Source organism: Bacillus rossius, chromosome 2 (genome assembly GCF_032445375.1).
Source record: "Bacillus rossius redtenbacheri isolate Brsri chromosome 2, Brsri_v3, whole genome shotgun sequence".
In the NCBI taxonomy this organism is placed as follows: domain Eukaryota; kingdom Metazoa; phylum Arthropoda; class Insecta; order Phasmatodea; family Bacillidae; genus Bacillus; species Bacillus rossius.
Window position 1 is genome coordinate 44,229,440 of NC_086331.1, and position 144,179 is coordinate 44,373,618.

Genomic DNA, 144,179 nt, shown 5'->3' on the forward strand with positions numbered 1-144,179 from the left:
GCATAAACTCGCAAGACATAATTATCCACGTCGAAAAATAAAAATCAACGGATTGGACGACAATTGGGAGTCTGATTTGATCGAGATGATTGAGTATTCGCGTGTGAACAAGGGCTACAGGTACATTCTCATAGTCATAGACACCTATTCAAAGTTCCTGTGGGCTAGACCCTTAAAACGGAAAACCGCTGTGGAAGTTACGAGTGCCATGGCGAATATTTTGAAACAAAAACTAAGACCTTCGTTACTGCAGACGGACGACGGGAAAGAATTCTACAATGCATCATTCAAGGCATTGATGAAAAAGTACAACATAAATTACTACTCTACGTTTAGCGGTGTCAAAGCATCAATAGCAGAACGTGTAATTCGTACGATGAAGAATAAACTGTATACTCGGTTCACTGCCAATGGTAATTACAAATGGCTGAGTTTACTTCCTAAACTAGTACGAGAATACAATTCTACTGTGCATTCAACAACGCAACTCAAGCCGAAGAATGTAAAGGACAATCGACTACTTCGAACTGTGTACTCCAAGACGAATATACTAGATTCGCGAATGAAAAATGCGAATATCGGCGACATTGTGCGGATTTCGAAAAATCGCGGAATTTTTCACAGGCCTTACAAGGGGAATTGGACTGAATAATTATTTCGTGTATGTAGAATAAAAAAATACGTATCCACGTACTTATTTTCTCGAGGATATGAAGGGGAAATGTATAACAGGGGCGTTTTATGGAGAACAGATTATGAAAACTAAATTTCCAGATACTTTTCTCGTTGAAAAAGTGTTAAAACGGAAAAGTGGTAAGGCCTTAATACGATGGTTGCATCATGGACCAGAGTTTGACTCGTTGATTGATGAAAAGGATATTTTAAAACAATGAGTTTGTGTAAAAGGTTTTTTAAAAAACCTTGTGTGTAATGCTTATTTTGTATAAATAAATCTTTGTATGTAATAAATTTAATTTTCTTATTTCTGTACGTATATAAATGCATTATGCGATGCATTTATAAATAATGCGATAAATGCGAGGAGCGTGCAAGGAGCACGGCCGGTCCGCTCCGCGGTCGACGGGACAGTGAGGCGGCTTTTACCCCCTCCACAGCGCCCATGGCGGCGGTGGGGGGCCTGGCGTACCCTGTCTGCTGCGGCGGTGGTGGGGTGCTTAAAATCTTAGTTCGCAACATATACCCTTCTCTCCCCTGGTCCATGCAGGTGCCTCTGGCTCCACCATGTCGCTCGCCGGACCGTGGGACACGGCGCTGAGGGCAGAGACCTGATGTCCTCTTCAAGGACACGTGTGCTGGTTGCCACGTGCTAACAATATGTTACAAAATTATTTTATTAAGAATAAATATTAATATAATTTTAACAATAAAAATATAAACAAACTGTTTATTCCTAGTATAAAGTTATAACGAATTAATTTTCTTTACAAGTATACAGATGAAAAGAATTAATTTTTTTTCCAAGTATAAAGATGAAAAGAATGAAATTTTTTTCCCAAGTATACAGATGAAAAGAATTAAGTTTTTTTCCAAGTATAAAGATGTACTGTTATAAAAATTTTTTCCAAGTATAAAGGTGAACTGTTAAAAATTTTTTTTTCAAGTAGGCCTATAATGATGAACTGATATATTTCTTTTTTTTACAAGTATAGACATGAAGAGATATAAAGAATATATTTTTTAAAACGTTGTGTATAGTGACTTGGGGATTTATTATTATGATAAAACTCAAACATTAATTTTTTTTTTCCATTTTATTTTCTCTACGTAATCATAGATACATATATATATATATATCACTCATACATTAGTTTTTGCCCCAATTCCCCCTCCCCCCTTCCGAGTACCTTCTTCGCGACGAGTAGACGTAAATTTGTTTTTTTTATTATTCATTTGTTTAAAAAGTTTTTTTAATAGATACTTTAACATCTAAAACATTATAAGATTTTTAATTTTGTTTTGTAGAGATACATTGAAAAATTTCTTGATTAATTTTTTTTACGAAGATACATAAACAAAATAATTATAAAGAACATGAATATTTTTCATTTAAGTTTTGATTAAAACGATACACTGAAACAACTATACAACATCAAAATAATATTTATAAAGTATATGATGGTTAATTTTTGCATTGCCCATGAATATGCATTGCCGCGTTAAAGCTAGCGTCACACAATAGTTTTGATCTGGCCACGGGGCACAGTTCACGACAGCAAGGTGTCTCAAACTTTGAACAATAACCTAAATCATCTTGGTACGTGTACCTACAATATTTAGTCCAACGCACTGTTCACTGTAGCGATATTTACGATTATCGATTGTCGATGTCTTTAGTTCATAAATCGAACACGGAAAATACGCGTGCGGATGGTATAGTTTAATTACACAATTTGGGTTCGTACAATCATATGCGATTATAGGTTTCACGGTACCGAAAGGATCCTTGGAATCCCATTTAAGCCTATAGTGCGTGTCTTCAAGACACGATTCAAAGTACGTAATGTCCGTGGGGAACACGTCGGTAGTGGAACCGTAATAAAACACTTGATATTGAACGCACTGCTGTCCTGATCGTACGAAAGAATAGTTTTCTTGTCCGATGTCGAACAAGGCACACTTTTCAGTCTCGTGAGGGCGTGGGTCCGGACAGAGGTCCCAGCACCACGTGGTGACATCTTCTTCTTCGTCATCGTCATCGTCGTCGTCGCCGATGTGGTCGACAAAGTCTGGGTACCTGATAGAAGATGTCCTCTGGGCGAACCACGTTGACGATCTCCGGGGTAGCTGTCACGTCACGACGGCTGAGACGTCCTCGTTTGGGACGTGCGGCACCCCACGGTCCCTCTGCGAAAGATGTCCAAAACGTGTCGGATGATGGCGACATCGATGGGCTCCGACGACACTCGTCAACGCGGTCACCCGCCGCTGCCTCCGTCGTCGACATGTTGATGTTGCTGGATTTGATACGAGGATGCCGTGACGATGGTGCCTCACTCTTCGCTGCAGGAGTCTTCTGCATCTTGCTGCTGCTGCTGCTGCTGCTTGAGCTCTATAGCCGCCTCTACCGTACACAGGATGCGGTGGTGTAGATACAGAATGAATTCCTCACTTCCGGGAAATGCTTCAAGTGTACTTAAGATGGTTGGAGTTAGCGATTGACGAATTTGATCGAACGAAATTCCTTCGTATCCCGTAATTATTTCCGCAATGAATTCGTGCATTTCGGCAAGCGAAACCATGATTATAATTATTACGCACAAAAAAATACGTTTCCGCGGCACGATGTAAGTACTCGGCGTCGACGGGCGTCTCCGCGGCACAATGTAATTACTCGGCGTCGACGGAGGAGGAACTGAGGCAAAAACTGAAGGCCACCGGGTCCGGCGGCCGGTATTTATAGGCTAAAAATAATGGTGAGGGGGGTAGGGGTGGGAATGAGGGTAAAGCGAGGGAGGGGGAAAACTAGAGTAGTAGTGGAGGGTGGTTATTACGATAAAAAAAAATGATAACTTAATGAAGGCGTGGTGGGGGAGGGGTGGATTATCATGTGCGAGAAATAATAATTTTTTTGGAGAAATGGTGAGGGGGGGGGGGGTTTGTAAGTTCGTATTTGCATTGGCACAAGTGGTGGGGGTCAGTCTGCCAGCACCCACCACGGGGGCAGGTTTGGTCGCCATTTTTTTTTGCACTCGTCTGGTTAGAACCGAGGACTCCGAGCTCCGTGTCATAAAAGTATTTTTTTAATATTTTTATTATTAATATTTTATTAATTGAATTTTTTTATAAATTTTAAATTTTTTTTCATTAAAATCGGATAATAAATAAAAAAGTTAAAGATGGCGACCGTAACGGAAATTGCAACGGTGACGTCATCATCGAATATGGCGGAAAACACAACGCCGGAATGTTCGAGAAAACAAAATGACGTCATCCAAAATGGCGGATCCAAAATGGCCGCCGGGGTCAAGGTCAAGGTCAAAGGTCAAGGTCACAACCATCCAAGATGGCCGCCGTGACGTCACAATCCAAGATGGCGGTCGGCAATCTCAATCCACACAATCCACAGCCAGAAGCCAGTCCCCGGAGCCCCCAAACTATACTACTGCGGCACTAGGTTTGCTTGTAGTGACAGTAGGTAATGGCTGAGTTGAGTGTTGTAACTACATCATATACACTATTGCGAACAGACATTAAGTTAAAACGTAAAATGTTATGTCTTGGATGTGGTTTCTCTCGTGAAGATAGGGGAACATCCAATACTCTACAAATGTGAATCCCTATTTTTGTTTGTAACTTAATATGCTCGTGAACGATTAAAGCTGCGTGTGTTTTTTTCTTTCATTAGAAATTTTAGTGGGACATTTAAAATATCTGCTTCCATGCAGCTCTTTAAACACGTGTACGCAAACATGCTCCTGCTTATAACAGAGAAATGTAAATATATACGTAATCATTAAAATGTCTGCTTCCGTGCAGCTCTTTAAACACGTAAACTCGCACATCGACTAAGTAGTCTCCATAATTAAAGAACTGTGGTAAGCTGGCTACATACAATAATCACTTGTTTAACTTGAATGTGTATAATATTGAAAAATAAATCAATTATTAGTTTTCTAAAATTTAATGTTTTAATTATTGTAATATGATTTCTAAGACTGAGTTCTCGTAATACAGTTTTCTTTTATTTTTATTCTACTTCCAAATGTGCTTTCTTTTTTGTTGTGCTTCCACAGGTGTTTCTTTTTCACAGATTGTGGATTGTTAAGAATGTACAAAGGACATGGTTTGTCTCATGGTTTGGAGATATCTGATTTAAACGCCTGACATTGGACATTGCCTGTTAAAAAATGTTTTTCTAGTATCATCGAAAAATACCTCTTGGTTCGTAGATGCTTGGTCTATCCGCCTAACATTTAACAATACCTGTTTGTAACTTATCCCACGTAGCGAAAAATTATAATTCCATCGTAGGCACAGCGTCAAACTTTTTTTAGAGTGAATGATTAATAAACTCCACGAAAAGTAATAGGAAACATAATTTAAAATTTATTTTATACGTTTAATTACTCTTATGACTGGTCGAGATTCAAACCAAGGTCGAAAATCTATCACCTCTATCATTAGTTTTATAAGTGATTTTTTGTTTAGTTTAAGAATGTTTTCCGATTTTATAGGTCCTTTAAAACCAATTATCCAAGATGGCGATCATATAGGCTTACTGGAGGCTGGTATATGAGGAATTTAAGCATCTTTAAAGGACTTTCCAAAATATTAATTGAAATTATTATTTTTTACATAATATAATAAACTTATTTTTTCATCGATCAAGCATTGTACAAAGGACAGGAATATATCAAAACAATCAATAAATTAATTAGTTGTTTTTGATGAATTTGTGAGTTTTTCCCGAATTTCTAGCCAAATAATTACAAATTTCCAAGATGGCATCTAAATTTCAAGATGGTGGGCACCACAGTATTAAAACATTATTACTGCACTATAGTGGGTAAAAATAAAACGAACATGCGGCAGTGCACTCTGGCGATATATATGTGTGTGTGTGTGTGTGTGTGTGTGTGTACCTTGGCATTAGTGGAGGGAGGTCAGTCTGCCGGTGGCTTCCGTGGAGGAAGGATCAGTCACCATTATTTTCCTTCATTGATTTTGAAACAATGACTCCAAGCTCCATGACGTAATTGCTTTTTGTAAATAATAATTTATTAAAATTTGATTAGTTAAATTTTTAATACATTTTAAACTTTTTTAAAAAAATCTGATAATAATTACGGATGTTCATCATGACTACAGTAACGAAAGCTGCAATGATGTGTTTTTAAATAAAATTGTATTAATGTATGATTAGTTAATTTTTTTATAAATATTAACATTTTTGTTTATTTTCTAGTATAAAAATTACGTATTTTTATGATGGCGGTCGTGAAATTAATTTCAACGGTTTCGTCATAATTCAATATGGTATGTGTGACAAGAAATTATTATTTTTTTAATTTATACTTATAATTTTTGTAATATATTAATAATAAATTACATGTTTACCCTCACCCAGAATTGAACCATGGACAAAATTCGATTATGTAACTTAACATTTAAAGTAAGCAATTTGTTTATAAATTTTTTTAATATTTAATTTTTTTCTTCGAAATTTTTTGGACAGAATTTAAAGAATTTGAATTTTATGATCAAAGCCAATGTCATCCAAGGTTGCCGCCAGAGTCTTAGGGACGGCTTGTCGTCGGAAAATTTAAGCCTCTTTGGGGAATTTGGTTCTTTCTAAGGTAAAATTCTGATGAGTTTGTTCGAAATTCCAATTTTTGAAATTTGTGTAATTAACGGGAAGTTATTCCTCAAAATTGAAATCATGTCCCTTGAAATAGAAAAATTGGTTATTTTTCAAGTTTTTAAAGGTTTTTTGGTGGAATTTTTTTTCCACAAACCTTGAAATTTTTGCCGATTTGCTCGAATTTTAGCCAAATTTAGGAAAATTAGTGTCATATTTGGAAAATCTTGCCGAATTTTGAATGCCAAGGTCATAAAAGACAAACGCCGTGATATCACAATCCAATATGGCGGCTAATAAAACCCAATCCATAGCCTGAAGCCTGTCCTTGGATGCCCATTTATAAACTACTGTTGGCATTAAAGATGAGAATACGTGCCAAAAATAAATAAAATTAGGAATATCCGGACAGGAACTGGCCACTGTAAATATCAAGGAACCCTCGAAAAATTTAACACAGGTGATTTCAAGAAATCATTGGTAACTGTACAGGGAACTGTACTCGGGTGCTATGGAATATGAATATCAATGCTTTTCATTGCACCACAATTTCATATTATAATGTTTTCTTGTTAATAATTTTCACCATCAATGAACAAACCATTAATATATTTTTTATGATTTAATGAATTCAACTTATTTATGTGGCGAATTAACGATTCGAATTAACATTCATGCCTAACGCGGGACTCGAAAAGAAAACCCGTCGCACCGAAAACAGGGGTGCATCCAACTGAGCCACGGAGGTCGGCTGTCTCGTTTTTTTTTTTTTTTTTTTAAAGGTTTCGAGATATTTTCGCAACATGTTTTTTCCAACGTTACAGTGGTAGAGGTCCAACAAAGAATAGATTCTTTTATAGAGTATACCGATACTAACCGCGCAGATTACCAAAGAATGAAATGATGAATGTTTGAGCTTTTGATTATAGTCGAACCGGTAACGCAAGAGACGATGCAGGGAGATGAGAGGAATACGCAGAATCTATTTCAATGAACAAGCCGCGGTGAAGGGGGAGACAGCACACAGTGGAAACCCACTGGCAGAAGGCAACATCCGCCACGTTTCTCCCTTGCGGAAAATCCAGATTCAATCTCGCTAGGAATTGATCCGATCACTGAACCAACGTGTTCGCTGTAGACTACTATATTTCTAGGTAAGCAGAAAGTATCCAAAAAAACAATCAATGCAAGCTTTTGATTTTTCCAACTAGAAGGCAATTATTCCAGCAGCCAACTCTTACATGCTAATGGATTTAATAAGAGGAGCGTATTATTTTGGTTCCTTGCACCATATTCCAGACACAACCATTCCTGTGAATAAATTTATAAATGGGGTCGTAAGCAAATTATTACAAGATAACTATTGCAAAGATAATGTGATTTTACACTTGTTTAGATAATGTATCTTTTTTTTTTTTTTTGCAAAATAGGTTTAAAGTGAATGATTTTTAGCCTATTAAAACAATTATGTGGATTAAAATTCGTTTTACATTCGTTTTAAAAAAATGCTTTGCTGAATCAATTACTTAATAATAAAATAAAACTTTTGCATTAATAAGTTCTTGAAGAGTGAATTATTTTATTCACTTAATATAATTTGTGCTTACATAAAATTATATTATTATCTTTTTTTTCGTTTTATTGCGGCAACAACAAATGTTTTAATGCAGTTTTTTGAACTTACGCCATTGCAGTTTTGCATTGTTTGTCATGGAAAAATTCCGAAAAAAAAAATGAAACTATACAAGTATTATGGACAACACAACGGCGACAGCATGGACAAAAAAATGTTCAACATCTAAAAATTATACAGCACAAGAATTTCGCTGAAGGAACTTAGTCATAGAAAAAAATAATATAAAAATACAGACGAACACAGTGGTCTAATAACGACGAGACAGATTAAATGCAATCAGTAAACAAACTTGGACAACGCAGAAAACATATAAACAAAACGATGAAGATAAACAAGTACTATCGACTAAAAACGTAGTCTGTGCCTGATGACGGTAACAGATGTCAGTTCCCGTTGTTGTCAATTGAAATCTTCTGTGTTCGTCAGTGCTATCGTAGTTGTGTTGTCCATAGTACTTGTTTATCTTCATCGTTGTTCAAGTTTGCTGACTGTTTGAAGTTAATTTGTCTCTTCGTTCCTAGCCCACTATGTTCGTCTCTGTTTTTATAATATTTTTCCATGACTAAGTTCCTTTAACGTAATTCTTGTGCTTTATGATATTTAGATGTTGAACATTTTTGTCCGTGCTGTCGTGGTGGTTTTTTTCCATAATACTTGATAAGTTTCATCGTTGGTTCCGTCTGTCTGACATCAGCTGATTTAGTATTATTTTCTGTGCTAATTTTATATACTATTTTCTTAATTTTATCTTTGGAATTATTCCATGACAAACGCTGCAAAACTTCAATATTGTATAAGTATAGAACTGGATTAAATCAAAATTCTCCATTTCATAAATCCTTTAAAGAACGAACTACAAATTTTTGTTGTACATGTTTTTACAGGAAAACACTTATATATAAGTATATATACACTTATATATACTTATATATACTAATTTATATACTTATATATAAGTATATATATTTGCAATAAAAGACAAACAGCTCTAAGTTTACCTGTAATGATTCGTGTGAACAGTGGTGTGGCATCTTCAACCACCTCAAAAGAAAATGACCTTATTTATTATTTAATATTTGTGTTAATCAACATAAACATTATTCACTCGTGTACAAACATTAAGGGCCGGTTTTATGACCTCCGGCTAAAGTTCCGGCTAAAATTTAACCGCAGGCTAGCTCTTATTTCGGTTTTATGACTCCCTGTTAACGTCTACCTTCCAGCTAAAGTTCCGGCTAACCTAGCGGGTGGATGAACCGGCCGCTAGCTGCTTAACCGGAGGCTAAAAGCAACAGAAAATAAAATGGCGATGTATCAGGCGAGGTTAGTTGTTGATAGTGATGATGACTATTTGAGGAATTCTATTGAATATTTACAGGATGCGATGGAATAATTTATTACTAAATGTAAAATGCTTCGCCGTATTCGTCAAAGTTTTATTAAAAATTACATGGCATGAAAGTGTAGTAACGCTTTTCTATTTTCGTCGAGTCGTGTATTATTATTTGACTTTAATTGATCACGAAGTACATAAACGTATGCTATGTATATAAACTTAAATGTTCCTGCTTAAGAATATGTGTAAATAAGTGAATTTTAAAATTGCAAAACGAGGGTTATTATTACCTATAAAATGCGTGTTTTCGTGGAAGTTGTATCTGTGAATTTTTATTCGTAATACAGTGGACATATGCCGGGAATGAAATGCACTTCATACGACTTCAGACGTGGTTCTAATTCAATGAATACAATTGAATGTGAAAATAAATGTTACCCAATTATCCCTTCCCTATCTTACAAACCATTAGGTACTTATTATCTACCTGCCACGCAAGTGCAAAACGAAAACAGCACTGGAATTATTCTGTTTACCGTATCCAAGTTTATCCCTTGATCCTATCGGCATGACCCTGTATATGTTGGTCTTTTTTTACATTATACTTGCTGTTTTAATTTAGAATGTTGAAAAATCCTGTACATAACACAACATACCTAACATATCACGATGCAAACAAATTATGTCAGGTCTTGTAAAAATATATTTCATTCGTATACATTTTACAATAATTATTTCCCCAGTGAATATATCTAGGATCTCTTGACCTACTTAATTAAAACAGCAAGCATCCTATACCACAAACTAATTCCATCAGGATCGGATTAATTTGGATATGTGATACGAAACTATTAGTACAAAAATGAAACCTACACCAGTGAAATGAAAATCGACAAGTATTTTCCCGAAACGGGGTCTATATTATTTGATTATGAAATAAATTTATTAAAGAAATAAGTGTTCTCTAGCAAAAATGTCATCCCTATTTATTTGTTGGTATAGAATTACTTCGTTAGTTTTGGCTTAATATATAACCTAACAAAATCATGTGTTTCAATACAAGAGTAAAGTTGAAAACACACGGTTTTGAATCGTAAATTGTAATTTTATGGTTTAATACAAAGCAGGTTTTACGTCAAAGTAATTTTTGGTTAATTTAATTATATCTGTTGCAAGATAAAGTTCGCGGCATATTTCTTTACTGCAGCTGTAAACATTCCGAATCACAATACAAACAAACAGCTGACTAACATTCTACCAGAAAAAATAACTGTCTTGCAACAAAAGTTACCAAATTCTGTTTTATTTCATTACCAACACAACCATTATTACACCACACGCTTGGTCAGGTTCCGGTTAGCCAACCGCAGGCTAAGTTTGGGTCATAATACACCCCTCGTTCGTTAACTGGAGGCTAGCCTTACCTGGAGGCTAGCTAACCTGAAAATTTAGCCGGAGGTCATAATATCGGCCCTAAATTGGCCAGTAAAATGAACTATGCATGATTCATTATTTTAGTTTGATAATGTAATCTGTAGTTGTGGAATATCTCACAAAGAATATCACAAAGCTTTCCTTAAGTTATTTCTGAAAGTTTTCCCTACTAATTCATTTAATTCTAACATATCTAATTGTGCACACTCATTTACATAGGTATCTTAAAACATTAATTTTCTGTAGGAAAAAAAATGTATACTGTATTTCTACAGGTTTATTCATTTTTTAAATGGAAAATAAAGTAAATTAATTAAAATTGAACATAATTTCTTTTACAAATTGTAAAGAAGAACACGTTTTTAAAATGGTTCTAATAAAGAAGAGAAAAAGAGGCATAAAATTGATAATATTATTCCATTATTCACTAAATTAAAAAAGACAGATTATGTTTATATCCTGATACCGAGTTGTACGTGCGTGTATATGAACAGTGCACGCAAATTATACACGTTTCAGCCTTGAAGAAATGTTCTTTCGGGACTCGAGGAGAGCTGAGATTCGCAGCCCTGTGACATGCGCGGTTGTTCTTGTCACGTAACACTGATCTCCTCGTCGTCGTCGTTGTCCTCGCCCGCCGAGTCGTCATCCAGCCGCTCGTCGTGCAGCGCGGCAGCGTCGTAGCCATCCTTGGGCGTGGCGAGCGGTGAAATCTCGCCCAGGTCGAGTCGCGGCCGGTCACCCTCGGCATCGCTCAGGTCCGGGTTCGGGTTGTTCTTGTTAGGTAGCGTCTGCTCGCGCGACCCGCCACTGGCCAGCAGCTCGCGCTCCTTCGAGTTGCGCCACTTCATGCGCCGGTTCTGGAACCATATCTTCACCTGCAACACACCACGGTCGTCGGGGTTTCATCACGGTACGGGAAATTCTTATTAGTGGAACAATGTTATAAAAGTACACTCACATAAATAATTGTACGTTAGCATGAAATAATAGTAAAACAGCGTAAAATAACTACATATTTCTAAAAATCTTCGTTTGATTTTTTTATGTTAAGACCCTTACTCACGATCAGTCCGAACTGACAGTTCTGACCTATCTGTCGGAACTGAACAGATGTAACTGTGTGTGAGGAAGGAGGTGGACTGATCAGTCGGAACTGAAGGACTGACGAACTTATGGCTTCCCATTTAATTGGCCTGTGGGCTCGAGAACACTAGGTCCGAACTGACGTGTGTGGAAACAGCGTCTCGTCAGTCCAAGCTGTTAGTCCATAAGTTAAGTGTAGTGGTAGAAATTTTTTTATACAGTTTGGATTTTTTTCTTTCTGCAACTGCAGCAAGCACAGTTTTTGCTATATTCTATGATGAAAAGATACTTCAAACAGAAACAACACCAAGACTAATCGCGTGTTGGGAGGCTTCAGTTCAGTCCAAGCTGTCAATTAAGACTGTTCGGTCTGAACTGAGCACCTGGACTGATCGTGTGTGCAGAAGGACTCAATTCAATCTAAACAGTCAGTGTGCCGCCAATAGTGATTTTGGCACAATTATTAAATTTAAATTTTAAATTATCATCTTAACAGTTATTTTTTGCTTGGATTTAAACTTATAAGCTCATTGTAACCTCCCACTTAATTTTTATTCGAGTAGTTTCACATCGTTCCCAGCGCAGTAACTGCTATTTTGCCGACCCTTTGCGAGGCTAGCATATTGCCTCATGTTCTCCCTGCTTTGGTGCATGACCGGCGCTTGAAATTACCCCCTGCAGTCGTGAACAGGACCGCTTGTCCCTGCAGCTTCTCAGGGCAGCTCGTTTCTCAGAGCTTGCTTAAGGTGAGCACTTACAGTCGTACTACTGTTCCAGGGCTGTCGAGCACGTAAAGGCACTCCAAATAAGACATTTCTCACGAGCCTGCACCCCGCCCCCTTCCACAATTCCTCAAATCACCACCCAGAACATTGACCATTGCTTAACCCCGGCTAGCGATGGCCTGTCTCAAGGCCTGACCACTGGTGTTCGAATGTTCCGCCTCTGACCTTTAGTGGTAGAGATGTCTACTACTCGCCTAGGTGTTCGAATTTTTTTCTCAACACACCTATCCTCTAGCGACCCACGCAACAAATGTTCTCCTGTCATTCTCTTCCGAGCCTCCAGAGCGCTCCACCTGTCTCCTCCATAAGCCCCTTGCTTTTGAAGAAGTCTCATTCGAGATGTGCTAGTCGACTTCGTCACTGTTTCAGCCACTCCCCCATAGATAGCACAGCGATCAGGCGCCAACTGCAGCATCGAGCTCTGGAAGTCTGTCTTCCTCTACCCCTCCCTCAAACATCTTCGGAACCTTTTGGCCCTGAAGCCAAAGTATCCCCTCTTCCTTGCAGGGTGAAGCGCGAAATTTAATTATGCGACACAGGTGCCATACCAGGGAATTTTTGGCTCAACTTCCGACTGACTGCATTGTTCTCGGCCAGCCCTCAGCTAGATTCAATTTCAATACTTTAACTAAGATGTAGTCGCCTCGTCAAGGGATGTTTTCCCAAACCTCTTTTTTAGTTACCTTTTTGTAAAAAGGCAGTCAGTGTTATAGTTAAAAGTGAGTTATTTTTTAAATTATGAATGCTTTCGCGTCCACCGCGCTTGTTTCGCGCCGAGTTTCGTGGGCATATCGACGAGACACCTCCTGATATCGAGGATCAACACCCTGTTTTGATGGGTTGTCGATACCCATTCTCTTACCCGATAATTCCCTTTTTTGTAGGCATTTGTGCCTATTTACGACTGTCTGCGGACTAGGTCTGATTCCTTTGCATTTGACTTGTTCGCAGACAGGGTCCAAGAACCAGTACCGAGATTGCGGCCAAATGGTCTTCCTGGCATCATAAGAAATAACCACACCAGACCCTCCGGCAAAGGATTTTCAACTTCCAAATTTCTCCACGACAACTCAGGGCCCTTATTTGTTCCATAACACTAACAATGGGTCATTTGTGCAATAATTAGGGTGTCAGCAAGTCCAGCAAAAATGCGAAATTTAAATATCGCCCGCATTTTTGTTATTACTTATGTAAAAACCAAATCGCCAGTGTGCAAATTTTATATTTTAACATAGTGTATTATGTTCTATTTTTTTAATTATGTCTTAATACCTTTGTGTAATTATTTTCGGGCCGGCCCTTTTAAAAATTTAACTCTGTACTAAACTTAACTTATGTTTACTTACTTTTGTTGCATATAAGACATATGAAGTAAAATAAATCGAAGCACACCTACAGACCAAACTGCATTTTTTATTTATTAATATAAAGATACTAATATACAGTCTCCACAGTGTTTCCAGGGAGGCATTATCTTTTTCTTTGGCCTTTAGTGTTGCCTCTGATGTACTAAGTTTGGTTAGCCGGTTTCCTATCACAGTCACTTCCAAGGTAAATTATTTATAATTATTATATTATGTTATTTATTTTATATAATATAATAAGGCCTTTACAAGTGCTAGCGTGGTAAATATTATATCTTTTTATATTTTATGAAATATTTTATAGACGCAAAGGCCATAACACCAGTTCTGATGGAGCAGTCCGAACTGGGAGCTGGACTGATCGTACGCGGGGATCTTAAGTTCCATAATTTAGATTGCATTTCTTGTCAGATAATTCGCTTCTTCCCATTCCGGTCTGAGAATTCCTTGTAAAATTGTACCATCACCAATTAACAATTTTATAATCGTGAACTCATTTTAATACCAGACACGATAAATATGCAAAATTTCAATATTAATATGTTTGTTAATTGCCACGTCACATTATGCCAAAATCATCGTTTTCAATTATAAATATTCACTGTCTAATTCCATTGAGGGTAAAAATAAGATACACTTTGGCAACACACAAAGCTATTAATGGTATAAGTACTATAGTAATTGTAGCTTAAACCACCCCGCTATCGGTTCCTTTTAGTTCGCAAACACTACACTGTAATTTATTGTCCGTGAATTACTCATATTTATGATTAGGAGTAGAAATAAATTAGAATGGCAAAGATTTTCCTCTTAATGCGTGGTATCTCTCGTACATTTTTTTTTTAGTAAAACGTTGAATTCACACGAGATATACCATGTTTTTATGGTAAATTTCCCATAAAATTTTCCATTACATGTTTAAGAACCTTAGTAAAAGTATGCATAAATTACATGTTTATCGGTGGCTGATCTCGCTAGCGTGACATGCTCGCATGGCAAGGATCCCGGCATAGCTTTAATTATTGAGCACTGAGTCGGTATTAAGGTAGTCTGGAGCCTACTACAATCATGGAGATCCCTTTCCTTAAGCGTGTTTTAAAAATCGAACTACTTAAACACATATAAAAACACAAACTACACACAAGAATGGCATAAATGATTATTTTAATTTGTTATCCATTCATTATTACTTTTCAGCCATTTTTCTTAAACTTCATTAAATATTCACTTATTTACATAACTGGCCCATTTTATCAAATAAATGAGATATCTGACATTTTTTGATTGTTTACCATTAATTTTTCATGTAAGAAATATTTAATTTGGAACTAATGTTATGCTAGTCAATTTTGAGAAAATATATTTTTAATTTTTACATTACACACAACTAACTTATGTTGAATTTTGGTTTCCAGTTGTATTTTGTGCTCATGACGTTTTTTACACTTTTTGAACTCCGAACCAAAAAATTTTGAAAAAAAATTATTTCTACAGATTAAACAATTATTAACTGAAATAGCTTGGTTTCTGGGATGTAGCCATGTCCTTGGTGAATAATTAACCGACGTTTCGGTCGACATTGCAGTCACCATCATCAGGGAGCAGTTACCTACTGAGGTTCTCGATCCATCATACTGCTATCCGGGGCATTTATTGTGTGCGAGACCAGAAACCGAAGTTTCTATAACTCGCTTGGTGCATTGTAAAGCAGTTACACCCCACACTTTTGTTAGAAGCACTAGGATCAACAAGCGGGATGCGTGTCTTGTGGGATAAGTTTGGCACTGTGTGTGCGCTGGCTAGTAGTGTAATGCTTAGTTATGTCTACCTGTCGTCGTCGGGCGAGAGAAGCTTCCCACCAGTTAGCTCAGCTAACTGGCATGATGTGGTGTCGTGATGGTGAGCTTTAGAGGCTTGTAAGTGTGCTGAAATGTCAAGTAACCTAGTTAAACTCGGGTGTGGCATGTAGTGTAAAGCTGTGAGAGCCAATCCAATGAGACCCCTAGAACACAGGACATGCATGGGTAGTTAGCCTATATATGCAAGTCAGGGGTGACTCTGGCCGACACTCGCTCATGCGTACCATCGTGTGGTCGTGTTGGTGAACATTAAATAAATTAACAGGGGTTAATACACTGCTGGCTGCCTTATGGACCGAACTGTTGCGTTCCAAAACAGTTTCGGTCAAAATAAGGCTAAGCCAGTTGCTGCGTAGATAGCCCAGAGGGCTGTTGTCACTTTATTCCTAGAACAAAAGAAGCCATGTTATTTTTTATCCTTGTACAGGTCGTAAATTGTAATTCAGGCAGAAAGCTTTAGTCCAATTTTTTATTTTTTTATTTTAATAGTTTTTTAAATTTTTTATTTTAAAATATATTTTTTATTATTATCTATTTCCTTAACCTAACTGTACAAACCCCTAGAGCCCTGCCCTGACACGTATGCATGCCTCTCGGCCTGGATACCCAGTGGGGGTTTGGGGCAGAACCCCCTACCAGTTTTCCTGCATGGCCCTGCCCTGACAGGTAGCGAAACATGTGTGTTTGGGAGAGGAGGTTGTAAGCTCCACACGCGTGTTAGCGCGTCTGGAGCTGTCGGGTGACTGAGCTGGCGCGGAACTGCCAACCTGTTTTGTTTGCAGGGGGTCGCGCTGTGATTTGCCGGCAGTCTACTCGGCCAATAGCGTATGTCAGGACGGTGTTTGCTCGTTGTAAATGAAGTGTTCGCGGCCCCGGGGAAGTTAATATTTAGATTTTTAAATTTTGGTGGCTTTACTGAAATTTTTAGAAGTTTAGGCTTATAATTCGAAATTCCATTCCTTTCCGAAACGTAACCACCGCTGTAGGTGAAGCCAGACAGGCGGGCCACGCCCTTCATACATAGGGAGTCAGCCCTAACACAACCGGCAGAGAACCCCCGGAGGCCGACCATTCACCTGCGTGCTTCGGACCATTTTTAATAAAATAATTTGAATGTTTAAGTTAACAAAGTTGATATTGTATTTAGTTGAATCTTATTTTGCGAAACTATAGGTTTTATTTAATTTAATTGTAGCTTATTTTGTGTAGACTGTAAGTTTATATGTAATTCAAATTCCCACGGCTTTCCGAAACACAACCGGCTCTGGAGGTGAAGCCTATCAGGCGGGCCGTATCCTTCAGCCATAGAGAGGCAGTCCTAACACAACAGGCAGAGAACCCGAGGGGGCCTATCATACATATGCGTGTTTCGGACCATTTGAATTTATTAAACAGGGTGGTAGAGTTGATGAAAATTTTTAATGCAGAAATCGATGTCGCTTCCGTTTAAGTTTTAATTTAATGTACCTAGGTTTTTTGTGTTTTCGTTGCTCGTACGGGTCGTAAATTGCTATTGATTTATTTATTTATTTCGTGTTGCGGTAGATCAAAGTAAAATTTGTTATTGTTCTTTGTGATTTCTTCTTTAATGTACGGAATTTTGAGTGAAATGTGTATGGCATCATTGCTGGTGTGTAGGTGCAGTTTAAGATAGCTCTTAAGAAGTTATTTTGCATTACCTTAAGTCGTTTGATATAGGACTGGGAAGCGTAGCCCGACACCTCTAATCCATTGAGAAGCTGCGGGCGTACGACTTGGGTGTAAAGTTGGAGCTTTTTCCGGCGTGGTAAATTTAGAGCTTTAAGCATCCTTAAATTTCCTGTTGCTATATTGGTTATTTTTTAATTTGTTAATTCCAGAGCAAATATCTGTCTAGCATGAGGCCAAGGTATTTGGCCTCAGTGACATTCGAAATAGTCTGTTGAAAGATTTGCAGTTCCCTGTCGGCTCTGCCACGGCGTTTAGTTATTATTAGTGTTGATGATTTAGTTGCGTTTATATTGATTCGCCAGCGAGTATAGTAGTTTTCTAGAGCTGGTAACTGTCGCTACCAGATTGCTTAATAATTGCTGTGTCGTCCGCGTACATTTGCACATAGGCGTTTTCGTGCGGGATGTCAGCTGTGTATATATTATGAAAGAAGAGGGGGGGGGGAAGTGGAGAACACTGAGGTACCTCAGCAGTTAGGTCTCGTGTGGTCGATTTAGCCCCGTCCAAAGCAAAATAGAATTTGCGATGCCATAAATAGTGGGCTACCAGGTAAATGCATGTGTCGGGAAAATAAAAAGTTATGATTTTTTGTAATAAACCTGGGATCTACATCTTGTCGGAAGCTTTTTCTGCATCTAGCATGATCATTACTGTGTATGATTTTGAACGATTATTAAAACCGTCAGTAGCGGCTTCAATTATTTTAATTAGAGGGTGAATTGTGTAATGACCTTTTCTAAAGCCAAACTGCATGTCAGGAATTATGTTGTTTTCCTCTGCATGTTTTTTTAAAAGCGATAGATGTGCTTTTCAAACATTTTACTCGTGCTATTTAAAAGACTAATAGGGCGTCTGTTTCCTGGGAGTCCTATTTTCTTCCATGGTTTGGGCATAGTTGTTATTTTTGAGTGTTTCTTGTATTCTGGGCACGTTTTATGAGTGAGAATAGCCTTGAAAATTGCCAGTAAATATTCCAGCGCTTCTAGCGGAAGTTTTTTGAGAGCTTCGTAGTTTATCTTTTCGGTTCCTCTTGATTTATTATTAGAACTGACTTTTAATAGTTTAAGTAGTTCCCTTAATTCAATGGGTTCTGGTGCAGATTGCGTGCCTGTTTGTAAGTAATTATTTACAGCCTGTGTTGTAGTGAGTGTGAACTGCCTGTCATTTACATCGGTGTTTGTAGAGAATTGTTTTTCCAGCATGTCTGCGATTGCATTTGCTTTGGCCTCTGCTGTTATGATAGCTGGTGTTGAAATGAATTTATTTTTACTGCGGAGTCTGCGAGTTAGTCGCCACATCTCCTGTGGTTTTGTAGCTACTTCGGTGATCAGGTTTCCAAATTGATTAATTTTTTTGTTTTAGTTTGAGTTTTACTAGATTATTGAGTCATTCGGTTGTATTCGACTTTAGCTGCGGGAGTGCGGAGCCTTTGTGCTCTGTTTCTAGCCTGTCGTCTGAGGGCTATGTGAAAGTTTAAATCAGGGTAGTTTATCCTAGTGAAATGTCTATTTTTAACAAAGCGGCAGTGTTTTTTTATTGTGTTATTTACCGTATAGGTGAAAAGTTTTACTTGTGGGTTTATGCCTTCGGGGGAATTTATTTCTGGGGTCTGATTTAATGTGTTTATTAATTCCTCTTTAAAGCTACCCCAGTCGGGAATTTTCAAGTTATTATTAAAAATCTGTATATTATGGATGGCATTGAATTTTAGTTGTGCTAGTATTAGCGGATGATTGGAGTTTAGTTTATCTAAAGTTACCATATTTATTTCAGTGTTAGGAATGTTCGTTAATGCTATACCTAAAATGTCTGGAGCCCCGTGGTTTGGATAGAATGTCGGAGAGTCTGGGGCAAATATTACATAATTTTATGCGGATGCATGGTCGTATATAACCCTACCATTTGCATTTTTTGTGTACATACCCAGTCAGTATGTTTACTGTTAATGTCCCCTGCAATGAAAATGTGTTCTTCGACCTCCATAAGTTTATCTAAGTCTTCTTTTATGAGTGGGGCTTGTGGTGGCTTATACACTGCTGACATATAAACATATGAATAATTGTTACGGATATTTATATTAGTAGCCTCTACGTATTGAAAAACATTAACAGTAATCGGATGATGTTGAATTACATGTTTAATTAAAATAGCTGTACCTGCTCCATGGGTGCCAATCGGTTCTATAATTTGTGTAGCCACATATGTAAGATTTTACGTGTGGTTTGAAGAATGTTACGGAAATGAAAGCATCAATGTATTGTCGGACAATACAATAAAAGATACACTTATGAATCAGTAGAAATTTTAAAACACCCAGCAAACATTAATAGAGAAGATGGCTACAAATTAATCAAAATATGGAACCCACTCTTTAGAAATCTTCAAAACTTAGCTCCACATCCAACATCAGACAGATCGCCCCTGATTGGCAAAACAGCCCAGCCAACCAGAAGAAAGGAAGGCTCTGATTGGCCCACATTATCAGCCAATCAGGAAGCACCTCCCCTTCAGGCGAGAGTATATAAAGGCATGATAACTTGCGATCTGCAATTCACTAACAGTATAAGCTTAATGTTGTTTCAAAAGCATTGAAGATATACCATTTTACAGAAACAACAAATCTTTGTGCTACAGCTGAATCTTTTGGTTTCAAGAACAATTTTTATTTTTATTTTTTAATAATTACAATATGTCAGTCAGCATGCAGTAATTATGTAACAAATTTTAAACCACTTGATACATATCAATTTTTCTGTTTTATTGGTTACGAGTAAATAGTTACGTCCATAATACACAGAACATATAACACGGCAGTGCTTGTTGTGATATTTCTAATAACTAAACGCAAGTCTTAAATTAATTCGTTGCAACTTTAAGATATGGTCTCATAAATGTAGCAAATATCGTATTTATATCAGCTAAACAGTTTATGTATTTTCTCGCTACTAAAGCTTGCAATCCAGAAGCCTTTAGTTGAAACTTTAATTTAAACTGCATTATGAAGTTTTCAATGTAGATAACTTTTCGTTTACGTTTTTTTAATTTCTCAAAATATCTTTCTTCCAATTTTTATTATTTTGGAAAGTTCCCTTTTCGGATGAAAGAAGTATTTGGTGTTTTTTCTATGGGATTAGTTACTTTTTCAATATGATTAATTAGGAAGCAAGAATTACAATTTTACTATGAGGCTCAAGATTTATTCAAATTTTTTTAAATTGTACAACACAAGATACGTGAGATTTATAACTCCAGTTAAAATAAGTTTCATATAATTTAGCAACACTTGCGTTTAACTATAAAACTTTAGCCATCTGAATTAGAGTGAACACCGACGAAGTAGTATTTTTATTCGCAGTAATTTTTTCTTTAAAAAATATCATTACAAATGTGTACATATTGCAAACATACATTGTTCATGAAGATATTTAATGGACTATAAGCTGGTATATTTTGTTCCAGGGCACTTAATACTTTGCAGATTACTTTCTCAGATAATGTCACATGACCTTATCATGACAATAATAATAAATAAAAATCCAAATATCGAATTTATTAGGTTTATTTGTTTTAAGTTTGTCGTAGGTAAATAAATTAAGGAATTCTAAATCATTATTTTCTATTTTATAACTTATTTTCAAGTTGCTCACGTAATAAGCTCAGACACTTCTGCGTACTGGAAGAAAACCATGCACAGGGAAAAAGTTAAAAGTCTTTCTTATGATGACGATCATAAAATAGGCCTTGTATTACAATTCCCTTGCACTTATCATTATTTTAAAATAAATTCATTAAACGAATTTTTTTCTCAAATAAATAAAACTTAAAGATAGATAAGATTTATGAATTATGTAGAACATGTATTAAAGACAATTTAAGTTGTTAGTTGTGAGTTACCCGTAATTAATAGCTTTTATTCATAGCTTAAATTGTGTACTGAAAAATAATATTATTTAATTTTTTATTTACATACGTTTTCGACTTTAAACAATTATGTAACACAGCGATATTGAGTGTTCGCTGAAGCGTAATAGTGATTCTCGTTCTTTTATCGTTAGCGAACCATAGGTTACAAAAATAATTTTTTCTGTTTCCAAACAAGGAAATTAGCCACGGAGTAGATGTGAAATGTTTTCTTTTAGGGGAATTTTAAATGAATTAACTCTGATAACGAAGTTTGGCCAGGCGGAAGAGATATGTGTTTGATGTCATTCCCATACGTTCTTCGTGTGTGGAGAGTTCTGTAAAATTTCCTCTTTTTTATGGAGCCAATTAAAATTTTTTCCGCTTCGTATGTCAGTTTGTACGTAAATGTTTTCAGGAAATCAAAATGAATTTTACAGATACTAATAAAACTTCAGCTATAACAAGTAAAAATGTTATTGCAGTCTTTATTTGAGTTATTAAATTAAGGATTTTGATTTATTTTGTTATTATCATTTACAAGAATAAAAAATTAGCAAGCATGTTATTACAAAAAGTACATAAATAACTGCGAAAAAAGCATAAAAAGATAAACCTAGTTGATTATTCCAAGAAAATAAGCTAATCAATTATTCTTGTTTAGCAACAATTTTCTTTGCTGGGAGAAATAATTTCTGTATGTACAGAGAACTTCGCAGATGTAGCCCGTCGCTTTATTCTGCAAAAAAAAAAGTGTTTCAAATTGTTTAAATAATGTAGATACCCTTCACCACTTAATCGAACAATTATAGTGTTAAATAAAAAGTTAATCTATTGATACTGTTATACGTTTTCATAGTTCACTGATGTACGTACGTTATAGCAAACTTTAATACGGCAGGTGCAGGAATGAAAGTAAGACATTTCCGATGAACGTAAGACATTTCCGATACACCAATAGTAAGTAAAGGTATCTGGTTAATAAAACTGTAGCTCTGATTAACTGATATAAAATTCACAGCTTAAACCGCTGGGTCTAAAAGCATGACATTTTTCATAGGAGTTCCTAAATTAACGTAGGTGAGCACTAAGAAAAGAATTTTGAAATTCCATAACCTCAGGGGGTTTAAAAAAAGGATGAAAGTTTATATGGAAGTTTATCAGTTTTGAAGCTAGAAATATGGCTTCTGTTTGCAAATAAAAGTAAGTCGTATCAGCGTTTATTTTGGTCATTTATCAGAAACGAAGATCAAATACTTTCCCATTTGGCATACGGTTAGTGTTTGATTAATACCCAATGTAATTTGTTGTGTAAAACTGTAAATATCCGTAATATTAGGTGTAATTGAGTATTTAAATATTAAAAAAATAATAAGATTGTTTCAATAAATATCTATGTTCTATAAAAACTAGTTTGAAAAAATTACGTTTAAAATAAATAAATATACCTTTTGAAAAAAATGGATAATATTGGGTCAATGCTGTCTTGTCGTTTACTGACACCTCTTTGTATAGCCATTGGCTCTTCTTACGGTCTTGTCAAACAGAGACCAACAGCAATCAACTAGCATTCAATGAGTTACACAAGCTCCAACGCAACTTAAAATCACAGCTTAAACTTTTCGCTTCTGTAAAATTTATTTAAATTTTATAAAATAGTTTTAAAGTCCTTATTATAATAGGATTGAATCATAGAAACTATGTAAATAAGTGAAAACATATTTAATTTTTTTTTGTATTTCCGTGCAAACATTGAAAAAGAAAACTAAAAAAGTCCATAAACCGACAATTTTTTTAGGAAGTAGGTATTCAAAAATTTACTTTAACTTAACTAAAGAAAAAAAAATATGATATATAAATGTTGTTTGGTTCGTATGATATAAATATCCGGATATTTATATGAAATTGTCTCTAAATAAGGTAAGTTCGAAAATTTTGAGCAAGTAATAATCATAAGGATAGCGTAAAGAGATGATTCTAGCCAAAACTTCCTGAAATATCAGCAGAATCTTTCGCAACAGCGCCCTTCCAACGGTTGACTTGTCGTCGTACGTGCCAGGGCGTAAGAACCATCGGGATACATAAATAAAAACTGTACTGAAGATGACGATTATGGTGATAATGAATAGGATGATGATGATGATGATGACAATGACGATATTTGCGTTTATAAAGATGGTGTTAATAATGAAAAGTTTAGAGATTTTGATAATATTTACAATAATCTTGGCTGTTTAAAACCAATTGAATTTGGTGTTAGAAATTTTTTTTCCGTTCAATTATATTATGTATGCTTTTTAATTTTGCTACAATTTATAATTTTTTAAATATAATTCAAAACTTTTTTACAGTGTAGGAAGACGGGAAGTTTCAAAAAATTGGTGGACAAGCTGAGAGATTAATTGCTTTTGAAAAAATAATTTCAATAATTTATCCGTCACCATAAAAAATGGGCTATATTTGAAGGACATTTGTCATTAGTCGCAAAAACTAATATGCATTCTGTATTGATGCTTGTAGCACATTGAAAAGGTCACAGGTGTTGTTACATAAGCTATTTTTTTAATAGTGCTAAGTATCGTGAGATGAGCGTGTGTATGTTAGGCCCTTACGACATATGTTTTTGTTACATATAAAGCCAATCTATTGACCAAAGATGTATCTTGAAAAAAACATTATTAATACATGTCCATCAAGTAACTAAAGATAATGAGCACGAGTATAAATGGAATGAAGGTGAAATATTAGACGGTGATGATGATCTTAAATACTGAGAATACTACTCAAAATCTCACGAATGATTTGGAATCAAACGTTAGCGAAAAGTAGTTAGGAATAGCCGTGTCAGGGCGGGGAGGAGGAGAAGGTCAATTACCAACCCGCATGACGTCAATACGGCCATTTAAGATGACCTTAAATGTAACCTTTGACCTTGACCTTGACCTCGATGGCCATTTTGGATCCGTTATCTTGGCTTAAGCCATGTTGTTTTTCCGCCATTTAGAATGCTAGAAATTTATACCATATTGTAATCCCTAAAATTGAAACTTTCGTTATGACCCCTTTTGGATGATGACAAATTTGCGCTTTTCGTTTTGGCTGCCATCTTGAAAATCCCTTATTATTATAAGTTTTTTTACTACAAAAATTTTAAACTAATAACAAATTATTTAATTAAAGTTTATTAAAAAACTTCCGCCATTTTTAAAAGTGTAAACCATATTGAAAATTCATAGTTTTGAAAACCATAAAATTGGGAAAAATTTTAAAATTCATAAAAAAATTTACTCAAAAAAATTGTATGATAAAATTTATAAAAAGGTACTTGGTTCGAACTTCATTAGGTAATTTTATTAAAAATTAAAACGGATCATTTCTCCATGAAAGCCACCAGCAGACTGACCTCCCACCACTAATTCCAAGGCAGATATTACATCAGCAAGTATGACATAAAGGCTGCCATCTTGTTTTCTTCTGCGGGTGGCTGCCATTTTGGTTCTGACATATTGTTTTCGCCTGCTAGAGGGAATTGTCACCAGATTAGTTTAATTTTTACCTGCTAGAGCACAGTCATTATTTATAACAAGGGCATCCGCAAACTTGTCGACTATCTTGGCCGATAACTTGAAATCTCTATTTAGCTAGAATTCGGAAAAATTCCAAAAACTATCAAAAGGTCGCTTATTAAGATAATGATTGATTCAATCAATTACAGTGCTTGGTTCCATCCTTGATCAATAAAAAAAGAGAATTTAATCACAAAAAATTAACAGTTTGAGGAACAAAACAACAAAATTACAATTAAAACATTTATTTCATATTTTACATTCTACTACAAGAACAAATAACATGTAATTAAATAGCGTTTATCGATTTCTACAGTATTCTCAGATGCAAAGCAAATTATTTACTTACCTTGGCTTGTAACTCCCGTGCATCTCCAGACGACAGTTGATTATGACATATTTTACACATTAGAGAGTTCTCATTTCTCACTGAAAGGACAGTGATATATTTCATGATGCCTTGCATTGAACATGTACACAAACTTCTTGCCACAGAACGTATAGATTGATTCCGATGATTGCACAACCAGTCTTGTCATAATTTGTGATGTTTTTAGTAAATATTACGTAGCGTATAAACTGACTAAAACACCTTTTGCACCGATATTCAATGTGTTCAGAGTTATTATAAAAATTGTGTATTGCATAATCACGAATTTTCAAGTTTTTTGATGTCACAGTACGTACAGTCGGGTGATGGAACATTTTCAGTTTCTGCGCCCTTTATTGATGTCACTGTCACTGTTAACAACCACTGCCACACTGGTAAAATGCCAGTCACAAAATTCTTCTAGATCTGCTCTGTTGTCTTTGGAAACGGCATTGCCATGGTTGAATCTGCATTTCGGGTCCAAGTTGATGTAGGTGATAGGTCAGACGGGGCTGAAGAATCAACAATTGCTGATGGTAAAGATGTCATCCAGTTCTGCACAAAAGATGGTAAAGACACCATCGAGGTCTTCATCTTTCAATTTCGAGAAAGGATAAACACTGTTGAGTAATTTTCTTCTTTCCTCTACAAACAAAGACGAACATGGAGTCACAGCCAAAGCAAGCTAGTTACACGCAACAGTCATGTGACATTGTGGGGCCGATCAAATTTCAGATTCTACCTTCACAGGATTTCACGACCTCGATATAACACACCACACTTATCGCACTCTGACAAATTTAACAAGTTCATTGGACAGTTCCTGTTTTCATTACATCTAGCATGTTGTGCTAGTATAATGTTTCTGCCACAGTATTTACAAACAGGTTCTTGCTTGTGCTTAACTGACCCAGTAAAGCTTTTATGATTCCGATGTAAGCTATCTTGATGGTTAAATGGTTTATTACATTTAATGCCCTGAAACAGAATTCTTTGCAGTACGTTATTTGGGCACCCGTTTCCTTCATGTCTGCGAGCTTCTCCCTGGTGATATAAACGGCCGTAGTTCTTTGAAATCTCCAAGATTGCTGATGAAACTTCAACAGATGGAACAGCACTGCCGATGAGTCATCTACAGCCAGTATCACAGATGACATCGGGATCTGCGTTGCCGTCGGCATCACTGCCATTGAGGTCTCCTCTGCCGTCCCTGTAGCTGTTATCATGTTCTGCTCCGTCGATGGTAGACCGTACATCGAGAGCGACGTTAATGATGTCATTGAGTTTTCAAGAATAGCCATATACCTGAATAATTTGGGAGATGAGTCAAACTAGACGATTGGTACTGCACCCTTGTCAGAGGTAGACTGAGGGTACTGTTGTTTAGTCTACACTTATAAACCCACAGTTCCTGATGTATTACATGAGTCAAAATAACGATATATTTTTATTAGTTTAAAACACAGGTATCTTAAAACTTTAGAAATAATAACACACAAACTTAAAAATCCACAAAATTTATAAAAAAAATTACAAAAAGTTAAAGTTAAACAAATTTATTTTATAAATTCACAACTACATATTAGGTTAAGACATTAAGCATTTTCGTAAGCAAAGTCATTACTCTGCACGGACTGCATCGTCGACTCTGGGTACTGGCTCATCGATTTCTGTTTCAAATGGTTAGCTGGTCTTAAGGTTCAGAAAAACTGGTTTTCGACTGGTAATCTTCGGAAACGACTGCTTCGGTGAGACATGGACGACGACCTCTGCGGCCATGGCTGCGATTTGGCTTTGACTGGGTGCTAGTTGGGACAGAATCACTCTCTAAACTGTAACGAGATGCGCGTGATTTGGGCGTCTGCGCAGATGCAACGCAAGTCACAGCAGGCTGCAACACATCCAAGTTTGGTGTTGCATGTGTTGATGAATCTGGCTGGATAGATCGTGTGGGGTCTCATGTGTTAGACGGCACAGTTTCCAGGTTCGCAGCAATCTAGCATCTGCTGAGTCGGTTTATAGGACACAGGAAAGTGTGAAAACTGCCAGTGCTGAGCGCCTCTGTCACATGTTTTCGTATATGTTCGCAGATATCCGGCATTCGAGTAGCTATACTCGACACTGTTAGAACTAGGTCTTACGCTCACATACACATTTGCAGGATGAAATAAAAACATCTTCTTGCAGGTAGGATGAAAATTGAAGGCATTTTATAAATGCAGGCTCTATCACACTGTGATTGCCATTTCCCCATTAGCTGCGAGTTTGTACAGGCATATACTCGTTCAAACTTATTATGTGGCTGCCCCCCATATATTGCACTAAGCTTGCGCAGAGAAGCATAGCCATAGTTGGTCAGCAGGTCTACAATTTCGCTTGCTCCCCCACACAACATGTTGAGTCATTCTTCTGCTCAGATTCAGCGACATAAATGATGCCACACTTCTGCAGCAGCAAATCATATAGAGTTTTTTAAACTTGGTTTTATGGAATTTTACTGACGTCCCATTCAAGGCCAAAGTAATATTTTCATAGTTATTCATTCGCGCCTTTACGATTTTCGTCCAGTAGTTTCCAGGGATTCGGAGGCCGGAAGGTGCTTGTTCGTGTCCTGCCATCATACTCGTACGTGACGGCCATTTCCTTTAGGACGAATCCCTTTCATCTCTGAAAACCTTGTAGGTTTCAGTATTATTTTTTATATATAATTAAATGTTTTACATCGACCAGGGATCAAACCAAGGACAGGAATTGATCGTATCAATCAGCATATAGATTATAAATTTATTTAATAAATTCTGGAATTTTTCCCGCTTATCTAGCTAAACAATTACACGAATCAAAGATGGCGCCCAAATTTCAAGATGGTGGGCACCTCAGTAATAATAAATGATTACTGCACTCTAGCGGGTTAGAATAAAACTAGCATGACAGTAATGTACTCTATGTATAAGACGAGTACACACACAAGATGGTGTCCTCTAGCAGACGAAAACAAGATGGTGACAATGTTCTCTAGCAGGTGGTAAGCTCCTGGTAGCATATATTGAACATAAAATGTCGGATCCATGATGGTCATCAAGTTCAAGGTCAAATTTCAAGTTCAACGTCAAATTTCAAGTTCAATGTCAAATTTCATGGTCAAGATCAAATTTAAAGGTCAAGGTCAAAGTTCAATGCCAACAGTCAAGGTCAAAGGTATGGTGAACAGAAAATTATGCTATCATGTCGCCAGCACACTCCAGCAGACGAAGACAAGGTGTCGGACATGATGTCATACCAGCTGACGATATATACCTTGCTATTGGTGGTGGTAGGTCAGTCTGTAGGTGGCTTCTGTGGAGGAAGGATCTGTCGTTTTTTTTATTTTTTGCTCTTACCGGTTTCGAACCAAGGACGTAATCGATCTAATCAATCAGTATTCTAATAAGTTAATTTTTTGGTGAATTTAGAACTTTCATTTCATTAAAATCGGATAATAAATACAGATTTCCATGATGGCATCTTTAACGATATTGATACAAGTGGTGGCAATTCTAATTGTCGGGTGTGGTGTAAGATGTTTATATTACCTTTTATTGAGATTTTTTTTAAATATATTGATAAATTACTGGTTTACTCTCGCCGGAAATCTAACCGCAAACCGAAATTTTTAAAATGACTTAACATTTGTAGTATGCAAATTTTAAAATATTTTTTCGAAATTTCTATCAATAAAATTATGGATTTTCAAGATGGCGGCCGTAACGCGAATTGCAACAGTTGTGACTTAATACAAGATGGCGGTTCTGTCTCGAACAAGTTATGCTATTATTACTTCAAATTTTAAAAAAATTACAAGTCCGAATATGCATGTTATTTCTATATATACCTTATTTAATTCTCAGTCTAGTAAATGTCTCGATGGCCGTCCGGTTAAAGGCGTATGTTTTCCAACCTATAGGTCAGAGCTGCAATGGTTCTAATCACAGCACTTCCAATTTATTTTGCATAAAAAATTAAATTAAACATTTGATAACGACTATAATAGCTCTAGTAGGTAATGGAACATCGACCTTAAGTGATGAGACAGAGCGATCCTGGCGCTCTCTAGGAACAAACAGCAGAAGCAAAGTCGACGGTATCCAAGATGGCAGCCTCCAGGGAAAAAGAAAAAAATCGATATGGCGGCCGTGACGAAAATTACATCATGAGTGATTGGGGCACTTGATTTAAAAATGGCGGATCCAATATGGCAGATCCAAGATGTCGGATCCAATATGGCCGCTGGGGTCAAGTTCAAGGTCAATCTCAAAGGTCAATGTCATATTTCAAGGTCACGGTCATTCAAGATGGCCACCGTGAAGTCACAAATCCAAGATGGCCGCCGTGACGTCAGAGCAATCCGCAGGCTCCACGGCACCGGCACCACCGCCTGGCGCCTGTCCCCGGAGGAACCAAACCATACTACTTTCGTCTTTCTATTTTTTTCGGCACTTGTCCATTAGGTACTGAGAAGTAACTTTACGCTGTCAGATGTTAATGCACCGATGTCTGGTAGAGAACTGATCTTATTTTATAACTGTCAAGTCTCACAAACATTTTCCTATTACTTCAAGTACATGCAAAGTGTGATTTCTTAATCTCGAAAATTCAACAAGCATTCTCACTGTCAGCGATTCGGACGACGACTTAGTGTGCGCACTTCACGACGAATTGAGCGTAAATTATACTTTGCGTTACTTCAACCAGTTTATACCCTGGCTGGACCATTGGCGAAAAATCATTTAGAATGTGGTTTAGTTTACCGTTGAGATACATTCCTCTTGCCAAATTACAGTTCATTCGTATGATATTCACAGGCAATATGTTTACTGCATATAGATCTGTACATTTTTTGTGCATCATAAATCTTTTGTTTTAATCCGAACATCATACTTATGGTTCCAGGATTCGTAATTTTGTGCATTTTCACTGCAGGTTATAATGTTTTTTGGGTGTTAGAGTTTCCACAAATTTTAAAGTCTACATGCTGGGGTAACTATTCGTTGTGTGATTTACAATGTCGTCAATTTCGTATGATCCGAAACAGTAGTAGGCCTATATATTGGCCAGAGATGGGGCAAGCATCAGGCTGAGGAGCCGTGGAGCCAACAACAATATTGGATTGTGATGTCACGAAGGCCATTAAGATGACCTTGACCTTTTACCTTAACATTTTGACTTGATCTTTATGCTTGACATTGACCCCAGCATCCAGCTTTCATCTGCCATCTTGGATTCTGCCATTTTGAATTTCACATCCGCTATTTTGTTGTCTAGAACATTCTGCCGTTTTGAAACATGATGTCACTGCTACAATTTATTGTCGTTACGACTGTTATCTTGAAAATCCGCGATTTTTATGGTAGAAAATAGGGAAAAAAATTAAAACTCAGAAAAAATTAATAAATAAAAAATAATAAAGAATTCCGCCATTTTGAATTAAGATGTCACCATTTCACATTTCGTAAGGGTCACCAGTGGCGGATCCTAGGGGGGGCACCAGGGGCAAGTGCCCCCCCCCCCCCATCCGAAAAAACCAGTTGTCTGCTACATTAATATTGCCGACAAAAATGATTGTTTCTGAAACCAATAAAATATTTGAATATAATTAATTAATTTCTTGTAGAATCATAAAATCTGGTGGTTGGATGTTATGTGTAGTGTGAGTATATTAAATACAAATTTAGTAATTTTAAGACATTGTTTCTCTGGCTATTCTGAAATCCTAGAGTGCCCCCTCCGAGGTGAACCTCTGGATCCGCCACTGAGGGTCACCATCTTGTATTAAAGAAATGTTGCACATTTCGTTACACCCGCCATCTCGGATGTGTATGATATAAATGCTGCACTTTTAGTTACGGTCACCATCTTGGATTCTACAATGTTGCAATTTTCTATAGGACTGCCATTTAGCTAACCCGTTAATTTTATTCTAGAAAATCGGGAATTTTTTTTAAATCATAAAAATAATAATAGTAAAATTTTATTTAAATATTATCAAAAAAAATTACATCATGGAATTGAAGTCCTCGGTTTGACACGGCGAGGTCATTCAATTAAAAATGGCAATGGATTCTTCCTCCACGGAAGACGCCGGCAACTTGACCACTAATGACACGGTATATATCGCCAACTAATATGACGTCACATCTGCCATCTTGTTTTCGTCTGTTGGAGGCCACCAACTTGTTTTCGTCTGCTAGAGTGCCCTGCTGCAAAGTAAGTTTAGTTTTTACCCACTAGAGTTCAGTAATCATTTATTATTACTGTGGCACGAGCCATATTGAAATTTCGATGCAATTTTGGAAATCTGCATTTATTTAACTTTAAATTCGGGACAAATCCAAAATTTTATCACAATATCACACATTAATATACTGGTTGATTCGACATTTACTGTCTTTGGTTTGATCCCTGAACAACACAAAAAATTATTTTATGTCAAAAAATACTTAATCAATAAATCATGTTCAAAATCCTAAAAGCAGCATAGGTTTCTTATATACCAGCTGACAGTTAGCCAATATGACCGCCATCTTGGAAATTTGTATTTATTGAGCTAGAAATTAAAAAAAAATCGAAAATATTAAAAAATATATAAATTCATAAAATAATGATAGATTCGACCGATATCAATTTTTGGTTTGATTCACGGCCAGTGATAAGGGGGACTTAAGCTTAAAATAAATTTTAAATCCAGTTTCCCATTATCGTTATGAAGTTTATTAATCATTTACTTTACGCAAAAACACTCTAAACATGATAATTGTACTGCGAAATAAATATGTTGTTGCTGTTCCTACCATGAAAGCCTAATTTTTCGATGCCTGGAATGCCTTCAAACCAGTTAATGTACCTACAATGCTAGACATATAGGCCAAATGTCGTCGAACCACAAGGCCAGGCGATGAACAATGTCAGACGTCTCCAAACCACAAGGCCTTCTTAGTCGATAGCTAATATAACACATTTCAAACAGTAAAGAAAAAGTCTCCAAACTGTCCAGCCTAAATTATCGATAAAATCAATTACAAGCAATTAGAAAAATGGAACATGTTTATGCTTACTAAAGGACCAAGAATCTATGAATAAATGTTTTATCAAGGCCAAGAGGTTTTGAACCAGTAAAAATTCAGAGCTACTATAGATTATACTACGCGAATTTTACGAAATGACACACATTCAACAAAAGTACAGAACACACAGTACACACACTGGACACAAAGTACACATGCACAGTTCAAACACACTACACACAGTACACACATTACACACACAATGAACACACATTACACACATAATGAACACACAATGAGTACAAAGTACACACACTGGACATGCAATAGACACACAATACACACAGGACACACAATAAACCAACAATACACTCACTGGACACAGAATTGACCAACAGTACAAACACAGGACACACAATGGACACACAGTACACACAGGACACACAATGAACACACAGTACACAAACATTACACACACTGGACTCACAGTACACATACAATGAACACACATTACACACACAAATAACACACATCACACACACAAAGAACACACAGTACACACAAAATAGACAAACAGTATACCAATGGACACACAATGAAAACATGTTCAAACACAGGACATGCAATGAACACACACAGGACATTTTTAATAGACCAAAAATACAGACATTGAACATGCAGTCGCGGGAACTCAGGCTTAGATTAGAATTCGAGTTCATGAAATAATAAAATTAACTTTTAAAATCCTAAGTATAAATTTTTGTTTTTACAAATACTGGTTAAACAAGTCATTATTGTACGTAGCAAGCTCACCTTAGTTCTTTGAGTATGAAGACATTATTTTATGTGCGGATAGTTTCCTGCACAAAGGGTAGCATTTAAAGGTCTTAACCGGTCAACAATATATTAGGATAGTAACATGAGGCGTTATCAATCTCTTATGCTGCTGTCATATTCCTAGCATGTTTACATAACTATTTTTAATATCACCAGTAGTATATAACAGTTCCTCCGAAGGACAGGCTTCAAGCTGTGGATTGGGATTGTCGGCAATCATCTTGAATAATGATATCACCACAGCCATTTTAGTGCCAAATTTCCTCAAAATTAATCAAAATTTGCCTAGGAGCCTAAAAAGTTCCCAATTTTGAAGGACAGATTCCCATTTTGAAGGCAAATTTCCCATTTTAGCCCAAAAAAGCCAATGGCTTGAAATTTTTTTAAAACGGCTTAAATTCCCAAGTGTTAAGCCGCCGAGGTCATGACCTTGACAATTGGGATTACATGGCCACCATTTTGAAATATTGATGTAACTGTTGCGATTATCGTTGCGCCTGTCTAAAATCCTTAATTTTATGCTAGATAACCAGGAAAACCTGTATTTAGAAAAAATTATATATAAAATAACAATAAAAAATTCCGCCAACTTGAATTAAGATATCCCATTGCACTTATCGTTACGGTCACCACCATGGATTCTAGAAAACGTTGAACTTTTCGTTATATGTGTATATATGTATGACGTCATCGTTGTAATTTATAAACAGCCGTAATCTTGTAGTCTAGAACGTTTCAATTTCCGTTACGACGGCCATTTTGAAAATCCATAGCTTGTAATCTATAAAATCGGAAAAAATTTAAAATGTATAAAAAAAATTTAAAAAATGGAATAAAAACACTCCACGATTTTGGATTATTTATCACGGCCGTCATTTTGCAAAACCGTAATTATTATAAGATTTTAATGGGAGAAAATTTAAATTTTAAAAATATTAATAATCAAATTTTTGATTAAATTTTATTAAAAAATCTTTATACGTCATGGAGTCCTCGGACCGAACCCGGTGAGGACAAAAAAAAAGATGAAATATCCTGCCTTCCTGAAAGCAGCTGGCAGACTAGCCTCCCACTACTAATGCCAAGGTATATATCGTCAGCTAGTATGACGTCATGTCCTCCATATTGTTTACGTCCTTAGGAGGGCACCATCTTTTTTTTGCATCTGCTAGAGTGTGCTACTGCCTTGTTAGTTTAATTTTTTACCTGCTAGAGTGTAGTAAATATGTATTACTATTGTGGCGCCCGCAATATTAAAATTTGAATGTCATTGGAAATCTGTATTTATTTAGCTTTAAATTCGGAAAAAATTCCAAAATTCATAAAAAAAAATCACTTATTAATACTATACTTTTTGATTTGATCAATTCCTATTCTTTGTTTGATACTCGATAGATGAAAAAAGGTAACTCTAGTTTTAAAATACGCTTATTTAAAAAAATATGGTGGGAAATTCTAAAAGCAGTTTAGTTTCCTAGCCAATCAGTCAGCACTGACCATACTGACCACTATTTTTAAAATTCGTAATAATTAACCTATAAATTTGGGAAAAAATCAAAAATGTACTAAATAATAACTCATTAATATAATTATTTATTTGATCGATAACCGTCATTGGTTCGATACCTGTTCAACGCAAAAAAAATATTTTGGACAAAAAATACTTATTTAATAAATCTTGTTCGAAATCTTAAAAGCAGGAAATCTTGGAAATTTGTATTTATTGGCCTAGAAATTTGGGAAAACCTCCAAAATTCATTAAAAATTTACTTATCAAAATAATGATTAACGCGATAGATTGCCACCATTGCTTTGATTCTTGGCCAGTGATAAAAATAACTAAAGCTTATAATACATTTTAAATTCTGTTTCCCATTACCATTCATGGGGTTTATTAATCATTCACTAAACGAATAACAACACTTGACATGATACCTGTCCAACGAATGAAAATATATTGTCGCCCTGACTAACACGGTAGTCTAAATTATTTGATGATTTAAATACATTCCAACCAGTTCATTCACGTACAATGCTATACGTTTAGGCCAAGTTTCTTCTAACCACGAGACCAGGTAATGAACGTTATCAGACGTATAGACCAGACATTTTAGAACCTCAAAAGCTTCTTCATCCATAGATAATATAATATAACATAATTCAAGGAGTCAAGACAATGTCTTCGAACTGTAAACCTCAAATTATCGATAAAATCAACAACAAGCAATTAGACCAATATAACAATTTTTACGCTTACTAGAGGACCAAGAATAACTGATAAAATATTTTATAAAGAGAAAGAGGTTTTAAACCAGTAAATATTCAGAGCTACTACATATTTGACGAAGCACATTTAACGAAACGACACATATTCAACAAAAGGAAAGAACACAGAGTACACACATTGGACACAGTTCACCCAGTACACACTGGATACACAGTAAACACAGTACAAGTATTGAACACACACAGGACACACAATGAAAACACAATACCCACACTGGTCACACATTAGACACACAGTACACACACAGGACACACATTGGACACACAGCGTACACATACAGGACATGCAATGAACAACAATACACACACCGGACATACAATTGACACACAGCACACAGACAGGACACACATTGGACACAAAGTACACACACAGGACACGGAAAAAACACACAGTATTGACAGAAATAATCATGAGCAAACAGAGAAAACTAACGCACGTTTAACTTAATAGAATAAAATTACAGAAAAAATAAATTAAAATAAAAATTTACCGAAGAATAAAAAAACTAAAACAATACAGATAAAATAAAACAATTACAAATTACTGGCTTGTACAATATATCTATCCTTGCTTAACAAAGGAGAAGTTCACAAGCTGGTAGAAGCTGTTGCTATTTTATTTTTTGTTTTTGTTTATTTTCACTATAATTTTTTTTACTCTGATTATTTTAATTTGTTTCTGTTATTAAGGAAACCGTGCATTTGTTTTCACCATGTGCTCCTGAATATTCCTGCAATATTTTTATGGTCGTATGCTCCTTATTATTCCTGTCGAGCCTTCTGCTGAATTCCTCCGAGTGCTTCTGATTATTTCTAAGAAATCAATCTCTGAAAAAAAAATTATTTTACTTATTGATCCAAGCAATTTTATTCAGAGTAACATTCAAATTGAGAATTTCAGCCACCAAATTATCAAAAAAAAAAAATTTATCAGGTAGAATTCAAACTCAGTCAAATAATCTGCCTTGAAACAGCAGAAAAGCATTGTCGTGCAAAACGAACTTTCTTCTCCTTGATGTCTAGCGAAGCCTTCCATCTTTTGAGATCTTTGGTGAGCATCCCGCCTCCCACATAAAATAAATAAACAAGGTGGACTGAGGTTGTCTGAGACTCGCTTACATAACATCAACAGCTTGAATAATATGCAAGTCAAAACATCATCAATTGTTATTGTTTTTTAAAAAAATTAGTTTTTTATAGGAACTTCAGGAAATACAGGTATCAATTAAATATTCAAACAACTAATCGCACAGGGTAAAAACCTGATGCGTTTAGGCTTACTAGAGGACCAAGTGTCTCTGAACATTGAAACCTTCACAATCTAAATATAATTTAGACTACTCAAATATAAATTTGATTATGCCCAGTTACTCATACCCTCCAACTGAATTCAATGGCTACAAGACATGACTACAATATTTTATCTGATTCCAAGCTAGGACCAAAGTCAATTATTATTTGTACCTCTATCATCAGTTCAGGTGACATTTAGTGTTGATAAAGCTACAATCAAGACATGCTCAGTACCAAGCAACTTAAATCATGAAGTCCTCAGTGTTGATTCTTGTTAAGCTTTACGACTAAAGTCTCCGAAACAAGAGACCTACTCTATGAGTTTACTAGATATGTTTATGTTTGTCATAGCACACATAGATAATTATTTTCGTAAATAACCCAAAATATTATTAGACTACTAGCATTCAATTTATGCACATACAGTAAGCCATTAACATATACATCAACACAAGTCCATTCTACATTTAGATCCAAACTAACTTTTATCAGTCTACTTGGCTACACACAGCACAGATACCACTACTATAAGCCAACTAACAACGTATAATTTCTTTACATTTCGACATTCAACTGCATACTGACTGCTTGTTGGACGGACCTGATAGTGAACATGTTTAAGTATGTTTACACTTACATAATACTAGCAGTCTATGATCCATTGATCCTTCAGAACCTAGCTACACATACACCATGCTGGATGAAAGAAATTCTACTGTCCTTTTCCTTCATCGACACTCATTTTTCATCATAGGCACTCGATTCAACATTCATTTTCGATCTACAACATGCAATCATATACAAATTCATCATTTACACTTAATTCGACAATCAGTACGACACTCATTTTCCATCATCGACTTGCAATCAAATCAAATTCATCATCGACACTCGAATCGACACTCATCCTCAATCATCGACACCCATTTAAAATCTCATTTTCCATCACCGACACTGAGTTCGAAAATCATTTTCCATCATGGGAACTCAATTTGACACTCTTATAACATCATTCGCACTCACTTACACTCATTTAGCATTATTGATGTTCAATTAGTTACTCATTTTCCAATATCGACACTGAATTCGACTTTAATTTTCCATCATCAACACTCATTTCGACACTCATTTTCCACCATCTACACTCAATTATACATACTTTTTCCATCTTTGACATTCATTTTTCATAATCTACACGCTATAATACGGAAACTTTCCATCATCGATACACACACAGATATATGTATAAATAAATGTATTTATATATAAACACACACTAAAATATACATATTAAACTCAATTCTTTAAAGAAGCTACCAGGTTGTCCTCACATTAACCTCATTAGGGAATGAATAACGACACATATTTAATATCAATATTAAAATTATATTTATATCAAAAAGATTATAAAAATTCGTCGGATAATACATATCAATAACTTATTCTATATATCCTGAACTACTAAGTTCATCCAGAATAGTCAATGTTTCATTGATAACTGATATATTGTGCTGTAAATTTGAAGTTTTTGGGACAGATTTATTTTTCACCTAAATTCTCCAACATAAACTTTGATAGACCTTTGTGCATACTGATCAAAAAATTCTACAAGAGTCCCGCAAAGCTTTCGCAACGCTTCAACCTACACCCAGATGTAATTTCGCTTATGCTAGTAACTCGCCACACTTTTCTCCCCGCCTTGAGTCACGAAACAGACCAGTAACAGTGACCGACTTCGTGACGGGAGAGAAGCTCTCTGGTGCTGCCCACAGCGGGCCAGTTCCAAAAGCCCATTTGAGGTTTGCAGCACCTATCCACTTCCTCTTCTAATGTTTCAGTGCCGTTAGGCACTTATCGACGCCCAGCACAAGAAATTTAAAAAAAACCTTCCCCGTACCACCCACCATTCCAGGAACTTCCACCCAGATCAACAACCTTCTGGATTCTAGAACAGACCACTGGCCAGCGAATGGACAGCTTGCGCAATCTTTGGGCAGCAAAGTGATCTAACTTACCTTCAGTTAGGCATCGGAGTGATAACTCTGCCGGCCGCTACCACAACACAATCTAAGTTCCATTCCACCCCGATAGAGCTCGCACCAGTGGGCTTCAAATGGACCCAGCTTTCGCCAGTCCCCCCTCGCGGCACTCTGGCATACCAACACCGAGTAAGTTCTGGTTGTTTCCGACAGAGCACTCTGCTTTACATCTCTGATGGCCCTTCAAGTTAGGCAATTAGCGATCTTATTTTTTTTTCTTGGTGGTCGGAGCAAGTACTCGGCGGACTTATTCCAGCCAATCAGAGGCCATTTCTCCCACTCCCTTGGACTCCGGGCCTCTCGCACCTAATTTAAACACATGTCACATGGGAGATAGAGAGATTCATCCTGCTGTAGTCAACGGGAACACATCTTGCGCCGGAGTTTCATCTCCCGCGACTTTGACATTTTCGGCTGCATCTAAATTAAGAGACTTAATCTCTTAAGTTCGGGAGTTGTCCTTAACATTTCCTTTCATCTACTTGGCTAGTCACTTTAGTTCAGCCGAGTAGATAATGATAACGATGCCTCGCGAAGGTTCGCCACGACAACTCGCGTCGCCTCTCCTGAGGGAGTGACTCACTTCACTCCAACCCCAGACTGGTAAGTGGAAAATTTATGCTCCTTTTGCTATATTTGCCTCCCCATTTAATCTTTTGCCCTAACTTTTCTGTTTATTTGGATTATTGACCACTGGACCCCTATTTTGATTCCAGTGGGGTGCAAGAACCAGGTCAAGAGTCTTTCAAGACTTTTCAAATTTTAATCTTCAAAATTCACGCCGGTCCCTCGGAAATTAAATAATGTCAGAATCTTCAAGTTATCCTCAGCAAGTGAACAGTCCTCTGTGGAATATTGTGAATATATACTCTAGCACCTATCAGAACAACTAATGTCTTAAATCAATTAAACTTATTAATGTTAAATTGATTTTGGTGAAAATAGGATTGATAAAATTTGTAAAATGGATCCGATCATTTTAACTGATATTAACTAACGGCCCGGGCCCTCCTTATAATAAATTCTTGAAATGGTGATTCAAAATTAATAGTAAACAAACACATTTATGACTGATTTTACAACTAGTATGTAATTTTGTATGCCCTTCCCCTATTGTGTGTTCATTGTGCGTCCTGTGTGGGAACTGTGTGTCAATTCTGTGTCCAGTGTGTGTATTGTTTGTTCATTGTGTGTCCTGTTTGTGTACTGTGTGCTCATTGTGCGTTCCGTATGTGTGTACTGAGTGTTCATTGCGGGTGTGCTGTGTGTTCTGTGTGTACTGTGTTTGAACTGTGCATGTGTACTTTGTGTCCAGTGTGTGTACTGTGTGTTCTTTTATTTTGTTGAACATGTGTATTTTCGTTAAATGTGCGTATTTAAATCTGACGTAGCTCTGAATATTTACTGGTTAAAAACCTCTTGGTATTGATAAAAAAATTTGAAGGGATTCTTGGTTCTTTAGTAGGCATAAAACATGTTCGATTGGTCTAATTGCCTGTAATTGATTTTATCGATACTTTAGGTCTGACAGTTCCCAGACTTTGTCTTGACTGCTTGAAAATGTTTTATAAGCTATCGAGGAAGAAGGCCTTGTGGTTTGGAGGTGTCTGGGCAATATGTCTGACATTGTTCATGAAAAGTCCGAAGACATTTTGCCTATATGAATAGCATTGTACATTATCTGGTTTGAAGGCATTCCATGCATAGAAAAATTATACGTCCATGATAGGAACAGCAAGAAATATTTATTTCGTAGGACAGGTATCTTATCTAGAATGGTTTTTCGTAGAGTAAATGAATGATAAACTCCATGAAAGATAATGGGAAACAGGAACTAAAATTTATTTAGAGATTTAATTACCCTTATCACTAGCCGTGAATCAAACCCAAGAAGTAACGTACAAATAGCGATCAGAGCCCAGGCTTCAGGCTGAGCATCCGTGGAGCCGACAGCCGTCTTGGATTGTGACATCAAGGAATAAATTTTTGGCGTCAAAAATTACTCAAAACAAATAAAAATTTCTAAAAATTTCCGATTTTTTAAAGGAAAAATTACTGTTTCGAAGGAAAATTTCCCATTTTATTCCTCAATTATGCCTAAGGCTTGTTAAGTCCGTAATGAGGCTTAAGAATCCTTATCTACAGCCTCCATAAACTTCTGAAGTAATGACTTTCACAATTAGGATGACATTACCGCCATTTTTGAATTATGATAAACATTTGTAACTATCGTAACGCCAACCATCTTGAAAATCCGCATTTATATGCTATAAATCAGGAAAAATTTTAAAACTAATTTTTTTTTAGTAAAAACCCTCCGCCATCTTGGATTATGAAGTCAAAAACCATTATATTGAAAATGTGTAATTATATTCAGAAAAAATAGGAAAAATTTTAATATTAAACACTAAATAAATTTATCAAAATTTTACATAAAGATCCACTTACATAATTGAGCTAGGATTCCTTTGTTTGGACCTGGTGAGAGCGAAAAAAAAAAAAAAACACTGGCGACCCATTCTTCCTCCATGGAAGCAGGCGACACACTGACCTCCCACCACTAATGCCAAAGTATAAATCGTTAACTAGTATGATGTCATGACCGCCACCTTGTTTTCGTGTGCCAGAGGCCGCCATCTTATTTACACCTGCTAGAGAGCCCTACCGCCATGTTGGTTTAATGGTTACCTGCTAGAGAACAGTAACTGTGGCAACCACTATCTTGAAATTTGGATGCCATCTTTGGAAATGTGTAATTATTCAGCTATAAATTCGGGAAAAATTAAAAAAAAAATTATCAAACAATTCACTCATTCATTTACTGATATAATTTATGGATTCAGTTCCTTGGTTCAATCCTTGCTAAATAAAATAAGTTAATTAATTAAAATTACCAAAACATTACAGATTAGAAAAAGCAATTCCTTTTTTTACACAAACAATTTATTAAATATCTTCTACTCAACTACAGGAAATCTTGCGAAAGTAAGCAATCTAACAAACATTAGGTCCTGCATTGGCTTAAACTGACTAATTCATAGCTCCAACCAGTTTACTGAAGACAGTCATTTTCATTCCGACAGATTTTCTCGATACTGAGTTTAACAGACTACTTCACATCATTGGAATTGTAAATGGAAGTATTCACAGTCTTGAATGCACACTTCTTCACTTTGTTCTCAAACGGATATGGTTTGCCGTACACACAGTCCAAACCAAATTTATATTTTAATACTCCGTATGTAGGTATCTACCTCATCAGTAAGCTGATTGATAATGTTCTGCCTGATATCGTCAAGAAACGTACAAATGTCTTTCGATTTACTAAACGTATTTAGATAAAAGTAGTCTTTCAGCATTCCACGAAATGCAGATTGCGTCAATTGGTATCCATTATCATTTAACTTTAATGTACCTTGCACAGTCTGAAGCTTAGATTCGCGTCCAAAAGTCATCGCGATCGGTTGCTGTCAATCCGTTTATGTGCTTAGAGTGGAAATGTTTGCAGGTATTTTATCAATAGGCCCTCGGACTTGACCTTTAAATTTGTTCGCATGGCGTCTTAAATTGTCAATACGAGGAGACCAAACATGACACTCATCGCAGCGAAACTTCATACCAGAAGGATTCTTCATGCATCTACTCCGTTCATGTCTTCGCGCATCGTGGACAAAGGAAAATACATATAACAGTAGCCTCAAGGATGCCTAGACGAACCTTTCAGCCACGAACCAAATGATGAGGTTTCTGCAGTTGTACCAAAACACGGTGTACTCTTAGAGAATCAAACAATTGCTGTTGCAGTGAAACATTTATTTTCTAACGCTCAGTAGGACCTTTGCTTGTCTTCAAGTGTCTTTTCAACGTATCATTTCTTTGGTATTGCTTGTTAATTGCTTGCGACACTTTTGAAAGTTTAACATTTTGCGTGATGATTGTAGAACAAGGATAGAGTTTTAGCACAATCCAAAAATTTTTGTAATATTTTTATCAATTTTTTGGTTTTTTTATTTATTTTTTCTATTTATTATTATTTTTTAATTTTTTTCCTGTAATTTTTCTGAAATCAAAGATAATGTGTGATGGTTTTCTCCGGGTGCTCATGATTATTTTTGTCAATATTTTGATGGTTTTCTCCATGTGCTCCTAATTATTCCCGTAGTTTCTCCAAGTGCTTCTGGTTATTTCTGAGAAACCGATCTCTGCATGAAGGAATGTTTACCTAATGAGACATGATATTTTATTTGGAGTTACATTTAATTGTTGAATTTCTGCTACTAAAGAAGCACTTGCAATATATTTACCAGGTGGAATTAAAAAAAAAACACACCTATTACTCAGTCAAATAATAAGCTCTGAGACATCTGGGAAACACTAACAGGAAGGATGAATTTCCTTCTCCTTGGTGTCTAGAGAAGCCATCCTTTTGCGATCGTTAGTGAGCATTCCGCATCCCACATAAGAGAACTAAATATTATCCTTTAAGCAACACATGGTGTCATCTGTTGACAAGAATTGGGAGTACTTTAAACAAGTTTCTTTGCATGAGATAAATTAACTCTCGTTGCTGAATTTAGTCAGAGGCAATTAGAGCCAAGTAGTCTCGTAGCCACGCAGCCTTGTGTCCTGGAAGCTTCGTAGTCCTGAAGCCTCGCAGTCTCGTACACTTGTAGACTCGTAATCGCGTAGTCTCGTAACCACATAGCATGTAGTTGCGTAGTCATGATGCCTTGGAGCCTTGTAGACTTAAAGCTTCGTAGTCAAGTACTCATGTAGACATGTAGTCATGTAGTGTAGTATCCTCGTGGCCTCCTAGTCTTATAGTCAAATAGCGATAGGCCTAAGACAATTTGGAGTTAAATACTTTTGATGTAATTTATTGTTGGCGTCAAAGACAGTTCGAGCAAATGACTGTTGGAGCGTTTGGAGCATTTGGAGCTGTTGGAGATTTGGAGCATTTGGAGCATTTGGAGCTGTTGGAGATTTGGAGCTTTGGAGCTGATAGAGCTTTGGATCTTTGGAGCTTTTGGAGGCATTGTATACTAACGTAAAATTAACGAACGCAACCTACTGAGTTGAATGTTCGTGAAAATTTGTGTACTTTTCGTTGATTGTGCTTTCTATTGTGCTTCCTTTTCTATAATTGTGCTTCCAAATGTGCTTCCTTTTTGTGAGTGTGCTTCCGAATGTGCTTCCTTTTTGTGATTTTGCTTCCAAATTTTCTTCCTTTTCGATGATTGTGCTCCCAAATGTGCTTCCTTTTCGATTATTGTGCTTCCAAATGTGCTTCCTTTTCGATCATTGTGCTTCCGATTGTGCTGCTTTTTGTGATTGTGCTTCCAAATTTGCTTCCTTTTCGATGCACGCAATGCACACGCAATAAAAACGCAATGCACGAAATGTACACGCAATGAAGAAGCAATACAATTTCAATGTACATGAAATGTACACGCAATGACAACGCAATGTACACACCGAACACGCAATGCACACACAATAGACGCAATGGACACGCAATGTAACCGCAATGAACACGCAATGTACACGCAATGTCGTGCATCGTCCACGCAATGTACACACCGAACACGTAATGAACACGCAATGTACACACCGACCATGTAATGCACACACACACTGTACATGCAATGGACACGCAATGTACATTCAATGTACGCGCAATGACCACGCAATGTACACAACAAACACGTAATTAACACGAAATGTACACACTAAACACGTAATGCACACGGAATGTACACGCAATGTACACGAAATACACGCAATGGTCACACAATGTACACGGAATGGTTACGCAATGTACACGCAACGTTCACGCAATGATCACGCAATGTACACACCGAACATGTAATTAACACGAAAAGTAAACACTGAACACGTAAAGATCTTGCAATATACACACCGAAAACGTAATGTACACGCAGGTCAACTATTCAACGAAAAGAACGCACATTTTTACGGAGAAACGCGTAAAAGGAAGCACACTTAAAGAAAATGTAGTACATTTTGAAGTACGTTCAACTCAGTAGGATGCGATCGTCAATTTTACGATAGGATATAAAGCATATGTCATATGGCTCCAACGGTCTTTGGCTTCAACGGACATTGGTTCCAACAGTGTTTTTGCTCCAAAACTCATTGGCTCTAATAGGAATTGGCAACAGTCATTGGCGTAAAAATGTTTTGGCTCCAAATAGTCTTAGGCCTAGCTGATGTTTGGCTACAAGACTAGGAGGCTACGAAGCTACGAGACTACAGTACTGCAAGACTACAAGGCTTCAACTGGCTACGATGCTACAAGTCTACAAGGCTACGAGATTATATAGCTACAAGTTTACGAGGCTACAAGTCTACGAGGCTACTTATTTTATGAGGCTATATGACTCTTAACTGTCTTTGGCTACTTTCAGCAGCGAGAGTTAAGTTGTGCATGCAAAAGAGCATTTTGCAAGTAGTCTCGATACTTGATAACAGTTGTCGCCACGTGTTGTGTTGAGGTAAAAATTTTTTATTTATTTTATGTGGGATGCGGGATTATCACTAACGATCGTAAGAGAATCAATGCTTCGCTAGACACCATTGAGAATGAAGTTTGTCCTTCATGTTAGTGGTTCTCAGGTGTCTTAAATATATTATTTGACAGAGCAATGGATGTTTTTGTTTGAATTCCTCCTGAAAATAATTATATTTTTAGTGATAATTTGGTAGCAGAAATTCATCATTAAATGTAACTCAAATTAAAATTTTCGTGATTTATTAAATAAAAAATTTATCATCCATAAATTGATTTCCCAGAAATAACCAGAATCACTCGGAGAACATTAGCAGAAGTCTCGACATTAATAATAGGAGGCACACGAATAATACCACCATAATATGTAGAGGAATAATCAGGAGCACAATGAGAAATCTAATGCTCGTTTTCCTTAAAATCGGATAATAACAAAATAATAAAAACATTATAAAAATTGAAGGGAAAACTTCAAAAAATTCTAGTTTGTATTAGAACTCTTTCCTTGCTCATCAAAGGAGAAGTTCACAAGTTGGCATTTTTTTTTTTTTGAAAATTTTTCTTCAATATTTTGGCTTTTTATTTTTTGTGAATACTCCCTCGAAAATGGGAATTTTTTTTAGACATTTTGAGTTATTTTAAGTAATTTTGAGTCATTTTTGAGTCACTTTAAGTCATTTTTGAAACCACAAACTCTAACGTTATCCCACAATCATAGATGGCGGTCGTCTCCACAGCTCCACAGCCTGAATTTGGGCTCGGATTGCCATTTTTACACTACTCCAAGACTGATATCGGTCGAATCCATCATTTTCTTAATAAAAGATTTTTTTTCCGAATTTCTAGGACAATAAATACAAATTTCCAAGATGGTGGTCATATCGGCTTGATGGCTGCTGGTATATAAGTAACTTAAGCCACTTTTAGGATTTTGAACATTTTGTATTGAATAAGTATGTTTTATCAAAAATATTTTTTTGTGTCGTTCAGGGATCGAACCAAGGACAAGAATCTATAGAATTAATCAGTATACTAATGAGTGATATTTTTTGATGAAGTTTGGAATTTTCCCCAATTTTATAGCTTATTAAATACAGATTTTCAATATGGTGTCAAATTACGAGATAGCAGGTTCCACTGTAATAATCAATGATTACGGCACTCTAGTGGGTAAAAATTAAATTAACATGGTAGCAGTGAAATCTAGCAGTCTTAAATAAGATAGCGGCCTCCAGCAGACGAAAACAAGATGGCGGATGTGACATCAGACTAGCTGGCGATATATACCTTTTAATTAGTTGTGTGAGGTCAGTCTGCCGGCGTTATCGATGGAGGAATGAGTTGTCGACATTTTTAATCGAATGACTTCGCCGGATTTGACCCGAGTACTCCGAACTCCATGATGTTAGTGATTTTTTTTATAATATTTATTATAAAATTTTTCATTACATTTTTTAGAATTTGAAATTTTTTCCCAAATTTCTAGCATAAATATAAAGGATTTTCAAGATGGTTGCCGTAACGAAAAATGCAATGTTCTACTTAATGTGCAATGATGACATCATACACATCCAAAATTGTGGGCGTAACAAAATGTGCGAAATTTCTAGAATCGAAGATGGCGACTGTAATGAAATGTGCGACGGCGATGTCTTCATTCAAGATGGCGGAATGTTTTATAAAAATGTTATATATAATTTTTTAATTTTAAATTTTTGATCTAATTTCTAGCATAACAATTACATATTTTTAAGATGTTAGTCATAAAAATATTGCAATGGTTACATCATAATTTAAAATGGCAGGAAATTCTAGGAAACAATATGGTGGAAAGTTCTAGATAACAAAATGGCGGATGTGAAATAAAAAAATTTTGGAATCCACAATAGCGGACCCAATATGGATACCGGGGTCAAGGTCAAAGTCAAAGGTCAAGGTCAAATGATAATGTCAAGGTCAAAGATCAATATGATGGGTTTATAGGTCAAAAGTCAAGGTCAAGAATGATCGCCGCCGTTACATAACAATCCAAGATGGTGGTTGGCTCCTTGACTCATCATCCTGAAGCCTGTCCTAGCTCTGGAAAATATACTACTGGTAACTGTATTTATTGAGTGGTCCCATCACTTTGCAGGAAGCGGATCTTGCAGTTATCTTTGTTGGAATTTGTTATGGCATTATAAATTAGAAAATCTGCAAGGCTCATACAAAATTCTCCTTACAACTGCTTAGGCAGGAAATAGACCGCCCGCAGTTCCGAAGTATGACCGGTCAACATAAATGTTTTTGACATTACTGACTTATTTTCATAACTGTACTGTCTTTAAATGGAAAAAAATTGTTGGCTAAAAATTTTTAGTTACAAAGTGAAGGCACAAATTACCACAGTTTATATGGTTAGGTGAATGGTTTGATTCGTAATTGTAGCACAGCATTGTCCCACGCAGGTACCATCAAAGTTGTGGCAGAGGTCTTAAATCACCGATACTGTCGTAGTACTTAACATTTTTTTAAGACTTTATATATGCTACCCAGTGCGTGCCATAACTTTCGACGCATTAAAATTAATAATGTTATGTTCAGTCTTTGGCTTTCTAGGTAAAGTGTCACGCATAAATACTCCTCGGAAATGTGGTATTTACAGTTTTCGAGTGTATTAAATTAAATTTATACTTCTGAGCGGGCATTTTGGAAAAGAACTTAGGATTTTTTTTACTATTACCTTTCTTTGACCTAGACCTAATTTTTAAAGTCTTAAGTAGAGTCGTGCACCATTTTTTTTTACCATAGGCAATGGTTTCCATGCTGGCATTATGTCTTCGTGCTTCCTCTAACTGCTTGCGCTAGTTATTGAAAGTGTTGACTGCTCGCACAATACCACTAGTACCACCGATGAGGCTGCCAAGGACGTCCAATCCAGGTAAAAGTAGCGGTAGAGATCCACCAGTAATGTTATTATCGAGAGTCTGTCTTTTCTACTTGGTTTTTTGGACACATGCACCAGATTTGTTCTTGGTCTTTCGGGGCCTGGTTCGACCAGTACCCATTCATAATTTAGCCTTGGTCTTCATGATTTTGGATACACCTCAGCCGTGATTTTTTCTCCAAGTCCATCTGGCTATTTACTTATGGCTTCGGTGCCAGTATCTAGTCAGTTCTGTGCCTTGATTCCAGATCCTTGCTGAGGGATTAGCCAATATCGTGTTGCTTGCACTTCTTGTCAAGAGAATTAATGCCCAGGACACCTCAAGCTAGTCTTTTGGCTAGTTTTGTACCTGGACCACAGAACATGTAGCCTGGAATGTGTAACTCTAATGGCAGATTGTTTATCAGAGAGTTTACAAGACCTGCACCGATACGTATTTGTTCTTACCTCTTCGAGACATTACAGACATCTGAGCCGAAAGTATAAATTTGTTTGTTTTTATATAATTTCGCCAGTGCAATGCAAGTCGTCCAGCAAGAAATGTTTTTGCCACGTGAGTATTTTTACTACAACTTTCAGTTGATTTATTGCATTGTTGAGTAAACTTACATCTAGAATGAACATGTTAATTTCTACTATTTACAAAAATATTTTATTTGTTGTAGCTTTTACCTTTTAATAAAAAATGTGTAATTTCAAGACTTTTTAAGTTTATCACGTTTATTTTTACGATTAAATGCTTTAAACTGTAATAAACCTGTGTCCCTGTAGACTTAGTAGGTACTTCAAAACAAAATAGCCTAGAAACGTAAGGGCTATGGCATACGTCAAGAATACATGAACAGTGAACAGAGGCGGAACACAGGTAAAAAACAAAGAATTACGTGTTAACACCCCAAAAGGTTGGTGGGTGTTAAGGTGGATCGTAATATATAAAAATATAAATAAAACACTGAAATCTGGTTACTTCTAGATTATTTTAATAGTTAACTTATTTTATTTTGGACAAGCCAGATTTATCATATTGCGGAAGTTAGTGCTTTTGGTCACCACTTTAATGACTTACAAACTAGTGACAATAAATATTTTTATGAAAATTCACAGGTTCAGTAAACTCGAAATTTAATACATAAAATTATAATAGAATTGAATTTTACTACACGCATGCCGGCCGCGGATACTTTGATAATTACTTTACAGATTACATTTATTTTAAAGAAGTTGCACAAACAAGGTTTCAGAGTAATAAAATCAAAAATAAACAACTATCCATTATTTAGGATTGATAAGTACTTTTCATTACTATATTTTATACCTTTTTCTTTAAATGGTAGTTGAATAGTTCGCAAATTGTTCGCAGAGAATTTAAAACTTTAAGATTTCTTACATTGTGTCTTCCAAACATAGACTTAGCTGCATGCGAAGTGCTGACATCCGAACTGCGTGACGGGGTGGATAGCGGACTAAAGTTGACAGCACGATGCGTGGAATTTAGATGGCCAAAATCAGGAACTCAGTATGGGTATATGTGGTTGTCTACCCATCACTGGGGATGGAAAACCCCACTGTGAAAACAAAAGTTCGCACAGTGTTAATATGTGGTTATGGCCAGCGGGAAAGTTCTCGGCCACAAAGGGCTCAAGAAAACAGGAAATAAAAAGGGCACTAAAATCTCTACTAAACAAATTGTGGGGTATGTCGGTGGTACTATCTATTCATGTGATGGTAGACATCCACTAGCGCGGTTGCACGCACCTAATTCACCAGAAAACCACTAACACTAATATGAAGTAAGTCTAAACTTTAAAATTGTAAGGGGGGGTTTTCCCCTGGTTGTCGCGACTACATCCTATAATCTTTGATGTCCGACTTCTCAGGAGAAGAGACGCGGTCGCGGTAGAAGTAGCGCGGCAGATGTAGAATGCTCCCTGTACCACAGTTGATTGACGACTCTTTTCACTTGAGAGTCCCTTAGTTCCTGCATGGGCTCAAAACCTAAAACGGGGAGGGGGGAAGAGAGAAACAGAGTGGGCGGAGCTAAGTGGGCCATGGGAGGAAAAGTGCCTTGGGATTGGTCAGGGCTTGTGGGCGTCATAGTGCCACAAAAAAATCTAAAACTCTCTATGGCAGCGCCATCTTTAGTTGGCACGGGCGCCATGAGATAGCGCACCGAGAGGTGGTGTTACTGTATGCCATCTAAGGCAAAGGGGGAATGGGAGGTGGTGCTCCCTGGCGGGAAAAACTGACATTAGCATGCTTAGTTTCGGTTGTGTTCGAGAGATCGCGCACAAGCCTCGTGCGTGGTGCGCAAGCATAGGCGTGGCTTGTTCCTAAAGGAGAGAAGGGGTTGACGAGGGAAGGGGCATGGTCCTTGCCTTGGTCATGGTTCCTGGACGCATAGCAGAAAACCTAAGAGGACCAGGGGTGGCGGGGAAGTGCTTGTTTTATGCCGAGACCAGCACATCCGCTTTGCTCGCCAGGGCCTCGAGCCTGGGAAAGCGAGCTAGGCTCGCCTGACGAGGCAGGTACCCCTGCGTGAGAAACAAGGTGGAAGGCACGTTAGGCAGGGAGTGTTATCATGTCTGTTCCTGCATGTCGGCGAGATAAAATAGACTTGGCTAGCCTACGCTGCGTGTAAGCATCTGCATATCACTGCTGAGACGTCGAGACTCTCTAAGACCCACTAGTAAAGTTTTAATATGTATAGCCCTGGGTGGTATAGATGAGAAAATAAATTTTGATGAGGTACTCTAGCTTATGGGAAAGTAAAAATATTTTAATAAATAAAAGTTGAAATTTGAGCCAAGAAATTACTGATTTTCGGCTCAAAACAATCTGAGTGTGTCAATGTTGTATCAAACTCATTTCCTTTAGAGTGTAGTCTACCTTCTTAACCACTTGACCATTGTGTTCACTAATAAATCCAAACTAATAATAATACCACCTTCGCTACCTAATGAAAATGAAATGGGGTTCTGTCACTATAAATTACTAAATACACTATATGTTTTGCAGTTCCCTGATAGTAATAAATTTACCCTGACAAATATTTTGTACTTTTATGTTGACGCATGTATGTACTTACAAGAACAGTACACTGACAAAAAACGCACATTGATTAATTTAACACATGATGGATGTGTTATTTCATCGATATATACAAAAGTGTAATTTAATCCGTTAAATAAGTTAATAAAAGGATATCAGTTATATATTTTATCGAAGCCTTTTACAATTAAGTTTTCTAGAAACAAATGTGTCAAATAACACCAACGGTACTACATTTTCAAAAAAAAAAATTACAAAAATGTAAAATTACTAAACCTTTGTAAATGTTATTTTATGGTTTTTTTTTACCGCGTGTGTCTGAATGCAACATATGCAGATTAGCATTTCTAAAAATCAGCCTAATTTAGCAATAATAAATCTGCTTAATGCCAACTCTATTTTCATTATTGAAACACACATATATGAACATTTTCGCAGGAATTTTATTTCGGCTTTCTAAATGTTTCCCGAAATCATTCCAGGGAAACGCTATAAGCAGTGGCCAAGTCCTTCCCAACTAACCTTTTTTTGCGTTGTGTGTTTCGGTCTCTAATAATACATTTTTGACGAGAAGAAAAACTTGATAAAATAAAAAAATAAATATGTATTTATCACAAATATATTTACAAACCATTCCCGGAACTGCATGGAATGCCTGCACGAGGACAACACAAGTTCAGGTACTATTATGTGTTAGACTATCATCAACTAACTATATAATTAAAGGCCTTATGTTACCAATTATCAGCCATAAATCAAACACCTAATTTGAGACATACTTTTGGATAATTACATGCACCAAGCTGCCTAAATTTATCCACGCGCATGCCCAGGCTACGAACATTATAATACACGCATGAATTAGGCGCCCGACATTCTACTAAGCATTATCAAAGAAAAAAACTAAACAACTATCAAAGCTCTACTACACACATGCATTAGGGTAAAATTTCTTGCTACAAATACTAAGCTTCACATGCATTTGGATATGTGCATGAATACATCGACAAACATTTATTTGGTTAAACGCTTTTCACAGCATTGACAATATTTATTTGCGTGCAAAATATCTATGTATTCCCTAACCAGCTTAATGTTACAATATAGGCTCGAAGTAAATTCCTCATTTTCCTAACACAACAAAGTTCCATATATTCCTTTAAATCTATTCCCTCTATTACCTAACATTATTAGCATCAATTTATTGGTAACTAGAAAACGTCGGTATATTTTCTAAACTATAGCGTCACATAATATTCTTTACCTGATGTGTGTATTCACTTAACAATTATTGTTTATTATTTAAGAAACTAATTTTCATTTTCTTAAATGTACATCATCGGCCATCCTTCTATAAAAACCATAATAAAGGTAGCCAATTATTAACTGCACTTGTCTTTTGGTTGTTCACATTCCAATGTACTAATTGACACAGAAAAATAGGAAGTTTTAGCAAACAAATAAAAATATAATACATGCAACACAAAATTATATTGACTGTAATTTAATAATAACATCTTGCCTTTTAAGGAACAACAGTTTAAATTATAAATTTCTGACAATTACGTCCTGAAAATGGCGTCCTTGTCTACGTATACATTCTTTTAATCTATTGTTTAGGTTCCCGATTGATCGCTGCAACATCTAAGCTGGGATACCCGAATTTCGTCTTCAATTCTTTGTTTCAATTCATCCAGTGTTCTTGGCCGAGTCGTGTAGACCCGACTCTTGAGGTAGCCCCACAAAAAAAAAAATAATCCGCACTTTAGGACGTAATTTTCAGAAACATAATTCGGATTGTCGTTCCTTAAAAAGCAAGTTGTAATGGTTCAATTACTGTCTATAAACTTTTGTGTTGTTGCATGTATTCTATTTTTATTTGTTTGCCAAAAGTTCCTGTTTTTGTGTGTCACATGGTAACTAAACAACAGTAAAATTAGTATTGTTACAGCGCTGCCAGACAGACAGCCATCTAGCCTACCCAAGCATGGCTGGCCCGAAACGGCTTCTTCGGCGTGCAACGTCTTTTGCTCTGGGCCACTGGAATGCGGCGGTATGCGTCATCGCCTGCGGCTTGTCAATCAACCACCGCCTCTTCGCCCCTAGCGACTGCGTAGGAATTGGCGTCATGTGCTACCACGCCTTGCCTGTGGTATGCAGCTTGTGTGTCATTGGCCCGCTGATGACGCCAAGTGGCGTCTAGAAGGGTTCATCCCTCACACTCGTGATTCAATTTAATCAGCATATTACCAGACACTTGGCGGGATTTCGAACAGGGTCTGTAAGCCTCTGGCTGACGAGTCCGAGAGGTGCGGTAGGGTCGGGGCGAGTTCGGGAGAGCAGAGAGTTCAACCAAGAGGCTTTTAGCGATACCGACGATTCCTCGGAGCGATATTGGATTTGGAGTTGTTTGTAGTGATACCAGCGAGTTGTGGTTGGCGTATAATGTAGCAGGCAAAAATTTATGAAAAATTTTAGTACCTATAACAAATTAAGAAAAATTTTAATCTATTAATAGGGCTACCCGTTGGAACTCTGTTTTCCATGGGTCTTAACAGGATTGTGACTAATAAAATAAATTATTTTTAAATCAAAAACACAAGTTAACACAAAGAAATTAAGTCTATATGAGTATATGAAATAAAACTATATATAAATCCTTCTATCGTTTTTTATTTATATCATATTGGACACCAACATTTCCTCCTAATTTTTATGCAGCAAGAGTGTTAACATTTCCACTAATATTTCCGTATTTTCGCCAGATATGTAGTCTAAATTTATTGAACATTTGAAAATCGTATTTGTGATAAAAGTCTACGTGATCGTCATATTTTTTTTTAACTTAATGATTTACATGAACAAACTAATCAATGTAGACATCACATTTAAATCTCAAACAATTTATTTTTTATTTCTGTGATATCAAAGCTTGAAAATTATGTTTGATATAGTCGCAAATGGTCCTATATCTAGGTTTCACTCTTGACATCAAATTCAAATTGGTTTAATATTTCGACTCTGTAGTTAACAAATCAAGAACAGGCGTGGTACAACTCACCCCCTGCACCAACAATCTTCTAAAGCACAGCTTGCTACTTACTCCAAGTTTTCCACTCATATGTCGCCTCCTGGTGACTTCTTTCTACGTTTTTGCCCTCTGACAAACAGGTTTTTCTTTTAATTTGTCTCCTACTTGTTTAACTTTATTCTACCCTCTGACTATAAATTAAAATATATTTATTGGCTAAGTCTTTAACATAGCCATGCCATCTTTGACCTATCGTTTCACATATCAATTTGGCTTTCTTACCATCCAACCCATTCCCGAACTTGAAGAGCCATCTCTAGCTGCACACAAGTGGGACAATTTTATATTTAATTGGAAACATCATCAACTACAACAAAAACTGCTGGCGATTGGCAATGGTAGTCACTAAAGCTAACTCAGATGCAACGCACAGCATATTACATAACAAAATAAACACAAACGACCTCCCATGTCAGATGCCTGATTTTACTAATAATTATTTATCACCTCCAAATAGCTGTAAGATGACAAAATGTCTCACTGCAAAAATGTATTTTTTCTTTTATCAAACTAAGTTATCCAATAAAACCATTTAATTAACTGCTGTCACAAATGTTTGCCCTAAGAAACTAACATAGTAAAATAGGATCGACTCGATGAACTAATTGGTACGCAATAGCCGTATTTGAATTAAATCCATACTAATATTATAAAGCTGAAGAGATTGTTTGTTTGAACGCGCAAATCTCAGGAACCACTGGTCCGAGTTAAAAAATTCTTTCAGTGTTGGATAGTACATTTATCGAGGAAGGCTATAGGCTATATTATATTATCAATAACATTAGGGATCCTTACTAAAAGTCCAATTTAGAATTAAATGCGTTGGAGGGGGTTAGATACAACATGCAGTACACGTACGAAGTGTGTGTTGACAATGCCGCAGGCGCTAGAAGTTTATTTCCTATTGCCTATTAACATTGTTGCCACGCATTAGATGCCTTATCATTCCTAATTTTCCCATACAAGTAAAAAACACCCGTGTGATATTAACAACGAAGCAATCAGTACCCTCATAAGAGTTCAATTAGTATTTAAATACTTTTTATCACTTTAAATCGCAAACATAAACTATTGTTTTTTTCCCTCTCTCTGTGTTTAATTTGTTTTTTTATTGCCCTTTTTTCAAGTATATATATTCTACAGACTTGAAACTTCACAGTAATGTTCCTTATGTTACGCAGGATGACATTTTCCGAAAATTAGATCCCATGGGTGGTTAAAACCAGGAAACAGTGGGTACTTTGTCTGCATGAGAACAGGATTTTGCATTGTTCATGCCTTCTGCGTATCCATGGCAACGGGCATCGCGCGGCAGTGGCGTACCCACAAGGAGCGTATAATGAGCGGCGCAAGAGTGATCTGCCTGTAGATTGCCGTAGCGAAGTACGGGTACATCAGTTGTACGTTGCGTGCACGAGTCGGGAAACCATCGGTGCTATTCATTTTCTCTCCGGTACATTATACAGCATTGTAATAAATTTTCACGGAATTTTTTTTATTTACCATTACTGTAAATGGGAGATGTGGCTTAATTTTTTTCCATTAGTATAGCCATCCGAAGCCAGGTCGGGCAGCTAGTAAGATATATTTTTCTCCTGATCGAATATGGAATATGTGCATGACGAATTGGCGAAAAGAGTAGCTCGTAAAAATGCAGATTTTGTCAGTCATACTATCTACGGAATATACGTGACGATACAGTGTCATTTCGTTCTCTAGAACCAAAAGTGCCCATCAGTATAATCAGAGCCATTGCGTGAAGAGACCTACGTGGAAATCCTTAAGTTGTTGCAAGTGATGTCCTTTTGATCAAAGTAGACTTAACACATCAAAGTCAACATATATACTCTGTTTTTGACTGCTGAGAATCAACCAGTTTTGATGCCGGAAATGGACATACCTCATTCACCTCAGCGATCTGGAACATATAACTGGTCGTCATTTTCTACGATAGAAGATGGGGAGACTCCACCTGCAAAGAAATGGAAATGAAATGACATAATTTATGAAGATTATCGTAATGAAAAATATTCTTAAATGATGGTCACGAGAAAACCGATTTTTGTACAGATCTCTCTGACGTACTTGTTGAATGATTTTGTGACATTTAAGAGAAGATGGAAGACACCGAGTGCAGCAAATTTTACAAGAAGAGAGAAAATATTTTTTGCTGATACCTATTCTCCTTTGTGACCTCAAGGATATTAAAGGGCCCTAGATGTTCACATGTAATACAATGATGAGAATTTGACGTCAAAGAAAAGGGAAAAAAATGTGCTAGTCAACTTCAACAGGACAATGCTTATAATGATGTCAGTGAATACGATTGTGTCGGTGTTAGTAAGAATATAGATATCTGTGGTGGATATGCGTGTCACTAAAGCCCTGAATACCTGTTGAAAGAGCTCTTGGCCACATCCGCAATTTTAAAAATTCTCTGTGAAGAATCACGATGTCAAAGTTCGGTGCGCTTGCTTTCTTCTAAACTGTGGAGGAAAGTGGTGGAAGATAAAAGGTTTGTTATGTTCTTGAGGTGACACGAACATAATTATGGGCAGGTTAATACTTTCAACTACTTCGCAAAAAATTAAAAATATAGCCTATTCATCACGAAGGAAACACGAACAGAAATATGAAAGGTTAAATGGAATAGAAAATTACTTAATAATTATACGAAGAATACATTTTATGCTTATTTATAGCAAAATATTAACAAATAAATTTGGTTGCAAAAATATAATTTTTATAATTATTTGCAAACCAATTAAACTGTTGTGCTAATAAATTATAGTTAAAAGAAAGCTAATTACAAGTAATGTAAAGACTGTCTATTCTCGTTGGTTATTTTAGTACAATATAGTGTCTAGTCAAGCCTGATGGATTTAATTTATATAAATGTCAGTTGAAGAATTGATGAATTAATACAGCTTGGTGAATATAACACTGATTAAGTAAATTGTTAGTCTATTTTATTGCAAAATATTTTATCTAGAATTAAACTCCGAAAAATCTAAAAGTACTTATTTGTCTGCTTTAAATACAACACAATTTTTTTAATTGTGCCACCAATTAGCATATTTTGGCACAATTTAAAATTTGAATTTTGAACCATAATTTTACCAGTAATTTTATTACTTACACTGAACTTTATCCGCTCTCTGCACACTCGCACATAATCTTTGTCAGGCTAGCCTCCTCAATCTGTTCCCAGTGCCAGATCTGATTTTTGCCGAGTCTTTGCGAGCCAGCATGTGTCTCGTCTTATCGCCGCTTTGATGTACACCCGTTGCCTGTAATTCTCCCTGTAGCTGTGACAAGAACTGCTATGCGCTACAAGCTATCAGAGCAGCTCGGTTCTTAGGGCCAGCCTTACGCGAGAAATTTCTGACATGATCACGAGTCGTTTTACTCAATGTCGCGGCACGTCTGCCACTGTCGTGCAGTTTCCATCTCCCCTCTCCTATCCAGCCTTTCCTAGGAACACTGCCCATAGCACTGACCGGCAACTAACCCCGGCCTTAGTCAAGGCTAGCTATAGGTCTCCAAAAGTACCGCCTCTGCCTTCTCGTGATGGATTTTTAAGTTATTTATCCTGGATGTTTGAACGCCTGCTACACGCCTCTCCCCTGATAACTCACACCACAAGCAGTGCCCAGTAATTCTTCTGCAAGTCACCAGAGCAATCCACTAGTCTCCTTTATAAGCCCCATGTTTTCAAAGGAGCATCGCGCGAAAGATGCACTATTCGATTTCCTCTGGGTTTGTCCACTCATCAGTAGGTCGCGCTGCGATCGGCCGCTAACACCAATGTCGAGATATCGAAGTCAGTATATCTCGACCACCCCCTCGGAAATCTTAGGAACCTTTCGGTCCGGAAGCCGAAGAACCCCCCCCCCCCCCCACCATTTTCTTTCGAAAGCAGGTGCCTGTTTTAATTAAGAGCCGCTCCCACCATGCAGAGACTTCGCGCCGTGCATTCAGACTGACCACTTCGCATCCTCAGCCAGCCCACCGCAAGACTTCACTTCTGCCACCATACGAGAATGTATTCATCTCGTAAAGGGATGTTTTAGTCAGTCTGTTTCTCCTATGTAGAAATTTTTATATTTTGTTAAATTCAAATTTCTTTTAATGATGAGTGTGTCCATGTTAACCGCACTTTTTTGGAACTGTCTTTGCTCACCTCCTGGTGGGCACACGTATTGAGTGCTACGAACTACATCCTGTTTTGGTGAGTTTCGACTACCATTCTCTTTCCCGACCATCACCGTTCTTGTGGGCATTTTTGCCCGTTTAACGGTGGTCTGTGAACTTGGTCTAATCATGTTCGATTTGGCTTGTTCACAGACAGGGTTCAAGAGCCGGAGCAAGTATGGCGACCGCAGGCTGGATGTGCCTGGTTGTTGACTGGAGGTGTCTAGCCAACAAATGGACATGCCTGGTCACAAACTGAATATACCTGGCCATAGATAACGTGCCTTGCCACTAATTGATCGTACCTTGCCACCAACAGGTAATTTTAGCCTGGCCAACTGACTGGTAGGGCCTGGCCAGCCTACTGAATGTCCCCAGCCGCCGACTGGACATGTCTAGCCTAAATTGGGACATGCCAGGCCAAAAACTGAATGAACCTGGCTACCTATTCCATGGCTAGCCACTTGAATAGACATGCCTGGCCTCCAACTGGATATCTGGGGGCATAAATTGGCTGTGCATTGCCTCTGAATGGACATGTCTGGTTTATTAAATGTCATGTGGAACTGCCCTAAAAATACATGCCAAGGCATGTAAAGAATACTGCAGAAATCAAGAAATGCTAGTTATTTGTTTGTGTTTGAATGAGTATAAATATTTGTAAAACAATTTTGTTTGTGAAAATGTTTTGTTTTATTTCTTCTACCTGTCACTTTCATTGTAAATTAAAGTAATATTTTATTCTATAAATATTTTTAACCAGAAATAATATTTTTGGCATTGATCAAGGATGGGACCAAGGAATCAATTCAATTGAATCAATCATTTTAATAATAGGTGATATTTTTGTCAAATTTTTGAATTATTTTATACGGTAATTTATTAATTTATAATTGAATATTTCCAACGTGGCCGCTAATTTGGCTTCGGCGTCTTATTGGAAGAATGTAAATTTGGAATTCAAATAACGTTTAGGAAATTTGTGGCTATAGTTCCTTTTTATGGCATCGTCCAGGGGGTCGAAGCAAAGATGGAGATCGATTTTTTTAATTATTATATTAAAGGGTGATTTTTTCGATGAATTTTAGTTATTTTCTTATTTATACAGTAATAATTAAAGATTTTCAAAATGGTGGCCATGATTGTCAATATAAAGGTGGACATCGCGACAGTTGACTTTATGTTATGACTGCTATGTATTGAGTAAAAACTAAACCAATATGGTGGCAGTGCCCTCTAGCAGACATTACAAGATGATAACAATGCTCTCTAGCAGAATATGTGTGTACTGCATGGTACTAGTTCTCCTAGTAGAAGGTACTGAAAATAAAGTTGGTGACAACATCCTCTTGGTGGTGACTCTATTATTCCTTCAACTTAAAAAAATACGTCTAAATATGTGTGTTATTTTTATAAAACTTATTTAATTCTCCGTCTGGTAAGCGTCTCGATGGTCGTGCAGTCAAATGCGTGTTTTACAAACCAGAGTTCTGAGCTGTCATGGTTTGAATTGTTTCTAATAAATTCTGTATAAAAAGTAATTTTATATATTGATGAGGGTCATAACAACATTAGTAGAAAAAGGAACTTTAATCTTACATGCATGAGAGAGCAATACTGGCAAGCTCTAGGAACAAACAGCAGAAACAAAGATGCTGGTATCCAAAATGGCAACCTCCAGGTGAACAAAACATTAATATGGCAGTGATGACATCACCCAAGATGGTGGCAGACGAAAACCACATGGCATAAATAATGCCAGAATCGAAAAATGCAATTACATAATCCAAGATGGTGGCCTCCAGCAGACTAATACAAAATATTAGTCATTACATCATCCAAGATGGTGTTTTGAATTTTAAATCCGAATTTGCGGAAAATTTTACTGTAACAGAAAGTGCAATGAGCAGGGAGTAGTGCACTCGATTTGAAGATTACGGAAACCAAAAGGTCAAAGTCTGAGGTCAAGGCCATTATCATCCAAGATGGCCACTATGACAGAATTCTGATGGTGGTTGGGACATCACCCAAGATAGCGATCTCCAGCAGACGGAAATGAAATGGTGGCTATGTCATCAGAATAGAAAAAAAGTGGCAGTTATGTCAGATCTAAGATGGCAGATTTCAGGTCATAATTTAAAATGGAAGAAATGAGTCAAGTTAAAAAAGGCGTCCTGAACTAAAAGTGGAAGGTTTTTAAGTAGGGCACTCAATTTCATGATTGCAGAAAACAAAATTGTGGCCAAGTTCAATGATAAATGTCGAGGTCACAGTTAAAAATTTCCTCAGCAGCTTAGGGTGGCTTGTACATGGGAAATTTAAACTACTTTGGGGATATTTTAAAAATTCAGGAATATTTGTGTGCTAAAATGAGAAATGTTTCCACGAAAAGAGAGTTTTCCCTCAAAATAAATATTTTTTTAGGGATTTTTGAGTCCTTGTTTGAAGAATGTTTACACCCAGATGGCCGTTGTGACGTCAGAATTCAAGATGGCGTTCGGCACCTCATGTGCCTCACTTAAAACCCATCCCCATGATGCTTTAAGAAATGTCTTTGAGACAATTGGTGCATGTAAAATATTGCGACGAAACTAATTTAACCGTACACATTTATTTTTGATTTTTCCTGTTTTAAGTGAAAAATGTAAATTAGTATTTTTTGAAATAATTTTTTGTACTAATTTATGTCCTTGTTAATATAATTATTTTCTTTCCAAAACTACAATACAATGAGAAAACATAAAGAATACTAATCTTATGTTTAGTTCACGTAATGATTGTATAAATGTGTAGTCGAATCAAGGAACATATAAAAAAATTATTTGTTGTTAAATTTGCAGCTAAGTTTTTAACATTTCCATGGCTCATTGCTGGTCTATTTTAAAAGATATTTAACAAATGAAATTTAAATGATACTCAAATACACAAGACTAAGTTACGTATGTATTATCGTATCGTTTTCGTTTTTAACACAATCTGACCCAAGGGAGTTATAGTTTTAGCACTGCGTGTAAACCTTTCATTGTCGGAAAGAATGACCCCGCGATGTGGCGCTAAGGGGTGGCACTTCTTTGAACTAGAACAGAGCCTAGGACGGCCTAGGTGGAATGTGGAAGGGGTATGAATACACGGTGGAATGGAAGTCGGAAGGACGATGTGTAGAGGGATAGAATGTCCGTGGGAAGAGGCAAGCGGGTGAAGACACGCCGCACCAGCCTAGGTCCAGCATTGTAGTGTTGATGCAGTCCTCGCTCACATAAAGAAATTGTCCCCGTGGAGAAAAAAAATCCTGTAGCTAAATTCTTTTTACTGGTTATGATTTGAATTGACGTAGAAAACTAATGAATTAAGTGTAAGTGTTTTTTTTTATCAAGGACTTGAGATCCCACACTTCTACACAATTTAAAAAAAACAATACTCACGAATATTTCGTAATGTAATAATTAGTTTATTTTCTAATCCAAAAAGCCACTAATTTTCTATACACAATTAATTACTGTACTCTTCTGTGGATTTACTTGCTATTGCTGTCAATCAGGCTAGTTTAATTATTTCTTACTTCAACCCCAAGAATTAACATTTTAACAAGAAAAGCCAATAAATGTTTTATATTTACACACATGGTTGTTTAGTGATCGTGCTTGCGAATAATCACATAAATGAGAAGTGAAGACCGAATCGGTGATTCTTGAGGGCAAAGCCGTGTCTCAGTTCCTCGTAAGAGTTCTCTTTCGCTTAATATTTAACTGCACACTGTTATGAAGGTAACTAATTAAGTTTTGTAAACCGTAAATTGAAGATACTTTATAAGTTTAATGTTAAAGAAATCCGTGTCAGAATATATGAAAGCACTAGGTTGGACTTTCGTAAATTAAAAAAAAATATATATAATTTCTTTAGTCTTTGTCATAGTGTCATTATGAAATAATTTCTCTGCAAAATGAACGAATGTTATTTCACTACTGAAGTTTAAGAACAAATATAATCTTATATATATAGTTACGCTCATCACTGACTCACTGACCCTATAACGGCAAAGAGATAAGTATACATTGAATACAAGCGTATCATGAAGCACAAATACTAGCCTACTTCATAGAGATGTGTATAAAAATGGAAAATGGAATTGTAACAACAGAGTAACATTTTAAATACAGCTTAATAAGTGGAACACGACTTAATTGTTTGAAATATTCATCACTTAGGGGACTTACAAATGATTATAATTATAATTGATAATAAGGTTTATATCTAAGAAAGTTTATCTCTAAACAAAAAACTGTGAAAACTTTTCACTTTTTGAGAATACAAGTTTGCAGTGAATATTTTGATGAAATTTTGAATTTTGTATTTACGTAATTAGGAAAATCTTTATCTTTATTTTTCAATATACTTAAAATTTGCAGATTTATTGTTTTATTAAAAAAATATTTAGCAATATTTTAATTTTATGAATAGATATAAACATATTTTTGTATGCCTGAAAGTATATTTTGGCAATTTTGCTTTTTCTGTAGTTATGCCCTTTTGGACTATTATATTGTTACGATTTAATAAAAATTAATAAATCGGCGTAGGAAAACTACTGGGTTCGTAAATGGATAGCCCAATTAAAGATTTTACTAAAGAGTTTTATTTATTGCCAATATTTACATTACTAACAAATAATCTAAAAATGCCAAATAATCAAAAATGTTGCTTCCCCAGTCACTCGTTTTTACACACAGCACACCTCGCTGGGCCGCACCTCTGGCGCAACTCTCGCCGTAGCACCCCTCGTGGACCTCCGTCGCCGCACTCCGCCACTGCCGCACTTCCCTTCGCCGAGGGTTCGCTCGACGCTTCGCTCGGAACTTCGCTCGGGGCTCTCGCTGCACTCGCGGCACTCTCGCGCAGACTCTCTCACCCAGGAACTCCGCCGCACCCGCAACAATATTGCACCAGAACTGAACTCTCTGCCCTGGAACCTTCGTCCAGGGACTTCGCCGCTCCGCTGCACTGGTGGCACTATCTCCCGGAAACTCCGCCGTGGGAAATCTCCCGACTCCACTGCCTGCTTGGAGGCCGGCGTCCTTGCCTTATATAGGCCCAGGCGCCTTATAGAATTCACGAGCGCGGCTGGGGCCAGTCGCGTCATTCAGCACCGACCCGACGCGAGAAATCTCTAGACACATGTTGGCCGCTGCCAGGTGGCGCGCGGAACTCCCCAGCTGTCAGGTGTCAGATAATGTGTCAAAGGCAGAGTGCCACGCGGGGAACATTGGGAAGGAGGGGGGAACGACGATCCTCGTAGTCTACCAGGCTCGCGCGGCACGTTTCATGTTGCAGCGGCCACGTGACATCAGTGGCCGTGCGGGGCTGCCAGCCAGCTCCGAATCTGCACGCACCGCCGTCCTGCTCATGTTCGTAACAATATTATATTCTTCTTTTGAAGTCATTTAATTTCTTCCTGTAAAAATTATTGGTAAACAGCACAGATGAATTATATATAGCCCTATTACATAATTTGATACCCTCTGTCCCTCTTTAACACTACTTCCATTCAAAGAATAATTGAGGGGCTGAGAACAAAAACCATGTAAGTGACGGAATACTTATTAGAAGTAAATAGCAATTAGAGTCTAGAATTATGCACTAAATTATAAACCTATGTTACGAATGTTATTATTTTATATTACTATAAATAAGCATCATTTAAATAGACACCATAGCAAAAATAATTTTTATTTGCACAATATTAAAAGAAATTGAAATTTTAATTAAAATTTTCTAGTTATATAGAATTTGCGAAAACGGTTTTCTTTATAAGAAATTTAAAATTATTCTGCGGGAAATGCATAGTAAATTTATTAATTTTTCAAGCTTGTTTTCTCTTTTCCCAATATTTTGCGTATCACTTCAGTGTTTCTAAGGCAGAGAGCAGACGGCGGAAGTCGCTATTCGTTATCTAGTGAGTCAGAGCTTCAAGACCAATAATATGACTCAAAATGTTACAGAAGATCGAGTCAGCACCCAGGGAAGTTTAGATATTTTATCTGTGTAAACAAATAAACTTATCTTAAGGATTTCTCTGTCATTTAATGCCGTTGATATGCAATTCAAACTTTTCGTCACATTGACATAAAAACATCTGCTTTTTTCAGTTCCAAAGGCTTTGAAGAATATAAAAGTTAAAATACCATTATTTATTTATGAAGTCAAAGTTTTTGGCTCTCGCTTTTGTTTGTTGATTCGATAGAAATAGCTTTGTGACAATATTTGCATACATCTATAATATTTTTTAATTACATTTCATTTTATTTCAGGTTAGTATAATTGGTTCGGAAACAAATAGTTTACTATTCATTGATGTACAAGTATTTATATGAATGCAACCAAGAAAAACCACGAAGCAAATCTAGGCAACATATATGATACTAAAATAATTATAAAGGAACTTTTATTGGACTGGAAAAAGTTTTTTTTGTAAAAGGTTTCAAAGAAAGCAAATCCATGATTTGGGGTACGTTATTTGTACATAATAATCAGTGATGTTAACTCTATTTTATATTTGATAATTTAGCGAGGTTTATAATGGTAGACATGTAGTGAAATTAAAATGTGTTAACCATATGACAAGAAACTAAACAAACAAACTACACGCTATTACAAAGCAAACCACTCACGTCATCGCTGCAAGGCGTCAACTGTCCCAGTTGATTACACGATTGACGAGAGAGGCACGAACAGCCATTGCTTCGGAAAATAAATATTGCAGTAGCATCAACTATGCAGCATGAACATTTGAAAAACGGCTGTTAATTCGTATTTGGCGATCAAGAAAAAAGACGACCAAGAAATATTTAGTGACAGAAAAGTAAGGGACTACTAAAACAATGTTCTAATTACGCCTGCAAAAATAATATAGCTAGTTATTAGTCCCACACACTACTAAAGCTTTTTAGTTGTTGGGAAATAATACAACTAACAAATATAACGCTTTATGTTTTGGATATTAAAATTTCAGGTAGAAAACCGACAACTGTATAGTAGTATAGGAAAGTATGTCCGGGGACAGGCGCCAGGCGGTGGATTGAGATTGTCGGTCCGCCATCTTGGATTGTGTCGTCACGGCGGCCATCTTGGATGGTTGTGACCTTGACCTTTGACCTTGACCTTGAATTTGATCCTCAAAACTTGCCAAAATTGGGCAAAAATTGCCCAACATTCCTCCAAAATCGACAAAAATCCAATTTTTGTGGAAAAAAATTCCACCAAAAAATCTAAAAATTTTTGATAAATTTAAAATTCCCATTTTCGAGGGAAAAATTTCCCGTTTCGAGGGAAAAATTCCCGTTTTTTAGTCCTTAAAAATCCCAGCGACTATAAAGTCCTAAAAGAGGCTTAAAACTCCTAAGAGATAGCAGCTTATAAGCCTCTGACGTCACCTAGGATTATGACCGCCATTTTTAAAGATGACGTCACCGTTACAGTTTCCTTTACGGTCGACATCTTTAAAATCTTTATTTATTATCCGATTTTAACGGAAAAAAATAAAAATGTATAAAAAAATTCAAATAATAAAAATTTAATAAAAAATAATAAAAAACAAACATTTACGACACGGAGCTCGGAGTCCTCGGTTCGAACCCAAAGAGGGCAAAAAAATAAAAATGACGACCGATCCTTCCCCCCGCGGTGGGTGCTGGCATACTGACTCCCATCACTTTTTTTCAAAGCATATATATCGCCACCTAGTATGACGTCATGTCCGCCATCTTGTCTTCGTTGCTGGAAGCCATCATCATTGTATCGTCGGTTAGAGTGCGCTGATGCCATGTTAGTTTAATTCTTACCTGCTAGAGTGCAGTAATCATCTATTACTGTGACACCCGCCATCTTGTCATTTCGATGCCATTATGAAAATCCGTAATTTTAATGCAAGAAATACGGGAAAAGTTCCAAAATTCATTAAATAAATCACTCATTAATATACATATTGATTCGACCAGTTTCAGTCCTTGGTTCGATACCAGATCGATGCAATAATGTTTAATTTTATGTAAAAAAATAATTTCAATATACTATGTTCAACATTCTTAAAGAGACTTTAAAACCTCTACTACCATCATCCGATAAGCCATCAACACCACCATCTTGGATAATTCGTAATTATATTGCTAGAGATTCGGGGAAAAAGTTCAGAAATCATTAAATAAATTTCCGATCAATATACTGATTAATTAGATCGACTAAGGTCCTGGTACGATCTAGGATGATGCAAAAAAAATTAAATATAACATTTATTTAACATAATAGTGACAGGTTCGAGGAATTAAACACCGCAAGTTCTTTTACAAACATAATATTTATTACATAATTTCTATTTTACTACTCAAATATTTGCGAAAGCCAGCAATCTTATAATCATTTAGTTCCGCAGCAGTGTGAAATGACTAATTCTTAGCTCCAATCGGTTTATACTAGACAGAGTCCAGCCAGAACCTTTACAGACATAGTCCTCCTCTTCTTGACAGAGTTTCTGGATACCGTTTTCAACAGTTTGCTTCACATCGTTAGAACTGTAAATTACTGCAGCCGATGTCTTGAATGCACACTTCTTCACTTTGTCATCGAACGGATATGGCTTTCCATATATACAGTCCAACCACAAGTTATATTTCAAAGGTCCGTTTGTTGCTACATCATCAGTAAGCTGATTGATTATGTTCTGTCTGATATCATCAAGAAAATAACAAATGTCTTTCGACTCACCTAACGTATTTAGATAATAATATTCTTTCAATGTTCCACGAAATGCAGACTGCGCCAAGTAGAAGCCATTATCATTCACCTGTAGAGCACCGATCACAGTCTAAGTTTTAGTTCCATGTCCAGATGCCATAACAATCGGTTGCTGCGCATCTGTTCTCTTGCTTGTACGCCTACGAGTCTCCAATCTAAAGCGAGGAGTCGAAATTTCTGCAGGTAGTTCAGTAGTAGGCGCACGGACTTTACCTTTACAGTTTTTCGCATGTCGACACAAAATTATCAATTCGAGTAAACCATTCATAACACTCATCACAGCAAAACTTCATGCGAGAAGGATTCTTCATGCATTTGCTCCGCTCATATCTTCGTGCATCATGGGAAAATGCGAACGACGTATCACAGTAGCTGCATGGATACCGCGGTGATGAAGACGAACCTTTCAGACTCGATCCAGATACTGACGTTGCCGCCGACGTACCATTTCCCGGCATACTCTTATGTACATCAATCATATGCTGTTGTATAGACACCTTTACTTTCTGCCGCGCAACAGGTCCTTTGCATGTCTCCAAGTGTTGCTGCAAATTAGCATTTCTTGTAAATTGCTTACGACATTTCTCACAGCCAAACATTTTTCGATAAAGGTTCTTAGCACATTCTCTCTTCTCGTGTCGTCGAGCATTGCTGTTGTTTGAGAAAATCTTGTCGCAGTAACAGCACCGATGTTCGTTGTTTGTTGTCGAATCACCATCCATTGAAGTCACCATCGAGGGTGAAACAGCGTTCGTCGAGGTTTCCTGTACAGTCAGCACTATCGGCATTAAAGTCTCTTCTGCTGGTGGTATCATGTCTGATGAAGTCTCCTCCAGTGTTGTCGTCGTCGTTGCCAACGGGATCTGCTCCTTCTCCGTCGTAGCTGTCGTCAAGGTTCCCGTAGACGATGGTACAACCTCCATCGAGTTCGTCGTTAAAGTCGGTAAAGATGTTATCGAGTTCGCAAGAACTGGTAATTAATTACGTGACTAATGCACCAGAAGAAACAAACTAGGTGATCCTTACACCGTCGACGACAGTAACAAACTGAGCGACCTCCTGTCTAGGACTCACTTATATACATGCTCCGAATGGAATAATACGCTAGTCAAATCAAGATCAATTTATTATAATACTAGAGTCAAAACAAAATTAAAAATAGAAGCACCATAAACAAAAAGGAAACACATTCTGGAAGCACAATAAAAAGGCAGCACATTTGGAAGCACCGACGACGAAAAGGCAGCACATTCTGGAAGCACAATAAAAAGGCAGCACATTTGGAAGCACCGACGACGAAAAGGCAGCACATTCTGGAAGCACCGACAACGAAAAGGCAGCACATTTGGAAGCACCGACAACGAAAAGGCAGCACATTTGGAAGCACCGACAACGAAAAGGCAGCACATTTGGAAGCACCGACAACGTAAAGGCAGCACACAGCAAAATCACCAGAAAATGTAGGCAGATTGACTGCAGGGAGATGTAAATAATTTTGTTTGCCATGGTTAGATTTATCTGTTGAACTGGGTGTCATAAATGTTCTTAAGTGGGCCTTAACATGATAAAACATAGCTTCAAATTCAGCTCTGTGTTTACTATGCTCAGTTTCTTCATCATCCAATTCCAATATTAATTGTACATCGTCAAACCATGACCATAAGTCGGGAAGTGCCTGTAATCTACTTAGAATCGCACCAATGTTCTGAGATTTACTGTAATTGGATGCAAAGGTTTGCATACAAGTCAATGAACCCTTGTACACAGCGCGTTGTTTCTTGATTCGTTTGCACTGATCCTCATCCATGGTTGAAAATCAACATACAATATACAATGGATATGGGTAGAAGGATTAGTAAGGTAAAGGGAGGCCTGTCATAATGTCTGACTTACCTGTCTCTGTTCAATGTAGATCCTGAAGAACCACTGTAGTAGTCCAAATTAGGCTTCGTCTGCTGGCTTTTGCACTCTATTGCTGGGAATACTTGTCGCGGATGAACGCTAGTTCAGATGCGCGCGTAGTTGCGTGTTTACAGCTCGTGCCTCGCCGGGAACACGCGTGGATGCGACCGACGTGACCGGGAATGATTGCGATGACGTAACACGGGAAGCTTCCAAACCGCACCAAGTCTCTTACAGACATTGACTGTTCGTTACATTTGTATAAATTATGCTACTGTATGGTTAGTCGTGTTTTCATAGTGCGTGGAACCGGTAAACACTCACTTGTCGTACTGATCCGGCCCGGATGACCAAAATGTTGCAAGCTTACTATAATGCAGGGCTGTGAAATGATAGACAGCATTGTTCACTGTAATATTTACTGGGCACTATATCTCTGTGTGCACAGTCACACGCAGAGCCTACAAGCACACTGCCCCCTCGTGAGCTCTGCCGCTCCTGCTTCACGGCACCCCTCTGTCCGCTATCCTTCCAAACCGGTTTCAATCCTCCCCTGCCTGACCCTCCCTGACAGTACAGTCTGTCCATCACCATTATTGATACACAACATCAAACAATGTCTAAATGAAAAATTAACCTCAACTCTGATAGACTGTAAAATCATTTTTTCCACAGCAAACAACATACCTCCGCTAACACAGGCATAAGCCATAATCCTGCTCGACTGATTAGTTTCTTCTAATCCAAGGGATGAAAATATTAAAATATTTAGCTAAACACGATGTAGGCTCAGTCGAGTTTAAGCTGTCACGGCAAAGTGTTTTCTCTCAGCATGAGTTTATTGTCAAGGAAATTAGTTTTGCTGACTCTGAGGGTAATGTAATTACGCGATCATTTCAACGACTGTTTGAGTGGGGACATTTAATAAGGAAACATCAGAGAACAAATGCCTGTCTAACTAAAAATGTCCACTACCTAAAATGGAAAGACGAACATTTTCCTTACACAAGCCTGTCCACCATATTGGCAGCACACTTGAGCGGGACTATAATGGTCACTGCAAGCGAACAGAATCATTGACTAGCTAAACATTGTCGCAAACACGGGCATTTAGTGGGCATTAAAAGAGATTACAGGTGTTGATATTTAAAAACATTAGTAAAATCTTATAGTGACAATCATAGAGGTAAAATACCAGTATCGTCTCATCAGAACGCAGCATTGCTTAGAGCCTGGATGGTATAAAACATCGTTGGGATGAATGAAAAACTTGAGAGTGCGAAAACAACAGAGGATGCCGAGGTGGTGGTATAAATAACTCTCTAGATGCATAGGATAGCAAGTTGACCTGCAACATTCGTGCAAAAGCATAGGCAAGTACAATATATTTTAAAACATCATGGAGTTCAACCCGCCCGCACAATAGTTTGATTTATTGGTCGGTACCTTCGAGTTAGTTATACAACCCATGATGGCCGTGGTTTTGTTGCATATGTGTACGGAGCTGGGCCACAGGGTTAGTGGTGATTTTGTAGGTGGCAATTATGGCCATTGTGAAATACCCTGCACTAAACAGGACTGTCGTGTTAGTTTAATACATCCTGACAGTGAGCTACCATGCTCGTTAGACGAGTTATTGCTGCTGCAGCGGAACATATTACTATATGCTGGCACAATCAGGGCTCGGCTACTTATGAGTTACATCACTCTAATAATATCATAGTAAGGTGGCGTGAGGAGTGTAATACTTTCCAACACTTCACTTTCCTCGATGAGGTAAACACCTCATGGGATCTGTACTTCGCTGAAGCAAACACTGGCTCAGACTCAGAGGAGGATGTGTAGGATCGCCATCGCACATGTGATAGAAAGTTTGGGAAATTTAAAAAACAACAGAAGACATCGAGAAATCGGTATAAATAGACCCCGGTTCTCCAGAGCTAGCCAGTCAAAAGGCAGCCCACACTCGTGGGGAACCACAAGCGCTACTACAATATTCAATCAAATTACATTCGACCCAAGAGCTCACTACATGGAGGTAACTCCAAACTTCCGCCATGTGCACTTTGTCACTGAGGATGGACAGTTCCAGCTGCATGTAAGCAACTTCAATCATCATTGGGTGAGTGACTGTGACGAGGAAGACCCCGACTTCTTCGAGATGCCTTGCAAGCAATCACAATTTGTCATATATAATTTAAGGCCTAATACCTTCGTTCCTACAAAATTAGAAGAACATAAGGCAGCAGCTACCATTGAAACTATAAGTTCAGTGCCAGACTATTATACTGTAACGTGCGAATTAAAAGGCAGCACGAAGCCAAAGACGGTCATCCATTGGGTAGAGTGGTGCGATGGCTGTATACACTATAAATTATATGGTAACCACAAGTGGTAGGCTACAAATCATACAGTTTTCTGCAGTGTAGACTCTACCGCTTCAATCCCACCATTTAAATTGTGAGCTCAGAAGCTTTTAACACCAATTTCTTTAATATTAATACTCATCCAACATACCGAACAAGGGGCGAAGCAATCGAAGAAAACATGAAGTTAAACACAAGTATTCAGAACTATTTCGGTATACATGACCAAAAAAGTGTTAATCATACAGCAAGATAAAAAATTGCATAAAACCTGGTATATTGATGTGCATCCTATATCACTCTCATGGTCGTGGGATGCAGACTATGTGCCTGATGGTATAGACAACCATAATGGTGATGATCATGTAAATACACTGCTATGGAACCTACCACCAGACCCAACACCCCGTGAAAGGCAAGACTAGTATGTTTTTGGGGCTGCTGGGACAGGGTTCAGGGTGTGGAGGTGGAGCCGTGGAGCCTGCCGATTGCTCTGACATCACGGTGGCCGTATTGAATGGTCGTGACCTTGACCTTTGACCTTCAAATTTTGGCAAAATTAGCCCAATTTAGCCAAAATTTACCCAAAAATATTCAAAATTCGCCAAAATTTCCCTTTTTTTGGGAAAAAAAAAATTTCACCGAAATTTTTTAAAATTTGGAAAAATTAAAAATTTCTATTTTCGAGGAAAACTTTCTCGTTTTCTTCCTCAAAAATTCAAAAATTAGGATTTCGAAAAACCTCAAAATACTTTTACCTTAGAAAGAACACAAATTCCTAAAAGCGGCTTAAAAGTCCTAAGAGCTAGCCGCTCTAAGCCGCAGACGTCATCTATGAGTATGACGTCACTGTGCAATTTACGTTATGGTCACCATCTTTAAAATATTTTTTATTATCCGATTTTAATGAAAAAAGTTTTTAAATTTATAAAAATATTCTATTAATAAAATTTTAATAAAAATATTCAAAAACATACATTTACGACATGGAACTCAGAGTCATCGGATAGAACCTGGTGAGGGCCAAGAAAAATAATAAAAATGGCGACTGATCCTTCCCTCATGGTGGCTGCTGGCAGACTGACCCCCACCACTTTTTTCATAACATATATCATCAGTTAGTATGACGTCATGTCCACCATCTTGAAAATCCATAATTTATATGCTAGAAAATCGGGGAAAATTATAAAAATTATAAAATAATATATATTAATTAAATTTTACTAAAAATATTTAAAAACACTTTTGCACTTTTCGTTATGGCTGCCATATCGGAAAACCATAATTTTTATGCTAGAAATTTGAAAAAAAATATTTGTAATTTATAATAAAATTTTATTAATAAAAATAAATTTTAAAATGCACCTAGGCCTTGTAGTCCTCCGTTCTAACCTGGTAAGAGCAAAAATAATAAAAAATGTCGGTAGATCCTTCTTCCACGGAAGCCACCTACCGACAGACCCACCAATACCAATGTATACATTAAATCATCAGCTGGAATGATGTCATGTCCGCCATCTTTTTTTTTCGTCTGCTAGAGGCTACTATCTTGTTTTCGGATCCTAGATAGTACCACCATCATATTGGTGTAATTTTTACCCGCTAGAGTGCAGTAATAATTTATTATTACAGTGGCGTCCCACCATCTTGAAATTTGGGTACCAACTTGAAAATTCGTATTTATTTAACTAAAAATTTGGGAAAAATTCCAGAATACATTAAAAAAATCACAAATTAATGTACTGATTGATTCGATCAATATACGTTCCTGGTTCGATCTCTGGATGAAGCTAAAAATAAATTTAATTAAAATAACACAATAGTGTCAGGTTCGAGGAATTAAAACCGCAAGTTCTTTTACAAACATAATATTTATTACATAATTTCCATTCTACTACAGGAACATTTGCGATAGTTATCAATTTTATAAACATTTAGGTCTGCATAGGCGTGAAATGACTAATTCTTAGCTCCAATAGGTTTATACTAGACAGAGACCAACCAGATCCTTTACAGACATAGTCCTCCTCTTCTTGACAGAGTTTCTGGATTCAGTGTGTAACAGTTTGCTTCACATCGTCAGAACTGTAAATTACTGCAGCCGATGTCTTGAATGCATACTTCTTCACTTTGTCATCGAACGGATATGGCTTTATATATGTACAGTCCAACCACAAGTTATATTTCAAAGGTCCGTTCGTTGCCACATCATCAGTAAGCTGATTGATTATGTTTTGTCTAATATCGTCAAGAAAATTACAAATGTCTTTTGACTCACTAATCGTATTAAGATAACAGTAGTCCTTCAATGTTCCACGAAATGCCGACTGTGCCAAGTAGAAGCCATTATCATTCACCTGTAGAGTACCGATAACAGTCTTACGTTTAGTTTCATGTCCAGACATCATACCAATTGGTTGCTTCTCGTCTGTTTTTTCTGCCTGTACGCTCACGAATCTTCTACCTAAACCAAGAAGTCGAAATTTCTGCAGGTAGTTCATCAGTAGGCACACGAACTTAACCTTTGAATTTTTTCGCATGTCGTCGCAAACTATCAATTCGAGTAAACCATTCATGGCACTCACCGCAGCGAAACTTCATGCGAGAAGGATTCTTCTTGTATTTAATCCGTTCATGACTCCGTGCATCATGGGAAAATGCGAACGACATATCGCAGTAGCTGCAAGGATACCGTGCTGATTAAGACGAACCTTCCAGACCCGAACCAGATGTCGATGCTACTACAATTGTACCATTTCCAGGCATACTCTTATGCACATCAATCATTCGTTGTTGCACCGAAACCTTTACATTCTGCCGCGCAGCTGGACCTTTGCATGTCTTCACGTGCGTCTTCATATTAACTTTTCTGGCAAACTGCTTATGACATTTCTCACAAACAAACATTTTACGATATAGGTTATTGGCACATTCGCTCTTCTCGTGTCGTTGCGCATTGCTGTTGAGAAAATCTTGTCGCAGTAACAGCACCGATGTTCGTTAGTTGTTTTCGAATCAGCAGCCATTGAAGTCTCCATCGAGGGCAAAACGTCGTTCATCGTGGTTTCCTGCGCAGCCAGCTCTGTATTCATTAAGCTCTCTTCTGCTGGTGGTACCTACCACGACTGTTGAAGTCTCCTCCAGTGTTGGCGTTGTCGTTGCAACGGGATATGCTCCATTATCGTGGCCACTGACGTCAGGGTTCCTGTAGTCGCTGGTACATCCTTAATCGAGTTCGCCATTAAATACGGTAAATATACCATCTAGTTCGCAAGAACAAGTAATTACGCGACTTATGCACCACATGAGACAAACTAGCTGTCCTGTACACCATCGTCGTCAGTAACAAACTGAATAGCCCCGCCATCTTAGGACTCGCTTATATACATGCAACCGACGGAATAATATGCTAGTCAAATCAAGAACCTTTTACTATAATACACGAGTCAAAACAACATTTAAAAAAGAAGCACATTTGATCAAAAAATTTGATGCAGAGTGATACGTTCTCGTCTCATTTATTCAATCTCACCAATATACGCTAGGCTTCATGAACTCCAAAGCTCAAAAGCTTTAATGCTCCAACATCATTATGTTATAAGATTACAACACAATTTGGTTACGTAGCTACAAATCTACGAGGCTCTAAATGCTCCAAAGCTCCATAGCTCCAAAGTTTCAACAGCTCCAACAGCTCCAAATTCTCCAATGCTACAATGCTCCAAATGCTCCAACAGCTCCAAACGCTCCAACAGCTCCAAATGCTCTAAAAGCTTCAATACTCCAACAGCTTCAAATGCTCCAACAGCTCCAAATGCTCCAAAAGCTTCAATGCCCCAACAGTTCCAAATGCTCCAACAGCTCCAAAAACTCCAAATGCTCCAAAGGTTCATAGCTCGAACAGCTCCAACAGCTCCTAATATTTCAAATGCCTCTAAATTTTCAATGCTCAAATGCTCCAATAGCTCCAACCACTCCCAATGCTCAAAAGCTCCAACAGCTCCAAATGCTCCAACAGCTCCAAATGCTCCAAAAGCTTCAATACTCCAACATTTCCAACAGCTTCAAATACTCCAACAGCTCCAAATGCTCCAAAAGCTTCAATGCTCCAACAGTTCCAAATGCTCCAACAGCTCCAACAACTCCAAATGCTCCAAAGGTTCATAGCTCGAACAGCTCCAACAGCTCCTAATATTCCAAATGCCTCAAAAGCTTCAGTGCTCCAATGCTCCAACAGCTCCAACGTCTTGCATGTTAGTGCTTCACAGATGTCCCATGGTATATTATTTGACTGAGTAATGGTTTTTTATTTTTTGATTTCCACCTGGTAAAAAAAATGCAAGTTCTGGTTTACTAGCAGAAATTCACGAATTAAATGTAACTCCAAATAAAATGACATGACTCTTTGGTAAAAAATCTTTCATGCAGAGAGCGGTTTCTCAGAATAGACAAAAGCACTTGAAGAAACCACAGGAATAATCAGAAGCACACGGAGAAAACCACAATCGTATTGACAAGAATAATCAGGAACAAACGTATTGACAAGAATAATCGGGAGCACACGGAGAAAACCATTACACTTTTCTTTGATATCATCAGGGGTGGAGCTACATGAAGCTGATGACTTGCCTCCCATGCAAAGTATTACCTTGGACACAGCATTTGCTAACAGGATAGTGGACTTTAGGATCTGCAAAGATATTGAGATTGTTGACCTGGACTTGGACCGGTTACTAAAGAGATGTAGGGTTCCATTTTTGGCCTTAGCTTCTAAATAAATCCATCCCTTTCAATTCTTCATTTCACTCTTGGCTTCATTTGTTAAGGAAACTGCGGAGGGAAATGAGAGTGAGAAATTTCACTTTAACAGTCGCTCAAATGTGGTACTGCTCTCTGATGAAATAGGAGAAATATATGATTCAGTGTCAATTCCAGAACTTAATAGAAATATTTGTGATTTCATTGCTTGTGGCAGTGGCTGGGCTAGAGTGTTTGATTAACATGGATGTACATGTCTCAAGCTATAGAGTTTTCATGGTTGAGATTTTGCACACGAAATTTGCGGCATTTTTGTCCAAAAGGAATGCTTGTGCCAAGATTGATTGTCCTGAGCATCATTGCTTTCTGTATGCCGTCACGTCAGGTGTGACGACTGCGGAAGGTAACATTATGCGGGCAAATTCATATCAGAATCCACTTGTGGTTTTTAATACAACTTTCTTGACTTTACATCCACTCTCCATCAGATCAAAATATTCGAGGGGGACAAAATTATTTCCATTAACATGTATGCATGCATGGACAGGTAGGGGAATATTGTTGATGAATGTTCTAGTGGTAAATCTGAATCCTCGGTCCAGCCTCTACATGTATCCTATGAGCTAAGAGAGAGGCATAAATATATTTTGGCGATAAGTTCGATTGCTGCGATAGAGCACCTACATTTTGTAACAATTAAGAGTTGGTCCAGATTATTAAATTTAAAACTGTCAAACAATAAGCATAAAAAATGGATTTGCGAGCGCTGTCTTCAATACTTCTCAAGTGAAAACAGGTTAACTTCACACAGTATTTTTTGTAGCTAGCATCAAGCAGTGCATTCCTGTTTCTCTAAAGAGGAGAACAATGTTTTGCAGTTTACAAACATCGTAAAACAGTATCGCCTTAATTTTATTGTATAATGTGACACAGAGTCTTACCTTAAGCCTTTCTATACCTGTTTGCCTGGTGATGAGTCTTCTAGTACCACATGGGTAAATGAACATGTGTCCTACGCATGTAGCATTTTGCTAGTGTGTGGGTATGATAGCTCATTGTCCAAATATGTGCAATTTAAGGGTGATAATTTTATTGCTGATATGGTCGCAGAGTTAGTTTCAATGACAAAGTGGGTTTGCGATATTTATTTAAAGACCATTGCTGTTATAATCACGCCTCCAGCTGTATCTGCAAAGGCTCGCGACTTAAAAACACATTGTAATATCTGTAAGAAGGTATTGGCTGGGCAGACAGTACTCGACCACTGTCACTTGACTGATAAATATATGTAGTTATGTCCATTTAAAATGCAACTTGTCTTTCAAATTGCAAAAAAAAAATAACACATTGTGGTTTTTCATAGAGTGAACAATTACAATGTCCACTTTCTAATGAAATATTAAATTTCGCAACGGATTCCACAAGAGTAGTATAGGAATGACGGACCTGAGGCAGGCGGCAGGCGGTGGATTGATGATTGTCGGTCCGCCATCTTGGATTGTGACGTCACGGCGGCCATTTTAGACTCAAAATTCCTCAAAATTCCTCAAAATTCCTCAAAAATTCCTCAAAATTGACTCAAAATGACTCAAAATTTCCAGTTTTAAGAAAAAATTTCCCGTTTTCGAGGGAAAAATTCCCGTTTCGAGGGAAAAATTCCCATTTTTAATCCTTAAAAATCCCAGCGACTAGTAAGTCCTAAAAGAGGCTTAAGCATCCTTAACTCAAGCCTCAGTTAAGCCTCTATCAGGACTTGACCTTGACCTTTGACCTTGACCCCGGCTGCCATTTTGTATCCGCCATCTTGGATGATTTAATTTTGTTTTCTCGAACATTCCGGCGATGTGTGGTCCGCGATATTAGATCAAGACTTCACCATTGCAATTTCCGTTACGGCCGCCATCTTTAAAATCTTTATTTATTATTCGATTTTAATGATTTTTTTTTAATTTATAAAAAAATTCAAATAATAAAAATTTAATAAATTATTTATAAAAATCATACATTAACGACACGGAGTTCGGAGTCCTTGGTTCGAACCCGACGAGTGCAAAAAAATAAAAATGGCGACTGATCCTTCCCTCACAGTGGACGCTGGCATACTGACTCCCGCCACTTTTTTCAAAGCATATATATCGTCACCTAGTATGACATCATGTACGCCATCTTGAAAATCTTTATTTATTATCCGATTTTAATGAAAAAAATTCCAAAATTCATCAAAAAATTATCGTATTTGAATTCTGTTTGATTATATCGATGTACGTCCTTGGTTCGATTCCCGACGAGAGTAAACGGTCGATCCTTCCTCCATGAAAGCTACCTAGACAGATCTACCACTAACAATACCAAGGTATATATCGTCAACTGGTATGACATCATGTCCGCCATCTTGTCTTCATCGGCTGGAGACCACCATCTTGTTTTCGTCTGCTAGAGTGTGCCGATAACATGTAGTATAATTATCTGGTCACCATACTTTTGTCCTCACTTGTTGACATTGAACATTGACCTTGACCTTGAACCTTGACCTTGAAATTTGACCTTGACCTTGAAATTTGACCTTGACCTTGAAATTTGACCTTGACCTTAAAATTTGACCTTGACCTTGAAATTTGACTTTGTCCTTGTCGTCCATCACGGACCCGACATTTTATGTTCAGTAGATGCTACCAGGAGCTACCACCTGCTGGAGTATGCCATCTTGTGTGTGTACTCGTATTATAGAGTACATTTCCATCTGGATAATTTTATTCTAACCCGCTACAGTGCAGTAATCATTTATTACTGTGACACACGCCATCTTGAAATTTGGATGCCATCTTGAAAATCCGTAATTTTAATGCTAGAGATTTGGGAAAAAGTTCAAAATTCATTAAATAATTCACTCATTAAATAAATGATTGATTAGATCGATTCCCGTCCTTGGTTCGACCCCTGATCGATACCAAACAACTTTAATTTTAAAAAATACCACAAAAGCGACAGGTTTGAGATAATAAAATCACAGCAAGTTCTTTTAAAAAATACTTTTATTACATACTACACTACTACAAGTACATAATAAACACAGACAAAGTACTAAAGTCTTGTGGATTCCTCGATTCAAACAGTCTTCTTATTGTACGGACTAAGCCTTTTACATGACATTTAATGTCTATCCGATCCGTTCATCACCGCAGCCAGAGACGGACTGAAGTTCATATCACCAGGGTCCCACTTATATATTCTCATTTGCTGGTACAACACACGAGTCAAAACAAGAACCATGTTCATTATACTCACACTTAACTTTCTCGGAGCATTTTTTATAATGAAGATGTAAGCTATCAAGACGTGAAATTAGTTTTTTGCACTTATTGCACTGAAATTGTATTCTTTTAACATTATTAGAACAACTGCTTCTTTCATGTCTGCGAGCATTTGAAGTGATAGTAAATGTTGCGTCACAGTATTTGCACTGTCGCAATGTACGCTCTTCATTAGTTGAAGAATCTATTGCTGATGATGAAACTTCGGATGATGGTGGTATCACATCTGTTGAAATCTCCTCCAATGTTGACGTCGTCGTTGCCAACGGGATCCGCACCTTCTCCATCGTAGCTGTCGTCAAGGTTCCCGTAGACGATGCTACAACCTACGAGATCGACGTTAAAGACGGTAAAGATGCCATCGAGGTCTCAAGAACAGCTAATTGACACGACTTATGTACCAGAAGAAACAAACTAGGTGATCCTTACACCGCCGACGTCAGTAACTCACTGAGCGTCCTGCTGTCTAGGACTCGCTTATATACATGCACCGTATGGAATAATACGCTAGTCAAATTAAGATCCATTTACAATATTACTAGAAACAAATCTACAAATTAAAAAAGAGGATCATTTGATCAAAAAAAATTCGAACTCTTCAATATACGCCAGGCTCCAAGAGCTACAATTCACGTCATCAGATCCATCTTCATTTTGCTCCTATGCTTCAATTAACCATTAGCTGCCAGTGCTCCAACAGCTCCATCAGCTCCAACACGTAATGTACGCAATGTACGCTAAAAACATGCAATTTACATGCAATAAATGTAATGATCACACATTACACACAGGAAACGGAACGTACACACAGTACACACAGGAAACGGAACGTATACACACAGTACATACAGGAAACGAAACGTTCACACAGTACACACAGGAAACAGAACGTACACACAGTACACACAGGAAACGAAACGTACACACAGTACACACAGGAAACGAAACGTACACACAGTACACACAGGAAACGAAACGTATACACACATAACACACAGGAAACGGAATGATCACACATACAGTAGCGGAAACACACAGGCTTAGTTGGAAATCAGAATACAAGAAATAAAAACACTAAATTTTTACTTTCAGAATTTAATTACTTCTCAACATTACACAAATACAAGTAAAAGAAGCCATTATTGTATGTAGCCAGCTTTCCTCAGTTCTTTGAGTATGAAGGATATTTCTTTGATGCACGAATAGTTTCCTGCACAAAGCGAGCCATGTAGGAGTCTTAGCCGGTCAACCAATATGTTTGGATCTTTCCATGATGTGTAATCAATCTCTTCTACCACCATCTTACTTGCTTGTTTATTATAAATACTGTTAATATCACAATCGCCCCAGTGATCATAATAAGCATTATCAGATTTATTTATTATTACACGTCGTTTCCATCGTTTCGGTCTCAGGACATCGACACATTCTTCGATCTTGTCAGATCTAGGTGCTTCATCACAGGCTATGACTTTGTCAACAGCCTTAAAGTCACTGTAACAATCACTGTAGAAGACATTCTCTTCACCCAGATTACCGTATGAATTCGCTATCGTTGATGTCGAAGTGTCTTCATCGTCTTCATGCTTCCTTTTTAGGAGTCCATTATTTTAACAAAGAATGGAGGATCTACTGAACATAGGCTTGAATGTATTCTCACTTTTCACGGTGTTGATACTTCCATTAGTTTCAGTCTTCCCGAAGCCATTAGCATCCTTCAGTTTATGTTCTTCCTCACGATCGGGTGAGCTAATACCATCACGCTCAGGACAAGGAAAATTATTGTCGTAATGCAGATCACTCTTCTTTAGTCTAGTGGATCCATCGGTGTCCTATATGCCGTAAGTAGTCTTGCCTTTACATGTTCTACCATGTCTTTTTAAGCTGTCAATTCGTGTTAACAACCTGCTACAACGATTACAGCTTAACATGTTGCGTAGTGGGTTTCTAGCACAATCATTCTTCTCATGACGTCTAGCATTCCTTCTCATGGCAAAATCCTTGCCACAGTATCTACAGCGGCTTCCTTCCGATTCAGCTGCAGATAACAAACCACGATCCATGGTAGCTTCTGTGACTAATGTTAGATACAAACTGTCAGTTTTCTCCAATTGGAACCATTTCTTAAATAAAGTTTTTGAAATATTTCATCAGCGAGAGTTGAGTTATCTAATGCAAAGCAAATTGATGCAAGTAGTTCTGGCTGTCGTCAACAGATGTCGTCACGTGTTGCTTGCAGATAAATAATATCTATTTCATTAATGTGGGATGCGGAACGCTCACTATCGATCGCAAAGGGAGGCCGGCTTCGATAGTCTCCAAGGAGAAAAAAGTTCGCCCTTCCTGCTAGTGCTTCTCAGATTTATCACGGTCCGACATCTTGGATTGCGACGTCACGGTGGCCATCTTGGATGGGTGTGACCTTAACCTTTGACCGAAACCGCAGGAATGATCGCAAGCACACGAATTAACCATCAAAATATTGATAAGAATAATCAGGAGCACACGGAGAATACCATCATAATATTGGCAAGAATAATCAGGAGCACACGGAGAAAACCGCCACAAGTTTTCTTTGATATCATAAAAATACAAAAAATAAATAATAAAAAATTAAAAAAAAAAAATTCAAACATTCTGGCTTGTACTAGAACTCTATCTTTGCTCAACAATGAGAAGTTCACAAGCTAACAGAATGTTTGAATTTTTTTTTTTAATTTTTTTTTTTTTTTTTTTGTATTTTTATGATATCAAAGAAAACTTGTGGCGGTTTTCTCCGTGTGCTCCTGATTATTCTTGCCAATATTATGATGGTATTCTCCGTGTGCTCCTGATTATTCTTATCAATATTTTGATGGTTATTCCGTGTGCTTGCGATCATTCCTGCGGTTTCGGTCAAAGGTCAAGGTCACACCCATCCAAGATGGCCGCCGTGACGTCGCAATCCAAGATGTCGGACCGTGATAAATCTGAGAAGCACTAGCAGGAAGGACGAACTTTTTTCTCCTTGGAGACTATCGAAGCCGACCTCCCTTTGCGATCGATAGTGAGCGTTCCGCATCCCACATTAATGAAATAGATATTATTTACTTGCAAGCAACACGTGACGACATCTGTTGACGACAGCCAGAACTACTTGCATCAATTTGTTTTGCATTAGATAACTTAACTCTCGCTGATGAAATATTTCAAAAACTTTATTTAAGAAATGGTTCCAATTGGAGAAAACTGACAGTTTGTATCTAACATTAGTCACAGAAGCTACCATGGATCGTGGTTTGTTATCTGCAGCTGAATCGGAAGGAAGCCGCTGTAGATACTGTGGCAAGGATTTTGCCATGAGAAGGAATGCTAGACGTCATGAGAAGAATGATTGTGCTAGAAACCCACTACGCAACATGTTAAGCTGTAATCGTTGTAGCAGGTTGTTAACACGAATTGACAGCTTAAAAAGACATGGTAGAACATGTAAAGGCAAGACTACTTACGGCATAGAGGACACCGATGGATCAACTAGACTAAAGAAGAGTGATCTGCATTACGACAATAATTTTCCTTGTCCTGAGCGTGATGGTATTAGCTCACCCGATCGTGAGGAAGAACATAAATTGAAGGATGCTAATGGCTTCGGGAAGACTGAAACTAATGGAAGTATCAACACCGTGAAAAGTGAGAATACATTCAAGCCTATGTTCAGTAGATCCTCCATTCTTTGTAAAAATGATGGACTCCTAAAAAGGAAGCATGAAGACGATGAAGACACTTTGACATCAACGATAGCAAATTCATACGGTAATCTGGGTGAAGAGGATGTCTTCTACAGTGATTGTTACAGTGACTTTGAGGCTGTAGACAAAGTCATAGCCTGTGATGAAGCACCTAGAGCTGACAAGATCGAAGAATGTGTCGATGTCGTGAGACCGAAACGATGGAAACGACGTGTTATAATAAATAAATCTGATAATGCTTATTATGATCACTGGGGCGATTGTGATATTAACAGTATTTATAATAAACAAGCAAGTAAGATGGTGGTAGAAGAGATTGATTACACATCATGGAAAGATCCAAACATATTGGTTGACCGGCTAAGACTCCTACATGGCTCGCTTTGTGCAGGAAACTATTCGTGCATCAAAGAAATATCCTTCATACTCAAAGAACTGAGGAAAGCTGGCTACATACAATAATGGCTTCTTTTACTTGTATTTGTGTAATGTTGAGAAGTAATTAAATACTGAAAGTAAAAATTTAGTGTTTTTATTTCTTGTATTCTGATTTCCAACTAAGCCTGTGTGTTTCCGCTACTGTATGTGTGATCATTCCGTTTCCTGTGTGTTATGTGTGTATACGTTTCGTTTCCTGTGTGTACTGTGTGTACGTTTCGTTTCCTGTGTGTACTGTGTGTACGTTTCGTTTCCTGTGTGTACTGTGTGTACGTTCTGTTTCCTGTGTGTACTGTGTGTACGTTCCGTTTCCTGTGTGTACTGTGTGTATACGTTTCCTATGTGTACTGTGTGAACGTTTCGTTTCCTGTGTGTACTGTGTGTGTACGTTCCGTTTCCTGTGTGTACTGTGTGTATACGTTCCGTTTCCTGTGTGTACTGTGTGTACGTTCCGTTTCATGTGTGTGCTGTGTGTACGTTCCGTTTCCTGCGTGTACTGTGTGTACGTTCCGTTTCCTGCGTGTGCTGTGTGTACGTTCCGTTTCCTGCGTGTACTGTGTGTACGTTCCGTTTCCTGCGTGTACTGTGTGTACGTTCCGTTTCCTGTGTGTACTGTGTGTATACGTTCCGTTTCCTGTGTCTACTGTGTGTACGTTCCGTTTCCTGTGTGTACTGTGTGATCATTACATTTATTGCATGTAAATTGCATGTATTGTGCGTACATTGCGTACATTACGTGTTGGAGCTGATGGAGCTGTTGGAGCACTGGCAGCTAATGGTTAATTGAAGCATAGGAGCAAAATGAAGATGGATCTGATGACGTGAATTGTAGCTCTTGGAGCCTGGCATATATATTGAAGGGTTCGAATTTTTTTTGATCAAATGATCCTCTTTTTTAATTTGTAGATTTGACTCTAGTAATATTGTAAATGGAGCTTAATTTGACTAGCGTATTATTCCATACGGTGCATGTATATAAGCGAGTCCTAGACAGCAGGACGCTCAGTTTGTTACTGACGTCGGCGGTGTAAGGATCACCTAGTTTGTTTCTTCTGGTACATAAGTCGTGTCAATTAGCTGTTCTTGAGACCTCGATGGCATCTTTACCGTCTTTAACGTCGATCTCGGAGGTTGTAGCATCGTCTACGGGAACCTTGACGACAGCTACGATGGAAAAGCTGCGGATCCCGTTGGCAACGACGACGTCAACATTGGAGGAGATTTCAACAGATGTGATACCACCATCATCCGAAGTTTCATCATCAGCATTGGATTCTTCAACTAATGAAGAGCGTACATTGCGACAGTGCAAATACTGTGACGCAACATTTACTATCACCTCAATTGCTCGCAGACATGAAAGAAGCAGTTGTTCTAATAATGTTAAAAGAATACAATTTCAGTGCAATAAGTGCAAAAATCTAATTTCACGTCTTGATAGCTTACATCTTCATTATAAAAAATGCTCCGAGAAAGTTAAGTGTGAGTATAATGAACATGGTTCTTGTTTTGACTCGTGTGTTGTACCAGCAAATGAGAATATATAAGTGGGACCCTGGTGATATGAACTTCAGTCCGTCTCTGGCTGTGGTGATGAATGGATCGGATAGACATTTAAAGTCATGTAAAAGGCTTAGTCCGTACAATAAGAAGACTGTTTGAATCGAGGAATCCACAAGACTTTAGTACTTTGTCTGTGTTTATTATGTACTTGTAGTAGTGTAGTATGTAATAAAAGTATTTTTTAAAAGAACTTGCTGTGTTTTTATTATCTCAAACCTGTCGCTTTTGTGGTATTTTTTAAAATTAAAGTTGTTTGGTATCGATCAGGGGTCGAACCAAGGACGGGAATCGATCTAATCAATCATTTATTTAATGAGTGAATTATTTAATGAATTTTGAACTTTTTCCCGAATCTCTAGCATTAAAATTACGGATTTTCGAGATGGCATCCAAATTTCAAGATGGCGTGTGTCACAGTAATAAATGATTACTGCACTGTAGCGGGTTAGAATAAAATTATCCAGATGGAAATGTTCTCTATAATACGAGTACACAAACAAGATTGCATACTCCAGAAGGTGGTAGCTCCTGGTAGCATCTACTGAACATAAATTGTCGGGTCCGTGATGGACGACAAGGACAAAGTCAAATTTCAAGGTCAAGGTTCAAGGTCAAGGTCAATGTTCAATGTCAACAGTTGAGGACAAAAGTATGGTGACCAGATAATTATACTACATGTTATCGGCACACTCTAGCAGACGAAACCAGATGGTGGTCTCCAGCGGATGAAGACAAGATGGCGGACATGATGTCATACCAGTTGACGATATAAACCTTGGTATTGTTGGTGGTATATCAGTCTAGGTATCTTTCATGGAGGAAGGATCGACCGTTTACTCTCGTCGGGAATCGAACCAAGGACGTACATCGATATTATCAAACATAATTCAAATACGTTAATTTTTTGATGAATTTTGGAATTTTTTTCATTAAAATCGGATAATAAATAAAGATTTTCAAGATGGCGTACATGATGTCATACTAGGTGACGATATATATGCTTTGAAAAAAGTGGTGGTAGTCAGTATGCCAGCGTCCACTGTGAGGGAAGGATCAGTCGCCATTTTTATTTTTTTGCACTCGTCGGGTTCGAACCGAGGACTCCGTACTCCGTGTCGGTAATGTATGATTTTTATAAATAATTTATAAATTTTTATTATTTGAATTTTTTTATAAATTTAAAAAAAATCATTAAATTCGGATAATAAATAAAGATTTTAAAGATGGCGGCCGTAACGGAAATTGCAACGGTGACGTCATGATCCAATATAACGGACAACACATCGCCGGAATGTTCGAGAAAACAAAATTAAATCATCCAAGATGGCGGATACAAAATGACAGCCGGGGTCAAGGTCAAAGGTCAAGGTCAAGTCCTGATAGTGGCTTAACTGAGGCTTGAGTTAAGGATGCTTAAGCCTCTTTTAGGACTTACTAGTCGCTGGTATTTTTAAGGACTAAAAACGGGAATTTTTCCCTCGAAACGGGAATTTTTCCCTCGAAAACGGGAAATTTTTTCTTAAAACGGGAAATTTTGAGTCATTTTGAGTCAATTTTGAGGAATTTTTGAGGAATTTTGAGGAATTTTGAGGAATTTTGAGTCAAAAATGGCCGCCGTGACGTCACAATCCAAGATGGCGGACCGACAATCATCAATCCACCGCCTGCCGCCTGCCGCAGGTCCGTCATTCCTATACTACTCACAACCGGATGGCTTGTTCGTTATGTACAACCCCGGCAAGGTCAAAGTTCTAGGTGTAACTCTAAAGAGGTACAAGTGTATTACCAAACACATACTGTCTCAGATAATGTGCAAGGAGGCGTGAATGCTGTGTTTCAGGTTCATAAATTCACTTAACTTTTTAAATTCTTCTCTGCAAGCTCTCGCTGGAAATATCATGCCTTTTCATTTGAAAATCACATTTTTAAATGTTTCCAGATGTTTAACAGTTTGAGTTAGTTATGAGAAAATGAGTTTTCTCCCATGATTTTGTTAAATCTAGTGAAAATTTGCCAAGTGCCTCAATGCCTCAAAAGGAAGCATTCCATAATTTAATGAGTGGCATGAATGTGAGTGATTTGGACTGTAAACATGCCCAAACTTATTGGCATGTCTTCCATTGTGCCTCATTGAAAGAGTATGTGCTTAGTTATCTTAAGGTGGATACTTGTTTGCTGGCCGACAAATTCCAGTCATTTCGTTCAGTTTGTTTACAGTATTATTCATTATATCTTGCTCATTGCATTACTTCCCCCTTACTGGCATGGAATGCTATTCTCATTAAAACCAGTGCGCATCTAGAACTTATAACAGATCTGGACTGATACATATTCCTATTGTCCGCAGTTTGTGGAGGTATAACTAACATAAGTCATTTTCACGTGAAAACTAATAAGATTATATGTCCAGTCACGATCCTACCCTTTAGTTTTCTTACATCTGTTATTTCAATGTAAATACTTTGTATGCTCACGCAATATTGGACAACCTTCCTTTAAATAATTTCCAGTGGGTTCCCAGTAATGAATCTGCTAGTTGGGATTTCAGCACCATTAACAAAGATGGTGATACATCATATTTTGTTGAAGTGGATTTAACCTTTTCCGATGATTGTCACAATTGCCTATCAGATCTGCCTCTGGCCCCTGAGAATGGCGTACCGCCAAATGGCCTAATGAGTAAATTACTGTTAACACTCACACTGAGGAATAACTATGTAGTAAATGCCAAAACACTGCAACCCTATGTTCAGTATACGGCAGTCATGACCATATTCACCGGGTATTGAGGTTTGAACAGTTGGCCTGGATAATAAGTTACATAGCCTTTAATGCTTTGTGTCATGCCAAGGCTATGGATCCCTTCGAAAAGTAGTTCTTAAAATTACTTTCCAACAGAAAGTAAGGGAAAAGTTTGGAAAATACACACAAACACAGTATGACTCCATTTATGGAGTAGCTGAGCTTATCGGTCATCCTACATTCAAGGCTTGGCAAATAGTCGATGAAAATGTAGTTCTCATAGAGTTGCAAAAATGGTCGGTAACATTTGATAAACCTTTGTACATGGTTATTGCCATTTTATATTTGACAAAATAGGCTTTATACAATTTCCATTATAATTATATGGATGTGAATTTCTTTCCACAGTCTCTGCATCTCCTGTACTCGGAGAGTGATACTTTGATTTACCATGTTGAGTGTGACAACATATATGATTCAATTAGCTCCAACTTAGCTTCACGTTTCGATACTATACAATTATGAGCTAGGTAATGATCAATGTAAAAAGGGGTGTAACAGGAATGATGAAAGATGAAGTCGGTGGCAAGATCATCATGGAGTGTGTGGGTCTTCGTGCAAAACTTTACACATTTAAGATAGAGTTTTGCTTTTCTATGCATAAAGCCAATGGAGTCAAGGCCAACATACTGCGATACCTCCTGTTTCCTCAGTACCAAAAATGCTTGCTTCAAAATTCCTGGATTCTCGCAACTCAATACCATTTCCGATCGCGAGGCCACACCTTTGTAAGTGAACAACACCTACTTAGTGAGTGAACAAGGTATCACTGTCTTCAGGAGACGATAAGCATTGGCTTTCTGAAGATGGTGTCAGCATTTTAACTTGGGGACATAAAGATCTGCACCCTTCCCCAGCCTCATGCCTCACCTCACCCCCTTAGATTTATGCTTATAACCTTTCCTGTTTTCGTTCAGCAAACATAGAAATGCTGTATACTGAGTACCTAGCTGACTCCCTAGGGGTGGTTATAGGAAAACAGTAGCTATTTCTGAACCTCCCACCTCTTTGATGAGTCCAACTTGCATCGCTGCAAGTGGAGAATAAACCATTGGTATATTTAAATTTGAAAAAGGTATATGTTTTCAATCTATCATATTGCAGCAGGCAGATTAAAATTTTACTTTATAGCTTGCTTTAAAATAAAATTAATAAATGCTGTCCTTATTTAATGTAATATGTTATATGATAGATTCTTTAAAGAAAATTAAAATACTAGCCAGTATTAAAAATCGACATTATTTAAATGCTATCCTGGTTTGAATGAAAGGTTGTCTACCACTATAAAAACTATTAATACAAATATGAATTTTTTAAAATGAAATAATGGTATATAATAAACATTCTATGAATGCTAGCAACTAGTACTATAAAACTTTTTTGCCAATGGCAAAAAGCATAAAGCTGTGTGGTACTCTACAGTATTTATTATGTAATGGTCTTTGGACATTATGTCATCATTTAGTACTATAAAACAAGATGTTGGTCTATGGATGTGACATTATCATCTAGTACTATAAAATAGCAAGATATTTTTGGTGCACACTTTTCATGTAATGGAATGAGTTCTAGCAGTCGACAACAAGTTGGTGCCCTCTATTTATTTTTAATGTAGTGCCCTCTGGGAGTGAGAAGTGGGATTAAAGATTGTGGCATTTATTTGTTTTGAATATAACACCCTCTGTAAACAAGAGGTGGAATTAAAGATGTTGGTGTTTATTTTTTTTGAATGTGGCATCCTCTGGAAGTGAGAGGTGGAATTAAAGATGATGGCATATTTTTAAATTTAAACATAGCTGGTACTATATAGACATACCTTATATTCCTTAAAAATGATGGCAGCATTTATTTTTTTGAAATTTAAACAAAACTGGTAAAATATATATATATATAACTTATATTCCTTATTTATAAATTTACTCTTCAACTGATCACGTTGTCTAGTGGCTAACGACTCTCCTTTCTAGCCTCGATTTACTCACATCTCCTGGATCGAATCCCAGCCACCATTGGGTTTTTTGGCACACAACACCTGCCTTCGGAAACCAAATGGTGTACGTCAACAAGATGGTGGCCACCAAGAGACGATATCAAGATGGCGGCCAACAGAAGACCACTTGTTTAAATACCCACATGCCATGTCAACAACACTGTCCCCTCCCCCTACCATACCTAAAAGAATGGCTCTATTTACCATTGCTGATCATTAACCCTCTCCCTATGCATCCTAGGTGTAATGGGAACTGTTACCTCTTCCTACTACACTAGTAACCTACTAATACTAATAGATCTAACACTTTAAAATAATTAGGAAAAAACTGGGAGATACTCATTGAAGTTGTTATGAACTGAATTTGGTATTGATAATCAACAGTATGCTAGGATGGACTTAGGCTGTGACACTTGAATGCTTGTAGGGACCCTATGTTTTTTTATAAAAAATAAGAAGTATTGTTGACAAACATTTGTGCGTTTGAAAAATTTGTATTACTTATCTGAGATTTTCAGAAGCCAAAGAAGCTGAATTGGTTTTTTTTTTGAGAAACCAGAGTGTGGTGTTTCTCTCTGAGCTTCCATGAACTTTGTTGTTTCCTCTCGTGGGATAGCATCACAGAGAGATGTTGGTGGGAAGTGTGGCTGCCACCAGAAGAAAAGAAGAATGAGGGTGCGGTTACACGGGACCCTGAACTACTTCAGGTGAACATGTTTGAGTAAACACGTTTACAAACGCGAAAGTGTACGGTTACACGGTAGTTGCTGAAAAGTGTGTTTAGCTCTAAAACCGATTTTCTACTGTCAACGAATGACTGTGTCGTTGATCTCTATTTTGTAATTGTATCCAGAAAACGCGGGATTTTCTCACTTGTTTATACAGCATTATCAGCAGAAATGGAATATGTTTACATATTGCTCAATATTTTTTTACAAATCGGAAATTCAAACAACATGCACAGTAAAATTTTTAAACTTATTTTTTATTATTTTTTGAGCGAGAGTACCTATCTCAGTTTTAAGAAAATTAATGTCAGGATCACTTAAAAATATATATATATAATTATCTGTTGATTTTTTTTGTTGCATTCGGTAAAATATTACTCGAACTTGTGCCAGAAACACTTTCCATCTTGAATTTCTGCAAAGGACTGTTTATATTCTAAACAGCCAATCAGAGGCTAATGTAGAAGATATGTCGATCTGAACTACTTTGCCAACCTGTTTAAGTTAAATGGGAAATGGCCTCGAACGAAACATGTTCAGACTGTGTGTAACCGCACTCAACAGTTGAACATGTTCACCTGAACTAGTTCAGACTCCCGTGTAACCGCGCCCTTAGTTGAGGTTGTGGGTAAGTCATGTGTGAAGTGACCTTCAAACCAGGGACTTAGATTCGAAGGTTTGGTATTTCACCGAAAATTTTCAAGAATGATGAGGAGGAAAAAGTCGTCGGATGTCATGTTTCCTTCCTAAAGTTTTTTCTGCTTTATCCAGAAATGGTGTTATCCTGGTTAGACTATTTTGAAACTGGGATACTGAGGGTTAGCAGTTGAGTTTATAGTACTCAATTGAAATGTTTTTGCTCATCCCCTATCAGTATAATTGCTGATAAAAAATAACTTTTCGAATCAAGACATTTTTTGTAATTTACGAAAGAAATTTTTTGATGACTAAAATCTATAAAAAAGATAAAATAAACAGCAAATGTTAGGAGTGGTATGTGTTGGTTAGGCTGGAGGGTAATGCCTGTCGATGATGTGTCAGTGTTATAATATATTCATTGTGGGGATGGCTCAAATTCCAAAACAGATGTTGGGAGAAGAAGTAAGCAGCCCTGGTAGCCAATCCAGTAGCTTTACAATCTGCAATTTTAGTGGTGATCGTTGATTGTCAGTCCAGGGAGCTGCTCTTCTCGAAAATACTGACATTTAGGAGTTGCACTGGCTTTCACGAGAATAGAGTTTAAAACTTTTTTTATACCCTGATATAAAATTTAAGATCATTTAATTATAACATAAAGAATGTAAGAAGTATTGCGGTAGGCTGCAACTCAGAAAATAATTATCAAAAAGTATTATATTTAAAAAAAAGGGGGGAAATGAAAGAACTTAATTTTAAAGGAAAAAATTCCGAGAAACAAAATAAAATATAAAATAATGTTCATATATACAGAGAGCTTCAATAACAGAAGAACTATTTTATTTATTGTGAACTTGAACCTCTGAACTTGCATATCTGAACTATCCAGATAAACCTTTTGCATTTTCTTGTGTAAGAAACCCCTAATTATGATATATATTTTCTTTTGATGAATATTTTATGTTTAAAGTTACCTTATGAAAAATCTACATGTTAGTTCAGTAAATTACCTTATGCATAATCTAAATGTAGTTTCAGTAAAGTAACCTATGTAGAATCAGCATTGTTTGTAGAAAAGACACATGACAATGTATTTTTCGATAAATAAGGTAATTAAGGTTATGGTATGGTTGAGAATTTATTTTTGGGATCAATCGATTGGGCTCGAGCTCCATGAGGCGAGGGTAATGTAGAGTTCGATATTTTCCAGGGTTTTTGAAATCGAATATGTAGACTTTTCTGATGGGACTCTGGGACAGTGGCTTTGTTCAATCGCGGCGCAAGTGGCATGACCAAGTAATTGGTGCACGCGCGGTCATGAACTTAGGGACAGTGGCTTTGTTTAATCGCAGCACAAGTGGCATAACCAAGTAATCGGTGCACGGGGCGGTCATAGACTCTGGGACAGTGGCTTTGTTCAATCGCAGTGCAACTGGCATGACCAAGTAATTGGTGCACGGGGCGGTCATGGCGTTCTGCTGGCTTGCAGATCGCACATCCTTTTGTAGTGTATTTGATTAGCCCCACGATGGGGCAGCCACTGGCCATGGTTACTGTGGTGTGCTGTCGCAACAGGCTGCACGGTGTGGCCGCACGTCTAGGTGGAGGGGATAGCTTGCTCAGCTGTCCTGAGTAATTGTTTGTAAATTTGGTTTCAATAACCATGGATTGTTTGGGTAGGCGGTGTGCGGAGATTCAAGCTGAAGTTACAGGGAGGTCGAGGCTAACTCACGGTAAAGCTATGCCCCCTGTGGCAACGAGTCGGTAAAGTTTGGGATGTGATCGTTTAGGCTCACTCGGGTAGAGGCTAAGCCTCTGGTCGGAAGAAATGAGTGTCCTAGTTAGAGATGTAACTAATTTGTTAGGCTTATTGGTCATTATGCTGCCAATCTGTATATCTGAGTGGTAGAGTTCAAGATAGACCATTTAGAGTTCATTCGAGTTTCAAGGACAGGAGAGGACATAATGAAAATTTAAAGTGTTAGATTGGTAAATGTTTTGCTTCTATAGAAATGTGAGTACCATACTATATTTTCTTAGTTGTAATAATAAATTATGGTTTAAGAGATTGGTAAGTTGATGCATTAAATTGGATTAGGGTAAAGTTTGGTGAAGATCTCTCCATCTCTCCCCCTTATTTGGTCATGGTCTTTTTTTTTTTGGAGCAATTTCTAAAAGATATTTTTTTTTAATTTTAATTGTTAGTTTAATCAAAACCTTTAATGATTACCTGTTGCTAGATACTAGTTTTTAACCTTAGGAATTTTTTAATAAATATAAATTGGTTTAAAATTTGTGTTAAGTTATTTTTAAGAATCTCAATCTCTTAATCTCTTTCTAGACATCCCGTACAACATGCAGAATATATATCCATTAAAGTATACAGTATTTATTAAGTTGCGAGGAATTAATAGAATAATGCATTTCGCAAATTTTAAGCAGATTCCAATCAAGTACCTAGACTTACTGTTTCCACCTATTACGTTAAAAATCAACTCTTCATAGATTCCAGTGACAGATTTTATTTTATTTAAATTATTCCTTTATGGTAAAACACCCATAAAAATATATTATTGTAAATTTTATCATGACTTGAATATTGTTGGAAAACAACATATTTTAATACTGTTGGTGATGGTGTAGGGGAAAACTTTCTTTTCAGCATGATATAAATACAAAAAAATATTTGTTGTGCTTTTAACAATAAATTACTTAAAACCATAATATAACTTAATTATTAAAATAATTATTTTTTAACTTATTGTTTTATAAATTTTCTATTTATATATTTTTTGAGATTTCCTAAATGAAGCCTGTAAAAGAATTTAACGGTGTCCTGCCCCAGTGATCTAAACCGTTGTAACTCCTATCAATGAGTTTTGCGAGTTTTGAATGATACTAATTTATTATACAGTAAAGGAAAAGTAAGTTCTCTTGTTGAGAATGCGATCGAACAGCACTCTATCTATCACTAACAATACTAAAGTAAAAAGCTTCTCATTTATGATGTCTAGCTACGCTGGAGTCGAAGCTGGATCTTGGTTACCAAGGGTGCATCTTCAGGCTCATTGTCGGTCTGCAGCAGCGAAGACCTCGGAATGCAGGGCGAGAGAGAAGTGACAATCGAACTGTCGAGCTGGGGTATTATACACCTCTCGGAAAAGAGTGGAAAATACAGGTTCGAACCGACTTAGGCCTGGAGTCACGTGGTATATCACAATTATATATGGTATATATAATTTACAGAGTATATGACTTGAGTCGAGTCAAATATGTAATGACATGTCAATCGTGCAGAACAAAGCATAAATAAGACTGGCGTGGGGCCAGCGGATATCAGTATGCCGGACGTAAAAGAGGCCACAGGCAGTGGTGACGATAAGGATTTCGCAGTGCAGAACAATGCGAGGCTCCCTTCCGGTTCCATTCACTAGAGAAATATTGTTAGCAAGCATCATACTTACAAAGACGAGTAAAAAATCCCAATTTATTTGAGTGGCCAGGCGTGCCACAACGATGGTTTACAAATATTAAAACTATATACATAGTGACAGCTGTTGACTAAGTGGAATAATGAAATGTATTGTTAATTTATTTGACAAATATAATATATTTACTTTTTGTAGGTAAAACATATATGGGGTTAAATTACACACAAAATATCATATGTATATGCTCATAGCTTTTATAACACAGCCAGCCTTGACTAGGCATACTTCACAACTATAGGCACATATTTTAAATATTGATAAATCTATAAAGATAAAGGATAATTTTTTAAATGTTCAGAAATTCATATAATTCAGTCATGCTGGAAGAATAAACGACACTCAAATTATGAGTGTCATGTGTTAACAATCAGAAAAAACTGAGGACTCTTTTGAAGAGAAGTAATGGATTTACCTAAACCTAACTTCGGATATATTAAAATAAATTTTCATATTTATCTGCATTTAGATTTTGATACTTCTTTAAAATATGTATTAAACAAGTGGAAAAATAGTTTTGTAGTAAACTGATGTGTGTGAGTAGGCTAACGATTACTATATTGACATAAGCAAATAATTTTAGAGACAAATATTTTAATAGTTCACAAAAATATTACTATATATATTTTAATTTTTTTCTGTAATAAAAATAACACCAAAATTAAAGATTAATTTTTATTTGGGAAATTTTTAATGTAGCAAAAATATACTTTTATTAAAATCAACACCATATACTTCTTGTTTAGTCAGATTTTGGAGAGCGGGAATTCCATCTTATCTAAGCAGTTAAATCCATAATGTAGAATAATACTAAAGCTTGCATGAGTGGAAGAGAAAGAACTTTATTACATGCTGATGAGAGATATTCTCAAAGAGACATCCCTAGTAATGTGTACCAGGAGGTAAATTATTTTTTTTTAATTCTAAAGTTTTTTTACACAGGATCATTTATTGTCATGATGTGTGCCGTTTATCATAATTTTTGGGCACAAGTTTTGAATTTTAAGTTTAATTTTTCATTTTTTAAAGAAGGAAACCAAAAAATTAAGTTGCATTTTTAATTTCATTAAACTTTGTTTCCATTACTGTACTCTCCGTCTTGATCATGTGCAACCCAGTACACCTGCCCTTGCTCGCAATCCCAATTAGTTACTTTTGCTGACATTTGGTTATCGCAGCATCTCGGACGCAGTTTACATCACGTTTTCTCCCTGTAACAGTGTGACTGTTCGTGCTAGCGAACGCTACCCCAAGCCCCGCGCTAGCATCTTTCAGTTCACGGAGGCAAGCATAAGTGAGCTGTTTGGCAGCACGTCGAGGAGCATATTACAGTCCTCGGCGACGCCTCGAGACGGTCCACACGATGCTTTTCCCAGGCGACTAAGCAAGTTTTGACCCCCACTTCCCTCATCGCCCACCTGTGGCTTCTCTGGAACTTCAACCCGGACCGTCGTTCTCCAGTGAACCCGCGCAGGGAACATGGTATATCCAAGGAGATACGACCTTGTCCAACAGAGCCATCAGCGAGGCCTAATGGCGGCAAAAATTCCTAACCTAGCTCTGTCCGCTGGTTGCGAGTGCGCCCAGTGCACTCTAGCGGATGTTGCTGTGACCCTTCAGGCAGTTTCTCATCTTGGCTGCCAGATCGCACTACTCATCCCTCCCATAAGAGACAGCTTGTCACAATCGACTTTGGCAGCAGTCGCGTGCGATTGCGACCATAGTCCGCCTGCGACTGGGGTGAGAGCGTGGCGAGCGTTTTTGCTGTCAGCTTCGCCCCTTCGGGCATCTCCCGGTACATTCGGGCCATCACTATCCCCTTCCTCCTTGGATGGGCGCAGTAACTTTCTTTATTTAGGCACGCCAACGCCATTTTTGAAGATTCTGCGGGCAGCATCTGTTCAGTACGGACCACACGTCACGATTCGCGAGAGTCCATCTCGATTGTATTTCCAAGACTTGACACTAAGTCATGTAGTCTCGAACTACCAGGCATAGATGCCTTAATTTTCTTATTTTTGAATTTGGCTGCCCGTGATAGTTTCCTTTTATCTAATTTCTTTTCTTCACCTTTCTCGTCATGGCTGCCACGGACTTCCGCGCCGGGAGTTGCCAACTCCACTCCTGGAGCCAGATAACGTGACTTCACCCCGCTGTTTGGGTAAGTGGTCGTCATATTTCCCCCCACTTTTTTTTGCCTATCCCTGGGCGTAGTCTTGCCCAGACTTAGCCGCCTGTTAACCAGTCTAAGAAATTTGGGACTTTGGTTACATGCGGGGTGCATTATTAGATGCAAGAATTAGAATGGAACTTCAATACCAAAATTAGCAGTTCTTGATTGGGCTCATGGCAGTCGCAAGTTTTCTCCCCACACCGGCCGACATACAAGTTTCTTCATAAATCGAATTTTTCTGGACTTTAATCACAGAAACCTCCAGTGCCAGGACCGCCAGTTTTCAGGGCACAGGATTTGGTTAAATTCATTTCAAAAGAAAATTAAAAACAAAATGTAATTGTCTTTCTTTTGAGCCTGCGAGCACACATAAAACCAGGGTTAAGTTTAAGAAATATGATTGTTTACTTCTATATGTATTTTGTTGTCCCGGGGCTCCCTTCTGTTTGTGATTAATGTATTTTAATACATATGTTTTTAAAGAATAAGATAAAAGAAAAAGCCAAGTAAATGATTTTAGTAAAAGGGCAGTTATATAAATCAAACCAGCATTCTTGTTATTTTATTATTACTCATCCTCGATCCACATAGCCTCCTAGAGTTTCTAGTAGGTTATAAGTAAATTCCTTTGTACGATGTCTGGGCACCTCTGTGATAATTATTGTTGTTTTGATTGTGGGCTGATTCTTCCAAGGCATTATTTTTTACATATTCCTTTATTGAGTGTTTATCTGAAGCCCAGCGTACATTACAAAATGGTAGCAGTTAGCGTGGTTACTCTTTGCTACAACTGGTAGCATTTAGCATGATTAACTTTCTGCCTGCTTTGGTTTTATTTATGAGCATGCTTTAATTTTTTTTTGTATAAATAATTTTTCTTTGACTCCATGATTTTTTTATAAAGTATTATTGTAAGTCCTAAAACTGGCACGACCACTTGTTTATTCTTTATTTCTTTTTAAGTTAAAATTCATTTTGCTCTTTGAGCAAAGGAGTTCGCGTTCCGCCTATCCAGTTTAAGGTTAGCGACCGCCGCGCGCAGCACACACACACGTCCGTGCGCTATCTTCTCTGCTCCCTCCCCCTAAACCCCATGGCACGCTCAGGCATCGGCTGACAAGGTTCAGCATCCCAGTGACCTTGTACTGTCACCGGCCAGTACTGAGGACGCGCGCACGCGATGGGAGGATAAACACAAAATTTATTTCTTTTAATTCAAAGGCACATGCTCTCTCTGAGCGGAAAATTCTCATTAGATCATAAATAGTATAATTATTAGTATAAGTTACTAATTATTTTAGGTTTAAGAGTGTTTGTTTTGTGGGTAGTTTAAGTTAAGAATAACATTTTAACATACTCTGAGGTTAAGAGTTAGAGTCGAAATTTCTTTAAGTATTTTTCACTGCTCTGTTACGAGCCAATACAAGCATCATGTTTGCCCCTGAGAACACCCTCTCCCCGCCCCCGGAAACTACGCAACCGGAGGAGCAACCTCCAGATCAGATAAGCACGCCCGGACATCCGGCAAGGCCACAGCTGACCGCGGTAGCCAACGTACCACTCACGACATAGGCGGCCATGTCCACCCTTTCAACTGTACCCCAGGTACAGACGTCTATGTGGCATGCCACGAGGCAGCCCGCCATGAATGTGACATTCTCCAGGCCTTATCTGGAAACTAAAAATTATCCCTGGCATCCTAATTTGGCCGGCATGTATTTAACTTTCACCACCTCTCCCCTTCCTTACAATCCATACCTAAAGTTCATGTCCAGTGTACCATCAGCGCAAGGCACACCCCTTCCCTTGGCGCACCCTCTATAAACTTACCTGGTCACACCTCAGATCACACCGGGCCAGCTCAGTTCTTCGACCTTGTACCGACCTACCAATCTGCCAGCCACGATGACACAAGAGCACCAATTAGTCCCTGTGCCAACACCCACAGTTCCTTATCATGCCTCTACGCAACCAACACATTCAAGCGACAGTAATCTGTGCAATTTCTATGGGAAAATTCAACACCCGATTGAACGATTGCTAACAGGTCTGCCAGAGGCCAACGGACTTGATCGCGAAAATTAATTGATTTTTTAAAACACTTGTTAAAATTGCACCAAAAGGGGAATATCCCGGACAAACAAATTTTTGGGGTGATTTTCCCACTATCCCAGCCTCCTTTGAGTGAGCATATCTCACTCGCAGTTCAAGAAAATTTAACTTTCGATCAGTTTCATGCTGACATTTTAGATTTTTTTTATTCCTGCTCACCTGCGTTTAGACATACAGTTGCAATGGTTTAATCGCCTGCAACAGCGAAATGAAGCTATTCTGCATTACATAGCCGACATTAAACTGGCTGCACAAGTGCTCCGACTGGGAGTCGCAGAGTAAGATATCGTAAGTTCGATCCTCGACGGCATCAACCCAGCCGAAAGATCACGAGCTGTTTTCCAGGCTCGTCCGCAAAATTTTGCGGAGCTAGATAAATTGTGCATACACTCCACCAACGTGTTATATGCTGGCTACCAGCGGAATAGGTCAGGCTATTTCCACGACAGTTCGAACTCCGGCGCGGAAAAGGAAAATAAAACTGTTTACAGTAAACATCAGCCGCAGTCCAAACACCAGACAGAATTTCACAATTCCTACAAACCTAAATACAATCAACAACAGAAGTTGCATTGTACTTTCTGTAAAAGGGATGGCCATACCATTGACCGTTGCTATTTCAAAAAACAACAAACAAAATTCCTACAATTCATAAAATGCGTTAGGCGGTGGCCCGACCAATCTGCGTTTGGGTCACCTACAGACAACAACTCTTGGAAATATTCCTACGATTGCGCAAATCAGTCAACGAACTCAAACAAAAATTTAACACCCCAGAATTTTTTCCACAACGGGCAAAGAATACACAAAAAGAAATCAAGGCACAACAATAATAGGAAAAACAAAAGCAACTCAGGAAAACAGTAAAAAAATAATCAGTTACACACGCACACATGCAAAACATGTGTGAACCCATCAAATCATGGCAAGAGAAAATGCCATAACATTTTTGGTAATATCCCTACGGTTCTACCATATCTAAAAACATTGATTGGAAACAGGAAATAACATGTCTCGTTAACACTGGCTCAGTATGCAACAGGATAAAGCGATTAGAATAACCGAACCTACTGATTTTTAGTGTTTTACTGCATCAGAGCAGTGTGAAAGTAGGCGCGATCATTAAGGTAAAAAATGGATTTGTATTCCTGGAATTTTCCATTCCTAGTTGCGGAAGATCTAGCTACCGACCTTATCTTTGGTTCTGACTTCATCGCCAAAACCGGCCTACTGATTGACTTGCAAGCCAGGCAGGTCTCTTTCAATTTCATCAAAGTTTCCCTATTCCTTTTGTGAACCAACGGAATATAGACTCCAGTTTTTCGGCCCCTATTACAGCCATCGCTGACGATGAAAATGTAAGTTTGGACCATGTCAGCCCAGTTCAAAGATCGGCCATTAGTAATTTATGCGATAAATTTCCCGATGTTCTCACCAGCAAATAAGGACGAACACATCTCATAGAGTACAAGATTGAATTAATAGACAAAACGCCCGTCAAGTCACATCCCTATCTGCTTGTAGGACATAAAATGCAGGTGATGCGAGAACATGTTCAAAAACTGTTAGACAAGAAGGTCTTCGAACCCTCTACCTCCGCGTACAGTTCCCCAGCTTTTCTCGTGTCTAAGGGCAAAGACCAACAACGCTGTGTAGTGGACTACAGAAAAATTAATTAGCATATCGCCATTGAAGTTACGCCATTACCTGACCTCAATACAACCTTCCAATGGTTTAAAAATGCAAAGTATTTCAGTGTTTTCGATTTAAACTCAGCTTACCACCAAATTCCCCTTACAAAAGATTCAAAACCAAATACCGCTTTCTGCGTACATTGGAATCTCTACCAATATATGGTGGTACAATTTGGGTTAGCCACCGAAGCCCAGGTCCTCACACGACTCCTGGACCAGATCCTAGGCGATCTGAAATTTAAAACTTTGTATAATTATCTTGACGACGTCGTCGTATTTTCGGAAACTTTTGAGAAACACACCAAGCACCTTTCAGAGGTATTAAGCAGTTTAAGGAAAGCCGGACTAACTGTGAATACTAAAAAAGTCTAATTCGCTGTCCACGAACCATCCTTCTTAGGACATTTAGTTTCAAAGAAACTATTAAGGATTTTAAACCTCCAAAAGACCCTAAGGGCATTGCCCATTTTATTGGCATTGTAGCGGTCGGGTTCGCCGTTACGTTCAAACTCAGCGCGTCAGCGCGGGCGTCGGCACTTCGTCCCCTTCCTCCTTCCCCTTCCTAGTGTGTGGTTGCTTGCTCCTCGCCTCCCCTCCTCGGGTTGGCGCAATGCGCGCTGTGGCGCACCTAATCTATTTAAACGGCTGTCAAAGTGTAATTCGGTCTTGTTTTGTTTAATTTGCTGGCTGGTCTTTTTCGGTAGCTCGAGTAGCTGCATTGTCTTTGTAATCCAGCATGTAGTCAGTTAGGCTTAATATGTACGACGTGCGAGAGCGACACAGGGGGAAAAAATGTAAGTGTTGTTCTGTTTTACGAGTGAGGCGGTGGCCCTTGCCCTAATGTAAGCTTATGTAAATTCTTGTCTGTTTTGTTTAAATTCCCTTTCGGTCGCCACCTAGAAAATTACGTTTGGAATTAATTAAATAATTTAACTTCACTTTCAACATTTTCTTTGTAACTGTTCTCCTCTGAGACGTCGACGTATGTTAAACGCCACTTGCTTACTTTAGAATGTAACTTAACTTGTGTGCATTATGTAGTAGGTTATCCCTACAAGACTAATTTGTTGTAATCTTGCTGTTTTTAACGCGTCTTCCTTGTATGGACGTGACGCCCCCTTTTGATGGTCCGTAATGGGACAGCGCACTGTTTCGCCGGCGTTACTTGTTACTTGTGGTTTATTTTTTGTGGCCTTGATAATGGCTCGTTCACTTGAAATATTCGCTGTGTTCATTGTCAATTTAAATGAATTCTGAATATGAAACGTCATTGTTAACCTAATTGGTTTTCCTGTCTCACTGTTATTTTTCACGTGTTCATCAGTATTATTCTTTTTTTGGCCTAATTAAATGCCAATTGATATTATGTTATTATGTCACCAAATACCGTACCTCAGTCCTTGCCATGTCATGGCCTCCCTCGTCGCCTCTAAGCAATTAAGCTTTCAACTGCGCAACTCTGCTTGGGACTGAGAATGTTAACGTGTATTTGTTCTTTTTTTGCATGTACCATGGGGACTCCGGCAACCGGGTGGATATACCGTTTGCGGAGAGACGACCTAATCCAGGTCCTAACCAAGGAAGCTGTTCTGTTCGAGGAGCACGCAACTGTAGCTACCCTTCGTGGTTTGCTCGTTTAGCACGTGCGAGGCGCTTGGGAATCGTCAGAAGAGGTACCGTCTCGGCAAGTCCCCACCCCCGCTAATCCTGTTTCGTCTAATTCTAGATTCAATGAAAAGATTTTTTTTTGCTAATTTAAAACTTCTCCCTCGTCTTGACTGTTGTGAACCGCATGCCGTTCTGGATTTTTTGATTGCGGCTGCATGCTTAGCTGGGTTAAAACTAGTCTGTGAGGCGGAGCTTCTGAAAGCTTTTTTAAGCCTCTGTGGTGCGGCGTTTTTGCCACTGCTCACTGACGTCATAAGCTGGAATTTAGCTTTTGCGCAGTTTAAGACGCCTGTGTTACAGTTTGCCTGTCCGCCACGCGTCTTGGAAACGTGTAAACGTGAGCTAGTATTCAGGTTTCAGAAGCCAAATGAACCTTTATTACAATTTATTAATTCTGTTGCGGCATATGCTGAAGTTCTGGAATTGAACCTCCCGGAAACTGAATTTACTCAAACTATAGTAGGTAACGTGTCACCGCTGGTGTTACAATATAGCGCTATGTTAAGCCCACCCTCCAGTCTGAGTGCACTCCGCAAGTGGAGCTCAGATGTGGAAAATAGACTGTTAGCAGTAAAAAAGTATCAAGAGGCTTTTCACACCATGCCTACGCCAGGTAATTTTGCATCTAATTCTAAAACAAAATTTCCTAATGTTCAGTCCGCTTCGCAGGTCAGCTCTGATACCGCTCGCGCTATGCGCGCAACGCGACATGTTGAGTGCGTGGCTAGTGTTAGTGATCCCTCTGTCGGGGCGAGTCTTGGCGCCGGCAGACGTCCTGAGTCGGCTAATGCACCCGGCCCGTACTCTAATTGTCCCAGGTGTGCCAACTGCTGTACTTTCGGCGACGCGGTGTCTGAGTGTACGCAGCCCGCTGTGAGCCGCGATCAGCGGAAATGTTCCCCGGTGTAAACGCATGGGGCATTACAGAAGTCAATGTCCGGGAAATGGGCCATGACCGGGCGCGCGAGTGGTCGCCACGGTCGTCGCTTGAGGAAAGCCGCTCGTCATTTGTTTAATATTTTTGTACACGTTAGTTTGTTTAGCGAAATAATTCCGGCCTTAATAGATTCTGGTGCTACCCGTTCCTTAATGAGCTCTGAATAGTTCGATGCATGTTGCATCAAATCTCCGCATTTGTAAGGCGTGTAAATACCGGCTCTGACGTAAAAATTTGTGTCGCCAACAGCGTGATTGTTACGTCAGACGTTGAAGTTGAACTTCACTTAAAAATCGCGGGTTTCTCGTGGAATTGGCGATTTAATGTTGTTACAGGGTTATGTCACCCGCTCATTCTAGGATTAGATTTTCTGGGGAAAACTCGATGTTTGTTAGACGTCGCTAACCAGGAACTAGTATTCGGCTTTCATCCTTCAAAGAAATTTAAACTCTCTCATCAGGACTCCGCTCCTATCGTCATGTCATGCGCCGACAATTCTGACATCATCAATAGGGACGCGGTTATAGCTGACGTCATGAATATGTATTCTGATGTAATTACCAGCCGGATAGGCAGGTGTGATGTCATGCCCTATAAATTATATCTTAAGGACACGACTCCCGTCAGGGCAAAGGGACATAAAATTTCACCTCACAAATTGCAAAAATTGAAAAATCGATCGATCGACTCTGAAAAGCAGGGGTTATTGCCCCCGCTGTTTCCGATTTTAGTTCACAGCCTTTTTTAGTCCCTAAAAAGGATGCTGGTGAATTTCGGCTGGTTCATAACTACAATGAACTCAATGATAATATTAAAGAGGACCGCTACGAGTTGCCAACTGTAGAGAGCGCCCTTCAACACCTAGGTAATGCTGCCATATTTTCTGTTATTGATTTAAATGCTAGCTTCCACCAATATCTCTTGCATCCGGACTGTCGCAAATACACTGTATTTTCTACCCCTTGGGGGCAATTTCAATTCAATAGAGTGTCTATTGGTGTGCCTTTTGGTAGCCAGTCGATGAGGCGAGTGCTAGATCACATTCTCGGGGACTTGAAATATAAATCAGTCTTTAATTACATTGACGATATTATCATCTACAGTTCTAATCTGGAGCAGCACAAAAAACATTTGTGTCAGGTGTTTGACCGGCCAGAGCCGCTAATTAACAGTAATTCCTGATAAGATTAACTTGGGAAAAGATTACGTGAAATTTTTAGGTTACATTTTTTCTAAGGGTAAACTAATCATGGATCCCGATAAAATTTCCCACATTGTAAACTTCCCTCCTCCTAAGAACGTCCGAGGAGTTCAGAGATTTCTGGGCATGACGGGATATTAAGAACGCTTCATTCCCGATTACGCTGCGGTCTGTAGTCCGCTTAATAAGCTGCATAAAAAGAATGTTGTTTTCGAGTGGGGCGACGTTCGATGGAAGGCCTTTGACGGTCTTAAGGCCTTGGTGTCTTCTCCCCCTGTCTTGCTTCTTCCTGATTTTCAACGCAGGTTCGCCCTCCAGGTAGATGCGTCAAGCAACGCGGTAGGTGCCGTCCTTGGGCACATTGAAATCGATAGGTTACGCCCTATTGCCTATGCCAGTAGAACACTCACTGACGGGGAACGATGTCTGGGTACATACGAGAAGGAAGCCTTAGCGTGTCTGTTTGGCATCGAGAAATTCGCTTCTTATCTTTATGGTCACGAATTTGATTTGTACACGGACAATCAGGTGCTCCGCTGGCTCTTTAACCATCCGAACCAGCTCGGTAAGCTTGGGCTCTGGGTGTTGAGGTTGTCTCGTTTTAAATTTAAATTACATCACATTAAGAGTAGTGAAAACGTGGTGGCTGATGCGCTTTCGCGAATGTTTTCCCCTGCTGACTTCGATACACGTGTTTCGTCTGCGGCTGAAACAGAGCCGATTTGTGCTACTGTTTGTAAAGTATTTCCCGAATCATTTCTTAGCATTCATCAATGTTAGCAGGAGGATCCGTCGTGTATTCAAATCCGGAAGGATTTGAGTGCTGATGAAGCCATGCCATATATTGAGGAACAGGGTGTAGTATATTATACCGGGAAATCCGGTAGGCAAAAGAAGGCTGTTGTTCCTGCCTCCCTCCGCCCTATGGTGTTGAAATATTTTCAGGACTCCTTATTGGGTGCGCACTTTGGCATCGACAAAAATTTTCGTCGAATTAGCGCACATTTAGCTTGGCCTGAATTGCGAGCTGATGTTCAGACGTGCGATTTTGTCGAGATTGTCAAGTCTCGAAGCCCCCGCAGTGTGCCAAAGTTGGCTTGTATTGCGCTGATGCTCCTGTCGCCCCCTGGCATGTGCTTCACATTGACATTTTTGGTCCTCTCACACGTTCAAAAAAAGGTAATAATTGTATTTTGGTCATCTTGGACATTTTTTCTAAATTTGTGTTACCCATTCCCTTAAAAAATATGAAAGCCGTTAGTATTGTTAGAGCCTAACGAGATCGTGTGTGGAAATTTTTTGGTGCGCCTGCCATGATAATGTGTGATAACGCACACTATTTCCGTTCAGTACAGTTTAAAGACATGTGTTTTAAATAAGCCATTAAGCCCATTTACAGCAGTCCTTACAGTCCCCAGGGAAATCAATCTGAGCGCGTAAACAAAGTGCTTAAGGGTATTCTTACAGCTTTCTACAGGGATGATCAGTCGCTATGGGATATTGATCTGGATTTTATTATTGTAGGGCTTAATTCAGCTGTTCATTCCGCCACTCGATTCCCTCATTCGATCTCATTCCGAGGTAGAGAGTTGACCGATCCCCTCCTTAACCTGTGAGGACTGCCGACACTGAAATCTACCTCTGATGGCGAGTCACTGGAGGCCGTGCTTGATAGTGTGGCGTGTAACCTCACGAAGGCGCGTCAAGCCGTGGCTAATTTGTATAACGCTTCCCGGAAACCTCATGGTTTTGAAATTGGAGATCTTGTGTTGGTTAAGAATTTTTGTTGCCTAGTTTGGCTGATAACATCAATTCTAAATTAATTCCTCCGTACGTTTGTCCGTACGTCATTAATACATTTTTAGGTGACAACACTGTTTTGTTGCATAGTGCTGCTGGTTCAAAGAAATTCAAAAAAGCCAATGTTGGGCATCTAAAGAAATTTATTGTGTAGCCTTGATGGTCTGCAGTTGTTTTGGGCATTCGCGTCTGGCCTTGTGTTTTTTTTCCAGCTTGTTTGGTTATCGTTTCCCCCTCCCCCTTTCCTTGTCGCGGATGCCACGCTCACAAGAGGATTTGCGCCGCTGTGGACCTGATGCTCCTCAGCCTACCCGCACCGCCGCCGCCCGCCTCTTTTGCCGCCTGAGTTCGTGACTGCATCATTGCGAGCCATCCGGAACGCCGCGTACGTATGTTGTTGTGCGGCCCTTCGCAGGCTCTAACGGCAGGGGCCCGCCCTGAGGAGCCTTCTTCGAGTCGCCTCGGTACGATCGATGCTGTACCTGGCTGAGCGATCGGCCGGCTACTCTGTGGTGCTGGCGTGCGACCCTCGTCCCGCTCGTCTGGAGCTGCGACACAGGCCGTGAACGAGTTTGCTCGACGCACGTGGTCGCAAAGGAAGTCCTCGCCCCTGTGAGCATGCAACTCGCTCGACAGGGGTGCGAGGTGAAGAGTCGAGTCAGTCAGTCACCAAGGGAGTTTGCAGCCTTGGGGACGCCCGTGGCTGCCGTGCCCGGAGGCGCGTCGGCCTGTAGACTTACGAACTTTGATGCTCGTATCCAATTATGAACATGAACTTTTTTTGGGACGTCCCGCAAATTCAAGATAAATCTTCAGCGCTGAATATGCCTTCTGGTCTATGTAATTGACTTTGTAATCATTCAAGAACCTTGGCCTATGTGTTTGGCGTATATAATCAAGTGTGTTTTGGACTGTATGTGTACATGTTTGAAAATTATTAGTTTGGACTGGTAGTCAAACCTTTTCGTGGACACTTCAAGTATTTTGTAACCTATTTGAAATTGAAATTGACATTGTGGTGGTGCTTTCGAGGGCGGCCGTTACGGTTGTTCGAGGGCAGGGGAGTTGTAGCGGTCGGGTTCGCCGCTACGTTCAAACTCCGCGCGTCAGTGTGGGCGTCGGCACTTCGTCCCCTTCCTCCTTCCCACTCCTAGTGTGTGTTTGCTTGCTCCTCGCCTCCCCTCTTCGGGTTGGCGCATGCGCGCTGTGGTGCACCTAATCTATTTAAATGGCTGTCAAAGTGTAATTCGGTCTTGTCTTGTTTAATTTGTTGGCTGGTCTCTTTCGGTAGCTTGAGTAGCTGCATTGTCTTTGTAATCCAGGATGTAGTCAGTTAGGCTTATTTTGTACGACTTGCGAGAGCGACCTCGGGGGAAAAAATTTAAGTATTGTTCTGTTTTGCGAGTGAGGCGGTGGCCCTGGCCCTAATGTAAGCTTATGTAAATTCTTATCTCTTTTGTTTAAATTCCCTTTCGGTCGCCACCTAGAAAATTACGTTTGGTATTAATTAAATAATTTAACTTCACTTTCAACATTTTCTTTGTAACTTTTCTCCTCTGAGACGTCGACGTATGTAAAACGCCACTTGCTTACTTTAGAATGTAACTTAACTTGTGTGCATTATGCAGTAGGTTATCACTACAAAACTAATTTGTTGTAATCTTGCTGTTTTTAACGCGTCTACCTTGTATGGATGTGACGCCCCCTTTTGATGGTCCGTAATGGGACCGCGCACTGTTTCGCCAGCGTAACTTGTAACTTGTGGTTTATTTTTTGTGGTCTTGATAATGGCTCGTTCGCTTGAAATATTAGTTGTGTTCATTGTCAATATAAATTAATTCTGAATATGAAACGTCATTGTTAACCTAATTGGTTTTCCTGTCTCACTGTTATTTTTCACGTGTTCATCAGTATTATTCTTTTTTTGGCCTAATTAAATGCCAACTGATATTAGGTTATTATGTCATCAAACACCGTACCTTAGTCCTTGCCATGTTATGGCCTCCCTCCTCGCCTCTAAGCAATTAAGCTTTCAGCATGGTCAGTTTTTATTCTAAATTCATCCCTAATTTCGCGGAACATGCCGCACCATTTAATGTGCTTCGCATGAAAAACACACGATTCGTATGGAGTCCAGAACACGAAGAAGCGTTTAAATTTCTGAAACAGGTGATCGCCAGTCCCCCAGTCCTGCGAATGGCGGATTTCTCAAAGCCATTCATCCTACAAACAGACGCATCCAGTGTAGCCATTGGCGCCGTTTTATCTCAGGTATTTGATGGTCACCGACAGCCCATATCTTTCGCGTCTTGGATGCATACACACCAGGAGGAAAGTCCTCCTCGGTATAGAAGCTGGAATGTTTGGCAGTTGTTTTTGGAATCGATAAATTTAGGCAATTTCTAGAACACAAGGAATTTCTTTTGGAAACGGACAATCAGGCTTTAGCCTGGCTGTTGGCCCCTCCGAAACAACTAGGGAAACTCGGACGTTGGATTGCGAAAATTTCTTCACTGAAGTTCAAGATACAACATATCCGAGGCACAAAACATAGTAGCGGATACTCTATCGCGCATTTTTGAAAACCCCTCTATTCAAAACCCTCCAGAGGGACAGCCAATTTTATGCCAAGCCTTGCTTACCGATTTTCCACTGGCATTCCAGGATCTGGAGAAACACCAACAAGCATACCAACATATTTCTGACATGATCTAACTTGTTACAGCACTGCGCTCTGATTACCATATTTTGTTACAGCATTGTTCATTAATCAAAACAATGCAGATAAAAAGTTAATTACGCCAAATACTACCATTTTTGTTACCTTGTGGCAGTGTAGGTTAATCAGATTAAATACATAAATAATACCATTAACATTATACACTGCTGTAACGGTGGATCTTTTAGTTTCACAAGGACATGAGGAATGAACAGAAACAAGGTGTGATTATGTCTGAATATAATAACACAATATTTATTTAAGGATACATAACAGATATTAAAATTGGTCAAAATACAATTTTAATTACATAATAAAAAAGAGCTCTCGGATATGTTAAAAAAATATGGTCCGGCCTTAAATTAGATTATAAAAGGTTTCATTAAACATAAATAAACAAACTCAATTTAATTAAAGAAAAGGAAATACAAAGTGGTATAACAATACCAATACCGATGGTGAAAGTCCAGAACGAAAGTGTTATATAATTCTTATTTCTTTGAAAGTAGTAATTTAAAGGTGGTTCCAAAAGGTTCAAAACTACTATAGGATCGAAGTTCGGTGGCTCGCTGCCCGGAGTTCAGCAGTCAACATGGTGCCATGGCACCTGTTTGTTGAAGAGGAAGAGTGTGAAAATGCTAAGTCTGCATTCGGCTCTTGGACCCTGTCTGGGAACAGTCCGAATCAAACATGATCAGAACTAGTACACAGACAGTTAGCAAACTGGGCAGAAAATGCCCGCAAGAAGATAAAGGGAGGTCGGGGAATAAAGCTGATAATAACTCACCAGAATCGGAAGTTGGCTCCTAGGTTCTGAAGTGAAGCAAGTCCGGATCTGAATATCGCGGAAAGCGGGAGGCGCGGAAAATCCAATATTTGAAAAAGAATTATTAAAAAAATAACAACTATGCTGAGTACTGTACAGACGGACTAAACTACTTAAAGAATTAATAGAGATAGCATCCCTTGTCTAATTGACTACATCATCGGTTTCGGCCGGACAGAAGTCTTGTAGTACGTCACGCCGATCTGCCGATAATCTAAAACAGTCCATCTGGAATCGCGATGCGAAGTGTCCGCGGAAGGGCCGCCTCTCGTAATTAAAAGGTATAGCTCAAACAAAAAGGTGGGGGTAAGACTAGGGCATCCGGACCGAAAGGTTCCGAAGTTCTCCGAGTGGGAATCACAAAAAACTCTGACTTCGATATCTCAAAGTTGGTAGCACTGGACGATTTTAGCGCTACCTGTTGAGGGGTGTCTGAAACAAAAAAAAAGATCGACTCGCCCGAGGCGTCTGCTCCAGCCTGGGGCTAATGGCGCAGTTGGTGCTGCTCTCTGGCGGCCTACAGGGAAAAGAAAGAGGAAGGATGGCAATGTCATCAACAGGTGACGCGGGCGTTAGCTCCACTAGCTGGCGACAAATGAAGAAGTTACTATTTCTGCCGCTAGATGTCATGTGTGTTCCATATTTGCACATATTTTTTTCTGTAGCAAATCGTCCTTGAAGTCGGCCACTGCCTGCCGAGTTCACGTCAGGGCAATGATCCTGAGCTAAATTCTGAGAACCAAAGTGGGGATCTGGGAGGGATGAGGGTGGACAAAAAACGCAACGAGGCTGGGAACGAGCGTCCTAACGTGACTTTCTATGAGTGAAACTAAGATGTATGCATGACGGTAAAAGCTGTTGTAAGCTTGTCTCTGAGAAATGGTAACAACTCGTCTAGAGCTGTTGTGTGCAGATATAGTCATGCAGGGAAATAATATTACAGGCCGGGAACATGACTGCAAGCGGGAGAAATGTCATGCGGGCTGCTAACATCGTCATTAGACTTGCAAAAGATCAGATTGGCCCCTGAGAAAAGGTGCCTCGGGCCACTGCAGCAAAGTTTAACTAAGTTGAGTACACCAGCCTAACAAAGTGTAAATCACCCTTTTGTAACCAAATTATATGGAAAATAAAACTTCCAAAAACTAATTTAAAATTATAATAACAATTAAAAAAAGTGCCAAAATACCTCATTTCCAGCACAAACTTTGTAACTCAGGGTCTCAGACAAAGTATTATAGAATGTCTAAAGGCCTACTACAAAAAAGGCCACAACAGTCAAAGTCCTACAAAATTGTTTTGCCACAAAATCTTCGCGACATGATTTTTCAGAATTATCATGCGTCAGTCCTAGGCGCACATTTGGGTATTTACAAAACAATACAAGGGATTCGGCGACATTTCGTTTGGGATGGAATGCATTAAGACATCACCGAGCGAGTTAAATTATGTAAACTTGCACCTTAATCAAACCCGCACAAAAGACACAATTCGGTTATTTGTCGTCGTAAGTTGCCGAGTGACCTATGGAAAAATTATTTATTGATTTCGTGGGTCCCTTCCCACAGTATAATTTGGGACACACTACATTGTTAGTGTGTGTAGATGCTTTTATTAAGATTGTATGGCTGATTCCTGTATGTAGGGCTACAGCGCATACTACCATCGCTGCATTAAGGGCCGATGTTTTCAAAACATGCGGCCTTCCATCTATTTTAGTCTGAAAACAGACCACGGTTCACCTCGAAGGCTTTCAAAAACATGTGCTTCTCGCACAGGATTCTGCATGTCACAACCACCCCGTATTACCCCCAACTGTCTCATGCTGAGAGATTTAACCGTAATCTACGGTCAGCTCTCATTGCTTTTCATGCGCACGAGCACAATAGATGGGATACCAATTTGGTGTGGCTGCAGATGGCATTTAATTATGAGCGCCACGAAGGTCACAAGTCGAAACCTTTCGAGTAAATGTTCACTAACAAATCTAACACCCCTCTTTCCAATCTTTGGTCGTTGCCTGACCTATTACCCGATGACCACAAGGACATCCAAAAGATCTGGAAAAGAGCACATAAAAATCTGAAACTCGCGCACGAGGCCAGTAAAACCAAATACAACAAAAATTTCCAACAACCCCTACCGGGTAGGTGACACGGTGCTGTGCAAGGCAAATTCCCAGAGTAGCGCGATAACAAAATATCTGCCAAGCTCTCTTATCGTTGGATCGGACACTTCCAGATCCAACGTTTCTTAACGCCGGTGACAGCTAGCCTAGCTGATTCCAGCTCTTGAGAATTCGTGACAAGAACGCACGTCTCCCAATTGAAGAAAACACAGGCTAATCTGAAATATATGTGTTACATTCTTTCAAGACTCCTATCACAGGAGCTTCTATAAAAAACTACGGCATGCCTAACATTTTTAATGTTAAAACTTCCCAGAAACCCCGGGTGCTATTATTAAGAATAATTAGAAAGTAAGTTAAATATAAATCCACGGTACTAGGTATAAAAGTGATAATATTAAGATGTACTAGATTAATGTGGCCACATAGAATAAGTAATTTTAACACCAGAGTGTAAGATAACACTGTTTCTTCTGCCGCGCGCGCGGTGCATATGTAAGTAAATGGAGATAGGTGATTCTGGTACTCCTAGAAGTTATGTGTTTTGTAGGTTATCCATAAGAGTACGCTTAAAAGAAGAGGGCGTATGTGTCGTTTATCATAATTTTTGGCACAAGTTTTGAATATTAAGTTTCATTTTTCATTTTTTAAAGAAGGAAAACAAAAAATTTAATTGCATTTATAATTTAATTTAATTTTCTTTCCATTACTGTACTATCCGACTTGATCTTGTGCAACCCAGAGCACCTGCGCATGTTCGCAGGCTCAATTAGATACTTTTGCTGACAATTGGTCATCGCAGTATCTCGGCCGCAGTTTGCATCACATTTTCTCCCTGTAACAGTATGACTTTTCGTGCTAGCGAATGCTACCCAAAGCCCCGCGCTGGCATCTTTCAGTTCTTGGAGGCAAGCATAGGTAAGCGGTTTGGCAGCACGTCGAGGAGCATATTACAGTCCTCGGCGACACCTCAAGACGGTCCACACGGTGCTTTTCCCAGGCGACTAAGCAAGTATTTACCCCCCTTCCCTCATCACCCACCTGTGGCTTCTCGGGAACTTCAACCCGGACCATCGATCTCCAGTGAACTCGCGCAGGGTACATGGTCTATCCAAGGACATACGACCTTGTCCAACAGAGCCATCAGCGAAGCCTAGCGGCGGAAAAAATCCCTAACCTAGCTCTGTCCGCTGGTTGCGAGTGCGTCCAGTGCACTCTAGCGGATGTTGCTGTGACCCTTTAGGCAGTTTCTCATCTTGGCTGCCAGAGCGCACTACTCATCCCTCCCATAAGAGGCAGCTTGTCACAATCGACTTTGGCAGCAGTCGTGTGCGATTGCGACCTTAGTCGGCCTGCGACTCGGGTGAGAGTGCGGCGAGCGTTTTTGCTGTCTGCTTCGCCCCTTCGGGCATCTCCGGGTACATTCGGGCCATCACAATCCCCCTCCTCCTTGGTTGGTGCAGTAACTTTCTTTATTTAGGCACGCAAACACCATTTTTGAAGATTCGGCGGACAGCATCTGGCCAGTACGGACCACACATCGCGATTCGCGAGAGTCCATCTCGGTTGCATTTCCAAGACTTGACACTAAGTCATGTAGTCTCGAACATCAAGGCATAGGTGGCTTAATTTTCTTATTTTTAAAATTGGCTGCCAGTGCTAATTTATTTTCTTCACCTTTCTCGTCATGGCTACCACGGACTTCTGTGCCGAGAGTTGCAACTCTACTCCTGGAGCCACCTGACGTGACACTACTCCGCTGTTTGGGTAAGTGGTCGTCATTTTTCCCCCCCTTATTTTTGCCTTTCCCTAGGCGTAGTCTTGCCCAGACTTAGCCGCCTGTTAACCAGTCTAAGAAGTTTGGGACTTTGGTTACAGGTGGGGTGCATTATTAGATGCAAGAATTAGAATGGAACTTCACTACCAAACTTAGCAGTCCGTGATTGGGCTCATGGCAGTCACATGTTTTCTCCCCACACCGGTCGACATACAAGTTTCTTCATAAATCGAATTCTTCTGTACTTTAATCACAGAAACCTCCAGTGCCAGGACCGCCAGTTTTCATGACACAGGATTTGGTTAAATTCATTTCAAAAGAAAATTAAAAACAAAATGTAATTGTCTTTCTTTTGAGCCTGCGAGCTCATATAAAACCAGGGTTAAGTTTAAGAGATATGATTGATTACTTCTATATGTATTTTGTTGCCCCGGGGCTCCCTTCTGTTTGTGATTAATGTATTTTAATACATATGTTTTTAAAGATTAAGATAAAAGAAAAAGCCAAGTAAATGATTTTAGTAAAAGGGCAGTTATATAAATTAAACTAGCATTCGTGTTATTTTATTATTACTCATCCTCGATCCACATAGCCTCCTAGAGTTTCTAGTAGGTTATAAGTAAATTCCTTTGTAAGATTTCTGGGCACCTATGTGTTAATTATTGTTGTTGTTTTGTTTGTGGGCTGACGGTTCCAAGGCATTATTTTTTTAACTATTCTTTTATTGAGTGTTTATCTGAAGCCCAGCGTACGTTACAGATTCAGAAATTTTCATTACCATTTTATTCGAATTTTTGTGCGCTTTGGTTCGGACTGTGAGTGGGTGATGCAACTCGGTAGCGGCTGCGCGGCTGCGCGCGCTGGCCTGTTGTTGTACTAACACACTACATTCCCTTGTGCTGTTTTACCACAACACTGCGCCGACGGGCGTAGCTATGCTGATGTCGCTGCGAAAGTAGCGTGGGTTTCGCTTACGATCACTTGCAACAGGAGCACCAACTCAGCTGGCGCCTTGCTTGGGTTACGAAACTTTGGGGGGGGGGGGGTGTCTGAACTGTTTGGAACGGGGCAGAGAAGGTTTTTAAGCAGCCCGTAAAAGTTGTTCGGGGCTCACTGGTCAGGATGCTGCCCGACCTGGTAACGAGTCAGTAGAATTCGGGATTAAGCTCACTGGGCGGTCTCACGCCCGTCCTACTAACTAATTGGTTAGTTCGGGATAGACGATATAGAGTTTGTTTCGTTTTTAAGGGCAGAGGGTCCCGAATGTAAGTTTTGAAGTTTTTGAATCAGGAAATGTTCAGTTTTCATAGAAAAATTAGTAGAAAATTATCTTATATTAGTTTTAATAATAATTATGATTTTAGATGTTTTTAAAATAAAGCATCGGAATGGATACAGTTTAAAGACAACCTTTTACAGATTCCAATTGAATTAATTTATTTTAAATAATTTAAAAAATTTTACTATGTCAAAATACTGACATTATTTTGTTGAGGCATCGGGTAGTACGTAGGTTCTGCTTCTGGTGAGAGAAGGAGATTTTAAAATAGTTTTTGAGGTTTATAATTAAGGGTGGATTCAGTTTCTGATAGAAGTTTAAGACGTGTTTAATTTAGTAATTTTAGTCTATTTACATGGCGTGTAATGTTTTAGAAGGTGGAATCATTAAAAGTAAACATATTTTTGTTAACATAACAGGGGTTCGTTTACTGTGGGTTTGTGTGTTGAAGTAATTATGAGGATCAAACATTTATATGTTAAGGAATTATTAGTAATTGAAATAATGGAGATTTATCGGGGATTTATTACGCGAGGAGAATGTATTTGTTAAAACTTGAAGAGTACGAACACAGAAAAATATTTTTATTTTAAAAATATAATGGGCAAATACATTCATGTTGAACATATAATAAGGGGATATAGGAAGACAGAAGTAAGACATTTAGTTATACGTTGCCGTTATCCCACAGCCTCGAGGATTGGTTTTGAATGCTGGCGGTTGTTTTTACTTGCGCCAATCAGTGATTACGTGCACTGATACACAAGAATATCCCATTGAAGGGGGGTGGGGGGTATCAGCCACGTGGTCGGAGGCAGTGGTACGTCGACAGAGTTGACTTCTTATGCCCTTGCTGGTCTTCTCAGACCCCATATACACAGTAATTAGTAACTACGGGAATGCTTAGAACGTAAGGAAATAAACTATGGAAAACACAAACAAGATTTATTCAACAAACCACCCTTGCACATGGTGCTGCCCAAGTAGCTGACCTGTCCTGTGTGTGAGAGAAGCTCGTCTGGCACGCTTTGATATCTGCAACACGTTCGGAAGTTTTAGCTCGAGGGAAGTTCGCAAGGGTTCGCGGAGTCTGGATGACCCGGAAATAGAATGACTGCACACGGTCAGCCTCGTGTCACACAAGGCGTTGATAAAAACACTAAAGACTCAACTTTAGCTAAACAAAGAGTTAATAAAATGAACAAAATCAATAAACCCTAGCAATAAACAACAGAAACACGCAAAACACTGACACCTTCGACGGAAGGGCCTGCGATTATATTAAGCGACTGGCGGTGATTAATTCGGTCGAAACTACTGGTGAGTGAATAGGAGGTGATTTCGATGCTTACAACTGGCGAAGGCTCCACGGGTCCCGGCGTGTGCGTTCTTCCCGGAGGGCTGGGTCCTACTGCCAAGGCCGCAGGCCACTCGCAGCCGCCTGGGCCGTTCTCGCGCGAATCCCGCACGCCAAAACCGAAAGACCGGACAGGTTAAATTGTTTGGCGTAATTGCAAAGTGAACAATGTTACCCGACAAAACAAGCTTTCCGCTATTTTAAAATGGTTACCGTAAACTGTTACAGAATTTATACCAATAATATCGGAGGAGCTTTCCCCCGTCCTGGATCGGTAGCGCCCTCTCGATACATCGTTGCGGTACGGGCCGGTCGGCGCACTGCACTGCACTGCACACGTTCACTTTGCTTGTGAACTTCTCTGTTGTTGAGCAACGATAAAGTTCTTAAACAACCCAGAATGTTTTTGTAATTTTTCATTAATTATTTTTTTTTATTTTATATATTTTTATTATTTTTATCTGTGATATTATTATATTAAGAAAAACGTGATTTAGTTTACTCCGTGTGCTCCTGGTTATGTCTGTCAATATGTTGATGATTTCTGATTATTCATGTAGTTTCTGAGAAATCGATTTATGACTGAAAAATCTTTTACTTAATGAGGCATGCTTTTTTATTTTTGAGTTACATTGAAACTGTGAATTGCTGCTACCAAATTACCTAACTAAAAATATATTTTAACAGTTGTAAATCAAAAAAGGAACATCCATTACTCAGTCAAATAATATGCTTTGAGACACCTGAGAAGCACTAGCATGCATGACAAACATCCTTCTCCTTAGTGATGATTTATGGAATAATAATGGCAATGGAAGAATCCTTAACATGAAAAATGAGAACACATTCAAGCCGAATTCAAGTATAACCTCCGTACTTTGTAAAAATGGCAGACTCTTATAAAGGAAGCTTGAAGATGACGAAGATGCTTCGACATTAAAGAATTCGAATTCTTACAGTAATCTGGAAGACGATGATATCTATGATGATGACGAAAGTGACTCTGAGGCTGGTGAGAAAAGCAACGACTTTTGATGAAGCCCCTATAGCTGGCAAGATCGAAAGCTGTGATGAAGCCCTGAAACCGAAACGATGTTAAAATAATTAATTCTGATCAGGCTTATGATGAACACTGGTACGAAAGTGATCTTAAAAATTTTAATAACATACATTACAGGAAGATTACGATAGCAGAATAAATTGATTATAACTCATATAAATATCCTAACATAAAAGTTGGTCGATTAAGACTGTTTGTGGCATCGGTTCGTAGAGGAACCTACTCGCACATCGACGAAATAGCCTACATACTTAATGAACTTATGGAGGCTGGCTTCATACAATAATCACTTGTTGAACTTGACGTCTATAATTTTGAGAAATAAAATAAATAATTTAAATTCAAAAATTAATAACTTATTTTTGTATTCGGATTTTTACCTAAGACTTAGTTCTCGTAAAACAGCTTCCTATTTTTTTCATTGTGCTTCCAAATGTGCTTCCTTCTCAATTATTGTGCTCATTTTCATTGATTGTGCTTCCAATTGTGCTTTCTTTTTTGATTGTTGATCGTTAATTCTGTACTCTTGACATTATTGGCTTAATGGTTCGGAGACGACTGGTATATTGTCGTGACATTGAACATGACTTGTTTAAAATGTTGGTCACATATCGGTGAATTAAACCTCTTGTTTCGGAGACACTTGGCCTATGCGTATGATTATCTACTTGTACTTTTAAATGTTCGTCGTGTATCAAAGAAAAAATACCTCTTGACTGCTGATTGGATGTGTTTGACCACCCACTGAATGCGTTCGAATACCAACTAGATATAACTTGCCACTTAATGGACAATGGTACTTGAACGCTGAATAGACATTCCTGACTACTTTCTGGACGCGTATTGCCTCCTACTGGACGTGCCTGAACGTCAAATACGTGCCTGGCCACGGACTGAATGTGCCTAACCACCGACTGGATGTGCCTAGCTGATAAGAGGTCATGACGGTTACAAACTGAATGCACATGGTCGTCGATTACGTGCCTGGTTACTGATTAGACATGCCTGGTTAATTAACTTTTATACATCACTGACTCGAAAACATATATATAATTTTAATTTAATAATTATGCTTTTAAATGAACTTACTTTTTTTGTATTGACCAAGGATCGAACAAAGGACAGGAATCGATCGATTCAATCATTATATCAATGAGTGATATTGTTCATGAATTTGGGAATTATTCCCGAATCCTAGCAACATAATTACATATTTCCAAGATGGCGGACATGAGGACTTACTGATGGCTGGTTTATGTTTAGGACATTTTTATGAATTGCAGCATGTTTAAATAAATAAGATTTTTTTCATAAAATTAAATAATGCATGGGCAAATGAAGGAAACAAGGTCAGAAACAAATCGAATCAATCGTTATATTAATGGAAAATATATTTAATGAATTTTGGAATTTTTCCCGATTTTGTAACTAACAATTTTAAATTTCTAAGATGGTGCCCAAATTTCAAGATGGTGTGCGACTCAGTAATAATAAATGAACACTGTAATCTAGTGGACCAAAATTAAACTAACATTGTGGTAGCAGACTGTAGCAGATAAAAACAAAATGGTGGACTCTAGCGGTCGAAAAAAAGTTAGCGGACTTGGCCTCATACTGGCTGGCGATGTATTTATATCTTGAAATTAGTGGTTGAAGGTCATTCTGTCTGTGGCTTCTGTGGAGTAGGATCTGTATTCTTTTTTTTTTGTCCTCACCGGGTACGAACTGAGGACGTAAGTGCTTGTTTGAAATACTTTTTCAATAAACTTCGATTACTTATATTTTTTTATACATTTAAATTTGTTTCCGATTACCTAGCATAAATATTTCGGATTTCAACGGAAAATACAACATTATAGAATCCAAGATGGTTTCCATAACGAAACGCGCAATGATTATTTCATACACGCCTAAGATGGCAGGCGTACCGAAATTTGCAATATTTCAAGAATCCAAGATTGCAGCCATAACGAAACGTACAACAGTGTTTTTATATAAATTTTCATTGTTTTTTATAAATCTTAGAGTTTTTTTCATTAAAATCAGTTAGAATTACAGATTTTCATGATGGCGGATTTGACATCATACCAGCTGTCGATATATATGTCATTAGTGGAAGGAAGTCAGTCTGCTGGCGGCTTCCATGGAGGAAAGGTCTATTGTCATTTTTTTTTATTTTTGACCTCACCGTGTTTGAACCAAAGACATAAAAGCGTGTTTAATTAATATTTTATTAAAATTTTGATTTATTAATTTTTAAATTTTATTTTTATTTCCAAATTTCTAGCTTATTAATTATGGAATTTCATGATGGCGGGCATAACGAAAAGTGTAACGATCTATAATCCAAGATGGTGTCTGTAACGAAACGCGCAACGATTTTGTCTTACACATTCAAGATGGCGGACGTAACGAAATGTGTAACAGTGTTTTTGAAATATGTTTTAAAAATTTTATAAATTAAAAATTTTAAGATTTTTATTTTCCCCCCGATTTTATAGAATAATAATTAGGGATTTTTTATGGCGGCTTTTAAAAAAATTGCAACTGTGACGTCATAATCCAAGATGTCGTCAGAGGATTAGGGAGGCTTGCCAATGTGGAATTTAAGACGTTTTTAGGAATTTCGAAGCCCATGGCATTTTTAAGGGCCAAAACGGGAACTTTTCTCTCAAAACGGGAATTCGTCCATCGAAAATTGTAAATTTTTAGTAATTTTGAGTAATTTTGCGTCCAAAACGGCCGCCTTAACGTCACAAATCCAAGATGGTGGACCGGCACCACCACCATCACCACACTCTGAACCCGGCGCCGGACATACATTCACATACTACTAGTTTTAAACTTAGTTAATTGAAAGAGATTTAGTTTACCTGGGAACAGAGCAATATTGTTTTAAAAATACATTATGAGAGTTGTTTCAGAACGACGGGGCTCGTGAATATGCTGCAGAGTGAACCCGAGACCGGAATGTGCTGCTACCTATCAGATGATGGCAGAACCATAGAGTTGGTTTTTCGACGATCGATTGTTAGTAGTATGTAAATGACGGAACTGGCACAGGGTCCAGGGTCCGGAGCTGTGTGTCCGATCCGCCATCTTGGATTGTGACGTCACGGCGACCATCTTGGAGGAGTGTAACGGGACATAGCGTAACGGGACAAGTTTGACCTTGACCTTTGACCCTCAAAATTCGCCAAAATTGGGCAAAAATTGCCCAAAATTCCACAAAATTCGTCAAAATTTACATTTCTGTGAAAAAAATTCCGCCAAAAATTCTCAAAAAATTCCACAATTTAAAAATCAGGATTTCGAAAATCCTCAAAAGTCGTTTTGTCCTAGAAAGAACCCAAATTCCTAAAAGCGGCTTAAAACTCCTAAGAGCTAGCCGCTCTAAGCCGAAGAGGTCATGACCTTGAAAATTAGGATGCCATGACAGCCATTTTGAGTGATGACGTCACCGTTGCATTTTTCGTTACGGCCGCCATCTTTAAAATCTTGATTTATTATCCGATTTTAATGAAATTTTTTTTAAAATTTATAAAAAAATTAAATTAATAAAAATTTAATAAAAAATATTTAAAAATCATACATTAACGACACGGAACTCGGAGTCCTCAGTTCGAACCCGACGAGCGCAAAAAAAAATAAAAATGGCGACTGATCCTTCCCCCCGTGGTGACTTTTGGCAGACTGACTCCCACCACTTTTTTTCAAAGCATATATATCGTCACCTAGTATGACATCATGTCCGCCATCTTGTCTTCGTTGCTGGAGACCACCATCTTGTTTTCGTCGGCGAGAGTGCACTGACGCCATGTTAGTTTAGTTCTTATCCGCTAGAGTGCAGTAATCATTTATTACTGTGACACCCGCCATCTTGAAATTTGGCCGCCATCTTGAAAATCCGTAATTATTTAGCTAGAAATTCGGGAAAAGGTCCAAAATTCATTAAATAAATCACTAATTAACTTACATATCGATTCGATCCGCTCCTGTCCTTGGTTCAATACCCGATCGATACAAAACAACTTTAATTAAAAAAATACTAAAAAAAGTGTAAGGTTTGAGATAATAAAAACACAGCAAGTTCTTTTAAAAAATACTTTTATTACATGCATACTACACTACTACAAGTACATAAAAAACACAGACAAATTACCAAAGCCTTTTGGATTCCTCGATTCAAACAGTCTTCTTATTGTACGGACTAAGCCTTTTACATGATTTTAAATGTCTATCCGATCCGTTCATCACCACAGCCAGAGACGGACTGAAATTCATAGCACTTATATATAGTCTTATTAGCCGGTACAACACATGAGTCAAATCAATAACCATGTTCATTATACGTCACGGAGCATTTTTTATAATGACGATGTAAACTATCGAGACGTGAAATTAGTTTTTTGCACTTATTGCACTGAAATTGTATTCTTTGAACATTATTAGAACAACCGCTTCTTTCATGTCTGCGAGCATTTGAGGTGATAGTAAATGATGCACCACAGTATTTGCACTGATGCGAAGTACGCTCTTCATTAATTGAAGTATTCAATGCTGATGTAACTTCAGCTGATGGTGGAACAACACATATCGAAGTCTCCTCCAGTGTTGTCAGAGGCGTTGCCAACGGGATCTGCTCCAACATCGTCGGCGCCGAGGTCATGATTCCCGTAGTCGATGGTACATCCTCCATCGAGTACGACGTTAAAAACGGTAAAGATGCCATCGAAGTCTCAAGAACAGGCAATTACGCGACTTATGCACCAGAAGAAACAAACTAGGTGATCCGTACACCGTCGACGACAGTAACAAACTGAGCGTCCTGCTGTCTAGGACTCGCTTATATACATGCACCGTATGGAATAAAACGCTAGTCAAATCAAGAACCATTTACAATAATACTAAAGTCAAATCTACAAATTAAAAAAGAGGACCATTTGATCGAAAAAAAACATCGATCTCTCCAATATACGCCAGGCTCCAAGAGCTACAATTCACGTCATCAGATCCATCTACATTTTGCTCCTATGCTTCAATTGACCATTAGCTGCAAGTGCTCCAACAGCTCCATCAGCTTCAACACGTAATGTACGCAATGTACGCGCAATACATGCAATTTACACGCAATAAATGTAATGATTACACAGTACACACAGGAAACGGAACGTACACACAGTACACACAGGAAACGGAACGTACACACAGTACACACAGGAAACGGAACGTACACACAGTACACACAGGAAACGGAACGTACACACAGTACACACACAGGAAACGGAACGTACACACAGTACACACAGGAAACGGAACGTACACACAGTACACACACAGGAAACGGAACGTACACACAGTACACACAGGAAACGGAACGTACACACAGTACACACAGGAAACTGAACGTACACACAGGAAACTAAACGTACACACAGTACACACAGGAAACTAAACGTACACCCAGTACACACAGGAAACGGAACGTACACACAGTACACACAGTAAACGGAACGTACACACAGTACACACAGAAAACGGAACGTACACACAGTGCACACAGAAAACGGAACGTACACACAGTGCACACAGGAAACTGAATGTACACACAGTACACACAGGAAACGGAACGTACACACAGTACACACAGGAAACGGAACGTACACACAGTACACACAGGAAACGGAACGTACACACAGGAAAACGAAATGTACACACATACAGTAGCGGAAACACACACAGGCTTAGTTGGAAAGCAGAAAACAAGAAATAAAAACATTAAATTTTTACTTTCAATATTTTATTACTTCTCAACATTACTCAAATACAAGTAAAAGAAGCCATTATTGTATGTAGCCAGCTTTCCTCAGTTCTTTGAGTATGAAGGATATTTCTTTGATGCACGGATAGTTTCCTGCACAAAGCGAGCCATGTAGAAGTCTTAGCCGGTCAACTAATATGTTTGGATCTTTCCATGATGTGTAATCAATCTCTTCTACCACCATCTTACTTGCTTGTTTATTATAAATACTTTTAATATCACAATCATCCCAGTGATCATAATAAGCATTATCAGATTTATTTATTATAACACGACGTTTCCATCGTTTCGGTCTCAGGACATCGCCACATTCTTCGATCTTGTCAGCTCTAGGTGCTTCATCACAGTCTATGCCTTTGTCAACAGCCTCAAAATCACTGTAACAATTACTGTAGAAGACATCCTCTTCACCCAGATTACCGTATGAATTCGCTATCGATGATGTCGAAGTGTCTTCATCGTCTTCATGCTTCCTTTTTAGGAGTCCATCATTTTTAAAAAGAATGGAGGATCAACTGAACATAGGCTTGAATGTATTCTCACTTTTCACGGTGTTGATACTTCCATTAGTTTCAGTCTTCCCGAAGCCATTAACATCCTTCAATTTATGTTCTTCCTCACGATCGGGTGAGCTAATACCATCACGCTCAGGACAAGAAAAATTATTGTCATAATGCAGATCACTCTTTTTTAGTCTAGTGGATCCATCGGTGTCCTCTATGCCGTAAGTAGTCTTGACTTTACATGTTCTACCATGTCTTTTTAAGCTGTCAATTCGTGTTAACAAACTGCTACAACGATTACAGCTTAACATGTTGCGTAGTGGGTTTCTAGCACAATCATTCTTCTCATGACGTCTAGCATTCCTTCTCATGACAAAATCCTTGCCACAGTATCTACAGCGGCTTCCTTCCGATTCAGCTATAGATAACAAACCACGATCCATGGTAGCTTCTGTGACTAATGTTAGATACAAACTGTCAGTTTTCTCCAATTGGAACCATTTCTTAAATAGAGTTTTTGAAATATTTCATCAGCGAGAGTTAAGTTATCTAATGCAAAGCAAATTGATGCAAGTAGTTCCGGCTGTCGTCAACAGATGGCGCCACGTGTTGCTTGCAGGTAAATTATATATATATTTCATTAATGTGGGATGCGGAACGCTCACTATCGATCACAAAGGGAGGTTGGCTTCGATAGTATCCAAGGAGAAAAAAGTTCGTCCTTCCTGCTAGTGCTTCTCAGATTTCTCACGGTCCGCAATCTTGGATTATAACGTCACGGCGGCCATCTTGGATGGTTGTGACCTTGACCTTTGACCTTGACCTTTGACCGAAACCGCAGGAATGATCGCAAGCACACGGATTAACCATCAAAATATTAATAAGAATAATCAGGAGCACACAGAGAAAACCATCAAAATATTGATAAGAATAATCAGGAGCACACGGAGAAAACCGTCACAAGTTTTCTTTGATATCATTAAAATACAAAAAAATAAAAATTAATAAAAAATAAAAAAACAAAAAAAATTTAAACATTCTGATAGCTTGTGAACTTCTCATTGTTGAGCAAAGATAGAGTTCTGGTACAAGCCAGAATGTTTGAATTTTTTTTTGTTTTTTTTTTATTTTTTATTAATTTTTATTTTTTTGTATTTTAATGATATCAAAGAAAACTTGTTACGGTTTTCTCCGTGTGCTCCTGATTATTCTTATCAATATTTTGATGGTTTTCTCTGTGTGCTCCTGATTATTCTTATTAATATTTTGATGGTTAATCCGTGTGCTTTCGATCATTCCTGCGGTTTCGGTCAAAGGTCAAGGTCAAAGGTCAAGGTCACAACCATCCAAGATGGCCGCCAGGACGTTATAATCCAAGATTGCGGACCGTGAGAAATCTGAGAAGCACTAGCAGGAAGGACGAACTTTTTTCTCCTTGGATACTATCGAAGCCAACCTCCCTTTGTGATCGATAGTGAGCGTTCCGCATCCCACATTAATGAAATATATATATAATTTACCTGCAAGCAACACGTGGCGCCATCTGTTGACGACAGCCGGAACTACTTGCATCAATTTGCTTTGCATTAGATAACTTAACTCTCGCTGATGAAATATTTCAAAAACTCTATTTAAGAAATGGTTCCAATTGGAGAAAACTGACAGTTTGTATCTAACATTAGTCACAGAAGCTACCATGGATCGTGGTTGGTTATCTATAACTGAATCGGAAGGAAGCCGCTGTAGATACTGTGGCAAGGTTTTTGTCATGAGAAGGAATGCTAGACGTCATGAGAAGAATGATTGTGATAGAAACCCACTACGCAACATGTTAAGCTGTAATCGTTGTAGCAGGTTGTTAACACGAATTGACAGCTTAAAAAGACATGGTAGAACATGTAAAGTCAAGACTACTTACGGCATAGAGGACACCGATGGATCCACTAGACTAAAAAAGAGTGATCTGCATTATGACAATAATTTTCCTTGTCCTGAGCGTGATGGTATTAGCTCACCCGATCGTGAGGAAGAACATAAATTGAAGGATGCTAATGGCTTCGGGAAGACTGAAACTAATGGAAGTATCAACACCGTGAAAAGTGAGAATACATTCAAGCCTATGTTCAGTAGATCCTCCATTCTTTTTAAAAATGATGGACTCCTAAAAAGGAAGCATGAAGACGATGAAGACACTTCGACATCATCGATAGCGAATTCATACGGTAATCTGGGTGAAGAGGATGTCTTCTACAGTGATTGTTACAGTGACTCTGAGGCTGTTGACAAAGGCATAGACTGTGATGAAGCACCTAGAGCTGACAAGATCGAAGAATGTGGCGATGTCCTGAGACCGAAACGATGGAAACGTCGTGTTATAATAAATAAATCTGATAATGCTTATTATGATCACTGGGATGATTGTGATATTAAAAGTATTTAAATTAAACAAGCAAGTAAGATGGTGGTAGAAGAGATTGATTACACATCATGGAAAGATCCAAACATATTGGTTGACCGGCTAAGACTTCTACATGGCTCGCTTTGTGCAGGAAACTATCCGTGCATCAAAGAAATATCCTTCATACTCAAAGAACTGAGGAAAGCTGGCTACATACAATAATGGCTTCTTTTACTTGTATTTGTGTAATGTTGAGAAGTAATAAAATATTGAAAGTAAAAATTTAATGTTTTTATTTCTTGTATTCTGCTTTCCAACTAAGCCTGTGTGTGTTTCCGCTACTGTATGTGTGTACATTTCGTTTTCCTGTGTGTACGTTCCGTTTCCTGTGTGTACTGTGTGTACGTTCCGTTTCCTGTGTGTACTGTGTGTACGTTCCGTTTCCTGTGTGTACTGTGTGTACGTTCAGTTTCCTGTGTGCACTGTGTGTACGTTCCGTTTTCTGTGTGCACTGTGTGTACGTTCCGTTTTCTGTGTGTACTGTGTGTACGTTCCGTTTACTGTGTGTACTGTGTGTACGTTCCGTTTCCTGTGTGTACTGTGTGTACGTTCCGTTTCCTGTGTGTACTGTGTGTACGTTCCGTTTCCTGTGTGTACTGTGTGTACGTTCCGTTTCCTGTGTGTACTGTGTGTACGTTCAGTTTCCTGTGTGCACTGTGTGTACGTTCCGTTTTCTGTGTGTACTGTGTGTACGTTCCGTTTACTGTGTGTACTGTGTGTACGTTCCGTTTCCTGTGTGTACTGGGTGTACGTTGAGATTCCTGTGTGTACTGTGTGTACGTTTAGTTTCCTGTGTGTACGTTCAGTTTCCTGTGTGTACTGTGTGTACGTTCCGTTTCCTGTGTGTACTGTGTGTACGTTCCGTTTCCTGTGTGTGTACTGTGTGTACGTTCCGTTTCCTGTGTGTACTGTGTGTATGTTCCGTTTCCTGTGTGTGTACTGTGTGTACGTTCCGTTTCCTGTGTGTACTGTGTGTACGTTCCGTTTCCTGTGTGTACTGTGTGTACGTTCCGTTTCCTGTGTGTACTGTGTAATCATTACATTTATTGCGTGTAAATTGCATGTATTGCGCGTACATTGCGTACATTACGTGTTGAAGCTGATGGAGCTGTTGGAGCACTTGCAGCTAATGGTCAATTGAAGCATAGGAGCAAAATGTAGATGGATCTGATGACGTGAATTGTAGCTCTTGGAGACTGGCGTGTATTGGAGAGATCGATGTTTTTTTTTTCGATCAAATGGTCCTTTTTTTTTAATTTGTAGATTTGACTTTAGTATTATTGTAAATGGTTCTTGATTTGACTAGCGTATTATTCCATACGGTGCATGTATATAAGCGAGTCCTAGACAGCAGGACGCTCAGTTTGTTACTGTCGTCGACGGTGTACGGATCACCTAGTTTGTTTCTTCTGGTGCATAAGTCGCGTAATTGCCTGTTCTTGAGACTTCGATGGCATCTTTACCGTCTTTAACGTCGTACTCGATGGAGGATGTACCATCGACTACGGGAATCATGACCTCGGCGCCGACGATGTTGGAGCAGATCCCGTTGGCAACGCCTCTGACAACACTGGAGGAGACTTCGATATGTGTTGTTCCACCATCAGCTGAAGTTACATCAGCATTGAATACTTCAATTAATGAAGAGCGTACTTCGCATCAGTGCAAATACTGTGGTGCATCATTTACTATCACCTCAAATGCTCGCAGACATGAAAGAAGCGGTTGTTCTAATAATGTTCAAAGAATACAATTTCAGTGCAATAAGTGCAAAAAACTAATTTCACGTCTCGATAGTTTTCATCGTCATTATAAAAAATGCTCCGAGACGTATAATGAACATGGTTATTGATTTGACTCATGTGTTGTACCGGCTAATAAGACTATATATAAGTGCTATGAATTTCAGTCCGTCTCTGGCTGTGGTGATGAACGGATCGGATAGACATTTAAAGTCATGTAAAAGGCTTAGTCCGTACAATAAGAAGACTGTTTGAATCGAGGAATCCAAAAGGCTTTGGTAATTTGTCTGTGTTTTTTATGTACTTGTAGTATTGTAGTATGTATGTAATAAAAGTGTTTTTTAAAAGAACTTGCTGTGTTTTTATTATCTCAAACCTTACACTTTTTTTAGTATTTTTTTTAATTAAAGTTGTTTTGTATCGATCGGGTTTCGAACCAAGGACAGGAGCGGATCGAATCGATATGTAAGTTAATGAGTTATTTATTTAATGAATTTTGGAACTTTTCCCGAATTTCTAGCTAAATACTCACGGATTTTCAAGATGGCGGCCAAATTTCAAGATGGCGGGTGTCACAGTAATAAATGATTACTGCTCTCTAGCGGATAAGAACTAAACTAACATGGCGTCAGTGCACTCTCGCCGACGAAAACAAGATGGTGGTCTCCAGCAACGAAGACAAGATGGCGGACATGATGTCATACTAGGTGACGATATATATGCTTTGAAAAAAAGTGGTGGGAGTCAGTCTGCCAAAAGTCACCACGGGGGGAAGGATCGGTCGCCATTTTTATTTTTTTTTGCGCTCGTCGGGTTCGAACTGAGGACTCCGAGTTCCGTGTCGTTAATGTATGATTTTTAAATATTTTTTATTAAATTTTTATTAATTGAATTTTTTTATAAATTTTAAAAAAAATTTCATTAAAATCGGATAATAAATCAAGATTTTAAAGATGGCGGCCGTAACGAAAAATGCAACGGTGACGTCATCACTCAAAATGGCTGTCATGGCATCCTAATTTTCAAGGTCATGACCTCTGCGGCTTAGAGCGGCTAGCTCTTAGGAGTTTTAAGCCGCTTTTAGGAATTTGGGTTCTTTCTATGACAAAACGACTTTTGAGGATTTTCGAAATCCTGATTTTTAAATTGTGGAATTTTTTGAGAATTTTTGGCGGAATTTTTTTCACAGAAATGTAAATTTTGACGAATTTTGTGGAATTTTGGGCAATTTTTGCCCAATTTTGGCGAATTTTGAGGGTCAAAGGTCAAGGTCAAACTTGTCCCGTTACGCTATGTCCCGTTACACTCCTCCAAGATGGTCGCCGTGACGTCACAATCCAAGATGGCGGATCGGACACACAGCTCCGGACCCTGGACCCTGTGCCAGTTCCGTCATTTACATACTACTATTGTTGTCAGTCCTATATGACACATGACACGGTGATGTCACAGGCTTCACGCAAAGACGAGCTCGGTAGCAGGACCTTCATTGGCAGCTAATTGTGAGACAGCTGTGCAGTTGGTAACTTAACTATAAGAAAATAGGTTTTTGTTTATTAATGCATTTTAACTTTTGTTTTAGGAGAAGAGGAGCTCGTGGCACAAGTTGGCAAGTGATTTATCTAAAGAGTTTTATGATTTTTAGGCTGTCGATGTTTAATTGTGAGTTGTTTATGTTTGTGTCAGTTTATTTCTCTCCCTGTTTAAAAATATTTTTTCTGGAAGTGTAAGATATAACTAAAAAGAAAACCGAAGGACTAGATAGTTGTGTTTATGAAGGAAAAGGAAAGTAATTGCGTCTCGAGGGCAGGTACCATAGTGGAATGGGATAAGATGAGATGTAAGTCGAATAACTGGGGAGCAGTTTCCCTAGATTTTTAGAGATTTATTGAGTTTTTTAGTCAGTGGAGTTTGGCTGCGTGATGCAGTGAGATGTCTAAAGATGTTGAGAAGAAATTTGAGTCCATCAGTACGAAGGAAATTGTTTAAAGGAAATAAATGTTGTACAGACCCAACAGGAATGGGATGTAGTGTTGTCTAAAGTGTTCTAGAGTAGTAGGTCCCTAGTATGTGTAATGTTGTGTTGTGAATGACCCCTAGGAGAATGAGAACGTAGTATACTGTATTAATTTATGTAGCAATGGCTACCATTGTAAGAGGCACCATGAGACAGAAGTGTTTGGCCTAAGGAATAGGCACAATGGGGATGGTTTGCTTGATAAACCCAGCCACTGGATAATTTTAATATTTTTTTTTGTTGGGTTAAAGGCCCATAAGAAGAGAGTACAAGTGTTTTGATGGTCATGTGATGTAAGAGTAAATATGGGGAAAGTTTTGAGGAGCACAGTAACTTATGATCGGCTCAGAAAAGAATTCGGGGAGAATAATTAAAGAGAAAGAAAGTTACAGAGCTTAATATGTAGGGAGAATGATTTGTTTATCCAGTTGATATAATTTTCAAAAGCAGGCAGGCCTTAAGTAAGTTAAATTAAATGAAAAGTAAATTTGACTGAGTTAGATTAGAGGCGATTTTTAAGATAGAAAAAATTTGGTAGTACTTACTTTAAAAATTTAATTTTATGTAAATGTTTTCAAACTTTTTATAGGGATAAATAATATTTTAGAGACAACATTGTTTAGGGTAATGTGTATTAATAATTTCTTTTTCAGTACCTAGGTTAAAATGTAACATGTATGTGACTAAATGGACTAACATGCAATTTTAAAGAGTTACAGAAACCTAAAAGTTGAGCTGTGCAGTTGACAAGATACAAGATTACACGATACAAGACTCAAGTTTCAAGAAAAACAGAGAAATTCAGTAGTCATGGACAGAGAAGGCAACATTTATAACAAGGTCATGTAGAATTTTAATTATTTTCTTCAGTACTTTTTTTAAACCTGTAAGAGAAACTGGCAGTGACCTGAGTGAATTTTTTTTATTAACGATTTTTACTCACAGAATAAATAGATTGTGAAAGAACGAGAGAAGATGATTTAATCATTTTAAGTGTTTAACTATTTTTAATTTTCAGTGAAGCATAACAAATGGTATGTTTCCTAGGTTTCCAAGTCAACTAATATTTTCTTTTTTCAGTGATTTAAAGGTTTGGAGGAAGGACTACAACAGGTGTTATGTTAGGTTACAAAGATGCAAAATCATTAATTTGTATTTTTTCTTAATGTGTTTACACATTACAGCATGTTATTTTTATGTTACTTGGATAGTTAAAGTTTTTGCTAGCCAGAATTTTCTAATATAATGAAAATTTAGTAAGTAATTAATTTTTAAGTTTTTTTATTAAAATTTATTTCTGCTAAGAAAAAAAAACACAGATTATTTTTTTATTCACAGTACTTATGCTTAAATGGTTACTTAGATTCGTTATGAACAGTGTTTGAGTTACAAATGGCAAGTTACTTGGAAAGAATATAAAATGAATAATAAATAAATGTTTAAGTTGAGTGTGTATTAAACATGTTTTATTTTTCAGTGCAGATAGCTTAAAGTATGATGATAATAATGATGTTAAAATTATTTATTTACTTTGTGTATCTATTAGTTTTCTGGGGTAGTAAGAAATGAAGAGAAACTTTAGATTTGTTGTCCCCTTAATTTTTTTTTTTAATTTATAGAGAAAACGAGAGTTTTTATTTTAAGACACACAAGTGTGTTTGGTTGATTTAATAAATAAGACAAAATAATTATTGAACTGTTAGGTATGAGAGGGACGCCTAAATTTAACATTTAAATTAGGATTATTAATTTTCTTTTGTGGATGTCTTTGAAGGATAAGTTCAAATTTTTAAGGAATTATGATTTTTATGGGATAATATATTTGTTAAAGTTTTCCTTAGCTAGGCATAGCTAAGGCTCGTGATGGGGTAGGAGATGGCAACTTTTTCACCATACCCTTTCTATCATAACTTACTACTAATATATCACATTTTAAAAGAAGACTGGAAGATACACATTGGATTTTTAATGAACTGGACTTGGTATTGATAAGCAGCTGTATACTAGGATGGACCTTGGCTGTTAGACTTGGTTACCGGTTTGTACCCTACGTTTTAAAGAAGAAGAAATACTGATAGCTGACATTAAGTTGTTGTTTGGAAGAGGTGGATTACTGTTAATGAGATTTTCAGAAGCCGAAGAAGCAGAAACTAAATTGGTTTTGTTCAAGAAACCAGGGAGTGGTATTTTTCCCTGAGCTTCTGTTGAAATTTTTGTTTCCTCTCTTGGGATAGCTGGATAAGCACCATAGAGAAATTTTGGTAGGCAGTGTGGCTGCCACCAGAAGAAAAGAAGAAGTATTTGAGGTTATGATGGGTGGGTCGTGTGAGGTGAACTTCAATCCAGTGTCTTTGTTAGGAGGTTTTGGTGGTGTTGTACCGAAAAATTTTCAAGAATGAAGTGTTAGGTCGTGTTTCCTTTAATACATTTTTCCTATGTTACCTGGTAATGTAGTTTTCCTGTGTTGACTGTTTTGAGGGTGAGAGATTGAATTGATAATTTCCAGTATGTACTTAAATTTTGTTTTGTTTGGTTTTTGTGTGTAGGCATCCTTGATCATACCTTTCAGTTTAGTTGTTAGAAAAGCTAAATACATTGGAGTCTAGATAATTTTTATTAATTGAAGAATTTTCTTTAAAAATGTACAATAAATAAAAGTAAAATTCAATTACAAAGGATAAGAGTGTTGTGTGTTTGTTATGATTGTTGGTAATGCACTGTTATAAATTACAGTAAATTTACGGACATTCCAACGAAGAAACACCCGCAAATAAACGGAACGCTCTTCGTATTTCTGTAAAAATGAATCTCCTAAAAATTACGGTGGAATTAGAGAGAGAGAGAGAGAGAGAGAGAGAGATAGCTGTGCTATCGCCCCCCTCTCTCATTCACGGTTTAATACCCTCTACGCATGCGCGTAATTTACTTCGGCATACTTCGGCCTACTTCGTGAACTATCGTTTGTTTTTTTCATGCATTCCGTGTTCTTTTTTGTTGCTGTTTCGCAATTCACATATATATTTAAATATGGAATTGTTCAGGAGATATTCCTAGTGATTTTATATTAATTATTGTTGAAATGAAGTTTACTGTTTCTAAGATTGATAAAATACCTGCTTAATGTAATGAAAAAATAGTTGAGTCTAGAAGTTGACCAATGTCAGCCATGTGTGGAAGAAGAAAGAGAGAGCAAGCAAGTTTTCGAAGTTTTATACCATCGGAAGAATTTTGTGAGTCCATGCGTAAGGTAAGTTCAATTAGAATATCAATTTTTATTTAAATAAATTATATTATATATATATCAGTTTTTCATCCCACCAATAAAATACCAGGTTAAGCGCATGGTGTTTATTTATTTATTTATTCATGCACTCCGTTTAGTCCCAAATTAGGGACATGGAGCAAGTTAAATACAATTTAAAACAATAAAATGTAAATATAAATCAACAATACAAATCATGCAATCGTATTACAAATGGTTCAAATAATAAAACATAATGGTATATAAACCTATATCATTTATAAAATAAAAAAAATAAAATACACACACACACAGTCGGGCTATAATAAAATCAACACGAAGCTATAATTATGCAGAAATCAGAATTAAATTTATACATACTAATATTGGTGATCCATATATTCAATAATAGTATAAAAGGTATGGGTATGGAGAAATTCCTTTAATTTTTTTTTAAATAACATACTGTTCTGAAAACAGAAAATTTGAAGATCTTTGGGCAATTTATTAAATAATTTAACAGCTATACACTCTATGCCTTTTTGAGAAGCCGACAGTGACAAAAATTTAACATGAATATTATTTTTTAATCTTGTGCTATACTTATGAATTTGACAATTTAATACAAACTTATCCTTATGATTTGATACGTAAACCAAAACATCTAAAATATACTGAGATTGTAAAGGAAGAATTTTTATATATGTAAATAGAGTCTACAAGATTCTAATTTATTTTTATAACACATGATCCTTATTGCTTTTTTCTGTAATATAAAAACCTTACAGCTATCAACAGAATTTCCCCAATACATAAGACCAAACCTTATTAAGGAATGAAAATAAGCAAAATAGACCTTCCTTAAAGTAGCCTGTGATACTAATGAAGACAAGTATCTCAATGTAAAAATTGCTGAACTTAGTTTTTTAGAAATGATAGAAATATGCGCTTTCCAGTTTAACCTTGTATCTAAAGATAAGCCAAGAAATTTAGTTAGTCTTACATTATCAACATTCGCATGATTACCATCATTTACTGCAATATGTTCATTTATCTGATTATTATTATCACCTAATGAAAACTCCAAATAATTTGTTTTATCATCATTCAAAGACAATTTATTTATAGTAAACCACTCTTTAAGTTGTAAGAAAAATTCTGTCTCTATTTAGCAATAACTGATTATAATAATTCATTTTAATTAAGATACTAGTATCATCAGCAAAAAGGATAGGGGTAGCTCCAGGTCCAAGACTATAAGGAAGATTATTAATAAATACAAAGAACAACAAAGGTCCCAGAATAGAGCCTTGTGGAACACCATGCTTGATATATTCTGCATTAGAAAAAACATGGTTATGTGACTTATTATTATTATAGAAACCTGTTGTTTACGTTTTGATAAGTAAGAATGTATTAATTTATTCATAATACCTGTTATGCCATAGAAATGCAACTTATATAAAAGAATCTCATGGTTAATACAGTCAAATGCCTTTGACAAATCACAAAACAGCCCTACTACATAGTCTGTATTGTCCCAGGCATTCAATATTGTAGAAGTAAGTTTAGATGTTGCATCATTAGTGGATAATTTACTTCGTGTTCAGGCACGCAAGTTTCTAAATATAATTTTTTGATTTTAATAAATATCTGCTTAATAAATTGGTACCTATTGCTAATATAATTGGCATTATACTTTAAATAATATATAAACAGATGGCGTCTTTATGTACCGGTAAAGAATTAAGCTTAAGTAAAATTTTACATGATTTAGTTAAATTCTAGACACATCAGTTTATAAGCAAAACGGGTTATTTTCATAGCTGATAAAAAATTACACTTAATTTATCGAGCTACAATCGCAATTTTACTATTCTAACCTCGTTGTTAAGTTAAGTTTCCTACATAGCAAATAATCTGATATATTGTGATGATGGTTAGGTTGATATGAACTATTTTAAAACTGTGTGGACGGTTGTTTAGGAACGTTTATCTACATTGTTAATACTGGAAAATAATAAGGGCACTTAGTTATGCTAAATTAGCCACCTTTAACTTGGTTATTCCTAACCAATCATAGAAATGTTTTTATAGTTTCTTTAATTGTAGCTAACCTAACCAAACACTAACTGTACTCAAAATATCCTACACTTAATATAAATTTGTGGTATAACATAACATTAATGATATTTAGGTGAATAAAACACAAAAACGCAACTTTTATTCAACTTACAATCTTTATTTATTGTTCTACCTGAAGTTTCAATTATGTTCAGGATCTAATTATGTACTTAATTTAAACAGCAAGCATTGTGTACCACAGGGTCAAAATGTACAGTTTAATGCCATCAAGATCAAGGGCTCAACTTAGATACGCGATACGGAACTTTTACCAAAAAATTGAACAACTTGAAGTATCAAATGTCAGCTTAGAAAATGATCTGAAAACAAGTTAGGAAGTAAAAAAATAGCCATTTGAAAGTTTTTTTCTTAGGGAAGTATCCTTCAGTATTATCTAAGCATGTCTTCTTTGCTTTAATTTATTATGCTTGCACATATTCAAAACATTGTCAGTATGCAATGAACATTACAACGTACTTTCTGATGAACAAAATTTGTTTCTGGATTTATTAATGTAATTTTTACGTACTAATGGATTTTATTTTGGGACTATGAACTTTTTTTAATGCATGCACTTAAAAGCTTTTCTTTCGTACTAATTTACCCAACCAAAATTGACAAATGGGGTTAAAATAATGTTTATTGTTTCCTGGCCACCCGCTGTACTCTGTTGGCAATGTGCTAAAGCAGGTGCTCTTCAAAAAGTATAAAACTATAATTTTGAGATTTCTACTTTTGTGTTCCTCTCAATTTGTTTAGCAGTATTAAAAATTGCAATTAAAAAAAAGCTCTTGTAATTGGTATAGTGCATTCATAAGGAAAAAAGTTCATCATTCACTCCTAAGAAAAATGTCAATCGTTCCATAATAAAATCTAAAACACATAAGTCACAAAAATAAATGCAGAAAAAGATTTGGCTTTCTTAAAGTATGTTGAAATGTTCATCACATTATTTTAATTTTTTGAAATATGTTGTTAATAAAATAAATTAAAGAAATAAATCGTATTTCAGTAATTCTGAAAGAGATGCTTTGATTCCTGAAAACAAAAGTTTTAAAACTGCGTTTTTTTAATTATTCTCGTGTTTTCGAAACAATTTCTACGAGGATGAGGAATAGGTTATGTAAGCTACAATAAAAATGGCTGTAATTTGGTGTGAATAGGGGTCACATTAGTTTGTGAAAAACATTAAAAATAATTAAATAACTGTGTTTTTCTGCACCTTCTTACCGGTAACCCTGCTATGATCTGTTTGTAAGGGGAAAACTTTAATAGATTTTTTAGTGTTGGTCAGCTACATTATTAATGTAACCGAATGAACATAACCAACTTTTCATCTAAGTTAATTTTTGCCTGTTTTCCGAAAATTCACTAGGAACTCTTCATAATTACCTTATTGTAAGAATAAATGTACAGCAATTTAAATATCTCAATCAATATTTGTTTCATGGTAATATATCAGAACTAGCCATTTCCCTCGACTTCAAAGGCCTTAAAATTTAAAAAGTTTTCAGAAATCAGGGGATAAAAAGGAAGCTATTTTATGATAATGTTAATACTGACAATTTTACAGATTTAAAGTGTGGCTGATTACATAAGAAACCTTTCAATTTTTATTTTGATTCCTAGACCTGTACACTGAGCATCGGTGCATCTAGTCCTCTCAAAAACACTTAACTATCTCCACAAAAACCTTACTTTTACTGGAAAAACCTTTACAATATTAAAATCACAACCAAATAGGATAGGGGTGCCTAGCACCCAAAGAAAATTATAATTAGGGGTAGACTGAAGGTCATATTAATCTCACCGTGCCCCTGAGGCCGGTTCCCTACCTCAAATTGTTGGAGGTTAAAACAAGTTTAAAGGGGACCCCTTCCTAACTTTAATAATAATTTTTATAGGCAGGCTGCCTGTTCCGAAGATAACCCAGTCATAGCTGCCCTCCACCTGCTACTTTAAGTGCCTCAGAACTGCATTCCTAACAAAGCTATTAGAGTGAGCCCATTTGACCAGCCTCGGAGAGACCAACCAAGCATGGACACCAAGATATATTGAAGTTCCTACAAGCCCCAGCCAGAGTACAGTCATGTACGCCGCGACCCCCTTCCCCCCAGCCAACTCCAGGAAGTGGTACGACAGGGGCGGGAGCCTATTAGTTAACCTGACTGTTAAATCTTTCTGAATGCTGGCCTACAGTTAATGCACAAGCCCTGTTGTATGCAGGGCTGAACCGGGTAGGGGTGTCTTTCCCACTTCTCATTAGGTTTTTAAATAATTAGGGGAGTGAAGTTAATTATTATGTTCAATTTGCCATTTTGGCCAGGCATTATTTCAAAAAGCAAACACCAGATAAAATGAAGATAAAAAGGGTGGCAGCCTTTTAGGGCACTAAAAGTCTGCTCATGGCAGACCCTGCCACCCAGACACCTCAGGTCAGTCCTGTACAAAAACCAAGTGATGCTAGATGTTAATTTGGCAGAGTAAACATGCCAAAGCAAGGAAAAATCTTGTAGACAAGCATTCAATTATTGCACTGGAGAAATTGGAATTAAAAGTTGAGAGCAGACATTGGCACTGGCCTAATCTTTTTGCAAATCTAAGCATGCCTTAAGTATCTCATGTTATACTTTGGAAAGAAAAATAAATACTAGTACATAAAACACTTGCTAATATACATAAGGTCTAACCCTCACAAACTTTAAAAAATTTAGACCTGCAAAAGAAAAAGCAAATAAAAACTTTGAAAAAAGAAAAGTGTTTGTTTGCTTGAAGAACTTGCATGATGCTTAAAGAACGGTGTCTAATACCCACAAAGCTTAAGATATTTCAAGTACAGATAGAAAATTTTGCCAATAGCTGATGGTTAAAAATATGAACAGCTAAACATTGTAAAACTAATTGGTGGTAAACAAAGTGTCTAACACCCACAAAACTTTACTTCAGATGGTGGGGCAAGCTACTTAATAATAAGGAAAATATAACAACGAAAAAGGTGAAGTTGATTACAATTATTATTTTAAAAATATATATATGTTGGGGGGGGGGGGGGGGGGGGGAACAAGTTTGGTTGGAATTGTGTAGGTTTTATTTTAACTGGGTGGAGTGTGGTTGGATTAAAATTTTATGTTTATGTACTTATTGTCCAGTTTTTATGAGCAGAAGGTAGCATGGGGAGTAAAAATTTTAGAATTTAACAGAAACAAAACATAAGAGAGGCACAAGAGTTAAAACAAAAATAAAGCAAATTTAGGTAAATAATAATAATGCTGATTGGTCAGACTGTTTAGTTGGCAGACTTTAGCAGAACAGCAGGTAATCTTATATATTTATGTAGGTGGAACTGAATCATTGGTGGGGGAGAGGTAAAGTTATGGCTACGACGGGTGAAACTGGCAATTTTTTCTAATAACATTGGCAGGGTTGTTAAGGATTATATTTACTATAAAATAAAGAATGTGAAAAAAGTCTGCTTGTAAAAAAAAGCAATGATAAGGTTGAAAAAAATTTAAAAAAAATTAAAAAGTTAAGGAATGAACAAATCAGGTTGTTGTATATTATTTAACTCGGTATTTATGGTTATGAAGATTATAATAAGTGGGAGGCAGCAGGGAAGGCAAAAACAGTAGAATTTAGCAGAAACAAGAAGCAAATTCAACATAATTGGGAAAACAAGATATAGGAAAACAAAAATATAAAAGAAAATGTAAGTTCTTCAGGCTATTTAGTTGGCAGAAATTAACAAAGCGGCAGGTAATCAGTAAAGTTAATTTAGTTTAATGTTAGGCTATCAGTGGAAAGTTATTCTAAGCCAGGGGGTAGGTATTTTATGTTGGTAGAACTGGATCATGGGTGGGGGATGTAAAGTTATGGCTACAATGGGTGAAACTGACAATTTTTTTTAATAACAGGGCAGTTTTGTTTAGATGCAAATTTATTATAAAATAAAGTAAATGGGAAGGGCTTGAATGAATATAATTAAAACAAAAGAAATAAAAATACAACAAAGTGTAAAACGAAGAGAAAAATAATTATTTAATTATAAAATTATAAAATAAACTAGCTGCAGTACCCGGCGTTGCCCGGGCTGAACACAGGGTGAGGGGGACCTTTTTCGAAATCAGATGTAGTGAGTAATTGTCTTCTTAATTTGAATGTCAAGTGTGCAAAATAATTTATATTACTTTCAGATCCCAACAGACGTTCTGCCAGTGTATAGTTATTTACCAGTATATATCTAAAAATTGGTGGTCTGTATGTAATCTAGGCTATATAAAGCAATATAGAAAAAAGCTGAAAAATAAGAGATAAATAATATTGAAAAGATTCCATTATCTAGCTAATGCCCGGCATGCATTGCAATGCCTCATTCAGTTTAGTTTTGTAATATGTTTGAAGTAGTTACACATATACAAGTCATCTATCCATCTCTGTATATATATTTATCTCTATCTACATCTATGTATCTCTCTATCTCTATTTATCTCTCGAAAGAGAACAGATATTCGAAATTACTGAAATTTTCGAAATTTTGGGCCTTTTTACCTAGAGGCTGAATGGCTCGGAAACACTCAAAATCTAAAGAGAATAGATTTTTGAAATTTTTGAAACTTCGAAATTTTGGGGCTTTGACTCCTTGTGGGGGGGAGGGTAGTTTGAGGACCCCTAATGGCTCGGAAACACTCTAAATAGTAAAAACGTTTTTTTTAAATTTAAGAAATTTTTCGAAATTTTTCGAAATTTTGGGGTTTTGCATTTCCCCCTCCCCTCCCTAAATTTGATGGGGAAGTCGACTTTGGGAAAATTTCCACGATGCCCCGGACACTTTAGTTCGTATTTTAATACAATTTCCTCCAATTTTTTCAAAATTTTGGGGCTTTCATTTTTCTGTAAGGGGGGGGGGGGGTGAAGGTTCAGGACATCGAATGTTTCGGAACACTCCATCTCCAAAGAATAGATATTTGAAATTCCTGAAATTTTTGTATTTTGGGGCTTTGTCCCTAGAGGGGGGCGGAGGGTTCGCGGACCCTGAATGGCTCGAAAACACTTAAAATCAAAAGAGAAAGATTTAAAAAACAATTTAAACTTTCGAAATTTTGGGGCTTTGACCTCTGAGATGGAGGGGGGGGGGGTGAGGTTGAGGACACAGAATGGCTCGGAAACACTCCAAACCGATAGAGATATAAAGAAATAGAAGAATGTAGGCATTTACTGTAGGGGAGACCAGGGCAGGTTGTAACAGTTTTTGTATTTAATATTTTTTGTGTTCATGTATAATACCTAACAAAAATGTTTACTGGGAAAATTATGAAAGAGCCCTTCTTCTTCAATCTCAGGTATTTTGAAAACAATCATTCTGCTATTTTTTGCTGCACAAGGGGAAAACCGCTTAAGAGAAAAGTGTTACAACCAGCCCCGCTCTGGGGCTGGTTGTAACAGACCCTGGGGTTGGTTGTAACAGTATTTAAAAGTGTTTAAAAATTTAAATCCAGGAATTATTGACAATTTATTGCGAACCATACAGGAAATATTAAACATATACTTGTTTACACATATTTGGCTGAACGAAAAAGTCTTACAAATACATAGTAGGTACCTAATGCTTACTCGAATATTTCATCTGATTGACAGTTGTGACAAACATACTTTTTCGATTTTTTCGCACAAGAAAAGTGTGACCACAATTTGGCAGTCTAAACAACGAACCCACTCCTCACCAGGCTTGCTTGAAGAAAATGGTTCTAAACACACTAAACAAAAACATTCACTGTCGTCCTCTGATGAGCTGCTGTCACTTTGTAATAAATTTCGTTGTTTTGGAGGAAGATTTGGCTTAGCTTTAACACGTCTGCACATTTGTGGTAATTTCTTCTTTCCTTTCAGGAAGACCCGATTTCTTCGTTTCTCATATTCTTCCTCCAGCGCATTCTTTTCCGGAGTGTGTCAAAATGGCACTTTTCCTTGTTTTTCTGCCACCATTAGTTTTCCTCGGTGCGGATTTTGGAAGTGGCTGGACTGCTTCCTGGGAAAACAATTATTCTGGCTCGAGTGAATTATTAGGACATGCTTGAGTTTGATAATCTGGAGATTCCCTTGCCATATCATGTGAACAACTTGGTGCTACGTCTGGATTTGGTCTGTCCGTCACAAACGAAGGAGCAAAATCTGTATCATTAAACATGTCTGTGTTGTAAGGAAAAATTCCACATTACTCAAATCCTTGTTGGATGTTTATCGGAGATGTAGCTAGCGGGAAAGCTACTTTTAAGATCGATGGAATATCGTAGATTGTCATTGGCTTAACTGTTGCCTCTGGGGTTTTGTTGTTCCTTAACCATGCATCCATTGCTGTCTTTATCTATCTCTTGAGTGGTGAAAAGACACTTTGATCAAGTGGCTGAAGCCGATGAGTGCAATGAGGTGGGAAAGATAACATAAGTGTGCCATTTTGTTTTGCAAAATCTAGACAGACGGGAGATATGTGTGACTGATGATTGTCTAAAAGTAGGACTGGTGTCTCTAAGCTAGGACGAACACAAGCGACAAAATGCTAAAGAAAATCAAAAACTCGGCTTCGGTTGTCCATCCAGACTTATTTGCAGCACCTATACACCCTGTTGGACCATCTCTGATGAAGTGATCGTAATACCTGACTCTAGGAAAGATGAACATGGGAGGAATAGAATTGCCTGCAGCATTCACTGCCACAGTTAAGGTAACCAACTATCCTCGTTCGGCTGATGTCATCGCTCCAATTTTCAGTTTTAGTGGGAAGCAAAATCGACACGTGTAGCTGTCAAGGTGATTACGAGCAAGAGGTAATAAATCCTGCTCGAAATAGTACCTGTAGAGTGTAGGGAAACATGTGCAGTAGGTTTTTTTTTATTGTCAAAAGCTTAAGGGCGGGGCAGGTTGTAACAGTCAACGGGGTTGGCTGTAACAACTTATTTTAAATGTTACAACCTGCCCCAAATGACACTACTAGAGAATTCATACATTTTGACAAAGTAGTATATATATAATTTAAATGCCAATAACATATATGCAAAGCCAGTGTTTAGAATATGTATGTACTCCAAAGAGAGTTTTTAAACAATGCAAACACAAATTACAATAATTATTAATATTAAACGCAGTGGCGGTTATTGCATTAGAGCACACTCGCACGTGAACCCCCTCGCCTCATTTAAATAGGCACCTACTGTAATACTTAAATATCATACACATCGAATAATAAATAAATGCAACCCATTTGGTCTTATAACCATTAGCAATATTTTCCAAAACCACCGCTATAGAGTAAGCGCAGCTTGCTGGGATCGCACGTGCGATGGTGGCTAGGCGGGCGACGGCGCGCCGCTTGGCTCGGAGCGACGTGGTGGGAGTAGCTCCCCATAAGCCAGCCTAGGAGCACAGTCCAGTCGTGCGCAACGCTATCCTGTGCGCGGCGCGACATTTCTTGTCCTGTTTCACCCATTTTTGCTCGCTCTTCGAGAATGAAGACAGCGCTGTTTGTCACGTGTTATTGTTCTACTTTAGTGCGTTTAGTGCGACGTTTAAAAAGTTGGTTTTAACTACTAAGTTAAGTTACTCGTTATGGCCATGAGTAAGTTAACAGTCTCGGACATAAAAACACTGGATTTCTCTAATTTGTCATTGGAAAAGAAACTCGAAATAAAACAAGCAGGCAGGCCAATGCCTAAACTACTATAGTGCAAGTGACTAAGTCAAAAAATAGGGAGTTCAGGAGAGAATTTAAGCAGCACATTTACGAGAAAAACTCGTGGATCTGTGGATGCGAAGAAAACAACCGGCTCTATTGTTTCCCCTGCCTGCTATTCGCGAAACGAAGTGGTGAATCTAGTTGGGTAAGTTTTGGTGTCTCAGATTTGTCTCACTTAAGTCAAAAAATAAAGAAGCATGAGAGTGCAAAACACATTTGAATTCCGTCCTGGAGCTTCATCTTTTGGGGAAATTAGACATTCGCCAACAATTTGATTGTGCCTACCGTTTGAACATTAAACAACATAACGAGCAAGTTACAAGAATTCGTTATGTCTTGTCTAAAATTATAGATTGTATAAACTTTTGCGGGGCGTTTGAACTCGCGCTGCGAGGTCACGACGAGACACAAGAATCTGCTAATCCTAGAATTTTTAGAAGGTTAGGTAATTTTTCAGCAGAGTTAGACAAATCTTTGAAAGACCACCTTGCAGATGCAACTGTTTTCAAAGGGACTTGTAAAGAAATCCAAAACGATTTGCTAGATTGTATGCTTAAAGTCTGCCAAGAATACATCAAAAAAGAAATTTCATGTGCAAGTTTTGTTTCAGTGATTGCAGACGAAACGACAGACATATCATCTTTATTCCAGTTGGTTATAGTTTTTCGCTATGTGTT

At 37.8% G+C, this 144,179-nt stretch overlaps 1 protein-coding gene across 1 annotated transcript; it reads right to left on the reverse strand.

Annotated features, from left to right (window-relative positions):
• Positions 1 to 11,300: 11,300 nt before the first annotated feature.
• LOC134529257 (homeobox protein DBX1-like) lies at positions 11,301 to 116,844 on the reverse strand. The gene is made up of 2 exons (XM_063363157.1): positions 116,809 to 116,844; positions 11,301 to 11,603 (listed from the first exon to the last, which is right to left on the reverse strand). The coding sequence occupies exon 2, from the start codon at positions 11,574 to 11,576 to the stop codon at positions 11,319 to 11,321; it is 258 nt and encodes an 85-aa protein (XP_063219227.1). The 5' UTR covers positions 11,577 to 11,603; positions 116,809 to 116,844; the 3' UTR covers positions 11,301 to 11,318.
• Between the last annotated feature and the right edge of the window lie 27,335 nt (positions 116,845 to 144,179).

Bases quoted from the DNA above. Each gene is read 5' to 3' on its own strand.
- LOC134529257 (XM_063363157.1), bottom strand. From the start codon at position 11,576: ATGAAGTGGCGCAACTCGAAGGAGCGCGAGCTGCTGGCCAGTGGCGGG.